This window comes from Scleropages formosus, chromosome 20 (assembly GCF_900964775.1).
Source record: "Scleropages formosus chromosome 20, fSclFor1.1, whole genome shotgun sequence".
Lineage (NCBI taxonomy): Eukaryota > Metazoa > Chordata > Actinopteri > Osteoglossiformes > Osteoglossidae > Scleropages > Scleropages formosus.
Window position 1 is genome coordinate 23,945,942 of NC_041825.1, and position 142,703 is coordinate 24,088,644.

The 142,703-nt window shown below is 43.4% G+C and overlaps 8 protein-coding genes across 10 annotated transcripts in view; 5 read left to right on the top strand and 3 right to left on the bottom strand.

Moving 5' to 3' along the window:
* LOC108930670 (uncharacterized) overlaps positions 1-1,914 on the bottom strand; it is a 5,821-nt gene extending 3,907 nt beyond the window's left edge. The window contains exon 1 of the mRNA XM_018746041.2: positions 1,385-1,914. The gene's annotated coding sequence lies outside the window, so the exon portion shown is untranslated. The remainder of the gene's footprint in view (positions 1-1,384) is intronic.
* A 2,450-nt stretch (positions 1,915-4,364) lies between these two features.
* On the bottom strand, positions 4,365-7,319 carry atf4a (activating transcription factor 4a). Its single transcript, XM_018746033.2, has 3 exons — positions 7,144-7,319; positions 5,833-6,264; positions 4,365-5,640 (listed from the first exon to the last, which is right to left on the bottom strand). The coding sequence occupies exons 2-3, from the start codon at positions 6,119-6,121 to the stop codon at positions 4,724-4,726; spliced, it is 1,206 nt and encodes a 401-aa protein (XP_018601549.1). The 5' UTR covers positions 6,122-6,264; positions 7,144-7,319; the 3' UTR covers positions 4,365-4,723.
* An 8,400-nt stretch (positions 7,320-15,719) lies between these two features.
* On the top strand, positions 15,720-21,493 carry LOC108930663 (cathepsin D-like). Its single transcript, XM_018746029.2, has 9 exons — positions 15,720-15,954; positions 16,419-16,584; positions 18,012-18,135; positions 18,530-18,648; positions 19,036-19,235; positions 19,462-19,584; positions 20,090-20,234; positions 20,431-20,529; positions 20,736-21,493. The coding sequence occupies exons 1-9, from the start codon at positions 15,887-15,889 to the stop codon at positions 20,898-20,900; spliced, it is 1,209 nt and encodes a 402-aa protein (XP_018601545.2). The 5' UTR covers positions 15,720-15,886; the 3' UTR covers positions 20,901-21,493.
* Positions 21,494-28,392: 6,899 nt separating this feature from the next.
* Positions 28,393-31,879, top strand: LOC114909227 (carnitine O-palmitoyltransferase 1, muscle isoform-like). Its single transcript, XM_029247004.1, has 3 exons — positions 28,393-28,842; positions 29,073-29,468; positions 29,716-31,879. The coding sequence occupies exons 1-3, from the start codon at positions 28,393-28,395 to the stop codon at positions 31,666-31,668; spliced, it is 2,799 nt and encodes a 932-aa protein (XP_029102837.1). The 3' UTR covers positions 31,669-31,879.
* An 870-nt stretch (positions 31,880-32,749) lies between these two features.
* rps19bp1 (ribosomal protein S19 binding protein 1) lies at positions 32,750-34,871 on the bottom strand. The gene is made up of 4 exons (XM_018746048.2): positions 34,734-34,871; positions 34,209-34,400; positions 33,970-34,067; positions 32,750-33,703 (listed from the first exon to the last, which is right to left on the bottom strand). The coding sequence occupies exons 1-4, from the start codon at positions 34,786-34,788 to the stop codon at positions 33,551-33,553; spliced, it is 498 nt and encodes a 165-aa protein (XP_018601564.1). The 5' UTR covers positions 34,789-34,871; the 3' UTR covers positions 32,750-33,550.
* Positions 34,872-37,277: 2,406 nt separating this feature from the next.
* LOC108930672 (3-mercaptopyruvate sulfurtransferase-like) lies at positions 37,278-41,124 on the top strand. Its single transcript, XM_018746043.2, has 2 exons — positions 37,278-37,923; positions 40,595-41,124. The coding sequence occupies exons 1-2, from the start codon at positions 37,332-37,334 to the stop codon at positions 40,921-40,923; spliced, it is 921 nt and encodes a 306-aa protein (XP_018601559.2). The 5' UTR covers positions 37,278-37,331; the 3' UTR covers positions 40,924-41,124.
* Positions 41,125-48,478: 7,354 nt separating this feature from the next.
* Positions 48,479-87,338, top strand: tmprss6 (transmembrane serine protease 6). 2 transcript variants are annotated; one of them, XM_018746065.2, is made up of 19 exons: positions 48,479-48,656; positions 49,623-49,749; positions 51,580-51,722; positions 53,376-53,443; positions 53,571-53,749; positions 53,851-53,892; positions 54,212-54,416; positions 57,764-57,900; positions 60,999-61,111; positions 61,774-61,883; positions 62,336-62,478; positions 63,485-63,583; positions 64,391-64,504; positions 64,682-64,798; positions 65,435-65,603; positions 65,992-66,263; positions 66,352-66,488; positions 67,264-67,427; positions 87,280-87,338. In XM_018746065.2, the coding sequence occupies exons 1-18, from the start codon at positions 48,594-48,596 to the stop codon at positions 67,423-67,425; spliced, it is 2,400 nt and encodes a 799-aa protein (XP_018601581.1). In that variant the 5' UTR covers positions 48,479-48,593; the 3' UTR covers positions 67,426-67,427; positions 87,280-87,338. The 2 variants fall into 2 exon arrangements, with proteins under 2 accessions (XP_018601581.1, XP_018601582.1); XM_018746066.2 differs by lacking the exon at positions 87,280-87,338 and having other exon boundaries at positions 67,264-68,480.
* Positions 87,339-87,460: 122 nt separating this feature from the next.
* Positions 87,461-97,284, top strand: LOC108930689 (interleukin-2 receptor subunit beta-like). Of its 2 annotated transcripts, none has more exons than XM_018746067.1 (10): positions 87,461-87,523; positions 90,681-90,773; positions 90,938-91,049; positions 91,652-91,724; positions 92,198-92,294; positions 92,550-92,683; positions 94,116-94,305; positions 94,469-94,568; positions 95,387-95,456; positions 96,543-97,284. In XM_018746067.1, exons 2-10 carry the CDS (start codon positions 90,701-90,703, stop codon positions 97,197-97,199), a joined length of 1,506 nt encoding a protein of 501 aa, XP_018601583.1. In that variant the 5' UTR covers positions 87,461-87,523; positions 90,681-90,700; the 3' UTR covers positions 97,200-97,284. The 2 variants fall into 2 exon arrangements, with proteins under 2 accessions (XP_018601583.1, XP_018601584.1); XM_018746068.1 differs by lacking the exon at positions 87,461-87,523 and adding an exon at positions 89,837-89,867.
* Positions 97,285-142,703: the final 45,419 nt, after the last annotated feature.

Below are 142,703 nucleotides of genomic sequence, written 5' to 3' on the forward strand. Positions count from 1 at the left end.
AAGTCTCAACTAAGGCCTATTTCTGTACTCATGTTACCTTGACAAAAAAATCTATCCAAATTAAGAGCAAGGAATAGGCAATTGCAGGTCAGTAATACTATGTCACCTTGGTCTTCATGACATATACTGTTACCGCTGTCTAAAAATATTGATCACTGACCACATACACACTATTTTCATCCATTGTTAATAAGCATTTGTCCAATTCAGGACCCTCGTAGGCTGGAGCCTATCCTGATGTGTGATGCAGAGTCCACCATAGGGCAATTACACACACACGCACACACACACTCATACACTATGGCCAATTTAGCCTCTAATTTGCCTGAAACACATGTCTTTGGACTGAAGGACAAAACCAGAGTAGCTGAAGGAAATTCAATCACACCCCAGGAGCAGAGACACCAGTCCTACCTGCTACACCACTGTGCTGCCCTTAACAGTATAACTTTCCCTACATTACATTACTTCATTTAGTTGACGCTTTTCTTCGAAGCGACTTAAAATTGTTTTTCTCCCTGGTTTTGGTCACTTCATCTACTTATTGGTGTTTATTGTGCACCTATCAATGAGCAATGGTTATTTAGGTTCATAACTATGAATACATTTGATGCAGTAACATTAAGAAGTACAGAAAAACCTGTGTACCATAGTTTTAAACCATTGCTTTGCATAATCTACCAGTTACTGTCAGAAATGCCCCGTCTGTTTCTGTTTTCAATCCTGACTTATATGTTCACTCAGGCATTCCACCTCGTAATGTGATTCAACCTGCCTTGGTTATTTATTTTATCACCTTTACAAAAATGCATTTTAAATTTACTTAAGTAAATTACTAACTCTGTCCTATCTTCTCGTTGAGCACTACCTTGCTACATAAGACCTGAGGAGGCTGGCCAGTGGTGACAGACGAATCCCGTGCTGACAGAGGATGATGTCCATCTGCCGTGACGATCGAGACGTTCCATGCCGAGTCGGGGATCCAAGATGCCATTTACCAACATTATAATTACTTGTTAAACACTGGCTTACAAATTGTTATTTTCTAGAATGCCCAGGAGGGGTGTGCTACCACTGGCCCGTGGACCCCCAGAGGTTTTTTTCTCCCTCAACTTTCAGTTGGGAGTTTTTGTTCCTTTCCCCGGTGGCCAGCAGGTATACTTATAGCTCTATAATAAGTTCTTCATTATAGTAGCCATTAGTTGACCGTCTTCTTTGTTTGTATCTGTTTTTCTTGCCTTATGTCTGTGTTAAAGCGCTCTGTGTCACTGCGTGAGAAGAGTGCTCTATAATAATAATAATAATAATAATAATAATAATAATGCCACTTCAGGAATTTCACCTGTGATTTCCAACAGATCTTTTGGGTCTAAATTAAACCCACCATCCAGCATATGCTGGTCAGCCTCGCCAGGTCATATGATGAAGATTCCTGCAACTCATCTTGCATTCCAATGCCTTCTTGGGTTCTTTTCTGGAGCAGCTGGGAAGCATTGAACAAAGTAGTGTGAACGCCTGTCCTTCCCCCATCCCAGAAATGCACTCGCTCTGTCCGTGCAGCTGCCTGAAGACTTCAGTCAACACAGAAAATCCCCAGAGGTGTTTCCAGTAACTCCTCCCTGCACATTTTAGTTTCTGCATTGCTCATTGAGCACACCAGTCAGTGCAAAAATCTCAGAACAGAAAAAGCAACAAAGGGGGACATGGGAAATTAGCCACTAGAAAGAGATCATACTCATCTAGTGAAGGCCAGTAGTCAGTGCAGTGATTACCTTACAAAGGACTTTGTGTTTGAATCCCTATCATCCTGCTGTAGTTCTTATCTTAGCTGTGTGAACAAGTCCATCATGTACCATATTATGCAGAAGTCCTCCACTATGTCACCTTGGAGAACAGCATCAGTTAATCAAGGCAATTGCCTGCTTTGTGAGTAGCAGGGGACTGGGACAGGGAGAGGTCAAAGGACTATAGGAGCAACAGAAGGCCACTTGCATGAATGTCATCGACATGCAGGTTGAAGTCACACAGGAGAATCAACGGAGTGTTGTCCCCTGGCAGAGAGCTCAGCAAGATGTCAAGGTCATCCAAGAAGCAGCCGAGAGGGCCAGGAGAGCCATAAAGAACAACGACAACAAGTATGATTGGGGCAGTGATAGAGACAGCATGCCATTCAAAGGAGGACAGATCATGCAGGTGGAGAAGGAGAACATAATATTCCCACTGGAGAGAGATGAGCAGGCCTGTGTCTCCACCTCTGCCAGAGGGACGAGGGGTGTGAGAGAAGGAGTAGTTAGTGGAGAGTGCTACGGGTGTGGCTGTGCTGTGTGGGACGATCCAGGTTTCAGTTAGGGCCAGGAGGTCCTTTTCCTGCACCCATTGCCATCTTTCGTCGCAACTTAAAATCTCTCTCACCTTCCTGCTTCGCCTAAGCCACACTGTCCACTCTCCCTTCTACTGCACAATTTTCGGATCTATCAACAGACGATGTGTGACAGAGGAGGCAGGACAGGTGAGGTGTTCGCCTCTCGGTGTCTTTTTTTAGGGCAGTGTATGGGGAAGGTAACAGTGCGGGAAAGAGGGGAACCAGGAACTGATAGAGCAGGGTGGTGCTTCAGGGTCATGGTCGGGACTGGGGTTGTGGCTGCCTTAGGTCGCTCTCTTTCTCTCTCTCTTTCTCCCTCGTCTCTCTCTTCTTCTCCCTGACGGGTCCGGGGGGGGGGGGGGGATAGAGGTTGCAATTAGCCCCAGCTCCGGCTGGCTTACTCCGGACTCCGCCCTCCTCCCTGCCCGCCTGGGCGTGTTACACGATGCAACTAACATCTTCCTCCCTTGACTCTCTCTGTCCACTCTCTTCCAGTCCAGCACACCCCAGTACCACCCCATCGCTGACTGATACGTTACATGCTAACAGGACCAAACTCCAGGCCGCAGAGCGAAGATGGCAAAAATCCAAGACTCGTTCGGACCTGGATGCCTACAAACAACTCTTAGCTACTTTTCACTCTGCTGTCTCTTCAGCTAAAACTACCTTCTACTACAGTCTGCAACAAAAAAAAACACACAAGACTCTTTGCCACCTTCTCATCCCTTGTGTCTCCTCCGCCGCCCCCTCCTCCTTTTTCTCTCACTGCTGATGACTTTGCTTTGTTTTTCAGAGACAAAGTCAATGCAGTCACGGACAAGTTCTCAGCATCACCCTGCCCGGTTCGTGCTGGACCTCCCTGCAATCCCATCGTCACTCCTACAGAACATCTCCCTGCAACTCTCCACCTTCATCGCTAAGATCATCAACTCCTCTCAATCGCTCCAAAACAGAGATTCTTCACCTCCCAGCTGGCCTGTCCTCCTGTCACAATCGATCAAACTGGACAGCTCAGTCATTTTGCCTACCTCCTTGGCTAAGAGTCTGAGAGCGATGATAGATTCAAGTCTTTCTCTCAGCGCATTGAAGCCACAACCTGGACCTGCTGATCCATCCTAACCTCACAACTGACTCTGCCCAACTACTTGTCCAGGCCATGGTGACATCCTGTCTGGGCTACTGCAACTCTGTCCTGTGTGGCCTTCCTGTTACTGCCGTCAAACCTCTGCAGTTGTGACTTGCCAAAGCGCCCTTCTACTCGTTTCTCTGCATTGGCTTCCTATAGCTGCCCTAATCAAATTCAAGACCCTGGTTGTCTACAACTGCATCAATAGAACTGCTCCCAGCTATTCACAAGACTTGATAAACTGCTACATCCCAACCAGACCCCTTCGCTCATCTACTTTTGTCCACTTGGCGGTCCCACACACCAAAGGTAAAGCACAGAAGTTCTCCATTCCAACTCCCATTGTGGTGGAATGACCTTCCCCTCTCACTCAGAACTGCTAAAACTATGTCCACATTTAAGGGTTTGAAAACACCTCTTCATCGATGTTCAAGTTCATACATGGTGTAAATGTTCATGCACTATAACTTCATGATCATGCCCAGATCAGCCTTTACACAGCCACCATACCTGCATTGTACATAAATGCTTGTGTACCTTAGAAAAAGGAAGATGATCAGGAATCATTCAAGTTTTATTCACTTACTCATGCAACAAACATCAATGCATGAGGTAGAAACTAAGTTTAATCACAGCAGCAACTGTGTAACGTAATGTACAAATTGTATTTCTCCAAGATGTCAATCTGAAGAAAAGCATCTGCCAAATAAATGTAAATCCCTCCCCCCCCACCCCACATACATCCTTCAGTATTCTAATCTAGGGGTATATTCCCCCCCACCTTTAAGGGCTCTTCATGCATGTAACTGTGATAACTTACTATACATTGAACGTAAGCAGAAAACAAATACTGTTTTAGCAGAGCTTTATTAGAAAAACAAAGCATTTTTACAAGCAGCAGCACAATTTGCACTACAGATGCAAGATGTTTCGGTATTAATCACAAGCAAGAGACTATGTACAATGAATAATGGAAAATGAAATGACCCCATACTGGACTTATGGTCAAACAGAAGTGAAATCAGATACTGACAAGTAAAGTGATATGAAACAGGCTAATGTATTATTTTAAATTAAGTTAATATGGTGAGCCTGCAGCTTAACCCCACATTTAGATAAGCATACATAATGAGACTAGACACCAATGCAGACATTTAGGGTTGAAACTAACCAGCTTACACCAAAGTGATAGGGTGAAACATGCCAACTGCTCTTACAGAATGCTGATCCTTTTTTTAAAAGGCCACACTCCTAGGTTTGCTCCGCTTGCTTTTTGCAGCTTGCACTTCCTCCATGAGATCTTTCAGGTACTGGATCTCCTTGCTGATGGAGTCTGCCTTCTCAATGAGCTCTCTGTTCCTCTTCTCCAGCTCTCTGTACTCGACATTCAGAATCTCTTGCTCTGCCCTCTTCTTCTGACGGTAACGAGTGGCAGCAGTCTTGTTCTGCTCCATCTTCTTCAACTTCTTCTCCATCCCTCTGGATTTGCTGGAGGCTGACTTAAGTTTACTTGTCATCGATTCCTGCACTGGCACCGAATGGGAGTATGGCTTGGTCCTAGTGCAGCTGGATGCTACGGGGGGTGGGGTTGAGCAAAACTGCCTTCCTGGGGAAGGAGGATCAGAGCTCAGGCTGCTGTCACTATCCAACTGGTCATCAAAACTGGATGGAACAACAGCTGGTACTGTGTCTGCTTCTTCCTTGGGGGAAACAAGAAGGAAGATCTGGGAACCTGGAAAGGACAGAACAATCTGAGGGCCAGGCACACTCTCGGCAGGTGCCGATTTCCCACCTTCCAAGACCTCCACCTCACTGCCAAGCTCTAGTGTGAAAGTAGTGGAGAAAGAAGGGCCAGGAGAGGATGTGGGAGATGGGACTGGGGAAGGTGGTTCAGACTTGACATCCACCTCATGCTCATTGGACAAATGGGAGAGCCCTGGGAGCATGAGGTCCAGCTCTTCACTGGGAACTTGGGCTGCAGGGGTGGGGAACTGCAGAGGGTCCAAGCCCATGTCAGATTCCAGGGAAGTGATGAGATCCTCTGGAGAGCTGGGGGAGTCATCTGACTCACAGGAGCCAAAGAAGGACTCCAGGTCAAACTCGCTCAGGTCAATCTTCTCCGCCATCCAATCCATGCTGGAAAATGCATCCTCTACAAGGCAAAAAGGCAAAGTTATGTTTCTGGCAGTTTATCCCAAACATTAAAATACCCTTAATCATTGTATTAACATGATCTAGTTACCAGGGTATTAAAAAAACTAATTAGCTAAAAAGCTCATATTCTGCAGTCCAGTTGCAACAGTATTTAATAATCAAGCAGTGGGTGTCAGACTGAGGGACTCACCTTGGCCACCATCTGTACTCAGAGGAGCATCCAGCCATGACAGAGGCAGAAGGTCATTCACTGGCTTTGAGTCAAGTAGGCAGGGTGGTGAAGAGGGAGGGGAGAGAGATGGGAGTGTAGAAGTGGAATCAGCATAAGAGGAGAAAGAGAGGGGAGAAGTGGACCCCTCTGAGAAAGACCTCTCTTCATCTTTGTCCAGCAGGGGGTCCAAGGGGTCAGCCGTCAGAAATGGGGACCCCAAGAGAAGGCCCACCATGTTCTCCGAACCCAGTTGCAAACTCAGGGACATAGCTGCCAATTACAGGGGTCAGTGAGACACTGAGGTGCAGTAACAAAGTTTGGAAGGGAAAAGGGGAGTCTGCTGATGATAGCAAGTCGAACGATTCTGCTATGCTGTCGACTGCAGCAGGGAAGAGGGTTGCCTTGAGGGACCTGGTAGAAGGGGACAAAAGTGACAGGTCAACATTAGGCTCCAGACCCTGGAAACTGCAGTCCAGAATTAATCATACATCAAAGCATTTAAAAAAATCATAAGTAATACCAAGTACTATAATGATGAACAAATATAAAGTTCATAATTACAATAATGGATGAATGAATAAACAATTATACATTCACATACTTCATTGGGTTAAATCTAGGAACTGGGTTGTAGTTCATATGGACAAATTATTTTGAGTATATTATATACACAACATAAGTGAAAAAATATAAGTGGTGCCTTTTATGATGGTAAAATTAACTTAAGCTCAGATACAAAAACCAATAGTGAGTCTGCCTATACAAAAGGTGCAAGGGAAGCATTCTATTTTTGACCTATGCAAATTTACACTACTTAGAGCTTAAAAAGCACGCCATATGTCCTAAGCGGAACTGCCACATACGGGCGTGCGCTCTAGGCTAGCACGAGTTCTTCCAACTATGGGCAAGGTAAGCGCCTGTGTCGTCACTAGTGACGTGCACTACACAAACCCGCGAGGAGTTCCTCCCCCGCCATTTTATTTACAATCTGCCGCTACGCCCTTGTACTGGAAGAGCAGATGACCGCCATTTTGGTGGGGCCACGTTGCCACAATAAAACATTACACACATGCCTACAGTACTGGCAAAGCAGTGATTAACATTTTTATGGAGATACAAGGCATTTTTCCACGAAAATAATAACAGAAATCAAACCAATCATAGTATTCATCTCATCTGATCTGACACTGACTGACAGCATTTGATTCGGTAATCTGACACACAATATAAAGCTCCCATTCTAACTCGGTCTCAAATCAAAGAATTAGTAAAAACATAACATCTACTTACGCCATTTTGCGAAATATGTAAGACAGTGCACGGCACCGCTGCACTGTTGCGTTTGCAGCTGCTTTATCGCAAGCCTTTACTCTGCCATTTTGCGCGGAGAGCGGAACCGCTCAAGTACGACCAGTGGCACAAACTTCTGTATTCTTTCGCGCTGACGAAAACGGAAATCCCGGAGCGGTGAGTCACATAGACATTTATAGAGGCGCACCGCAGCCATGTAACTCTCCGCATCACCGAGCGTTGCTCTTTATCAATCCGCGAAGCTCTTGGCAGAGCGCCTTTCGGCAAGGGTGACGTAAACAGGACTATTTTATTCACGCTTGCCAGTTGGCGTTAAATATCCAAATAGAAAGATTTTCAACGATCGCTTTCTGCACAGTTTTCGGAAATTATTAAATACTGCCTGATGTGTTTTGTCATTGGTGTGTGTATGTTGTGTAGTCTGAACCATTAATTATATTTAGGTAGGTCGGTGAGTGGGTGGAGCCACTGGAGGTGTAAATATTTTGGTGCCATGTGACATGTGTGGCATCGAAATTTTCATAAAGAAATCTGTTTTCAGTTACCAGTAATTTGTAATTAAATTACATCTACGTATAATTGGTTAAAAATACGAAGATGAGTGTTAGAAGTACATCTGTTTGAATATTCATTTGAAAGAGGTGCTTCAGATGTCATGTTTTCACTTACGCCCCTCTGTGTTTTGGAATATCCATTAACATGCTTTAAGATCCTCTGGCCTAAAAGTTCCAGATCAAAGATTTTAAATAATTATTTACAATCAAAACAATTGAAGGCAGATAATGTGCTACAAGGGGGTGTGGTGGCGCAGTGGGCTTGGATGGGTTCTGGTGTCTGGTGGGTCTGTGGTTTGAGTCCCACTTCGGGTGCCTTGTGATGTACTGGTGTCCCACCCTGGGTGTGTCCCTCCCCCTCCAGACTTGCACCCTCTGTTGCCAGGTAGGGCTCCGATTTGCCGGGACAAGTGACTTCAGCCAGTGTGTGTAATGTTCTACAGTGTAACCTATAGATTTTCCGGTGCTCAAAATGTCTGAAATATTAATATATTTCCAAAGGAGTTTAAAACATTGCCTCTTTTGTGCCGGGGTGCTGTGCATGCTTTACTTTAGGTCTGCTTAAAATATACATCTCCCTCTTTTTTTCTTTTCAACTGTTGCTCATAAGGGGAGATGTTCAGGGGAAATTTACAGAAACTTTCAGACAAAATTAGCCTGCAGCTATATTTTTCTTTAAATAAAGAATATTATTTACATTAGGCTGCATTACTTTGAAGCAATACGCATTAAGGTGTGAAAGTAGCATTAATATTTTGCTGAAAAATTGTTTGGATAAAAGGCCTTTAGGTATTCAAAATGTCTGCATAAATACACACCATTCATGAAAAGCATTCATTTTCATGACACAAAAATCTTTTTTTTGACAGTAAAATCTGTATTTACACAGCCAAAACCATTTTTTTAGAGGATTATTAGGCCAGTTGACTGAATGTCCATAACCTGAATAAATTAAAAAGAGAAAATATACTTGTTACTGACCGTATCGAACAAGAAAATGGAACAAAAAATGAGCAGCATTAGAGAGTATTTTTTCAAACTTATTTACACACACTGTCTGAAACCACTTGTCTAAAGCGGGGTTGTGGCGACCCAGAACCTAACCCAACAACACAGGGTGGGAGGCTGGAGGGGGAGGGGACACACCCAGGATGGGACGCCAATCCATCGCAAGGCCCCTCAAACTGGAATCGAATCCCAGACCCGCCAGAGGAGGGACCCAGTCAAGCCTGCCACGCCACCACGCCCCCGTCAAACTTTTTTATATATGATTACTTTCTTGCAGAAATTATTGAGAATGTTATTCACAGGTTATATTTTATACAGTCGCTGACTTTTCAGTTTAAGCGTCTTGGGAATGTTTCCACAATATGTTTAAAGTGAGACAGTACATCTCAGGTTTTCAGTATTATATCCAACATTCCTACATACAGACAATCAATCATCCAGTCAATACTAGCTGAAATTAAATAATATATTCTGTATATAAAGATGTGTGAAATAAAATGTCAGTTTTCAGTCAGGCAGCATGGTGGCACAGTGAGTAGCGCTGCTGTCTCAGCGCTTGGGTGCTGTGAGAGGGCATGGGCTCAATCCCCACTCAGTCTGTGTGGAGTTTGAATGTTCTCCCTGTGTGGGTTTACTTTGGGTGCTCTGATTTTCTCCCACACCACAAAGACATTCTGTTCAGGTTCACCCATAGTGTGTGAGTGACAGGGAGAGTGTGTTCCAGTGATGTATGGATGAGTGACCCATTGTAAGTAATGTATCTAGCAGTGTAAGTCACCTTGGTGAATAAGGTGTGGGCTGATAACACTACAAAGTATCCATTGTAAGTCACTTTGGAGAAAAGCATCTGCTAAATAAACAAACGTAAAGTGCAATTATGTCAGGCATTGCACAATATTCCCAGCTGTATTCCATCTTGTTTTTTCCCCATTCCATCCATCTATTGTCAATAACTGCTTGTCCATCGTGGTGGTCTAGAGCTAAAGCAGGGTACACCCTGGACTGGACTCCATTCCACCACAGGGCAATCACACACACTCATTAACTATTTCACGCTATGGGTCATTTTAAATTTTTAACATTTTCACCTTACTGTTTATACACAGGAGGCGCAGTGGCGCAGTGGGTTGGACCGGGTCCTGCTCTCCGGTGGGTCTGGGGTTTGAGTCCCACTTGGCTTGCCTTACGATGGACTGGCGTCCCGTCCTGGGTGTGTCTCCTCCCCCCTCCAGCCTTACGCCCTGAGTTGCCGGGTTAGGCTCCGGTTCCCCATGACCCTGTATGGGACAAGCGGTTCAGAAAATGTGTGTGTGTTTATACACAGTGGACTGCTCTTTTGTCATATTGCTATGTAACATCAGTAACTCACACACACACACACACACACACACACACACACACACACATTTTCTGAACCGCTTGTCCCATATGGGGTCACAGGGAACCGGAGCCTACCCGGTAACATAGGGCGTAAGGCCGGAGGGGGAGGGGACACACCCAGGACGGGACGCCAGTCCGCCGCAAGACACCCCAAGTGGGACTCGAACCCCAAACTCACTGGAGAGCAGGACGCGGTCCAACCCACTGCGCTACTGCGCCCCCCCACATCAGTAACTATGACTATTATATTAATTTCTACAGTGAACACGTGTAGAATCAGTTAGGATTGAACTAGTTTAGTTTTATATCACTTTTATAGTTAATATGTTCCATATCTTTGTGGCTGACTTCTTACTAATCTACAACTTCTGCATGGAAGGAAGGTAGTTAATCATCTGTAAAAGAAAAGGTAGGTCAGGTCAGACAGGTTGGCCCTGCAGGTTTAGTGATCTGGCAGGTTTACTAATCATGTGGATTTTCAGATCTTGACGTCTAATGGCTTATGTGGAAACACTAAAAGAGGAATGTGGCCGTTGGAATCTCAGCTTCATGCACAGCATAGTTCCTGGTGTGTGGCAGGTGCAGATATTTTCACACAAAGTTAAATATCTGCTAACCACTGATACTTGCCTCATGAAAAAATTGTTGCAAAGTAATTTTCCATAGCTTGATGTTTCAATGGAGCAATTTAGGTTAAGTATTTTGCAGGAAGCCCCTTTTGAAGCTCTATCCAGCAGTCCTTATTATATGCAAAATCCACAATTCTTAACCATTATCCTGTACAAAATATTAGGTTAATAATTATTTTTTTTAAATTCATATGGCATTCATAATTAATTTCACATGATAAAGTTTTCTCTATAACAATACAAAGAATAAACTCTTTCCTGTTCAGCTCTCACTGTTTTTCACTCCAGACTTGTTGCAACATCGACTTATCACAGAGGATGACCCTAAAGACACAGTGTCCAATGTTTGTGGTCACCACTGTCCTTGTGATAGATGATACTGTGGACAAAGGTAAGTCTGAGCAAAAAAAGTTTTGTGAATTTTAAATAACAAAATGATATGCAGTATTTTGTATTAATTTGCATAGTGTTTCCCAGGTTTCATATGTCATTAAAAGTAGGGAAAACAATTGTAAGCTTAGCTTTGTTTTACTGCCTTAATAAAAATGCTGGCTTACTTCAGTAACAGTTGTGTATGGTGATATGGTTGTTGGAAGGACATTAGCAATGAACCTAAATGCCTTTTATTTTTGAGGGAGTGTTAGGTCTGATAGGTATGTAATTACAATTTGTATTTTTATTTTCAGATTTTGAAATCCATCAGTTGAAAATGGGTACAGATGATTTAATAAAATTCATTACTTTTTGTATTTCCTGCTCTGGTTCAGGAGGTTGTTTCTCATACCAAAGCCTTGCCATATATTGGTTATGGTTAGGGAAGAGTCTGGCTTCTCTCTTCCCATATGAGCATTTGCGCTGTCAGACCCACGCTACAGCAGGTGTTTGACCTCTACTGCTTTGGTTTGCAATCTTTCTTTACATAACGTGCAGTGCTCGGTAGTAGGAAGGTGGTAGGGTGGTAGGAGGGTGGTGGTAGGGTGGTAGTCCAGACGGGATGTCACCATGGCCTGGGCAAGTAGTTGGGCAGAGTCAGTTGTGAGGTAGGGATGGATCCTACGGATATTATGCAGGATGTATCAGCAAGTCCCTAACTAATTCCGAGAACAGCTGAAAAGATCATCGGAGTCTCTCTACCTCCCATCGACACCTCATACTCCAACTGCTGCATCCACAAGGCCACCAGCATTGTTGATGACCCCTCTCAACCTTCTCATTGACTCTTCGCCCTTTTGCCATCTGGCAGAAGGTACAGGAGCATCTGTGCCACCACCAGCGGACTCTGCAAAAGTTTCTTCCCTGAGGCAGTCAGATTACTCAACACCCCTCCCAATGCTCACCTAGCACAGTCAAATAGCTAACCCAGCATGGCTCCATACACTACAAACTGCCTTCAGAACAGCTCTTTTTTGTTTTGTCCTGTGTATTTTGTCCTGTGTGTATTGTCGCTTTGGACAAAAGCGTCTGCTAAATAAATGTAAATGTAAATCAATGTATTTATTTTCCTGTACTCTTGTTCTGTGTTGCATCATGGTCTCCGGAGAAACGACATTTCATTCCACTGTATACAAGCTATTTAGAGGAATGACAAAAACAACTTGAACTTGAACTTATTCTGTGCCCTGTGTTTCCCAGGATAGGTTCCAGATCACTGTGACCCCAAACTGGAGAAGCGGTTACTGATAATGAATAGATGGATGAAAAGGTCTCATAGGCTTGGAAAACAAACAACATTTAACTGTGAAGACAGAACATTTTACCAGTTAATCACATATCAAAGATGACTAATTAAGAAGGATCACTGCTTTTATTCCTTTATTACAGCGAACATTTCTATTCACTGAAAAAACTTAAAGAAAATGTAAAAAAACAGACTTTCTGAATATAGGTTTTTGATCTTGTTACCCATAATATTTCTCATTGCAAATGTGTGAAATTATGAACAATAAATGATTTTAGCTCTAAATACTGACCCACTCAATAACCACTACTGTATGTAGAACTATGAATGTTGTGCAATGCAAGACATGCACATTTACAAATACTCTATAAAATATACAAATATATGACAGATTTTCTGGGATAGGCTCCAGACTACTATGGCCCTGCACTGGACAAGTGGTTGTTTATAATGAATGAACAAATGGAGGAACAAATGAATAAATGGAAAAATGGACATTTAAATGCTAAAATTTACATTTCCTTCTGTGCCTGAAGAGGCATCTCTGAAATTATGTTTGGAATACAACTATAACTCTTCGGCCATTCTTTAAGTCTTTAAGAGACATTCTTCAAATTCTAGGTGCTTTCCTTTATAAAGTACATGTTTATGCCCAGGTCATACAACTTATGAACTGCCTGTTTTGACCTGGTCTTCTACTGAAGACCTTCTAGCAGTTCTCACTGTCCAATTTCTTTTTAATTGTGCCAAACACATAGTTGTTTACCAGTTATTTTGCTTGGTGTGTTCTGAAGCCAGTCTAACAAAACTTACAAAAATACAAATGAAGAGTGAGAAACTTATTACACACACACACACACACTTTAGTGGACTTGGCTGACAGGGACATCTACTTTGACATAACCTAAGGTCGCTGTCTGCTGTAGGGTTACTTTTGTTTTTTTTTGCTGAGTTGTACATTAATTTCGGGAAAAGCATCTACCAAAGGGTGGTAGGGTGGTAGGGTTCCGCTCTCTGGCAGGTCTGGGGTTCAAGTCTCACTTGTGGTGCCTTATGACAGACTGGTGTCCTGTCTTGGGTGTGTCCCCTCCAGCCTTGTACTCTGTGTTGTAAGTTGTTCACGTCTTTTCGACTTTTGGTAGCTACACAGAAGTTCAGCAGAAGCACAAAGGCGGAAACATAGGACACGTGATTACGTATCCGTCTCATGCTCTGCTCCTTTAATCAATTTACCCACAAATATGGGTCCAAGTTGAGCAAAACACTTAATTCAGTTCAAGAATACAAGTCCATCTAAACATACGTATGTGGGTAAACTATTGCTGTATATTTAATTAAATAAATGTAAATGTAATGTATGTAGGGGTGTGGTGGTACAGTGGGTTGGACCGCAATCCGGCTCTCCGGTGGGTCTGGGGTTCGAGTCCCGCTTGGGGTGCCTTGCGATGGACTGGTGTCCCGTCCTGGGTGTGTCCCCTCCCCCTCCGGCCTTATGTCCTGTGTTACCGGGTAGGCTCCGGTTCCCCGTGACCCATATGGGACAAGCGGTTCTGAAAGTGTGTGTGTGTGTGTGTGTGTAATGTATGTAACAATAGCTTGTCTAGTGTGAAATCGCATTGGCAAAACTCACAGCTGATAATGTTTACATTATTCATGTAGCTGACGCTTTTCTCCAAAGTGACTCACAATGTTAATCTATTTATTTATTAATCTACCTACAATTATTTAACCGTTTATAATGCTAGGTAATTTTACTGGCACAGTTGAGGGTAAATACTTTGCCTACACTACAGCCAGAGGTGAGATTCAAATCTGCAACTTTTGGGTCCAAGGCAGTAGCAGCTCTAACCACTACTACGCTACCAGCTGTCCATGTTTGATGGTATTATTCAATGTAATTTACCTGAGATTTTTGTTCGCTGGACTGAACAATGTTGTCACGGCTGCAGCCATAGGACCCACCTCCGCACCTGCAGGAGATAAAGGTACACAAGTATAAAGGATGCAACTCGAGCGGAAACGATCCCGGAACCTTGCTTTGTGCCCTGTGCGGCGGTTACCTGTGGTTCCGTCATACCCCTTTCTCCTTTTCCCCAGTGACAACTCTTTTGGCTCCCCGACCTTTGCTTCATCCCCAACTTAAATCTTTGGATTCCCCTTGTTGAACGCAAATCGCCTGATCTCTGCCTGTCCAGACCATTCTCTTACATTTACACTTATTCATTTAGCAGACACTTTTCTCCAAAGCGACGTACATCTCAAGGAAAATACAATTTTTAATCATTTAGATGACACTATTCTGTAAATCAGCTTACAGTGACTTATCCATTTACACACCTATGAAATGTTTACCGCAGCAATTAAGACCAAGTACCTTGCTCCGGGTTACCACAGCAGGATATGGGATTCAAACCTGGATCTTTTGAGTGCAGTGGCTCTAACCAATGCACCACCTGCTGGCCAAAGTCTAGCAGCTCTGATTGCTTCACTGCTGCAGTTCTTTCACTGTTCTTTCTACAAAATGGATAATATGGGTGGCCCAGCCCTGGACTGCACTATATCTCATAAGAAACCATCTCTGAAGGTATGGTGTTTCCACTTTTTTCAAAGACTTTGGTTACTCCAGCAATGTCCTCTTAGACACACTGATAGTCATAGCGGTTAAGGAACCATACTCATGAAATAATGTTTGCTGGCTCAGTTTTAAAGATGGCCCTGTTGTAAATCTTCTACAGTAAAAAAAAAAAAGAAAAAAAGAGTCCATCTTGTGGCTTTTACTTTTCTTGTAATTTTTGTACCAGTAGAATTTGGAGCAGGTGGCACAGCAAGTAATGCTGCTGTCTCACAGTGCCTGGGTGGTGTGAGAGGAGGTTGGTTCAATCCCTACTCAATCTGTGTGGAGTTTGCTTGTTCTCCCTGTGTCTGTGTGAGTTTCCTCCCCAAGTCCAAAGAGATGCTGTTCAGGTTCATTCATAGTGTGTGAATGACAGAGAAAGTGTGTTTCACTGATGTAGGGACCCATTGTAAGTAGTGTATCATGATTTACATTATTTACAACATCAGTGTGATAGTGTATCTAAAGCTCAGTTTGTTCAGTAAATAAGTATAAATGGATCGTAGATGACAGTTTTAAATAAAACACCAAATAAATGACATCTGGCTGGACACATGCAGGCTCTGAGCACAGAAAACAAATTCCAACAATGTGAACCAGGGACAATGAGTGCACTTCTAAGACTTAACTAGTATGACAAAGGGGAAGTCCTGCTGAAGCTATGAGAGAGGTATAAAATTAGACAAGTGGAGTGAAGTGAACCGTTACTGCGCTCATAAACCGAAAGTGGAGGAAGCAAAGGGAGAGTGGGCCTCTTGTGAGTCCGTTCCGCAGGAACCTCAAATTACTGTACTGTACCGCTGTAGCGGCTCAAGCTGCAAATCACACGGAAAGATCGATCATCTTCTCGACACTGAAAATGAACCGGCAACGCATTTTAGTCTTCATTTCTTTGTTGCTCTTAAGTCCCAGCGATGCTGTTATAAGGTAAGGTAACGGTAAAAGGTATAAGGTAAAAATGTTTTAAATGTTTTACATTCCTGCTCATAAAATTGCTAGCAGAAGTCCTGGGTATTTTGAAACTGCTTTTTTCACTTTTTAGGCAAAACACGGTTTATATGATTTTCTTTCCTTGAGCCGTTTACTTAAACGCGTTTTTACTTCCGTCCATCAGAAAAAAGAAATCCCCCGAACAGTAATTTCATTCATCTTGAAAGGTTAAGACCTTAAAGGACTTTTAAAAGAAAAATGTTATACTGTTTACAAACTTGACATTTTCTGTGACTGATGGATCGTTTTGCAGCTTGGATAAATGTTCGAAAATGAATCTGAATGCGTCTTCTCAGATGATGCAGGAAGTAGATGATGAACGCAGGCGTCTCAGAGAGCTTGTATGAAAAGTAAAACTGAATTGTTAGCTGATACTTTGGGTTTCTGTGGCCTCATTACAGAATACCGCTGTATCGGATGCACTCTGTGCACCAGCTGCTCCTGGACCATGGGGTCTCTTCCACCAAGCAGCTCCAGCCACAAGTCTGGGTTGAGGGAAAAGAAAGGAAACACAGTCCCTCTGCCGCCTCTGGGCTGCCTGTGGAGAACCTGTCAAAGTTCATGGATGTGAGTTGAGGGAGCAAGCGAGTCAAAGTGCTTACTGGCTGTGAGGTTGGCCATCGGATGAGATGATGCCCACCCTTGTTGCCAAGAAGGATATTTCTGGGAATGTGGTTGCCCATCAAATGGTGTTGAGGTGATGACAAATGAGATGATGTTGAGTGATCTTACATTAAATTTAAATGATGTAGGTATGGGGGAGCGGTGGTGCAGCAGGTTGGACCGGGCCTGCTCTCCAGTGGGTCTGGGGTTCGAGTCCCGCTTGGGGTGTCTTGCGACGGACTGGCATCCTGTCCTGGTTGTGTCCCCTTCCCCTCTGGCCTTACGCCCTGTGTTGCCGGGTAGGCTCCGGTTCCCCGTGACCCCGTATGGGGTGAGCGGTTCAGAAAACGTGTGTGATATATGTATCAAATATAGACAAGATGAGGCAGTTTGCTTTGGTATTATCACGTTGGGTTGTCTGTGACTAGAAGTTTTGTCCCTTAACCCAAGGACAAAACAGGATAGCTGGATGGCAGTGCTGATCAGTTAGCACTTGCATGTAGCGACCATACTGGATCATCTCGCTTGTGCCACAGCCAGCTTGAGGTTTTCTCTGCCCCCTCTACCATCTGTTACATTTACATTTATTTAGCAGATGCTTTTCCCCAAACTGATGTGCAACTCAAAACTAAAAACAGACTTTAAATGAGATGATGTACACCTGTGCTGCAAGGCGTACATTTCCGGGAATGTGATTGCTATTAAATGAGATAACGTTGACTGAGCTTACATTAAATTTACTTTCTTTATTCATAGACAGGGGTGTGGTGGCGCAGTGGCGCATTGGGTGGGACTGGGTCCTGCTCTCCAGTAGGTCTGGGGTTCGAGTCCTGCTTGGGGTGCCTTGCGATGGACTGGCGTCCCGTCCTGGGTGTGTCCCCTCCCCCTCCGGCCTTATGCCCTGAGTTGCTGGATTTGGCTCTGGTTCCCCACGACCCTGTATGGGACAAGTGGTTCAGGAAGTATGTGTTTATTCATTTAACAGATTCTTTTCTCCAAACTGCTGAGTAAAGACTGTAAATGGGATGATTTCCACTGATATTGCTAAGAAAAACATTTCTATAAGGTTGCTCTCCTTTAAATGAGATGATTTCTCGGTGGTGTTTACAAGAACAACATTTCTGGGAGTGTGGTTGTCCATTAAATAACATGATTTTGACTGATGTTACATTAAATTTACATTTATTAATTTAGTAGATAAATTTCTCCAAAGCGATGTAGGATTCTAAAGAAGGAATTTAAATATTATGATTCCCACTTGCCAAGGACATTTCTGCGAGTGCGATTGCCCATTAAATGAGATGATGTTGTCAAGAAGGATATTACTTGGAACATGTTTACAAATGAAATGAGATAACCACTGATATTGCCCACTGTTGTTTCTTTTTCAGATGCAGTTCTATGGGGTCATCGGCATTGGAACCCCACCTCAGAACTTCTCTGTGGTCTTTGACACCGGGTCCTCCAACCTGTGGGTTCCGTCCATCCAATGCTCCTTTCTGAACATTGCCTGCTGTGAGTCTGTATTCATCCTTGTTCTTGCTGGCTTTTGCACAAGTTTTGCATATATCTCTGCATGTTTTAGCAAATCTTTTTTTATTTATATTTATATTGGTACATAAAGGGTGTGGAGGGCGCGATGGCGCAGCGGGCTTGGCCGGGTCTTGCTCTTGGGGTGCCTTGTGACGGACTGGCATCCCGTCCTGGATGTGTCCCCTCCCCCTCCAGCCTCACGCCCTGTGTTGCCGGGTTATTCTCCGGTTCGCCATGACCCCGCTCGGGACAAGTGGCTTCAGCCAGTGTGTGTGTGTGTGTGTGTGTGTGTGTGCATAAAGGGTGTCTAAACTGTGCTTTTACATGACTCATATAACATTCCATGATTTATTGGAGTTTCCCCTTTCTTGTTCAGGGCTCCACCATCGATACAACTCTAAGAAGTCCAGTTCCTATGTGAAGAATGGCACCGAGTTCTCCATTCAGTACGGAAGGGGCTCTCTATCGGGTTTCATCAGTCAGGACACAGTTACGGTGTGTGGAGAGGGTTACAGTTCCCACTCCAAACTCTGGTTTCAGTTCCCCTTCCCACTGTTGTTGCTGTGATAGCTCCAGATCTTGTGACACAGTGATATTCCATCACATCTTGTTCAAAAACAAGCCACAAAAGCAGAAATTGTCAGATCATGTTTCCATGTTTATTGTCATGTGTGTATGTTGTCCAGGGTTTAAAGAGCTAGATTTATCGTCAGCTGAAGTCTTAAAAACAGGAATTTTGTACCTTTGGGTATTTAAATGGCATTCCTTTTTGAAAACCTTAGCATATAAGCACGGAATTGTCAGCTGTGCAAGTTGCTATGTATGAGCAGCATCTGCTAAGCAAGCCATGTAACATTGATGTTGATTTTCCTGTGGAACCAGTTAGCAGGCTTGGCGGTGCCCGGCCAAGGGTTTGCTGAAGCTATTAACGAACCAGGCATCGCCTTTGCGGTGGCCCGCTTTGACGGAATCCTGGGCATGGCATACTCCTCAATCTCTGTCGATGGTGTCATTCCAGTTTTCGACACCATCATGGCAGCAAAACGTCTGCCACAGAATGTCTTTTCCTTCTACATCAATAGGTTGGTCCCTATGGAAAGTCTTTCCTGCCTTCTGGCCCTCTGTGCATTGGGAATTGGGAGGGTTTGGTGGTTATGGGGTATTCAGTTTCCAGATTTAATTGTGATTGGCATAAGCTCTTTTCTGAGTATTTTTGTCATTCTGTGTATCATCCTCTTAAATGAATGAAGGATTCTGTTGGAAACAGAAGTGTGGCATATTAAAACTTGCCCAATGTTTATTTCTTAGGGATCCTAAATCACATGTAGGCGGTGAGCTTATTCTGGGAGGTACAGATAAGCAATACTACCAGGGAGAGCTGCATTATGTCAATGTGACTCGCAAGGCTTACTGGCAGATCAAAATGGATAGGTAAGTGGATTACCTTGTGATAGATTTTTTTTTTTTTTAAACCTGCTGACTTTATTGTTTGTTGTTTATTCAGGGGAAGCGGATGTCAAAATATAAAGGTATTTCAATGACATTTAGATATGGCAAGAAAAGGTTCATTTATGCCTGTGTCTCAATTTATCCATCCATCCATCCATCCATCCATCCATCCATCCATCCACCATCCATCCATCCGCTTTCAACTGCTTGTTCAGTGCAGGACTATGATGGTCTAGAGTCTATACACACATACATACACAATACGGGCATGTAGTATCACCACTTCACCTGAAATAAATGTCTTTGTATTGTTGATGGGAGCTCAGCACAGACTGAAACAGATTCAAACCCACATCCAAACCCAAAGCTCAGGACCTGTGTGAGCAACAGCACTTCACATTGTGGCACCTTGCCACCATGTCCCAGTTTTATATACTGAAACCCATACACACTGTTAATAAGCTGTTCTATCTTCCTACATTTGTAGCGTTGCTGTCGGCAGCCAGTTGATTCTGTGCAAGGGTGGATGCCAAGCAATTGTTGACACTGGAACCTCCATGATTGCTGGACCTGTACAAGAGATTCGAGCTCTAGAGCGAGCAATTGGGGCTTTGCCTCTGTTGATGGGACAGGTATGGAGGTAGAGATGTATTTTGTGCTTGCATAGCCTGTCACAGTGATGCTGTAATAAGTGCTTGGTGTGTTGCTTTTCAAACATTTAGCCAATATGGTAATTGTTTGGATTTTACTGAAAGAGCTTTGTTTTATGTAATTATTGCAAACTGTACATGCATGTAAATTCATGAAGACTGTGCATCTGTCTCCTAGTATATGATAGACTGCAAGAAAATCCCATCTCTCCCAGTCATCTCCTTCACTATTGGAGGGAAGCAGTTCAATCTGACTGGTGAAGAGTACATTATAAAGGTAATTTCTTCTGCATCCTTTTTTTTCTGGCCTGTAACAGTGAGTTCCATCCAACGATTTATTAGGTTGAGGGGCTGCATACATTGTACACTGTTTAGCATTGAATGGTTGCACACTGTAATGTAGTCATTTGCATGTGTTTCACTGGGAAATCAGTCGCATGAGTCAATTCAGATTAAGAACACTGGGAAGTTTTCCTTTTGCAGGAGACAATTTTGGGAATGACCATATGCCTGTCAGGACTGATGGGCATGGATATACCCCCACCAGCTGGGCCCCTGTGGATCCTGGGAGATGTCTTCATTGGGCGCTACTACACTGTCTTTGACAGGGATGCTGACCGTGTGGGCTTTGCGCCCACTCCTAAGTAGACTGTGTCCTTCAGGACTGCAGTGCCAGTAGAAAGTTTTAGTATACCGGGGCAATACCTATCCAAGACAAACTGGACACAAGAGTCAAATGAAAGCAACCCACAAGTGTCCTACATCTCTGAGAACTACTGCAGAAGGGCTGAGAAAACATGGTGCCTCATTTCTAGTGTCCTGGAAGTTTATACAAACTTTTAACTTGTACTGTACTTACTGATGAAGATTAACTGAAGAAAATATAATTTTTAAAAATTAAGCTTTTTTGATGAGCTTTCTTCAACTGATACACTCACCAATCAGTAATATTTGCTGTTAAATGTCAAAGCAGACCTGACACGAGCTGTTTAAATAGAGAGGAGTAGACAAAGCTTCTGTGTACCCTATTCAGCTATTGCAAAGAAGCAGTAAACTGTGTAATCCAGCTGAAACCATTGTTTTCACCTTTGTTTAGGTCATGGTTTCCTGTTAATATGGTTTACTGTTTAGGTTATGGTTTTAGGATATGGTGATATGTTTTTGTACTTCTATACACCACTGGCTTGTTAATGCATTTTGTTAAGATACTAATATTTGGTTTTGCTATGAATTGCACTTTATGGGGCTTTTATATAGGTTTTTCATAAATCAAGACTAAATTATTTTAAGTCCATTTTGTAACCTAAACTTTCTCTTGAAAATGAAACTAATGGCTTCCTGGCCACAGTCCATAGTTCCCTTTTTTAGTTGAGCAAATTTTAAACCTGTTTTTGGGATACTTTAGCCAGAGATTATTATGCTGGTTTTCTGGAGAATTGGATTTAAACGGATTGTCAATGGAATTTCTGCTGCTAGTGCAATGTAATAGCAGATTTAAACCAGAGCTTGAGTTTAAATAACACAACGCAACAAAATTTTTCAAAGTTCTTAGTTATGTTAATGTTTGTGTTGATTATGATTAATGTTTACGTATTAGGTAAATATCACTAGTTCTTCTAGAGTTATAGTTTTTGTTTGGTATTATAAAGTCATTTGAAGATTCTAGAAGGCACCAGAACATTCTAGAAAGCATCGGATCCTAAAAGTTTGTGGAATATTTGGTGCTTGGAACTTGGTGCCACAATTTGCCAGTATTTGCTAATTTCAAGAATATGGAGTAGTTTTCTAAAAAACTGACACATAGTATGAATTAATGCCAAAAGTATGCTTAATCTAACAAAACTGACTGGAAAATTAAAAAAAAAATCTACATAAAATAGAATTTTTCTTACATTGTGTTATCAGTTATCCATGACTTATGATTCATGATTCATGGTCTGATTCATGCAGCTGTAATTTGGTTTCAGAAATACTCCACACTTGTTTTGGAAAGTTTTGAACATCTGTAACACAGCATAGCCTCATCAATTTGCTATAAATAAACAATAGAAAAAAGACACTGTGTACACAAGGGTGTGTGAGTTAAACTGAGAATAAAACTGCAGTGGGATAAGGTGAGTAAAATGTTTAGAGCTAAATTTTTACATAATTGTAGGTGGTTTAGCGTAAGTCACTTTGGAGGAAACTTGTCAGCTAAGTGAATAAATATAAATATAATTGCTCAGAAAAGGAAAACCTCTAAGAGAGGAACTCTAGCAATGGGTTTAGATCTTTCAACAGAAGCAAAAGCAGATTTCTCACATGCATTCCATTTGTAAATTAAACTAAGAACAGAGACCAGATTAGACATGTTCTTTCATGTGCAGTGCTCCTGTGATCACGATACTTCAGTGCTAAACACTTTCCAGAATATATCTGCCTCCATTGACTCACTGCGGTTATTTTAGAGATGTTTTCACAGTTTCTGGTGCGAATAGTCTCCCTCATGATGCTTGTGGTGTTTAAATAGCTGAGATGTACAGCATGTCAAAGGTGATGGTCATGGTTGTTGCGAGGCAGAGGAGGCCCTTATTTGATTTGTTCTCATTTTGCTTGAAGAAATTTGTCAATAAACTAACCACTTCAAGATCAATATTTATTGAACTAATAGAATGAATACAGAGAATGAATTTCTAAGAAACTGTCAGTAAACAGTCTTATAGAAGATTCTAAAAAAAAATGTTTTATGTGTTGTGTACATATATGCCTGGTTTCCTATGGTTTATCAGCTTTTCCTCGTTCAGACCACTTACTTTTCAAAGGCCACAGAACGGCTAAGTTACTCACTCCTTTGACTTTGTTGTTCATCCCCATAACTCATTCAACAAACAATTTTCAGGAAGTTAGCTGCAGGTGGTGTAGCAGTTAAGGATGTGAAACTGGTACGCTGCATATTCTTAGAAGTGTGAATGGAGAGTTAAAACTTCTTTTGTGATACAGAACGAAGTATAAGTACAAAACTGGCAAACAAAATTACTATTATTAAAAAGAATACATAGCTGCTTCTTTGTCCAAAGTTATGTAAAATGTCAGTTTATATGTCCCATTACTTACAATTACAATATTGACTCATTTAAACGGCTGGGAAATAGTTATTGGAGCAATTCAGGATAAAAGTCCCCGATCAGGGATCATACAATTGGAAGGCAGCGGCTCTAACTACAAACTATGTCACTGTGGAAATGTCCTGAGTTATTCTACAGAACATGCTACAGAATATGGTGGTAGAGGGAGTAGCACTACTCAGTCTGTGTGGAGTTTGCATGTTCTCCCTGTGTTGGTGTGGGTTTCCTCTCACAGTCCAAAGACATGCTGTTCAGGTTCACCCATAGTGTGTGAGTGATAGAAAGAGTGTGTTCCACTGATGTACGGATGAGTGACCCAGTGTAAGTAGTGTATCTAGCAGTGTAAGTAGTGTATCTAGCAGTGTAAGTCACCATGGTGAATAAGGTGTGTGGGCTCATAACACTACATAGAATTCAAGTTCAAGGTTTATTGTCATAAGTACTAGTACCATAAACTTCTTGTTTGAGTGCTTCTCCACAGACTATGAACACAAAACAATAGATAGTACTGCACAAAAACAAAACAATAAGTAATGCTAATAACAATAAATAACAGTAACAATAAATAATTATAGACAGCCAGAGTACTTAAAACTGAGACAATGTGACAATGCAAGTAATTTGCCGATGTGCTTGGAGGGAACAGTCCAACTTGCAAAAGGTGGCACATTGGTGAGTGTTGTATGCTCTTACAGCAGTGGGGTTGACGCTGTGTGCTCAGTCCATGTGAGTTTGGCAGTGAGGGTGACCCCTAGGAATCTGAAGCTGTTGACCCTCCTATGTAGATGGGTGTGTCACCCACCTCTCAGACAAGGGTGCCTGAGTTGGAGTGAACTGAAAAGTGATAAGGAGACCAGACACGAGTTAGCATTTAACCGATTCTCGTGGTGACTTTCATTTCTTTTTCTTTCGACCCTTTTGCCAGAACCAGAGGGTCCTTATCACTGCCAGCGTCACCTATTGGATCTATTATTGAACAGCATTCATACATTAGTCAATTATGAACTGTTCTGCGACAGCTGAGCAAAACATGCAAAAAAGAGTGTTTTTGGGTGCCGTGTCTTCCCTTTTATACAACCAGTTTTGAGCCCACTACAGGTGCATGAGCTGTATCCTGTTTCCCGAAGTCAATCACCAGCTCCTTAGTTTTATTGAGATTGGAAGACAGGTTGTTGTCCTGGCACCACTCTGCCAGGAGCCTCACCTCCTCTCTGTAGGCCGTCTCATCGTCGTTGGTGATCAGACCCACAATGATGGTGTTGGAGCTGCGCCTGGCCACACAGTCATGTGTGAACAAGAAATACAGCACTGGGCTCAGGATGCTTCCCTGTGGAGTGCCAGTGTTGAAGATCAGTTGGGAGGAGGTGTTTCTGCCAATCCACACACGCTAGGGTCTGTTGGTGAGGAAATCCAGGATCCAACTGCACGATGTGACACTCAGTCCCAGACCTAGTAGTTTCTGGATGAACTTGGTCGGGATGACAGCGTTAAATGCCAAGCTATAGTCCACAAATAATAGCCTTGCATAGCAGTTTTTATTGTCCAGGTGAGCCAGAGTGGTGTGAAGTCTGTGTGATATGGCGTTAAGTCTTCATTGGAAGTCACTTTGGAGAAAAGCATCTGCTAAGTAAAAAATGTAAATATGCTGAGTTACCTCAAGTACACTTGATGCCCTAGTAACTAGGACCAAAAACATGCTGTAGACTGATAACCCACCCCTATCTTTTTGTATAAAAAAACACTGCCCACGTGGCTGAGGCATCTCCCAACATGCTGATCGCCACCGTTGTACTCACGCAAGAAAAAAAGCGAAGCTGCATTGAACCTGACGTGTGTGCAGAATCCTTTGACACCACCTGCTGCTCTGGAAACGATATAGGTGAGCTAACATTTGTAGGCCAATAAATGATCCAGTGGCTAGGCTAATTTCAACACTGCATTTTCTTTTCATGGGGGCATGACCTGGCATGGCATGGCATGGCATGCTGTGTGGCGGGTCTTAGGTTCGAGCCCTGCTTAGGGTGTCTTGCGACGGACCGGCGTCCCGTCCAGGGTGTGCGTCCCCCCCTTCGGCCTTGCGCCCTGTGTTGCTGGGTCAGGCTCCAGCTCTTCGCAACCCTGCTTGGGACAAGTGGTTGTTGCTGATGAATGGATGGATGGATTTTCTTTTCTTGTCACTGAAATTGACTTTTTTTTTAAAGAAAACTAAGTGCTTCATTTGAAATATTATTGGGGTAAGCAAAATACTTAATACTAGATAGCGTGACTGAACCATTTTCCCAGAAGTGTTCGACTGATTAAATGAGCACTACAGTGGAGAGTTTGTACCATGATGACTTCAGCATTGTGAGCTGAGAGAGTAACGCTTAAATTTAATTAGAGTCAGCAGGTATATAAAGAAGAACCCAGCACATGCAGCACACATTGACTCTTTCTGTCTCCAAACTGCCTTATTAAGAAGTTGTCTGGATCTTCATTTCATAGTAGGGTAAGTACATATTATTCTGTGTATTTGCAGTGTTTCATTTTCAATTACATCCTCCATGTATCTCCAAGTAAGAAATTTATCTGACAGAGAGGTTCTAAGAATTTAGAGTGTCATTATCTGTACATTAAATATGTCAGAATTCTGGCAAAGTAGTCTGAGTATTAGTGCTTTAGTTTTTTGCACAATAACTAGCACACACATTTTATTATACTTTGGGCAGCAAAAAACATACTGGCAGTTCAGGTCTGCTAATGTAATCTAATACATAGATTTACTTTGTTGAAGTTTAAATGTGTCATTTTCATAATTTTTAAACCAAGTACTCTTTATATGGGGGACTGTAGATAAATTATGAATTGGTAAAAATAGTTAAATACAGAAATATCAGATTGCTGTATATTAACATTTTCCAGTATTTTGCAGATTTTTCTTAGTTTAGTGGATTGATATGTATCTCTGTGCCCTATTGCAAAGGAGTCTTTGTCACTTTATTGTCATGACAATGTGACTCTTGGGGGACTGGAATGCATTCATAACTTAGTAGAACTCATTTACATTATAACTCCAGCACAAAAGTACCCTTCTGCTCATGAACAAGGAATACTGGCTGCCTGCCTTGTGCATTCTTACCTACTTTCCCACCAGTCGGAAATTAGGCTGCCCATTCAGCCTTCACAAACCCACAGTGTAATTACTGTGTGTCAGTTTGGTAATGAGTGATTACTTTTACTTTGTTTTACAGCAGAGTGCTTGCCTTGATTTTTAACGTTTTAAGGTTCACATTTACATTTATTCATTTAGCAGACGCTTTTCTCCAAAGTGACGTACATCTGAGAGAAATACAATTTGTGCATTACATTAGGAGAAAGAGACACAGTTGCAGACGTGTGATTCTTAAATAAACTTAGCTTGTTTTCCGCTATATGCACCGATGTTCATCGCACAAGTAGGTGCATAAAACTTAGAATAGATGATTCCTGATCACCTTCTTGCAAGATTTTTTTTTAAGGTACACAAACATTCACGTACAATACAGGAGTAGCGGCTGTGTAAAGACTTATCTGGGCATGATCATAAAGTTATGGCGCATGAACACCTTACATGAGCTTAGCAGATCGAGGTGAAGTGAATCTGGAAGAGATGAGTTTTCAGACCCTTCTTAAATGTGGACAGAGTTACAGCAGTTCTGAGTGAGAGAGGGAGGTCATTCCACCACAACAGAGCCAGAACCAAGAACCTTCATGCTTTCCTTTCGTGCACAGGACCACCAAGCGGGCAGATGTGGAAAAACATAGTGGTCTGGTTGGGGTGTAGCTGTTGATCAACTCTTGTAGATAGCTGGGAGCAGTTCTATTGATGCATTCAATAACTAGGGTCTTAAATTTCATCTGGGCAACTATAGGAAGCCAGTGCAGACAAACAAGTAGAAGAGATACATGGGAACACTTTGGCAAGTCACACACAGCTCGTGCAGCAGCATTCTGTATCAGCTGCAGAGGTTTGATGGCGGTAACGGGAAGGCCACACAAGACAGAGTTGCAGTAGTCCAGATGGGATGTCACCATGGCCTGGACAAATAGTTGGGAAGAGACAATTGTGAGGTAGGGACAGATCCTGCGGATATTATGCAGGATATATCAGCAGGTCCAGATTGTGGCTTTGTGCTGAGAAAAAGATAGACTTGAGTCAATTGTCACTCCCAGACTCTTAGCCGAGAAGGTAGGCAAAATGAGTGAGTTGTCCAGTTTGATTGATATATCGTGACAGGAGGACAAGCCAGCTGTGTGGGGAAGAACCTCTGTTTTGGAGAGGTTGAGTTGGAGGTGGTCATCAGAGGTCCATGCAGAGATGTCCGACAGCAGGCAGCAATGCGTGTAGAAATGTCTGATGCTCCAGGTGGATGGTTCATTCATAGCCGTAGTTGACTTGGATGTTATATTTCTTTACTTCCATAATATGCTGTCTTCACGTGTTCAGATTCATAAGCCAGGTCTGTAGCAGTGACACTGAAGTCATACCATTTCCCATCACTTTTGTAATTTACTTGTTTTTTAATCACACACACACACACACACACACACACACACACACACACACACACACACACACACATTTTCTGAACCGCTTGTCCCATTCGGGGTCATAGGGAGCCAGAGCCTAACCTGGCAACAACACAGGGCGTAAGGCTGGAGGGGGAGGGGACATACCCAGGACAGGACGCCAGTCTGTCGCAAGGCACCCCAAGCGGGACTCAAACCCTAGACCCACTGGAGAGCAGGACCTGGTCCAACCCACTGTGCCACCATGCCCCCCATGTTTTTTAATTACATTTTTTTGTATTTATTCTTTTTTACTCTGTAAATATGCTATTTTATTTATTTATTTATTCTGTGTTAGCTGTCTGCCTTGTCTATTGTCTATAATACTGAATGCATTAAGCACCAAAGAAAATTCCTTGTGTGCATCAGCACACCTGGCAAATAAAACCTCATTCTGGTTCTTATTTCACCATCCCTATTCATTACCCTGGTTTTTGTCTCTCTGCAGAATGGCTTTGCCTAACTATCCTCTCCCAGATCTGGAGAAGAGCTTGCAGGAAGCCTCTCGTGTTCTCAAGATCATACTGAGCCCAGAGCAGCTGCTGGAGTACAAAAGTGCACTCTGCCAGCACTCAGAGGTTCTGCTTGAAGCCCACCACCACATGGTCAAAGCTGCATCAGGCCATGAGAACTGGGTGTCCGAGCAGTTCAGGAACCTCATGTTGTCCCGCGCCGACTCTCTACCTGCTTCCACGTCCATCCCCGTGGTCCTGTCCCCAACTGCTGCAGCCAGGGTAGATAGTGCCCAGCTGGAGCGGGCGGCCGCTCTCCTCTGGGCCGCAGCCAAGGTGTACGCTGAGCCATGGTTGGTGGAGGAGGATGAGCTGATGGAGCGCACCCAGCAGTCAGAGGCCTTCGCTGCCTGCCGTGTGCCTGGAAAGCCCCAAGACCAGATCCAGGTCAACACTGGTGCTGTGATAAAAGACATTGCATTAATTTGTTCAGTTCTCTGCTTTGCTCTTCTGGCTCAAGATTGAAGCTGTATTTATATTCCTTAATTACATAATATTTGCATTCTAACAAACATTGCAGTGGCAGGTTATTATAATTGTGTTGACTTTTTTCATGTGTTGACTGTGCTTGTTAAATAAAAAATTGAGGTCTCTATCCTACTGTTTTTCTTTTTCAGGTGTACCCAGACAGCCTCCATGCCATTGTCCTTTGTGCAGGGGGTGTTATCCCTGTTCAAATTCTGTGCCACTGCAGCCCAGGGGGATTACTGTCCCCTCTGCCGGTCCTTGATATTTATTCCCAGTTGGTTGAGGCAGCAAGTCAGCCAGTAGCAGGCTTGGATCAAGACCCTACAACCATCTGCAGCTTCACAGCCGTTCACCGCCACGTGTGGTACAGCCTAAGGGAGCAGATCCTGAGCACAGGTGGAGATGCAGCAGCGTCCCTTGGGGTGATGGAGAGCTCAGTGCTGGCCGTTTCTCTGGATGGCTGCTATGTGCCATCTGACCTGGCGGAAACCCTCAACATTGTGCGATTAGGCAAAGATGGATGCTCCTTCAGATATTATGACAAGGTATGGACTGATGTTCGGAAAAAGTATGTGTCACCAAGCAATTTAAATTGTTCTGTATTTACAAGAAAGTATATGTTTCAGAGAAAAACACTACACTTTAAGTAATTACTCCATAAGATATAAAAAAGAAGACTTTAAATCAATGGCATTATGTTTCATTGATTCTCCATAACAGTGTTACTGGAGTAAATGTTTTCCTCATCAATAGATTTCCTCTGATTTGTAATCAGTTTTGTTTCTCCTACAGGTAGTGAATTTAGTAGTATTCCAGGATGGTACAGCGGGCATTGTGTTTGAGCATGGTGCTCTGGATGGCATGGTGGCTGGATTAGTGACCAGGAGCATTTGGCGTGAATCTGAAATGCTCAGCTTGAACCTAACTCGTCCATTATCTTCCGGCTCGTCTACCAACCGTTTCACCACAAAGCCGCTACGTTTCCCTCTGGGTGACATAACCAAGATTTGCCAACCTGTCTCCATCCCTTCCACTAAAGATGCCAGCACCTTGATGACTTTTGAAATCCAGTCATATGTAGATATCTTCACAGCCTTGAGAGGTCAAAGGGGCTTGTTTGATGCTTGGGTCAACTTTTCTTTGCAGCTTGCCCTAAGACAAACTGTGGGAGACTCTGCGGTGAACCACATTTTTGTCGTACCTACCCATATGCGCCATTACAAACATGGCCGCTGTGATCCAACCTATCCAGTTACCACGCAATCCTGCCAACTTGTGGAAACTCTGCTGTCCTGCATTGGCGCAAACAACACTCTCGAATACAGTAGATCACTTTTTCGACTCTTCCATTTAGCATTTCAGGAACACAAGCGCCTCATAAAAGCTACCAAGAAAGGTCAAGGTGTAGGCCCTCACTTGGCTGCTTTACAAAAAGCAATCTCCCCAGAGAATCCACTCAGAAAATTTTTGGACCATTTTAATGCTCCGTCTGTCTGTATTACAGGCAAAGACATAACAGAAGGTCTACATTGTGCAGTGGGAAATGTATATGCCCCTAATCAGCTAGCTGTCACCTACCTTGGTGGAAGAGACAGGATCCGTATGGTTTTCAATGGAAATGGTAACTTTGCCTATATTTTGGGTCAGCTTCAGGAGAACTTACAAGTGACCCTCAAGCTGATGATGTTCTTGGCCGTAAGGTATGCCATTGCAGGGCAGATGGGAGCCATTGAGTGCTTGCTCGAGTCTGAAAGGCTTGATAGATTTGGTGAAGGTGAAACATGTGGGCTGCTGAGTAGTCAAGATGCAGGCAGCCAGAAAGGGACAAACTTTGACACTACACAGAAAGAGAGAACCAGTTTCACCCTGATTATTCATGGTGGGGTCATGGAAGAAATCAACTTGGATCAGATGTTTCAGGGCATAACTGAATTTTCCCTGCAAGCAGCCCTATGCCTTGGGGCACAAGAACTTGCTAAAGGAGGAACAAGCATTAATGCAGTTCAGAAATGTGTAACTGCTTTGGAGGACTGCTTCCTGTTTGGTACTGGTAAAGATGCCATGTTCAACAAGAAAGGGAAGCAAGAAATGGAAGCAACCATTGTGGATGGCACTGGGATGAAGTTTGGATCTGTAGCCTTGGTGCAGAGTATAAAGAACCCACTAAAGGCTGCTCGACAAGTCATGGAGAGGAACCCTCATACACTCCTTGCTGGAGATGGAGCACTGGATATTTTGGAAGGGATTAGAGAACAAGACACATCACTGGGGGCTGAGTACTTCCAGACTGAGATATGGGAGCAGCTAGCTAAAAAAGACAGTGAGAATTTTTCCAAATTCAGCTCTCCACGGACCGTAGGAGCTGTTGCTTTAGATGATTGGGGAAACCTGGCTGCTGCAACATCTACAGGTGCATGGGATGGCAAACTGAAGTGTCAAGTAGGAGGCACAGCAGTGATGGGGGCAGGCATATTTGCTGACAAGTCAGTGGCAGTGACTTGCTGTGGGAATGGAGATGTGTTGCTGAAGCTTATGGTGGCCCACAAAGTGGCTTGTCTCTATCACTATAAGGACTACGGTGTTAGGGAGGCTTGTCAGAAGGTGATGTCCGAGGACTGCAAAGGATCTTCTATTGGAATCATTGCTGTTGATAATAAAGGCAAGGTTGCAATTGAAAGTAACGCTGGAATGTTAGTTGGTTCGGTTGTTGATGGTGTCGAACGTATTGACATTTTGAAAGCCTGAAGACTTACGCTTAAGGTAGCATGATTTACTGGCTTGCTTAAATTATAATTCATGGAACAGAGCCATCTTTACCACCCCTCAACCAAAGCCAATAGTCTAACAGTCGGCCACAATGAGGATGACAAGACCTGGAAGGGGTTCAATTCAGGATTTGGAGCAAACCTTCATGCATGAACAAGTCTAAGTTAGATTTGCCACAATATACTTTGTCCTACCCTCCCTTCAAAATAGTATTAGTAAAAGCTGACAGACATGCTCATGCTTGACTTGTTGCCATTGTATGAAATAGCAAAGAAGACAAAGTAATGTGATTAAAAATGTTGTTTCACATCTTTCTACATTAATTGTAACAGCTATAAATTTATTGCATAAATGCATTAGTGAAGAAAAAATATAAAAACATTTGTAATTGACAAATATGTAAACAATTCTGTTTGGTTAACTTAAAATAAAGAATATATAACTTGAAGGGCCTGGATTAACACATTACAACTTATCAATATTTTTGTTCTTTTAAGGGATTTTTTTAAATACTGAAATATGAACCTGATGAAATTACATGATTCATTTTTATCCACAATGCTGTCCATTTGTAGTTCTTATATATCTAAAGTATACATACAGAAAATCCATAAAATTTTGAGTTTCAAAAGAGACCACACACACACAGAGGCTGAAGCTGCTTGTCCCCAGCGGGGCCGCGGCGAACTGGAGCCTAACCCGGCAACACAAGGCGTAAGGCTGGAGGGGGAGGGGACAGACATTTACATTTATTCACTTAGCAGACACTTTTGTCCAAAGCGGCTTACAACAGATACTATGTAGTGTTACTAGTCTGCACACCTTATTCACCAAGGTGACTACATTGCTAGATACACTACTTACAAGGGGTTACTCATCCATGCATCAGTGAAACACATTCACTCCGTGACACACACACACTATAGGGGAACCTGAACAACATGTCTTTGGATTGTGGGAGGAAACCCATGCAGACACGGGGAGACCATGCAAACTCCACACAGACTGAGTGGGGATGGAAACCACGTTCTCTTGCACCACCCAGGTGCAAGGACGGGACACCAGACAAGGCAACTGAAGCAGAACTCGAACCCCAGACCCACCAGAGAGCAGGACCCCGCCAAGGCCGCTGTGCTGCTGCGCCACCCCCCACAAAAGAGATTATATACACACAAAATAGTCACACAGAGAAAGAAAATGATGGGGAAGACTAAAAGACCCTGTTTTCAGATTTCATAATTAAGACAGTAGGACACAAATTTTCCAATAATTTGATCAAGCAATCTTTATATAAAAAAAGGCATTTAGTCTGTGGTCTCCAAAGACATTCCTCTATTTCTCACTTACATGCTATCTGTTTATGTGTAGTGTTGATATCTGCTGACTCCATCATTGTACCAGTTATGACAATTTTCTATGTATTAACAAAAGTAAGAATATACTTGGAAAACCATGTGCTGAGGAAACACCCTAGGAATGTTATTACTAATATTATTACTAAATATTATTACTACTTCTGGATACTTTATTACTAATATTTTCTTTTCCAACCAAAAACCATTTCAAGCAATCTTTCCAGGACTAAGCCAAAGGCGCACAAAAATTCATCCAAAATTGACAATAAGCTGCTAACTGCCATAATTTTACCTTGTATCGCATCAGTTAGCACTTCTACCAGTCTATTGTTTCTGGTGTTAAACCAGATACCTGACACAACACAAAAAAAGATGTTCACTGGAAACAAAGCAGCTGCCTTCACATATCCGTCACTTTCTTAACACATGGGTTAGTTGAATTTATGGACATGTTCGTCATTGATTGTGTTAAGCTTCAAACGCAGTCCATTATACCCTTTAGGTTTTCAATGTCCACCGCTCTCCACAGTTCTGCCAAAATACTCCTTCTGGAACTGCTCAAACTCCTCCTCTGTAAACAAAGACTTTGGCTCCATGGGTTTCTTGACATGATGGTCAGGTTTGTTCCGGGACTGCCGACCACAATTCTGGAACTGTATCTGCAGTCACATTTACAAGGCCTGAATACATTATCATTATTATTTATCAGGACAAGCAACATTCATTTTCATTCCCATCCTCTTAAATGTCAAAATTTCACATTAAGGGGAAATTTTTTTTGCTACCAATGTGAAACAGGGCATGTTCTGCAACTAAGTACACTGCAAATTTTAGATACCAAGAAAAAACTTCATAAATCCACATACATAAATAGTGAAAATCATAGTCAGGTAGCTGTGAAACAGAAAACAGAATCCTTGCATACCTTAGATGTGTCTTTCTGGTCTGCTTTGCATTTAGTTCCCAGGAAGTACTGAAGATTTTGTTTCAGGCAGCTTTTTTTTTGCCTTTTCCTGAACTCCTCTGAAACAAAACCAAAAATGGTAGGTGACCTCATGCAAAGCCAAAAAAATCAACTCTGTGTTAATCATTTTAAATGTCTCTAAGGAAAAAATACAAAGTTGTAACAGAAAAAAAGAGATGCGAAAAGGCTATCAAACCCACCCACTGCTGATTTAATCCGCTTGTCTTTAACCGAGGCCTGGGGCCTGGCCAAGCCTCGCTGTCCCCGCAGCCTGCGGATCTGTTTGGTGACACCTTGTTTGTTTGAACTTATCTGGTCCATTAATGTTTTCCCCTGGCTTGCTTCTGCTGTCAGTTTATTTTTGGTCTTCTTCCTCCTGTCCTCAGTCACATCTGAGGTGATCAGAAAGGGAGAAAACAACCAGGAGGAGGAGGAGGTATGTCGTTATGCAGTACAAAGACTAGGGTAGTGGGTGCAAACAATTTCTTTACAAATTAACACCACTAATACCAAGCAAAGTTAAATGTATTACATTTAGGGTTCCTCAATTCTGGGCACCATTATATATATATTATATATATTTAAAGTTACACAACTAGCTCATAACTTTTACGACAGATACTATACATATATACACACTCTCTCTCTGCAGATCAGATATGTCACTTCAGAAACTGTAGCAAATGCAGCATCTAATAACTAATTAAAAAAAAACACTTTTTTACCTTTTATATCATCACTTAGCAGGTCCAGTCCTCTTCTAATCAGCGAAAGCGACATATTGAAAGGAACTTACTGAATGAACTGCGATCACACCCTTCGAAAAGCCTTTTCCCCACACGTGTGTTTAACTTCCGTTTAGATTCACTTCCGCTTCCGTTTAGTCGTACTATTTCCGTTTAGATAGCAAGCCACCACGGCTACAAGCAACGGGCTAATTTTCTTCTTTGGTGTTTCTGCTTTCTGGGTGTACACGCCTGGCGTGGGGGGCGCGTAGCACCACCTATAGGAACCCAGTCGGTACAACAACCATTACGCGCAGCTTTTGTTTCTTCAGCAGCGGCCACAGACCCCTTCCAGAAAATTAAATGCTGCACTCAGTTTATTCAACTGAAACTTGATTACCTTCACATGGAATTATACCATATATAATACATTTTTGTTGTGTTTCACACAGTGTTCATTCATCTGTCTTTCCTTTTTCTCTAAAGCAACATATAATTGTTTACCCTTACACAGTTGAGTAATTTTATTTTTAGTGGAGACATTTAAAGTACTGTAACGACCCCGCGTTACTGTTTTAGGAGGGAGTGTGTGTTTAAATGTAAATAGTTGCATTATGGGAAATAATGTTAAATGTGTGTGTAACCACTGGGGGCACTTAGGGGGAAAATGGTAGGGTGACCGTGTCTCCCAGGGTGTTGGGGAGAGCCTAGGGGTGCTAAGGTGGATTAGCTGCAAGTGCAGGTCTTGGAGGAAAAAGAGTCCTTGGGCTGAGAGCATTATTTCCCTTGTTCTGGTGTTCTAATAAACTGTTTGTTATGAATGCTGTCTCTGTGTCCTCCTTTGCCCCATCCAGACCCATGGTGCTCTGTGCCCCAGTACATTGCTCAAGGGTACTACAGCTCGAAGTGAGATTTAAACCTACAACCTTTGTATCCAAGGCCAACAGCACTTACCACTAGACTATCAGCTGCTGCTTGTTTTTGAAAGAAGCCTGTGATACAGACCTCCTGAAGCTCATCCACAGACTCTAGGAACTCCCCAGTTAAGAGCCCTTGATCTAAAACCAGTAACTTTATGCACACATTACCTTACCTTGTGCAGTTCACTAGACAGAATGATACTTAATAGCCTTTAATACAGTAATTAGCCATACCATTGAAGGGTGCTCCCTTGGAGCAGGAACAGAAAGTGACTGTGAGAAGTTACTATGGAATAGAGGATGTTGGGAAATGTAAGTAAGTGTGCAACTGTACAGAGGTCTGTGGTGTACAAGAAGGGGGATAGGATAGCACCTGTTTGTGTGATGAAAAGGAGGAAAGAGCGGTTCCTCAGGCGGAGTACATGGTAATGAAGTACACTGGAGCTGGAGGCCTAGAAGGGATGCCATTCGGGGTACTTCATTGTGCAACGGACCTCTCATGGCACTGGGGGTAACTTTGCTTTGTAAGAGGTGGCCTGCGTCAACTGGGAGGGACCTTTGAAGGCTGAAAATGGGGCTGTGGACGACAAAGGCACTCGATCTCAAGGCAGACATTCTTCCAGTATTGTTTGATTTGGCGCATGCAGTCTCCAAAAATGGAATGCTGCAAGTATAAACTGCTGTGATTGTTGGTGCGTGTAGCAAAATGTGAACTGTGGAATGCCAAAATCAACCTTATCTATAAAGGGTCAGACCTAGGAGTTTGGGAAATTTATTAAAAAATGTGGGATAGAGAGCTTTGCCTTATGGTTCAGCTCACCCTTCACCACTACAGTCCGGTACAGCAACCGCATTCCTGCTCCCGGTCTGCAGCCGATCTCACGTTCCCTTCTCCCCTCGCTCATGAACAAGACCCCAAAATACTTAAACTCCTCCACCTGGGGCAAATTCTCTCCCCTTTCCTGGAGGGGCCATACCATCCTTTTCCGTGAGAGAACCATGGACTCAGACTTCGAGGTGCTGATCCTCATCCCAGCCGCTTCACACTCGACTGCAAACTGCTCCAGTGCGTGCTGGAGCCAACCTTGTGATGACGCCAAAAGACAACATCATCCGCAAAAAAGCAGAGACATCTTCCGGCCCCCACATAGAATGCCCTCCTGACCTCAACTGCACCTTGATATCCCGTCACAAACGGGAGAAGGGACAAGACACAACCTTAGAGGAGTCCAGCACCTACATTGAACGGACTTGACTTAATGGCGAGTATGCGGACACAGCTCTCGCTCTGCGCGTACAGAGATCGAATGGCCCGCAGTAGTGGCCCCGGCACCCCATACTCCCTAAGCACCTCCCACAGAATTTCTCGAGGAAAACAGTCATAGGCCTTCTCCAAGTGAGCAAAACACATGCTTATACCCCGACAAACATATTTAAAATTTTAATAACCCATTCTTTATCGAATTGGACGAGAGTTTACAAAAGCACCCAAATGACACCTCTTTCCATCAGAATTAGCGACATGTGAAACAGTAGTTTGCTGAGGTGTGGCAGCACGCACCACGCCCGCCGCGTGGCCACACCCTCTGACGTCAAACAACAAAAACATCATCAGCAGCAACAGCACTGCCTTGTTGAAGGGTCCGCGGGTGGCCACCCGCCCCCCCGACCCCGTGATATGACGTGTCTCCCGACAGGTGCGCTCGTGACGGCGCGGTGGCTCGGGGACGCCGTGCGGAGCGGCCGCGTGGGAGCCAGTCTGCGCGTTCTCGACGCATCGTGGCACCTGCCCGCGCTGCAGCGGCGCGCGCGGAGGGAGTTCGAAAAGAAGCACATACCGGGTGCCGCGTTCTTCGATCTGGAGCGCTGCTGCGACCGGACGTCCCCCCTGGAGCACATGTTGCCCCCCGAGCGCCACTTTGCCGACTACGTGGGCTCCCTGGGGGTCGCGAACCACACGCACGTCGTGGTGTACGACGCCAGCGACTTGGGCTCCTTCTCAGCACCCCGGGTTTGGTGGATGTTTCAGGTGTTCGGGCACGCGCACGTGTCCGTGCTGGACGGGGGGCTTCGGCACTGGCTGCGCGAGGGGCTCCCTGTCACCGGGGGGGCCCCCAAGTCGGAGCCCCTCGAGTTCAGGGCCACTTTGCAGCGCTCCCGCGTCAAGAGCTACGGGGACATCCTGGACAACGTGGTCGCGAAGGACTTTCAAGTGGTGGATGCCCGACCCGCGGGTCAGTTCCTTGGGACCGCGCCGGAGCCCAGGCACGGTATGGCGCAGGGTGCGCGCACGCTGTCCCCCACAGCGCATGTTTCTACGCTCCTTATTTCCTATGATGGACTGGTGATGTCCTCTTCATAAATATTTATTTTATCTGGTCTTATGTAAAAACGGAATGATACAGTCAGAATTAGCAGCAGGTTAAGCGCAGTTTTGACAGAGGGCTGCAATGCAGCTGAACATAAGAGTTTAGTCAGAGTGGGTTGCACTGGTGCCTTCCAGTTCCTGGCTTCGGATCCATCCCACTCTGTGTGCTTGCCGTTATCACGTGGGGTTCTCCCAGGTGCTCTGGTTTCCTTTCCCACTTTCAAAGACATCTGTTCCAAGTGAATTTGTCACTCTAAATTGCCTTTAGTGTGTATGTGAGATTGCCCTGGGATGGACAGGTGTCCTGTCCAGGCTATACCCAACCTCATACTCTAAAGTCCCAGGGTAGGCAGTGGAGCACCATATCTGCTTAAGTTGTTTTTGATAATAGACACACCCCTTATTTACCAAGGTGACTTACACTGCTAGATACACTACTTTCAATGGGTCACTCATCCATACATCATTGGAACTCACACACACACACTCTCTCTCTCTCTCTCTCTCTCTCTCTCTCTGTCACTCACACACTAGGGGGGAACCTCAACAGCATGTCTTTGGACTGTGGGAGGAAACCGGAGCACCCAGAGGAAACCCACGCAGACAGAGGCTCAGCAGGGATCAAACCCACGTTCTCTCGCACCAGCCAGGCACTGTGAGGCAGCAGTGCTATTCACTGTGCCACCCCATGGCATTGTCCTAGATAAATAATACTTGCTGTTATTGATGTATTTGGCTACATTGCCCTTGTTCAAACCCTGTCTTCAGCTGTAGTACTCCAGAACACAGTACTTGACTTTGATTTGATAGAACCAAAATTATGTAGCTGTATGAATGGGTAAATCACTAGTGGAACAAAAACAATATCAGCAGCAACAGAAATGCTTTAAAGGGTCTCCGGGTCACCCCCCCTCATCATGCATTCTTTCTCACGCTTTTTAATTTTGGAGAAAAGCACCAGCTAAACGAATACATTTACATTTATTCATTTAGCAGACGCTTTTGTCCAAAGCGACGTACATCTCGACAAAAGTACAATTTATGCATTAAGAGACAGAGACATGGCTGCAGACATGTGACCTAGTTTGTCACCTACCACTTGCTGCACCGATGTTCATCGTTCAGGTAGGTGCATAAAATACAGGATAGACAAATCCTGATACCGCCCTACCAGTTTTTTTTTTTTTTTTTCATATTATAAAATACTCAAACACGCAAGTACAATGCCGGAGTAGTGGCTGAATAAAGCCTTTGTCTTGGGATGCTCATGAAATTACGGTGCATGAACATTTACACCGTACATGAGCTGGAGAGATCTTGGGTGAAATGGGTCTGGAAAAGGTGAGTTTTCAGATCCTTCTTGAATGTAGACAGAGTTTCTGCAGTTCTGAGTGAGAGGGAAAGGTCGTTCCACCACAACGGACCCAGAACCGAGAACCTCCGAGCTTTACCTTTTGTGCGTGGGACCACCAAGTGGGCAGAAGTAGACAAGCAAAGCGGTCTGGTTGGGGTGCAGTGGTTGATCAAGTCTTGTAAATAGCTGGGAACAGTTCTATTGATGCATTTGTAGACAATAACCAAGGTCTTGAATTTGATTCGGGCAGCTATAGGAAGCCAGTGCAGAGAAATGAGTAGATGAGATACATGGGAACGCTTTGGCAAATCAAACACAACTCGTGCAGGAGCATTTTGTAAAAGCTGCAGAGGTTTGATGGCAGTAGCAGGAAGGCCGCACAGGAGAGAGTTGCAGTAGTCCAGACGGAAAGTTACCATGGCTTGGACAAGTAGTTGGGCAGAGTCAGTTGTGAGGTAGGGACAGATCCTACGGATATTATGCAGGATGTATTGGCAGGACTGGGTTGTGGCTTCGATGTGCTGAGAGAAAGACAGACTCATGTCAGTCGTTACTCCCAGACTCTTAGCGAAGGAGCTAGGTGAAATGAGTGAGTTGTCCAGTTTGATCGACAGGTCATGACAGGAGGACAGGCCAGCTGGGAGGTAAAGAATCTCTCTTTTGGAGAGGTTGAGTTGGAGGTGATGATCAGACATCCAAGAAGAGATGTCTGACAGGCAGGCAGCAATGTGTGTGGAGATGTCTGACGCACCAGGTGGAAAGGAGAGGAAGAGCTGGGTATCATCAGCATAGCAGTGGTATTTGAATCCATGGGAGGCTATGACCCGACCGAGGGAGGAGGTGTAGATTGAGAAATGAAGAGGACCCAATACCGAGCCCTGCAGGACACTAGTTGAGAGAGGCGGAAGAGAAGAACGAGAGCTCCGCCAGGCCACTTGATAGGATCTGTCAGATAGGTAGGACTCAAATCATCTTAGTGCCGTACCTTTGATCCCAAGCTGATTAAGAGAGGAGAGTAGAATCCAGTGGTTGACTGTGTCGAATGCTGCAGATGGATCGAGGAAGACGAGGACTGAGGAGAGGGAGGCGGCTCTAGCGGCTTGGAGAGCATCAGACACCGCCATAAGGGCCGTCTCACCATTAAATATCTTCATTGCAATATGAGATTCTAACATGGTAGCATGTTTCAGCCTAAAGCGTCGTCTTTCTCTCGTTGTAGACACTGAACCCGGGCATATCCCTGGCTCCATCAACATGCCCTTCTCCTCCTTCCTGCAGCCATCAGGCCTCCACAAGCGCCCCAAGGAGCTGGCGGTGCTGTTCCAGGATGCGGGCGTGGACCTGTCTCGTCCGCTCTGTGTGTCCTGTGATTCGGCGGTCACCGCTTGCCACGTGGCCCTGGCCGCCCACCTGTGTGGCCACTCGGGGACACTGGTGTATGACGGGGGCTGGTCCGAGTGGTATGCCAGGGCCCCCCCAGAATACGTCATTTCCGAGGGTTGGGGAAAGCGTGTGTTACTGAGAAGGGGGGACCAGGAGGGCAGGTGAAGCAGCCTGGACTTTTGAGTCATTAACTGGGTTAGGGGCTCCGTGGCTGAAGGAATCAGAAAGGTGTCACTGGGTAACGGATTAGCACCTTAACTGCTGGACAACGTATGTGGCAATTTCTTTAAAGCTTGAAAGAGTTGAAGAAGGACTCACGTTTGCCATTTGTCTCGTTCAGGTTTGCAACAGCGGCCATTTAGGGACATGGCAGGGAATCTGAGCAGAAGTTCATTTTGTCGTGACTGCACCTTGTTCTCATTCATGATGGTGTGAGATTTGTGTCCTTTAACTATGCAGCACATGCAGTTTTCAGTTTCTTGCAAGAAACATTGACATTTTGAGCAGGGGCTGCATGGACCAGAAACAATGCTTCAGTGGTGGTGGTCTGGTCTTAGTTTAGACCACCTTACTAATACATGAGGCTCTCCCCAGTTTGCAGTTCTCACTCTCCGGTGCCCCAACATCCCCTTCTGCCTTAACCCTGAGCCGGCTGCCGGTTTGACTTCAGGAAGTCTGCAGTTTGACGCTGCAAGCCCCACACTCTGTGGATTTATCGGAGAGCAGCTCAAACTTCGCTATCTGCCTTCAGAAAGGCTCTGCCCTCAGCTGTGTGGACAGATACAGGGTCCTGAGCGATAAACCCCATCTGCTTCACAACACCCCACCCACACTAAGCACAAGCCCTCGTACTGTGTCGATTCTTTTCTTTTCACGTGTGCCCACCAAATTGCTCTGCATGACCTCTAGTTTTTAAACACTCATGAACACTTGTCAAAAGTTCAGTGCCTTAGTGTCGCACCCCTCTAGGTGTTTGGTCATAATGTGGGGAAAAACACAGAAACGACCAAGAACTTGTCTGAGATGTCACATGAAATGTAACATTTTTTTTGTGTGAAAAATGCCTTCAATTTAATAAAAGTTGATTTTATATCTTGATTTTCAGTGCTGTCTCTTCATTCGTTAGTAGTCTCATCATTAGTAGTGATCACTATTATTTTATTTATTTGGTCTTTGTTCAGAAGTTAATTACTGTTGTATGTGTAGTGATGAAATTGAGATTTCGCTTAAACTGTTTTTGCATCAGTGTTTGGCACTTTACACATCATTAACATATGCTTGCCATGCCTTTGGCAGAATGCCAGTGAAAAATTTCTACTGTAGACTGATTTACATATTAAGCAGAGTGGACTCTTATTTAGGCAGCACATTATACTTATAGAAAAGACCAATGTTTATACCTGCTGTTCTTTGGGCAGTTAAGTTTGATTTACTCCTTCCTTTTGGTTTCATAGCTGATGCCTTTCTTTCCAAAGAACCTGCAATTTTGTACCCATCTGTACAGCTGGGTAATTTTAACTGAAGCAACTCAGGGTAAGCATCACACCCAAGGGCACTGAAAAGGAAAGGTGGGATTTGGCCCCTGTGTCCAAAGGAAGTAGCTGTAACCACTACACTGCCAGCTGCCCCGTTGTAGGGCCCCTTGACAAATGTCCTTGATTATGATTTAAAGAGAGACCAGTTTTGACCAGAGATCAGTGTGACATTAGATGCAATGGCTGCTGGGAGTTTCAGGAGCAAGAGCGCTGGACCACAATCTGTTATGCACCGGCTGTTCACAGCAGGGGGCGCCTGGGGATTGATGAGTGATCAAGTGCTGCGTGGCGTGATCATACATTTGTATGATTTACTTACAGCTTATGCTTACAGCATTTTTCACGTTTACATGGAAGTTTTTAAGGGGGAGGGAGACTCAACAGTAATTCTAAAGTGTTCAGTGCCTCAGTGGAACTTGTACCAGTGCTCACATTTGTAGATTGTCAGGACGTTCATCACATTCCAGCTTTAACTGAAGATCTTCTGTCAATGAATCCTTGTGGCATGCAGTCATAAGCATGTTCCCCTGAATATGTTTTTGTTGTTGGTCTTGGGTCCACCCGTCCTGGGTGTGTCCCCTCCCCTTCCGGCCTTACTCCCTGTGTTGCCGGGTAGGCTCCGGTTCCCCGCGACCCCGTATGGGACAAGCGGTTCAGAAAATGTGTCTTGGGTCCAACCCAGGAAGCCATGGTTGCATCAAAAAAGAAATCTCTCTTTCCCAAATACCTTCTGAAAACTGACTAGTGAAATCAAAATAATTCTAATATATTGTTGAAATGCCAGGGACTTACAGACGTGGGTGGCTGTGCATAGGCACTGAGAAATGGCCACTGGTTTTTGCTAGAAGCAAATTCATCCGCTTTCTGATTTCACTGTTATGTATTGTCCCATATAATATACATTTCTCACATGATCCAGCTTTTTGCCAATGGTGATTAATTAGTGCCGCTGTTAAGGGTGAAGATAGTCAGTAAAACACAGGAAGTGGAGAAATACAGAAGTGTCCAAAGTGCAAGAGCAGAATTTGGTGTCAATGCAGTGGTGACATACTAGTTAGACTCATCAGCCTGGAGCTAAAGGTCCTGGGTTCAAACTTGTTCTCCTGTTCTTGCACCCTTTCCAAAGGACTTTTCTTGGCTTAATACAGTTAAAGTTGCTCAGCTGCATAAATGGAAAACTTCAAATGTGCAAACCTCACACAGCATGTTCCTTTAGACACGGGCCCAATTATTATTAAATTTTCAAGACTTTTAGATAACAAGATAGTGAAGATAATTCAAGACTATTTTTAAATGTGCAAGCCTTCATCTGTTCACCTTCATGCACAAAAGGTGACAAAATATACCAAAAATCGCGAGCGTGATTTGATGATCTTTCAGAAAGGTAATGTCAGCCTGCGTAAACAGGACATCACCTTTAAAGTGCAGAATAGGTGGTGGGTGCATGTGCTCAAGTTGTGGGAGCCACATAGCTGCTGGCTTGGAACTTCTGAAACGTTGTGGAACGCAAATGAGCATGTGCACCATTATGTTTCTTTTTGCCTTTTGTCCTTTTCACATCCTTAAAAAACACTGTTAATGCAGCTCTCCACGTTAATCTCTAGAATGAGTCATCATCTCATCATGCAAGACTTTTGTTGGGGTGTCTTCATTGTCACACTTGTGTCCAGGATGATAAAGGATTTTAATAATGTCTGCATGTTTGTTATATGCAGTATGAAGCCTCGAAAACTAAAGGTGACACTTTTGAATGTCAAACGACTGAACAGTTCACCTTGCACACCCCATGACCTGCCATTAGTGTTTCTTCTCTTTTATTTGTTCACCGGATGTGGTGACATGGTTGAAAGCTGAAAAAAAGATATCAAATGGCTTAAAGGTGGCATTTAAACGGTCGAGCATGTTCCATATCAAACAGGAAAAAGAAACCTAGAAGACTAACCACAGCGGCAGAGACAACATCTCAAATGAAAGAAGGGATTTTTCAGTCCCCGTGAATCGTCTTCTTGAAGTAGAAATACACCAGCGACACGTGGTTCCGAAACTGAACCACAGACCTGTCATCTTTACAAGTCAGTTAAGAGAATGTGGACAGTTATCCTGGAAACTGGAAGAGAACAAAGTGCTCTTCTTTACTTTAGGCTCAGTCACCATAGTGACTAATCAGCAAAACATTTGATGGGTCTTCACCAAATGCCAGCCAACAGAGATTAAGGCTGAGAGACTTTGCAGAAAAAAGCCTATTAATAAATGAAAAGCTTTTCTTTTCACGTTTCTCTCAATCCTCTAGCTGATGCTTTTTTCCTGAGCTACCCACATAATTTACTTATTTATGTAGCAGGTACTTTTTACTGGCGAAATTCAGGGTAAATACTTTGCTCAAGGATACAGCAGCAATGGATGAGATTCAAACCTGGAACCTTTGAATGGAAGCAACAGCACAACCTGCTATGCTACCAGTTACCTCATTAAATTCCATGAAGAAACTTCATAGTGGATTTGCCTGCAGCAGCTCTGGAACCCTGATTGCCTGTACTGTAGCATTACTGAAAGTCTGTGGCCTCTTAAACAAGGTTTTGAAATCACAAACAAGACATTAGGGCAGCATGGAGGCACAGCAGGTAGCACCAGCACCTCACGGGTCTTGAGCTATGGGTTTAGGTGTGGGTTTGAATTTGTCTCCATCTGTATGTTCTCCCTGTGTTCATATGGATTTCCTCAGGGTGCTCTGGTTTCCTGCTACAGTCCAAAGACTTGTGTTTCAGGTGAACCGGTGACTCTAAATTGCTTGTAGTGTAAATATATGTAAATGAAGGAGTGTGTGATTGCTCTGTGATGGACTGTTGTCCCATCCAGGTTTTACCCTGCCTCATGCCCTATGCTTCTGTGATAGACTCTGGACAAGAACAACCCTGCATTGAAGAAGCACTTATTGATAATGGAAGGACATAAGTGGACATAAGACATTGCTGCTTTGTTTCATTGCAACATTGTGGAAAAGAAATAAAGAAAAAAAAAATTAATAGGAACGGGGGGTGTGGTGGCACAGCGGGTTTGGCTGGGGCCTGCTCTCTGGTGGGTCTGGGGTTCGAGTGCTGCTTGAGGTGCCGTGTGATGGACTGGCATCCCATCTGGGGTGTGTCCAATTCTGGGTATGTCCCCTCCTCCTCCGGTCCTGCACCTCGCACCCTGCGCTGCCGGGATAGGCTCTGGTTCGCTGCGACCCCCGCTTTGGACAAGCGGCTTCAGACAATGTGCGTGTGTGTGCATTCACAGGAAAATGCCTTATCTATACCCCTGGAAATTCCATGTTGAGAATTAGCAGTGACACAGATTCAGTGGTGTTCAAGTGTCATTTCAGCTGATATTTTTAAAGCTGTTTCTGTTAGCATGGTGATTAGTGTACAACTATGAGAAAAAGAGAAGTACCTTTGACTTTTTTCCAAGAGTGTTAATATGAGAGGGTTAAGCTAATGTAAAACCAACAGAATTTGCCATGCCTCTACTTTCCTCTGCCTGCTGGGTCACTGCAACCCTCCTCAGGTTCTCCCTGGAGCTCTAATTGCTAAAGGGACTGTCACAGACTGAGCTGTGACAGGCAAGTTGGTTGCAAGGAATCAGTAAGATGCCGGCAAAGTACCATCAATGAAATGCTGAACCTTGTTGCTGTTGTTGCCTGTCACATGCATTTCACCTTGTATTGTTATATTGCTTGTTCTGGTTTAGTATTCAATTTAACACTTTTTGTTTGAACTAGATTGGGTGCCGGGGAAAGGCCTACCGGTATCTGTCTGTTTGTCATTAACTAATAATATTTCTTTTATAAAGGTATGGCAGGTATATGTAACTGGTTGTGGAGAGTGAATGTATTTATTGTTTTTAGAAAATCATTTCTGTAGACTTTTTCCTTACCGTGCAGCTGTCTGGTATTTTGTTGTGTTTGGTGCCTTGTGTTGTAAACCAGATGGAGTGAACTATTTGGGGTATATCTAGGGGGGAGTCCTTGGGCACAACCAACTAGGCAGGGGTGTTTTATTGTGTAGTGTGATAAATGTTTTTATAAGTTGTAACGTAGGGATATTTATAGTAGAAAATGTTTTGTATTGTTTGTATGTTTTAGTATTTATGTTGGATGTAATTTTTGGGGAAATGTACTTTGGAATAGTTTAGGCTGTTATGGTATAACCAGAAGGGTGGAGTTACTGCTATATAAGTTTGTATTAGGGCACTAGTGGGGGGTGAATTGATGCAAACTTATGTAGACACTCTCATGCAGTAAACAGGAGAGCTATGCATTAATGTTGATACAAGGGGTTAAGCCCATGGCTCATAGGCCTCATGTTCTTTGTAACTTAATGTTTGTTTTGTACTTGGTTGGGGGTTAATGTGTTTTGAGGAATACTTTTTAGTTAAAGAAAATAAACCTTTTTGGTCCAACTACTTCAATTCTCCACTGCTGCTTCCATCCGTCGTCCATACCCTCACAGGGACAATGTTATATTTTATTGTACAAATACTATTAAAATAATTTTGAGCACAATGGCTCAAACAATGCAGTTGTCTCCCTTGTTTTGAGAAGTTAGTTCTGCTATTCTTATGCTAAAATGTGAAAGTACTAGGTGAAACAGAGTCGGAAATTGTAAATGCATAAATTAAAAATGCATCAGCACTACAGCAGTGACCCTCCTTGAATGTTCATTTAGTCTTAATTTCAGTTTTTTAATCATTGCACCACCTGTACATTAAGTTAGGCAAATCCTCTAGGGCAGCAGATTGTGTAGAGGTTGTTTAGAGATCTCTTCCCTAACATATCCAAGGACCCGGGTTTGAATCCCTGTTCCTCCTGCTATAGTATATCTGGTCAGGGTAATCATTCTAAATTAATAGAGTAAAAATTACCTAGGGGTACAAATGAGTAAATCATTCTAAGTAGTTTAGCATACAAACCTAACAGTGTAAGCTGCTTTGCAGAAGGGTGTAATAAAAATATAAAATGTTATGCATATTAGTAAAAGATCCCTTTGTGTGTTTGGACTTGGGTTCAAATCTGGGACAGTCTGTGTGAAGTTTGAATGTTCATGAAGGTTACCTCTTGCAGTTCAAAGATATGTGTTTCAGGTGAACTGGTGGCTCAAAGTTCCCTGTATTGTGTGTATGTTACGTTGCTCTGCTTTACTGATTAGTGAAAGAAAGTCTGTTTTTTTTAGCTTGGGTGGCACGGTGGCACAGTGAGTAGCACTGCTGTCTCAGCGCCTGGGTGGTGCGAGAGGACATGGCTTCAATCCCTGCTCAGCCTGTGTGATGTTTGCATCGTCTCTCTGTGTCTGCGTGGGTTTCCTCCTCCACTCCAAAGACATTCTGTTCAGGTTCACCCATAGTGTGTGAGTGACAGGGAGAGTGTGTTCCAGTGATGTATGGATGAGTGACCCATTGTAAGTAATGTATCTAGCAGTGTAAGTCACCTTGGTGAGTAAGGTGTGTGGGCTGATAACACTATAGAGTTCACTGGAAGTTGCTTTGGAGAAAAGTGTTTCCTAAATAATTAAATGTAGTACAGCTCTAGGACTGTAAGTTGCCATAGACAAAGGTATCAGCTACCAAGACTGTAGGAGAGCATCAGCATTAATACCAGCAGAAGTTACTTTAATACTGTACGTAACTTACTCAGTCACTTTCTTACCACTCGTGCTTATCAGGGTCCTGATGGTCCAGAGCCTATCCTGAAAGCAGTGGACTGTAGGCTTGGAGGATTACACCAAGGAAGGGACATCAGCACTTCGGAGGGCATTCTCTCTCACACACATACAGTCATGTAACAATGACGTGAACTCAGACAGTGAAAAAGAGCCAGGTGTTTTTCTAAAGACTGGTTGCTGTACACTGGTCCCTGGTGTGTTACCACCATGGCCTGGGGACTGAGGTTGCTAGGTGTTCCCCTGTCCTTCCATTAACTTATCCATCTGTACTCCTTGAAAAGAAGATACGAGAAATGCTTGACTGGAGTTTAACATAAGCATACTGGACATTATTCTACTGAACTAAAATGCTTTCAGAAGTAAACCAGAGCTGCGATGATACAGGTGGGCTTACATACTGAGGAATATTGACTGATCCATGGCGACCTTTGGATTTACAAATAAAAAGACATTTGCCCTCCTCTCCCCCCCTTTGCTCACTAGGTTCATTCCGAAGTCAAGGCAGATAATGGCTGAACACAACTTTTCTTGCTAAAGGGAAATGTGAGCGGTCACATCATACGCGATTTCACTGGAAATGATTGATTAATTACCTGAGGAGGGTATGGCACTCCAGAATGACTCAAAGCACCTGAACTTGGGTTCGAAGAGGAAGGACACAAAACAAGTATGTATAGAAAGTGTTTAATCATCACTTATAACAACTTGCTAAGGCATGAGCAAGAAGATATTGAATATATGGGTAACCTATGTTATATTATATCCTGTTAAAATAAATGTCAAACCAGTGGACAAGCAGTTAATACTGCTATGCTATATGTATGTGTGTGTGTGTGTGTGTGTGCGTGTGTATGTGTATGCTGACATACTAGCTAAGTTATCGTGTTAAGTCAGTTATAGAGTTGTTATACTTATTTCCCTCTACTTATCATGATGTGCACATCTGATCTAGTGAGAGGTTTTTAATTGGCTCCTGCAACAATGCATTTTTTACTGTTATTTCTGTGTTTATTCAGCATTACTTGAGCAATTCTTCAGATTCTTTAGTCACCTGTGCGAGTCATGACAACTCTGCCCATGTTTACTTGAATGGTGTTTCAAGGTGTCTTAAGACATCAGTAGTTTTGTGCTGCAGTGTGATGCAGGTGTTACACATAAGCAGATGGCCTTTGATTTTGGGCTGCTTTTATGTGTCAGATTTTGAACAGCAGGAATAGTGGCAGTGATCAGAGCCATCACCTTGAAATTGAAGGACCCCCATTTGAGCCTCTGCTGTAGTATCCTTGTTCAAGGTAGTGACCCTGAACTGATACATTAAGTATCGTCCTGTTGTATACATAGGTAAGTCATTGCAGGCAGCTGGGTAAAAAACCTCATGAATGCATATAATAAAGTAACTTTGGAGAAAGGTGTCAGATAAATGAATATATTATAATAATAGTGCAGTAAAACTCATTTAAATAAACAGAGTTCTGAATCATTTTATCATTGTTAAGCACAGGCTAACTGCTGAACAGGCAGCTTTTCGGTTCATTCCACAGGAGTAAGGCTAATGCTCAACATCCTGTCTAAGGCACTGACCAGCTACAGCCAACTTTTTAACTCTGAAAATACTGCTGTCTCATACCTGCAGACGGAAGCAATGAAAGCAGCCTCTTTCTCGAAAAGGGAGAGGCCCTCAAAGTGGCTGTTGGCTCTTCCACCAGTCATAGTCATCCTTGTTCTTGCTGTGACTGGGGTCCTTATTTGGTACTTTTTAGGTAAGTAAGATGTGGGAGCAAGCCACTGATGACAAATCAGTTAATGACGTATCCATAAGAAGATGTGAACTCTGCACTTTTACAAGTTAGGTAATTTCACATATTCAAGATTCAATATTTTCACAGGTTGTAGTGTCATAGGTCAGGTAAATCAGATGCTCTTTGGTTAGTCTGAACTTTAGCTACCATATCTTCAGGAAGCTGATAGATTTTTCAGCTGCTTCTACAGAGGAAACAAATGCCACTGGACCTTGTTGGTGTGATAGCCCTTAGGCCAAGTTGGCAAGTTTACAACACCAGTTGGGACATGGGTCTCAAAAAATACATACACCATTCCCTTAAATAATGAGGTTAGTTTGTTATAGGAAGTCACTTGTGAATTCCCATGGGTGAATTTCCATAGCGATGGGTGTGTTCCATAGTGATGGTTCCCAGATTAAAAATTTGATTTCAGAATTTATGCATTAATGTTTTATTTTTTTCCCAGTTGTCTTTCTTTGCCTTGCAGCCTTTCTCACTGACTTGTTTTTCATCATTTTTAGAAATTTTCATAATTTGACAAAATATTTGGTTGTTCAGAAGGTCACAGCTAATGTCTTTCACCTTGCAAATGACTTGGACCCTGTGCTGTTAGAGGTGCTCTGCAATGTTTCTAACCAATACTTGGCACTAGATGGTCTTCATTTGCTTGTCTCATTTGTGACTGAGGAGAACAAAACTGGCCAATAGGAGACACCCGAAACAGTGTAATAATAGACATACACCTCTACTTAATCGCTGGGTAGTTTGTGTAAAAGTCTTGCATATACACACACACACACACATTTTCTGAATCGCTTGTCCCATACGGGGTCGCGGGGAACCAGAGCCTACCTGGCAACACAGGGCGTAAGGCATAAAGTGGCAAAAAAATATGCTAAATTAAAACTGCCCTGCATTTCCATTCGCGGGTTCCCTCACAGCATCTATTGAACAAAAGTGTATTTTGCAGCCTGATAACTGTGGCAAGTGGAACCATGGGCCGTTTTTGCTCTGCAACAAAATAGGATGGAATAGAATGGTGAGGAAGTGCAGTTAAAAATAAATGAACCAGGAAATGTCTGTGTTTTGAAAATTTGTAACTCAGATGTTCCTAACACAAGGTACAAGTGTAAATATTTTCATCATAGTTTCTGCTATGGAACCAGTTATAATTTATTACTTTGCTTAATGCCCCAGTCAGCAGGTTTATCTTGATCAGAGTAGGTTACTGGGATGTGAAACACTGTTTTTACATCATGCACAAGAGATGCTACAGGATGTTTCATGCCATTTACATTTACATTTACATTTATTCATTTAGCAGGCACTTTTCTTCAAAGCAACGTACATCTCATAGAAAATACAATTTTTGCATTACATTAAGAGAAAGAGAGACATAGTTGCAGACGTGTGATTCTTAGGTACAGCTAGTTTGTTTCTTTCACCAGATGCACCAAGGTTCATCACACGATGTTCATTTACACTGTACAACTGTCTGGCAAGGCTTAATTTGTTCCTTACTGGGTAAAATTAGTTCCATCATTTGTTCCTTGGTAGGAAAAAATTAATTTAGTCATTTCTTCCGCTGTAGGAAATGTTATTTTTTGTCTGCTCTACCCATAAAAATCTGACAAATTTCGGGTAAGAAACTGAATGCACACCAAAATGGACCCATTTCAACATTATGGATTACTACTAGGACACAGTGACTTTATGGTCCCTCGTTGTACCTTGTCATAGACGCAAAGTCTTCCTATAGTCTGTGATTGAACCAGTCTGTCTTTTTTTCTCTCGTTGCTTCTTTTGCAGTCTACAGAGTTATGGTGCTGGAACCCAGGGTGCATCAGGAGTACACGGCATCGATCACCATCCTCAACAGGAACTTCACTTCACAGCTTGCCTCTCGCACCAGCTTGGAGTTCAGGATGGAGGCACGAGTTGTGGAGGACACGGTGAGCTAACAGGCCATAGTACTGTATCCATCACAGTTTGCACATTGCCTTGTAACATCACTCCTCCTAACTCAGTGGAGCACAGAAAAGACTTGAAGAGATCTGATAAATTCATCTGTCAGCATCTAATCTAGAACAACTTTTATAGTGTCCTTCGCTTTTATATACAACTGCATGGAACTTCATCAGCTTCACTGAGCTTTTTACACTTATAGCTCACCACCAGAGCTAATGAATCACATCTTTGTGGCTCAATATATAAACCATTCAAGTTTTTCGAGTACAGTGCAACAAACATAAGACATCCACTTAGCAACACTTTTGTATGTGAAAATACCTTGTTTTTGACAGCGATAAGGTCAGCTGCATGAAAACGAACAGGAAGGAGACGTGTAAAAATTAAAGCTCAGTACTGTTGTGTTGTTTAAAAGGGGATCTCTCAATGTTCATCTTACTGAACCTTGAAACAGATGGGCAATATTATTAAAAGGCCGCACTCCCTTGAGCTCAGAACAAGAAGATAAGGTTCTAGTGGACATGCAGTCATGAAAACTGCAAAATTCAACAGTGGAAAAACATTGCCTGTTCTCTCAAATGCCAGTTTGTGTTCTGACATCACACACACACACAGTGACTGAAGCCGCTCATCCCAAGCGGGGTCGTGGCGAACCGAAGCCTAATCCGGCAACACAGGGCGTAAGGCTGGAGGGGGAGGGGATACACCCAGGATAGGACGCCAGTCTGTCGTAAGGCACCCCAAGCGGGACTCGAAACCCAGACCCGCCAGAGAGGAGGACCTGGCCGAGCTCGCTGCGCCACCGCACCCCCATCTCCGTTGTGACATGCTGATGCAAAATCAGAAATTGGTGTAAAAAGAATGAATTCAAGGACCCATCCTGTCTTCAATACTATAAGGCCTGTCTGGCCTTTCTGAGACTGGTACTTTCAGCAGGGTAATGTGGCACACGTAACCAAAGTATGATTCTGCAAACATGACAGTTCATTTAATTTACTCTTATGGCCTGTACGGTCCCTACTCTCAAGCCAAAAGAGCTTCTTTGCGCAGGGGTGGAAGGTAATGTTAGCAGAATCAATTTACTGCTAAAAATCTTCAGAAGCTGCCAACCATCATGGACAAAGAGCCCTGCGAAATGTGTCTAATATCTTATTGCTGAATTAATGCTCTTCTTAAGCAAAAGTGGGTCCCACCTGGATATAGATATCTTTCCTTGTCTCTCCTGTTATTGGGCCCATATCCATCTGATCACTGGTTTCGTTCTTTAATTATGAGTTTTTTTTGCTTAAGGAGCCCTATTTTTTCAGCTGTCTGCATAGACTTTTTTGCACTTTCCACGACCATTATTCTGTATACAGCTGAATATTTTCATTATTCCAAAGTGAAACAGTTGAGCCTCATCACACTTCTGTCTTTGCTAATTTCCTCAATCTGAGATGAGCATGTCTTCTGACATCACAACTGTAGCCCATTCTAACCTCTGTCCATAACCATCACACCACTATCTTGTTGCTCAGCATCTTCAAGCTTTATTAAATTTCTATCCACCTACATAAATACAGAAATATTAGAATTGCACAAGATTTATTTTCATTTGATTTCTGAAACCATTGATCGCAATGTTTTCTTTTCATTAGGTGAAAAAACTTGTGAAATCATCAGATTTATATTGGTATTTCAACTCTACCAGTGTCTACGCTTTCGGGTAAGAAGGGCAGAGCAGGTCAGTCAGTTTCCTCTGAACATTTCCTGGATCAGGGGACCCATTTCCAGCATGACTGAGATCTTTCCAGTATGTGCAACCTTTGTAATTGTGTTTGTTGTTTCCACAGGGAGGGCAGTGTAGTGGCACATTTCTGGCTTATTCTGTCAGTGCCTGAGAGCCTTGTGGAGAAGGTCACACCAAGCCGTGTAAATAGCAGCCTTTATAGCAGCCTGATGGTATTTGGCAACGGGGATACAGTCAACTATGAGGGATACGTGCTCCATCTCCCCTCCTTCTGTATAACAGGTTGCACATTGTACTACTTCTATTTCACCAAAGACTAAAACATATCACCATCGTCGTCATCACTTGTTGTTTTCCTTCAATATGTATTTTCTTTTCTACAGAATCGGAAGCCAAAGTTATAGATTTGTTGAAATCTTCATTTGGTATGATTTGTTTTTTGATTTTCTTTTTTTCATAAATGTTGTTACATCTAATTGTGTTATAGTGTGATGACATTAGATTTCAGGGCGTTAGAACAAAAGCTGCTCATTAATGTCTTATTTTGATAGTAAAGGCACATTTTTATTTATCATGTTCACTCATCCCTCATTGCACACTGTAAAAATTACACATTGCTCCGTAAGAGTGCCCCCTAAGAACATGTTGACGCAAGCAGGTGAATAACACCTTTGTCCTTCTACATTGTATCTGGCTGTCTCTGAATGACAGAATGTCTCTGACTCCCCCGACTCCTCTCCTCAGACTGTTATAGGTACCAGTCAGTGGTCTCCAGCACCCCAGTAGCCTTGCAGGGCCCCAACACTCAGCGCTCCTCCTGCATCTGGCACCTCGAGGCTCCCCAGGGTTCCCAGCTGGAGTTACAGATGGAGTGGCTGCTTCCAGACTGCAGGGACCGCCTGGCTGTATACGACTCTACCACGCCAGCAGATGCCCATCTAATAACATCGTGAGCCTCAAGTTTGCTTACGCTTCACTTGTTTGCATACCTTGATATTACCAAACTGAGGTTGATGGCATACTTTCATGAGACTTCCCCAACTGTTTCAAAAACTGTGTTACCTCCTTGTCCCTTGAAATCCCTTAGGACTATTGAGGAGAGAAGTTCATCAGTGGTTCCCAAACTTTTTTATGTAACCCTAAATACAGCCTTATCCTGGCCTGGTGATCCTAAACACTGGTACAAGCAGTATTAATGACCAGTCATTTGGATACACTGTGTTTATATATATAGTTTTGTTTAATTATCATTACTTAATGATTTGCAAAGCATTTTTAATTGGATGAAATTAAAAGCTAATTTACATGAAAATGAGACTTGAAATAGAATCAAAGATTTGATCAGTGGCTACAATGATAATGCTTTATTTTGTGTCTGAACTCCAATAAATTTGCTAAAATTACAGTGCCTTTGATAATATGACATTCAGGTAAGAGTGCCGCTTAACAAAAGGCTTCTTGCTGGTCTGCCTAATGCATGAGTGCTGGAAGTGAACAGATTTGAAAGATGGCACCACGAATGGCTGCCTTGGTCTCGTGCTCTCTTGTAGTTTGTTTGTTTTAACTACAGGAAATCATCTCCCCACACTGTGGGAAGTCAACAACTGACTGAAGATCTGAATATGTTTTACCGCAGGTTTGATCATTCAGTGTTCACACCCCTCACCCGCCTCAGTTCTCCTAATATACATATGACTGAGTTCCCCTCACCTAGCCCCCCGCCACCCAACCGGCTTTGAAGATCTGTGAAGAGGATGTGTGCCGGCTCTTCCAGAAACAAAAAACCAGGAAAGCACCAGGCCCAGATCTTATCTCACCTTTCTGTCTGAAAATCTGTGCTGCTCAGCTGGCTCCTGTCTTCACACACATTTTCAACAGATCGCTAGAACTGTGCAAAGATCCCTCCTGCTTCAAACTGTCCACAATCATACTGGTCCCCCCAAAAAAATCATCCATTACAGGTTTAAATGAATACAGGCCTGTTGCCATGACATCTGTGGTCATAAAGACCTTTGAAAGACTGGTCCTGGCCCATCTAAAGGACATCACAGGTCCCCTAATGGATCCCCTTAAATTCACGTATCAGTCAAGCAGGTCAGTAGATATCCTTCAGGCCCAACTCTTGCACAAGCAGCACCGGTGCCCCCCAGGGTTGTGTGCTCTCCCCGCTCCTTTTCTTCCTTTATACCAACGACTGCACTTCAAGGGTCCCCTCTGTTAAGCTCCTTAAATATGTTGATGACACAACCCTAGTGGGAGTCATCCAAAATGGTGATGAGTCTGCATACAGATGGGGGGTGGAATAGCTGGTCCTCTAGTGCAGTCAGAAGAATCTGGAGCTAAATACTCTGAAAACAGTAGAGATGACAGTGAATTTCAGGAGGAACCCCTCCAATACTGCCATACCGCCCCCTCTTCATTTTCAACAGTGCTGTATCAGTAGTGGACACCGTTAAGTTCCTGGGAACTACAATTTCTCGGGACTTAAAGTGGAAAACCAACATAGTGTCCATCACAAAAAAGGCCCAGCAGAGGATGCACTTCCTATACCAGCTGAGTAAGCTCAACCTATCACAGGAGCTGCTGTTGCAGTTCTACACAGCAGTCATTGAGTCTATACTCTTCTCCTCCATCACAGTCTGGTTTGGATCAGCAACCAAGCAAGAAAAGAACCGTATAGTCAGATCTGCAGAAAGAGTCATAGGTTCCAGACTGCTCTGCCTCCAGAACCTGTACTCCTCCAGAATAAGGAAACATGCAGGGAAAATCGTGACAAACCCCTCTCACCCGGGCCATGGCTTTTCTGAACTTCTCCCATCCGGCAGGTGCTACAGATCACTGTGTGCCAAAACAACAATACATAAAAACTGTTTCTTTCCCCACACTGCTATGTCCATGAACAACTGACTGTTGTTAGTGTTTCAGTTCTCTGTGGAATACTTTTCCCCGGGTAACAATTTGCCCCAGGTAGAAGAGTTTAAGTATCTTGGGGTCTTGTTCATGAGTGAGGGGAGAAGGGAGCATGAGATCGGCTGCAGATTGGGAGCAGCGACAGCAGTAATGCGGTCGCTGTACCGGACTGTAGTGGTGAAGGGGGAGCTGAGCCATAAGGCAAAGCTCTCCATTTACTGGTCGATCTACATCCCTACCTTCACCTGTGGTCATGAACTTTGGGTAATGACCGAAAGAATAAGATCGTGGATACAAGCGGCTAAAATTAGTTTTCTCCACAGGGTATTGGGACTCACTCTCTGTGACAGGCTGAGGAGTTCGGACATCCGGGAGGAACTCAGAGTAGAGCCGCTACTCCTCCACATTGAGAGGAGCCGGTTGAGGTGGTTCGGGCATCTGATGAGGATGCCCCCTGGGCGTCTCCGTTTAGAGATATACCAGGAACACACTAACTGAGACGAGGCCTCGAGGTCGACCCAGGACCTGCTGGAGGGATTATATCTCACAGTTGGCCTGGGAACGGCTGGGGATCCCCCAGGCTGAGCTGGAGGAAGTTGCAGGGGACAGGGGCGGCTGGGCTTCTCTGCTCCCTTGTTGTCACCGTGACCCTACTAGGACAAGTGAGAGAGAAGATGGATGATGGATGGATGGATGGAATACTTTTCCCTTCTTACTTATTTCCTCCTTCATTATTTATTCAATCCCACACACACACAATGTCTACAACTGCTTGCACGGAGCGGGGTCGTGGCAAGCCGGAGCCTAGCCCGGCAATACAGGGTGCAAGGCTGAAGGTGGAGGGGACACACCCCGGATGGGATGCCAGTCGGCTGCAAGGCACCCCAAGCAGGATTGGAACCCCAGGCCTACCGCAGAGCTGGCCCCTGCAAAATCCACTGCGCCCCCCATTTATTCGATCCATCATTATTTACTCCATCCCGCGTTATGTATTCTTTCCCCCGCCAAAATTAATCGCTTTATGTATGTATGTTTGTGTGTGTTTATGTATGTTTTTTGTTTACTCGACAATATGAGCCATTTGTATGTGTGTGCATACTTGGCCAAATAAATCGGATTCTGATTTGCATACTATTATATTAAGCTTATATTGATGCTGTACTGTCCTCAACTATTTCACTTTAATAACAATTTCAATAGTCCTTCACATTTTGCCAGTGAAATAATGCACTATGATGTTTCTTTTTTGAAGACCATCCTGTGACCCTCATTCAGGTTGCAACCATGGATTTGGGAACTTAAATAAATTCCTTCTATCCTTATTCACTTCTCTCAGCCATGTCCTGTATGTCCTTCACATCTCTCCTGTCCTCTTCTGTGTTTCAGACTGTATCGATGCAGTCGATTGGAGCAGGTGGTTAGGGTGCTCTCCTCGGCGCAGTGGATGACTGTGGTGTGGAAGCAAGGTCTCTACAACTACAAGGACCCGTTCTCCCTTTCTGCCCAAGCCTGGCCCTCTCAGGGTGGGAGTCACTGTCTGTCTCCAGTTGCACTGTTGTTATTATTATTTTGTTGCAGTAGCTAATGTTTCTATGCAACATGACGTTTCTGTCTATTTATTCAACTGTACTGTATATTGTAATGAAAGTTGAGAACCTATGTCTAGGGTACTACAGTAGTGCCCCTTCAAGAGCTTTAATCTCCACCCTTAAGGTGACATATCCTTGTCCCTAACCATTACTGTCGCACACAGTGGATGGGACACCAGAGTGTAGACCTAATTACAGGATCTTTTACAGCCACAGTACAAAGGGAAAGTGATATTCATGGTTGGGGACAGGTGTGGTTCAATCCAAGCTGCAATTGATGTTCAGGAGGAGAATCTGAAGACGTGATTGACGAGGTGAAACGAGGGTTGATGTCGTAGGAGACTGGAAACAGGGTCGTTGTACGGAGAAGGACGGGTAAGGTGAGGGAGGCGTATCGTGAGCACAGGGGGGACGGTTGTCTCAAAGAGCTTCCACAACTGGAAAGTAGTGGACTGGTTCCCTTTATACCTGGCTGTGTTGATTGTGACCAGGTGCTTGCGGTTGAGCTGTGGGCGTGACAGTACCCCCCTCCTCACAGGTGGCTTTCGTCACCTGCGACTCTTGGAACATGGGGCCAGCTGATCCGGATGGTCCCCGAGAGAGTCGAAAATCAAGGAAGGGTCGAGGATATCACAAGCAGGGACCCAGCACCATACCTCAGGCCCCTACCCCTCTCAGTCCACCAGGTAGTGCAACCACCCCACCAACGCTTAAAGTCCAAGAGCACGCGAACCATATATGCTGGGGCCCCATCAATCTGCAATGGAGAAGGCGGTGTTATACCCTGAGGAGCCTGCAACAGTGAGGTCTTGATCCGCCTGATGACCTTTAAGGGACCTGTGTACTGGGGACTGAGTTCTTTTGATGGGAGCTTCAGCTTAATGTCCCTGGTGAATAACCATACTCTCTACCCAGGCTGGAAGAAGACGGTACACCTGTTGCTTGTACTGGTGGGTGCTCTGGTGGAGGTGCTCCTGAACCATCTGCCATACCTCTGCCATGCTGGAACTAGGGTGCCATGGGAACAGGGGAGGCTGGTAGCCTAAAATGCATTGAAATGGGGACAGTCCTGTGGATGAGTGGAACAGTGACTTGTGTGCATATTCCACCCAGGGCAGAAAATGCGACCACAGGTGTTGCTTCTGAGAACAGTAACTCCCGAAGAAGTGGCCTAAGTCCTGGTTAAGCCTGTATACTTGACCATTCACCTGGGGATGATACTGTAACCTGGGGTAAGGCTGACTGATAACTCCAGCTTGCACCAGAAGGCCCTCCACACCCTCAATGTGAACTGGGATCCCTGATCAGACACTGTATCCTCCAGCAGGCCACATATGAGAAAGACTTAGTTGAACAATGCCTCCGCCATTTCTGGAGCAGTAGAGAGCTAAGGTAAGGGGATCAGGTGGCATGCCTTGGAGAAGTGCTCAATGATGACCAGGATGATGGTGTTTCCTTCAGAAGGAGGCAGGTCCATCAGGAAGTCAACCACTACATGGGACCATGGCATGGAGGGCACCGAGAGCGGTACCAGTAATCCAGCTGGCTTTTGGCTTGGAGTTTTAGCCTGGGGGCATATTTTGCACTCCTCCACATATTCCTGAACATCCTCTTGGATGGAGGGCCACAAGAAGTTTCCTTGCAACAGAGAGAGGGTTCCTTCCACTATAGCAGGGAAGTGAGGGGAGCTGCTATGGAGCGAAAACCCTGAATGAACCAGTGATACAAGTTGACAAACACCATAAACCATTGCAGTGCTTTGGCTGAGGTCAGTCTGGGCCAATCTAACCATCTGGACCTTCTTGGGGTCCATGGCTACTCGTTCTGCACTCAGGATGAACTCAAGGAAGGAGACCCGCATTTTGTGAAAGATGGCATTTTTCCCCTTTGACGACAAAGTTATTGGTTAGCAGGAGTTTTAGCATGGTCTCAAACATCTGCCGCAGGGTCTGCTCATGGGAGCTGAGCAGCACTCCTTGTGCTAAGACGGCTGTCTGAAGCCACTTCATGTCCATCGGGTCCATTTGTAGAGGTGAAATCTTCTCCGGACACCGGAGTGTGGACCCAGTTGCAGGATCTTTTACAGTTAAGGTACAAGGGGAAAGTGATACTCATGGTCGGGGACAAGCATGGTTCAATCCAAGCTGCAAACGTTGTTCAGGAGGAGAATCCGAAGATGTGGGCAATGAAGCAAAGTGAGGGACGATGTCACGGGAGACCGAAAACAGGGACAAGGAAACAGGCGAGGGAACAAGGAGGGAAATGTACGGAGACGGATGGGTAATGCGAGGGAGCCATACTGAGTGTGCAGGAGGGACGGTTGTCTTGAAGAGATTCCTCAACCAGGGAGTGGTGAACTGGTGCCCTTTATACCTGGCTACGTTAATTATGACCAGGTGCTTGTGGTTGAACTGAGGGTGTCGGTGTGTCGATTACATTACCTGCAGTCCTCTCTCCTGGCCAGGAAACTGACCTATCAGCAATTGGTCCCAAAGCATTTTTGAAATGTTCTTTTCTGAAAAGTTTTTTTTTTTTTTTTTTTTTTTTAAATTTCTGAAGATTTCTGTGACTGTGAACAAAAGATTTATTTATATAGGTGATGAGGGTCGGCTTGGAGTTTTCTGTCTGAATAATATAATTGAAATTAACATCAGGCAAACAAAAGAAACATCTACAGAATATGAATGGTACTATGCCCTCTGTGTATTTGAAGTTGTATGGGAATGGTACACATGTGAAAATCAAATTAACAGGTACCAGACATTGAATTCACCATTCCTGCCATAGGACTCCTGAGCAAGGTACTTACTCTAAATTGAAACAGTAAAAATTACTCTGCAGTATAAATGGGTAATATAATCACTGTAAGTATTGTAAAATACAATATTAATATTATAAGCTGCTTTAGACAAAGGTGCCAGCTAAGTGAATAGTAGTAATGGAATAGGTAGGGTAAGTTTTTGCTTATTGCTGCTTATCTAAGTGCACATTTCAGAAGATCTCACTAGCCTGTCTTCCTTTTTCATACCTAGTGTGTTCATCCACGTTCTTCTTGCGGCCTGTCTTGGGTGTACAAGGCAGCTTCCAAACACCCTTCTATCCCAGCTACTACCCTCCGGACACCAACTGCTCCTGGCACTTCACTGTGAGCTCCTGGCATAACCACCTCTTCTTCATTCATAATTTCAAGTCTTTAGAACTTAGAATTTGAACTTAGCTAGAAGCAGACATGTTGTGCTCCACAAGAAGAGGTGGAGAACTTGACAGAAGTAACTTAAAGCTTTTCAATTGCATTACTTTGTCATGTGCTCAACTCCTTGTGTGCTAAACTCTTTAAGTCCTTTACTCTACAGATCTTTATCTTTTTTCACTCCTGTGAAAGTAGGCCTATTTTAGATATGATGACACACATCTTTACGTTATTCTTGACCTCATAGAAATCTTTGTCATCTTTCACTGAAAAACTTGTTTGTCTCAGTTTCCAGGTGCAAAAGTTTGTTATATATTTATTTTTTCGATAGATTTAGAATTACTGAAAATGTCACAAGTTTGACTTATCTCAAGTTGCTCATCCTCACACACTGTTCTTGATATTATTAATTCTTTGGGTTATTTCTCATTAAGGTATTAAGACAGTACTTGCTTGTATTTATTTGTTTTTCTGAGTTCATTCCCTTTAAAGAGTTTTATTAAAACGTATACAAAATCTATAAAATTATGCATACCATAATTATTACTTTGACAAACTCAGAAAGCAAAGTTATGGCTGGTTTTGCTCAGAACTTGCTGCCCTATCTGATGAGTCAGGTACCATCTACCAGTTTTGGGCTCATGCTGGAGTTTGAGGGCTATGAGCTGACGAGGGCCGGCTACAACCAGGCTTGCACCCAAGGAGAGTGGGTCATTCAGAACCGCAGGTACCTGCGACTTGCCGTCTCACGTTTCCTTTGTTTGATGTGTCCAAAACAAATCAAATACCTTGTAATGTTCCCCCATTTATACATTTGTCTGTTTTGCTAAAGAAACACAGGAGCATAAGTCAACTGCTCTAAGTGTGCTAACTGCTCCCAAGTTCCATCTATCCAACCACCATCAACAACTGCTCGTCCCAAGCGGGGCTGCAGCAAGCCAGGGCCTACCCAGCAACACAGGACACAAACCAAAGGGTCTATCTATCTATCTATCTATCTATCTATCTATCTATTACTTGTTTTTGCATTTACATTACATTACATTACATTATTCATTTAGTAGATGCTTTTGTCCAAAGCGATGTACATCTCAGTTTTTCAGTGGCTGAATAACTTTGAGTTCCAGCATGCGCTGGTTTTCAATTCCCTCTTGTGTTGTTCCTTTGTTTTTTGTCCAGACTATGTGGGACTCGAAGCCTTCAACCCTATGCAGAGCGCCTTTACCTGGTGTCAGCCTCTGTGACTGTCACTATGACCTCTGAAGTGTCCCTCACAGGCCCTGGACTCAAGGTCCACTATAGTCTCTTCAACCAAGCAGACCGTAAGTTGCCTCCTGCATGTTAAGAGCACTGAAAATACTGGTAGTGTAGTGGCTACAGTTATCATCTTGCCATCAATGAACCTAAGATCTGTGGTTCTGCTGTTACACCTCATGCTGATTAGCTCCAGTAGTTACATACATGGATAAGAAAACTGATAGTACTGCAACAAAAAACACCAATACTGTGAGTCACCTTGGGCAAAGACATTGACTGAAAAATGGTTAATAGTAAATTTCCATTTTTGGTTTTTGAGTTAACATTTGTATACCCTTTTACTGTACAGGAGCAGTTCTGACCACCCCCGAACAAATTACAGACATGCGTCGCTTAATGATGGGTATATGTTCTGATAAATGCGTAGTTAGGCGATTTCATCATTGTCCTAACATCATAGTGTGAACTTATACAAACCTAGATGGTATAACCTCAATGCAGTCAAGAGACATGGGAAACACGAGATTTATGATGCTGCTGCCGGCGTAACACAGCATACTGGTTTACAGTAAACTTTTTTATACTGTAAGTAGAAAGAGTAAGCTACACTCTAAAACAACGACAAAAGTACAGTATAGTAAAGACATAAACCACTAACATATGTGTTTATTATCATTATCAAGTATAATGTACCGTACACAATTTTATGCGATATACTCTTATACGGCTGGCAGCGCAGTAGATTTGTTTACACCAGCACCACCATGAACATGTAACACATAGCGCTACAACGTTACGACAGCTACAATGTCGCTAGTTGATAAGAATTTTTCAGCTCTATTATAATTTTATGGGACCACCGTCGTATATGCGGTCAGTCGTTAAGCAAAACGTCGTTGACCGGAGCGTGACTGTAATAAAATTAAAGAATTTGCTTGAATTAAGTGTAATAACTTTCAGTATTACAGATACATTTTGGAAAAGGTATAGATTCATACTGTTTTTGATGGTTAGCTGTGCTAGGAAAGACCTTTTTGGTTTCCTCAATTGTCCAAATGGTTTTTTTTCCAGCCTGTCCAGGAGAATTCCTGTGCACGGTAAACGGGCTATGTGTCCCTGCATGTGATGGGATCAAGGACTGCCCCAATGGCTTGGATGAGAGGAACTGTGGTAAGGCTTCAAGCTGTGGGGACATGGAAAGTTGGCAAGAGTTGAGAAATCATGAAGAACATCTTCCATTTTTGACACAACTGGGGCCACCTATTCCAAAATTGTTCACATATACACTGCATTAGCACCAGTAGTGCACTGAATGAGATGTGAGCAAGTACCAGCAATGTTGATGGAAGATCACTTCTCCATTACATACGAGCACAACAGACAACCCCTTAGTCCATCCATCCATCCATCCATCCATCCATCCATCCAGTTTTCTAGAATTACAAAAAAATTCATCTACTTATTCTAAGGATAGACATTTTCTTTAATTATTTACTGTGTACAATGCACTTGTGCTCAGAGAGAATTCAGCTAAGTATATCTTATGGTGTACACTGCCCTTGGGGCAGAAAAATTACTGTTTTGCAGGGTGCATTCCACAGTACTGGTGCCCTGGCTACACACAGTTTGCATCAGGGCCCTGGGGACAGTTTGTTTCACAGTATAGGTGGCAGATGGTAGTGTACTGGTTGGAGCCATCACCTTGCATCTGAGTGACCCTTGCATCAAGTTTGAATCCCACTCCTGCTATAGTATCCTTAATCAAGAAATACCCTCGCTCCATTAAAGAAATATCCAGTTGTATAAATGGATAAATCGTTGCAATTAACATTGTGTCCAAACCTGATATTGTAAGTCACCTTGGGGAAAAGTGTCAGATAAATGAATCAACAATATACGGGTAGTAATAATGAATGCTATAACGTCCACTGTTTTCAACTATGTTGAAGAAGACAGAGCTTTTACTATGTTTTGCAGTATGCACTGCACAGTACCAGTGTCCTGAAGACAGCCAGTGCTTAGATTACTTCAAAGTGTGTGACCATCATCTGGACTGTCCAAATGGAATGGATGAGGACAACTGCACAGAAGGTAACCAAAACAGTTTTGTTCATTCTGAGGAATCCCCACCTAATATGCAATTAAAATAAGAGGTAAAATCATGAAGGCCAACATTGTACATTACCTGTCAGAATCATGTAGCCGCTATACTGCTATTAGCTGAACCTGAAAGAGTGGTCTGTGTGTGTTTGTTTGATTGCTGGCCAGGAGTGCAGTGTACCGAAATGACCTATGTGTGCGCTGATAGCACCTGTGTCAAGAAGCCCAACCCAGAGTGTGACTTTGTCACTGACTGCCCGGATGCCTCAGATGAAAAGCACTGTGGTGAGATTTCTAACGAATTCAAAAGGAATGTGTTATACTGCCACACCATCGTTTGTTGGTGGGTCTTCATCAACATCTGTCTGGGTGCACAAATTCTCATGAATTATAGGTTCTATAGACTGTAGCTTAGTCTTGACAGTTATACCACTCTTCTTTGTATAAGACATACATTATCCACAGAGGTCCTCGGTTACCACAGCAGAACGCCCAGGAGGGGTGGGCAGCCACTGGTGCTTGGCCCCTGGGGGTTTTTGTTCTCCCTTTGTGATTGGGAGATTTTTGTTTTCCTCTCCATGGTTGCTAGCTGGCTTACTTCATCGTTATTTGTATATGTGTTATACCTGTAATTCTGGATCATTTTCAATAACCTTGTTCAGCCTCCTGTGTCAATCTGGTGAGAAAAGTTTTAAAAATAAATTGAATTGAATTTAAAAACAAAAAAAACAAGAAAATATGTATGTTTTTTCAAGAACAAATTTGACAGCTGAGAAAAAAAATTTAAGATTTAACATGTCTTCCTATATATACTACTCCTTGACAGTGAGGGTCCACTTGGTCTTCATGCCTTCATCATTTTTGTGCCAGATTTGTGGTTCAGTGGTACATGTGTATGAATGTATGTTTGTATTTTTTCAGACTGTGGGATTCAACATTTCCCCAGCCGTGTGGTGGGTGGGCTCAACTCCGTTGAGGGGGAGTGGCCATGGCAAGCCAGTCTGCAGTTCAGCGGTCGGCATCTCTGTGGGGGGGTTCTCATCTCCAGCCAATGGGTAGCATCAGCTGCTCACTGCTTCTATGATGATAGGTCAGTAGCATGTGAGCAGCAAGGCCGTTTCTAAACACATCACAAAACCTATTTATCTGTTCTGTCCTTTAGGTTTTTGACAGATTGCTCCCTGCCCACTTCTATAGCCCAAGAAATAAGCTAAGTGAGGTCAACAGGATGGAAAAATTGTTGAGAAATAATTTGTCGAGTTTGCTTTAAAGCAAACAAATAAAACTTTCATACTAAGGATATTGAAGCTCATAACCTCATTGCTTTTTATTATGAAATTCTATACTCTATGTATGATGTATATATCTCTACTTTTATGTCTGTTTTCATCTACAGTATGAGATATGTAAACTATAATCCATTAATGCCTTTTTGACGTTACCATTATTATTACCATTCCATACTCCATCCTTCTCAGCTTGTATTCTCCTAGCCTGTGGACGGTGTACCTCGGCAAACTGCTTCTGAATCGCAGCAGCCCGACAGAGGAGGCCCTGCGAGTAAAGGAGATCCACCTGCACCAGTACTACGATGATGACACGCACGACTACGATCTGGCACTTCTGAAGCTAGAGAGACCAGTATCTTCTCGGACCCTGGCCCAACCCGCGTGCCTGCCACCTCGCACACACCTGCTGGAGCCGGGGGTACAGTGCTGGGTGACTGGCTGGGGGGCACTGAAGGAGACGGGTGAGGGGTGTTGGAAGTTTCGTTGGGAGCCCCAGAGGGTTTCAGAATGGATAGGCTTGAAAGTCAGCACAACACCTCTTTTTCTCAGGTTTCACCAGTAACATCTTGCAGAAGGTGGATGTGCGTTTGATCAGTGAGGATGTCTGCAACAAATCTTATGGCTACAGGATCACTCCCAGAATGCTCTGTGCTGGCTTTCGAGATGGGGGAAAGGATGCGTGTCAGGTGAGAAGTGACTGTACAGCATTACTCCAAAAATCATAGAATTAAACTTAATTTTAAGTTCCTTTTCTGTTGTCAAAGTCACAAAGCATTTCATAGGCAATGTTAACTAGTCAGGAATAATTATGCCAGTTCTAATTACTGGTTAAGGGAGGTGCGGTGGTGCAGCGGGCTTGGTCGGGTACAGCTCTCTGATGGGTTTGGGGTTTAAGTCCTGCTTGCGGTGCCTTGCGATGGACTGGCGTCCTGTCCTGGGTGTGTCCCCTCCCCCTCCAGCTTTGCGCCCTGCGTTGCCGGGTTAGGCTCTAGTTCGCTGCCACCCGGCTCGAGACTTGCGGTTTCAGATGGTGTGTGTGTGTGTGTGTATGTGTGTGTGGGTGTAATTACTGGTTTACCTTTAAACATTTCCTTAGAATTGAGCCCTAAGGCCACATTACAGACATAGCCAGATGTCCTCAATTTGGTCTGCTGTTCAAAGCAGAACATAAGGTCAAACTTTTCACACTGTGGAGGTCCCACCAATCAATGAGGGCTGTCATTGGTGAGATCATCAGCGACCCAGCATTTTCACTTTCTGAAACACTGGTATTTTTTCAAAGAAGATGCATATTTTCATTAAATTCTGCAATTCAGGACGACACCCTTTCATGTTGTCTTAGTAAATTTCAAGATGAACTCTGGCTGTGTAGGAAGCTGCATTCTCATACTCAATAGAAAACAAGGACAAAATTAGTAATGATTATTATAGTAACACTCTGTATCTCGATGTTTGTTATAGGGAGACTCTGGGGGACCTCTTGTGTGCCAGGAGCCATCTGGCCGCTGGTTTCTGGCAGGAGTGGTCAGCTGGGGTATTGGCTGTGCTCGACCCTACTACTACGGTGTCTACACTCGCATCACCAAGATGACAAGCTGGATTAAGGAGCTCACCTCTTCCTAAAGGTCCCAATTCTCTCTGTTCATGCCTACTTGTGACACATCTTGGGAGCTATCAAGGGCAACAGAGCCAGAGGGCCCAGTCTGACATGTTTGGTCAACATATTGTTAACTCAGAACTACTTCAGGTCGAAAGAACCCTTTTTCCAAGCATGGAAAGAATAAGTTTTCTTAGTCAAACTCTCAACAAACAAGTGGAACTGAACCTCTGTTTCTGTCTGTGCAAAGCCTTATGGAAGGATTGTTAACATATGGGGGGGCCAAGGGAAACAGTCCACAGTGAGGTGCATTGACCTGAACACAAAGATTGATGTGGTCCTGCTCCACATGCAGCCACATACAGCTGCTATTTCCACCTGATTTGGAACTGGGCACCTGCCGTGCATCAGTAGATGCCAATGTTGGAATAGTGCATCAAGTCCTGGCAATATGATTCTCATATTACATTGTTTGGTTGTCAGAATGTAGATCAAGGAGACAGCTATACAGATACATATTCATGGACAGAAGTGATGCAAAATGCAACCAACAGACTCTGCCAGGAGCAATGCCTACAGACTATGAGGACATGCTCTCACACTGTCATTTATAGAGTGAGAGATTGTAAGTTGTGAAAAATTAAGTTTAAGTTTAAATCTTAACATTTTTAGCCAGAACTTAATTTGTACCATAAATCATAAATCTGCTTCCATTTTCCTTTAAAATGTTCATGTTGATGATTTAGTAACTGTGGTTAAGTTTATTGGGATTTAAGGACTGTGCGGTCGTATGTTGTGCAAATGATGATTTAGCACTTCAGTTCAGTTCGATTCCATGCAGTGACACACAGACCTGAACAAAGGATCTGTGAAGTGTTCATAAAGACCTTTTGATTTTAATTATTGCTCTTTAAAGGTAGTGTGTATTATTTGCAAATGTGCAGGGGGTTAGAACCTCTCACTGCTATACTGAAGTTTTTTGTCCCTAAAATGATAACCTCTACCCCAGTAACATTCAAGATACTCCTGAAGTATGATGCACTTATTTTGTAATGAGAAATGGAATTCTGTAGTTGTACACCCAGCATGACTTTACTGTAATTTATTGTTATAGATATTTTCAGCAATAAAATTAAACAATTAATAATATATTTTAACTTTGTGATCAAGTTTTCTGGCTGTGGTTTAACAGAATAAAGAAAAATAACTCAAACTGTAAAACTAATTGAATTCAATGTCAGATCATGTCATGAATATAAATGGTGGCACGGTCGCACAGCGAGTAGCGCTGCTGTCTCACAGCGCCTGGGTGGTGCAAGAGAACGTGGGTTTGATCCCTGCTCAGTCTGTGTGGAGTTTGCATGTTCTCCCCGTGTCTGCATGGGTTTCCTCTGGGTGCTTTGGTTTCCTCCCACAGTCCAAAGACATGCTGTTCAGGTTCCCCCATAGTGTGTGAGTGTCACAGAGTGAGTGCGTTTCGCTGATGTATGGGTGAGTAACTCCTTGTAAGCAGTGTATCGAGCAATGTAGTCACCTTGGTGAATAAGATATGTGCGCTAGTAATGCTACATAGTATCTGTTGTAAGTCGCTTTGGAAAAAAGTGTCTGCTAAGTGAATAAATGTAAATGTAAAATGATCCCTGCTCAGTCTGTGTGGAGTTTGCATTGGAAAGGATGACAGTCTGAAATGCATGTTTGGCAATTTTGAAAGTAAAGCGAACATGGGTGACTCAAAGGTCGCTTGTGATCCGCTGGAAGTCACCGAGATTAACTCATTGTAAGTAATGTATCTAGCAGTGTAAGTCACCTTGGGTGAATAAGGTGTGTGGACTGATAACACTACATAGAGTTCATTGGAGTCGCTAAATAAATAAATGTAAATGGCTGCTGTGAAACTAGAAAAGTTTCAAACCCTGGCCCATTGATTGGGTTTTAAACTTTTCTAGTACTCTTCAGCTCTATCTTATCTTACCCTGAATTGCTCCAGCAAATGTTACCTGGCTGTATAGAGTTGTAAAAGAACATACGTAGCTTAGTATACAAACCTAACACTTTAAGTTGCTTTGGAAAAAAGGGGCAGTTGGAAAAAAAAATATTAAGACATTTTTTTATATGAGTCAGTTGTATTGAACAGAAGTGAAGATATTGACAAACTGAGATCTGTGCTACGTTCATTTTCAGCTGTACCACTAGAAAAAACCAAAAGCTTGAGCCTTTCATCTACATGTCATGACCAAATGGCCTGAACAGGGTGTCAGTGACCTGAATTCTCCCAGCTATATCAACAAAAAACAGACTTCCTGTCGCTGCTGAGGAAACAGATTCACACTTTTGTGCTGCTCTTACATTATATGTACAAAAGCCACATTCAGGGACTTCTACAACAACTTTGGACTAATTAATGTTAGTACAAAGAGTAATGTTGGATTCTTACAGGGCAGTGATGTGCTGAACTTTGTAAAACCTCCTTGACAAAATATAATTTTTTGTAATTATCTAAATGTTCTCAATTTTTGATTATCCAGGCTAATGTGTACATGGCCATTGTGGTGAATGGTAAAATTTTGAAACAAGTAGAGCAGCCACTCTCTGGGCCTTATATTGAATGACCAAGACTGTGTTTTTGGCCCTTGGTTTGCTGTACTACAACTGACTCTGCCCATCAGTGCTTAGTACTATGATTGCCAGCGCTATTTAATGAAACTATATTTCACTTCTAATTATTATTATTATTTAGCTCATGTTGTTTTCTAAGGAGGGGGGGCGGTGGTGCAGTGGGTTGGACCGGGTCCTGCTCTCCGGTGGGTCTGGGGTTCAAGTCCCGCTTGGGGTGCCTTGCAATGGACTGGCATCCCGTCCTGGGTGTGTCCCCTCCCCCTCCAGCCCCACGCCCTGTGTTGCCAGGCTAGGCTCCGGCTCCCCGTGACCCTGAATGGGACAAGCGGTTCAGAAAATGTGTGTGTGTTTTCTAAGGTGACCAGCAATGTTAAGTATACTATGTTATACAGCTTGTAAATCATTTACACAGGAAGGTATTTTTACTGAAGCAGTGCAAGGTAGGTACCTTCATTCTATAGTAGGAGAGGGGTTCAAACCTATGTCCTTTTGACTGTAAGGTGAGAATTTCAGGAGGAGCAGGAGTGTCTGACTGGGGATCGGAAGGCTTGGGTCTACTTGCTCTGCTTGCTACCACAGCAACCTTCACCAGGAAAAATTGAAGGAAATTCACTGACTGACTGACTGACTGACTGACTGTTATACCCATAACATCAGGGTCCAAAGTCACATTTATTTGATTTATGTGACTCACTCCTTTATTTCATCCCAAAATTTATATCAAGCTTGGGAATGATAATATGCAGCTAAATTCTAAGAGCCTGTAGACATGCTGTCAAGAGAGTTACATAATAATTTGCATTATGCGTGACCTATGATTTTACTACATTTATATTTGCATTTATTTATACAGCAGATATTTTCTCCAAATTGACACATTAATTAAACAAAAGTGCATTCTACCAATGGATGGGGAAACAGATGCAGATGTGATTCTCGAAAAATAGAAGAACCCTGGAACCAGCGGGCGCAGCCACAACCCCCATATCACCTCCAGTGTCACCATTCCATCGGTCTCTTAGCCACTCCCTTGAGATACGACGGCTTTCTGGAAAAAACGCCACAGGTCTTTCCTCCAGTGCGAATTAATGTTCTCCAGCCTGCCCCATGTTTACCACACAGACAAAAGCCGGGTGAAATACTTGGTCTCACTGCTCATCGGACATGCTTTGGACTTGGCAACTGTGATGTAGAACATGTGCGGCACCCCCAATTATGCCCAGTTTGAGAAACGGTTTGAGTTGGTGTTTGACTACCCGGAAGCTGGAAAGACTGGGTGGAATTATTTGATGACCATCCAGCTCGGTACTCGGTCGATAGCCTCCTACACTTTGTAGTTCCAGCTAGACTGGCCCTGTCCTAACACAGTGAAGGTGTTGCAGCAGGTCAAGCTAACTTCAAACTGTCACTTCATTTGGGGGTTCAGCACCATTGCAGCTCCCCTTATCGCCTTGCTTTGCAGGAATGGAATCCAACTCTCTCTCTCTCTAGATGTCTTTGGGGAGCTGAAGGATAGGTTTACAACAGCCCTAGTACCTCTACACCCAGACTCAACCCTTCCGTTCATGGTAGATGTAGATGCTTCTGTTGTAGGGGTCGGGGCAGTTCTCTGACAGAGAGAAGAGACCCCACCAAAACTCTACCCTTGTGCCTATTTCTCACTAAAATGTCACCTGCCAAGAGGAATTACAACATAAGGAACAGGGAATTATTGACCATCAAGTTAGCATTTGAAGACTAGAGGCACTAGCTGGAGGGGGCTGCTCACGCATTTCTGATGCTAACCAACCACCGTAACCTGGAGTATTTCAGAAAACTCGCTGACTCAATCCCCGGCAGCGATGGCGGGCTTTGTTCTTCACCCACTTTACATGCACGGTCTCGTACAGACCTGCGTCCAAGAACATTATAGCTGATGTCTTGTCCAGAGTTCATGACAAGGACACTAAGGGGGCTGACCTGGAACACATCCTCTTTGTAGGTATAATGGCAATTCCTCCAGGACCTCAGAGAATCACAGGAGGAGCCAGGACCAACGGGATAACCTGAGAGAAAAGACTACATCCCATCAAGGTTGAGGCCCTCCTTGCTGCACTGGACACATGATTCTCCAGCTACAGTGCCACGCCCACACCTCCGGGCCAACACGGAACACCTGGGACGCAACGCAGACTGCAGCATAAAAGGCTGCGTCAGACAACCAGCTGATGCGGCACCTTGATCTGCCTCCTCGTTAGCGACCTTCTCCAGCCATTTCCTGTTCCCGAACGCCTTCCCTGAACCCGTCCCTTGTTCCCCCGATCTACTGCCTCCTTCGGATCATCGACCTCTTGCCTGTACACTGACCTCGCCTTTTGGATCCTCCCTGTTACGACGTTCGCACCTCGAAGACCCTTTGCTCGTCCTCTGACCTCCTCTCTTGGATTTCCCCGAAGACACCACGATTACCGCTATGCACTTGGGTCCGCCGCTTCCCTCAGACGCGACCATGACAGAAGGTTCCGCCACGTATACGGATCCAGCGGAGCTGAACCATCTCCAGGCGGAGTTGGACTCGCGTGAAGCACGCTTGGCCGGTATGGAACAGACGCTCCACAACCTCATCGCCTCTTACCAGCAGGTGGTAAGCGTGCTGAATACGTCGCGTGCGCCCATACAGCCCATTGAGAAACGCGCAGCCGGTCCTGCAGCGCCTGACTCGTCGAACGCAACTCCTTCTCCATCACGCGGTTTCCACTTGTCTCCCCCGACCCGCTTTGACGGGACCCCAGCACAGTGTGAAGGTTTCTTGTTTCAATGTGAGCTTGTTTTTTCCAGTATGCCTCTAGTTTACAGCACAGAACAGAGCCGGATCACCTATGCCCTCTCTCTGCTCACGGGCAGAGCACTTGAGTGGGCGACAGCAGTCTGGACAAATGGCTTCCCCAGCACTTATGCGCAGTTCAAGAGCCGGTTCCTCGCCATTTTCGGACTGGCTCACCCGGAGGAACAGCTGAGAGAAAGACTCATGAATCTACAGCAAGGTGACCGACCCGTGGCAGATTACGCCATAGAATTTCGTGTTCTCGCAGAACGCAGCGATTGGGGAGAGAGAGCCTTGTTGGCTAGTTTTCGCTGTGGTCTAAACCCACACATCCGCGGTGAAATGGTGTTCCGAGGAGAAAGATGGACCCTTGATCAGTTCATAGAAACCGCTGTTACCTTAGATAACCAGATCAGAACCCAGGGACCAGCCTCAGAACCGGCTCCAGAAAGATGCCGTCCCGCACAGGAGGAAGCAAAGCCAATGCAGCTGGGGCTGGGGCGCCTGCCCCTCACCGAACGACAGCGAAGACTACGAAAACGCCTCTGTCTTTACTGTGGTGACCCTAGTGACTTCCGTCTCCAGTGCCCTGTCCGCCCTGAGGCCAAGGTGAGTGGCACCCTCTGTTGTAACTGCCTCGCTGTACCCGTAATGTTATCCTGGGGCGCAGGACAGGTACAGACGCAAGCAATGGTGGATTCGGGAGCAGCAGGGTGCTTCATGGACATTGGGTTTGCTCGGTCTCATAGTATCCCTTCCAAACCCATTGGGGGGCGTCTTAAAGTGACCGCCCTAGATGGCCAGCCCCTCGGGAAGGGTTTTGTGGACCACCAGACAGCCCCTGTAACTGTGAGAGTAGGTGTATGTCACCAGGAGATGTTGAGTTTTTATTTGATTTCGTCTCCGGAGTTGCCCCTGATTCTCGGGTTCCCTTGGCTCTCCAAGCATGACCCGGTTTTTCAGTGGAGTACTGGGGAGTTGGTGGCTTGGGGACCCCAATGTGAAAGAACCTGCTTAAAGCTACCCTGTCGAGCTACGTCTATAGAAGGCTCAGAATTGGCACTGCAGGTGCCAGTTCCTCCCGAGTATCAGGATCTTGCGGAGGTTTGTAGCAAAAGACGCGCATCCGAGCTCCCACCGCATCGCCCGTGGGACTGTGCAATTGATCTCTTGCCGGGTACCACGCCTCCGCATAGTCGCATTTACCCGTTGTCCAGACCCGAACAATCAGCCCTCCAGACTTATATCACGAAGCCTTACAGACAGGAATTATACGACCATCCACGTCCCCCACGTCTGCCGGGTTTTTTTTCATGGAGAAAAAAGATGGGGGGTTACGCCCCTGTATTGACTATCGGGGGTTGAATAGTATTTGTGTGAAATATCCACATCCTCTGCCTTTGATCACAGCCGCCCTTGAGAATATTCAGCAGGCGCAATGGTTCACGAAGCTAGACCTGAGAAGTGCATACAATCTAGTCCGTATCCGGCAGGGTGACGAATGGAAGACTGCTTTCAGTACCACCCTGGGTCATTACGAATACCTGGTTATGCCTTTTGGTCTTGCGAACGCACCCAGTGTATTCCAGGCGTTTGTGAATCATGTGCTCGGGGACATGATCCACAAAGGCGTCCTGGTATATCTTGACGATATCCTGATTTATTCTGATACGTTGGCCAGGCATGTACTGACTGTCCAACAGGTGCTCCAGAGACTCTTGCAAAACAGATTATATGTGAAGTTGGAGAAATGTGAATTCCACAAGCAGAAGGTCTCCTTCTTGGGGTTCATACTTACCCGAGACGGCATTGCTATGGATCCAGGTAAGGTCCAGACCATCCAGCAATGGCCTCGCCCAACCACCACTAAGGCTCTCCAGCGATTTTTGGGGTTCTCCAATTTTTACCGCCGGTTCATCAGGAACTTCAGCATGATCGTCGCACCATTGACAGCGCTTACAGCGAGTAAAACCCCTCGTCTCCCGTGGAACCCAGAAGCCCAACGAGCCTTCGAAAACCTCAAACTCAAGTTCTCTACAGCCCCCATTCTGCATCAACCCGACCCTGAGTTGCCATTCGTGGTGGAGGTTGACACCTCTGAGTCAGGGGTAGGCACTGTCCTTTCTCAGAGGCAAGGTAAGCCCGTGAAATTATACCCTTGTGCATTTTTTTCCAGGAAACTGTCTGAGGCCTAACGAAACTACGACATAGGGAATAGAGAGCTCCTAGCAATTAAGTTAGCCCTAGAAGAGTGGAGACATTGGCTGGAAGGGGCACAACACCCTTTTTTGGTACTCAAAGATCATAAGAATTTACAATATCTGCAGACAGCCCGGCGCCTCAACACGCGTCAGGCCAGGTGGGCGCTGTTCTTTTCTCGGTTCAACTTTACTGTCACTTACAGACCAGGTCCAAAGAACATCAAAGCGGACGCCCTTTCCCGGCTGCATGACGAAACGCAGGAGGTAACGGAACCAGATTACATCCTGCCCAGGTCCTGCTTTGTGGCACCCGTTCAGTGGGACTTCACCCAGGACCTGGCCCAAGCCCAACAAGCGGACCCCGAACCACCAGGTAAACCTTCTGGAAAACAATATGTTCCACCAGGTCTGAGGACAACTCTCCCACAATGGGCCCATGACCATCCAGCGGCGGGGCACCCGGGGTTTGGGAAGACTCAGGCTAGGATCCAGCAGCTCTACTGGTGGCCGTCCCTCCGGGAGGACGTACAGGACTACATCCGGGCGTGTCCAGTCTGTGCTCAGTCCAAGGCTTCAAATCAGAGTCCGGCAGGGCTCCTGGAACCCCTGCCGGTACCCAACCGTCCCTGGACGCACCTAGCGTTAGATTTCTTAGTGGACCTCCCACTGTCAGATGGTAAGACCACCATCTTGACCGTGATCGATCGTTTTTCCAAGGGCTGTCGCTTGATTCCTTTGCCCAAGCTCCCCTCTGCCTTGGAGACAGCAGAGTTGCTGTTTCAGCATGTATTCCGGCTCTATGGTATACCCGAAGACATAGTGTCCGACAGGGGTCCTCAGTTCACATCGCATGTGTGGAGGGCCTTTTGGAAAAAACTCGGGGTCACAGTGAGTATGACATCGGGGTACCACCCTCAAGCCAATGGGCAGGTAGAACGGCTACAGCAAGACATCGGTCGGTACCTCAGAAGCTATTGTCTTGAACACCCAACTCACTGGGTTCGATACCTTCCGTGCGCAGAGTATGCCCACAATACGCTCACCCATACCTCTACAGGTGTCTCTCCATTCCAGTGCATCTTGGGGTACCAGCCACCATTGTTCCCATGGCAACCGGGATCCAGCGATGTGCCGGCTGTGGACTCTTGGTACCGAACCAGCAGCGAGGTATGGGCAGCTGTCAGACGACATCTCCAAAAATCACAAACCCGTATCAAACACCAAGCCGATCAACATCGGCGGCACCTCTCCCTTACACCCGGACAGAGGGTATGGCTATCAACCCGGGGTCTCCAAGGACCATATATGTCAAAGAAACTCAGCCCAAGGTACATAGGACCCTTTAAGATTATCCGCAGAGTTACCCCGGTCTCGTATCGCCTGCACCTGCCCCAACATCTACGCACACACCCGACGTTCCACGTATCCTTCCTCAAACCCTTGGCCACCTCCCTATACCAACCCGCAAGCACGCCTCCAGACCCGATTCTCCTGCCTGAGGGTGGTGCACCAGCGTATGCGCTACGGGCGCTCCTGGATTCCCGCCGTCGTGGAGGGGTACTCCAGTATCTAGTGGATTGGGAAGGATACGGACCTGAGGAACGGTGCTAGGTAGCGGCACGAGACATCCTTGATCCAAGCCTCATCGCCGACTTCCACAGGAGTCATCCGAATCGGCCCGCACCTCGCCCTCGAGTGTTCGGGACCGATCCTTGGGGGGGGGGGGGTACTGCCACGCCCACACCGCCGGGCCAACACGGAACACCTGGGACGCAACGCAGACTGCAGCATAAAAGGCTGCGTCAGACAACCAGCTGATGCGGCACCTTGATCTGCCTCCTCGTTAGTGACCTTCTCCAGCCATTTCCTGTTCCCGAACGCCTTCCCCGAACCCGTCCCTTGTTCCCCCGATCTACTGCCTCCTTCGGATCATCGACCTCTTGCCTGTACACTGACCTCGCCTTTTGGATCCTCCCTGTTACGACGTTCGCACCTCGAAGACCCTTTGCTCGTCCTCTGACCTCCTCTCTTGGATTTCCCCGAAGACACCACGATTACCGCTATGCACTTGGGTCCGCCGCTTCCCTCAGACGCGACCATGACATACAGTGCATTCAGGTTGCCGCAAGACCCTCTCCTTGTTGCAGAAGAAATTCTGGTGGCCCTCCCTCATTGAGGACATCCAAGAATTTGTTGAAGCATGTGAGGTTTGTGCTCAATCAAAGACCCTGAGACAGAAGCCTGCGGGGCTATTAGAACCCCTTGTGGTACCCTCCCGACCGTGGTTCCATGTGGCTCATGACTTTCTCACAGACCTTCCTTCCGCGGAAGGCAACACAGTCATTCTGGTGGTCCACGATCGCTTCTCCAAAGCATGCCATCTGATTCTCTTAGCCCAACTTCCCTCTGCCCTGGTTACAGCTGAACCCATTTTCCAACAATTCTTTTGCCTATACGGCTTGCCTGAGAATATTGTGTCCGATTGAGGACCCCAGTTTACCTCGCGAGTCTGGAGAGCATTCTGGCAGAAGCTAGGGGTATCTGTCTGCCTCACCTTGGAGTTCCATCTACAGGCTAACGTGCAGGTTGAGCACCTAAACCAGGACGTGGGCTGCTTTTTGCGTAGCTACTGCAGTAAGAAGTTGAAGACATGGTTGCAATTTCTGCCTTGGGACAAATATGCACACAACACACTTACTCCTTCTTCCACCGGAATGTCCCATTTCCAATGTCTCTTAGGATACCAACATGCTCTGTTTTCCTGGCACCTCGATCCCGGGTAAGTACCGGTTATGGACACTTGGTACCAGTTGAGCAGGGAAGTCTGGCATGCAGTCCAGGAGCATCTATGCTGAAGTGGCCAGCAGAGTAAATGGCAGGCAGACAAATGACGTCGCACCCTGCTCTTCTAACCAGGGCAGAGGGTCTGGTTATTCACCAGGGATATTAGGCTGAAAATGCCATGCAAGAAACTTTGCCCCAGGTATATTAGCCCCTTCAAGTTCATCAGGTGAATCATTCTGGTCACGTAGCATCTGCAATTGCCTCCACACTTCTGTATTTGTCCCAGCTTTCATGTGTCCTTGTTCAAGCCCTACAAGACTTTGCTCCTCCATAATTTCCCAAAGACTGCACCTCCCCCTCCTTTGGAGGTGGATGGGTCCGCCCTTGACTCCAGGTGCTGGGGTCAATACTACCTCATGTACTAGGGGGGGTACGGGCCTGAGGAACGTGGCTGGGTGCCAGAGAAGGACATCCTTGACTCTTCGTTGCTCACCGACTTTCACAGGGACCACCCAGACCGGCTGGCACCTTGTCCCAGGAGATGAACTCCTTCCAGCTCATGTGTTGTTTTGACCCATGTCTATCCCTGACCATGAGTATTGTTTTGAACAGCATGGTACGAGATAAGAAGATGTCACATTTGGGTGCTATCTCCAGTCTCCGGCTCCTTTGTGTGACAGCTGGTTGCTTAGTGGTTGGAACTACTGCCTTTCCACCTAAAGGTTGCAGGTTGGAAGTTTAACTCAACCTATAGTACCCTTGAGCAAGATACTTACCCTAAATTGCTCCAGTAAAATGCCCTAGTTCTATAAATGGGTAAATAATTGTAAGTTACTTTGGAGATGATATCGAAAAAATAATAACCTCCTCAGTAGTTGGAAAGTGTTATGATGTAATAGATTGCAACCATAGGAATCTTTTTTCATTTCATTTAAATAATCTAATTACTTCTCCAGAACAGATTTAATTGTGAGGACCAATAACTTTACCTACTTATTCAAATGACATTATGCAGGGAGGAAATCTTAAACATATCTTTGCAACAGTCAAACTTTCCCAGAGACTTAAAGCAGTAACTTTTAAGCTTCAGATACAACATATAAACCTCCTGCCTATACTTGCTTGTGGGCAATTTACCCGTAACACCTTGCCACCACCCAAGTGTTGGGTTTCTGTGTACTAGAAAACAGAGGAAACACACATGCAGATAAGAATCACATAGCCTCAGGATGTTTTGAGATAATAGATCTGTTCCCATGACAATTATCTATCTATCTATCTATCTATCTATCTATCTATCTATCTATCTATCTGCCTGTCTGTCTAAATGGGCCAACATTTTTATTTATATGCCAAAAGAATCTAATGAATGAAATAGGTCATCCCTTTTTGTCTAAAATGGCTTTGGCTCTGTCTCTGCTTTATTTGCTTGCATGGAAACAGAACCTTGACTTCTCATTCTGAGATTATTAATGGCTGATGAGATCCTGTACCTCAAATACCTTACCCCTTTCCCAGCAAAATCTCATGTGTACACTGGCAGTTTTGTGAACACTTGAATTTTAGTGGGGAAATGTTAAATATCTGTTAATGCCTGAATTGCCCTTCCTTATTTTTACCAAAAAGAGAAAGGAACTGAAAAGAACACCTTAGGGGAGAGAAAGAATATGAAACTAGAGTCTGAAGGGTTTTTTTCAGCTCGAATATCTTCTAGTTGAAGATGTGAAAATGTGTAGTGTTGTCACTGACGTGGTTTCACCCTAGACCACAGAAACCTACGATTTTATGAAGTCAGTTGCTTTTTGTGTTTTAACTTTAGGGACTGTTACAGTTTTCTCAGATAAAACTACATTTTCCATACCTGTTGCCAAGTGATTGATTCAGAGATATATATTCAAAATTAGAAACCCTCTGTGTGGAAAAGTTGTCTGCACAGAGAAGAAAGCTTCTATTTTCAGAAATATATAACCAAATTTCACAACACCAATGTATGTTTAATCACTGGATGTAATCTCCTTCAGTAGCCACTATTCTGGTTTATTTTACTTAATCCCTTCTTGGTCTACTTGATGCCAGCCTAATGCATCATTCAAAAATCCCATTACAGTGTACACCATGTACTGATATTGTAGAAAGTTGAGTTAAAGGTAGTGGCAGGCACTGAGCAGACACCATCATATCAGTGTCCACTTGTTGTTTGCAGTGTCTATTCAGCAACTCACAATGTTCCATCACTCTTATTAGCATACTCCACCTGCCAGTTTCTGTGGGATGGTGAGTGGAGGAGAAATATCAAGATTCTTTCAGAAGAATTTCAGATGGTGAGATGTGACATTGATAAGCCATGATTTAGATCGGTCAGTTCCGTGATAGTTATTGTCACAGATCTTGATGGTGTTCAGATCTGTTCTAACTCAAATGTCAGAAAAAACAGTAGAGTATCTCAACACTGTACTTTCCAATGTGTCACTCTGAAATTGCATCCCTTCTAAAGTACTAAAGTGCAACAAAAAACACAAACATATTTAAGGAAATGGTAGGCAAGGTGATAAACCAAGAAAGTCATGTTCAATAGTAGTCAGCTGTAGAAATTGTTTAGTTTGTTTGTTACAGAGGGGGGTGCGGTGGTGCAGTGGGTTAAACCGGGTCCTGCTCTCCGGTGGGTCTGGTGTTCGAATCCTGCTTGGAGTGCCTTGCGACGGACTGGTGTCCCATCCTGGGTGTGTCCCCTCCCCTGCCAGCCTTACGCCCTGTGTTGCCAGGTTAGGCTCCGTGACCCCGTGTGTGTGTGTGTGCGTGTTCGTGTTCTTTACACCTTCTGCAAGATCTGTGTAATGACCCCCAGTTAAGGATTTGATCTGTCCATTCTTTAGACTAGTGGGTCTGTTTTCATAATACTATTCAGCGTATGGAAAATACGAAGTCAGAAAAAAAACTGCTATGTTGCGCACTGTGAGAAATATCTGAGTGTGCCTTAGCAGCAAAGATGTGGCCTGTATAGAAAGGAAGTCAGTCAGAGGTTTTGGAGTTCTAGAGCAGTGGGCTGGGTTTAAATGTTGGTGAAATACATGTGTAGATGTGGAAATGAACAAACACCAATGCAGGGAAATGTGTGCTTGTGTAGTAGCAAGAATTGGATCTCTGTGGGTTTGATCTTTTTTAAAATTCCAACCGCAGTTCTGCAGTTACGTGTGCAAGTGTATGTGTGTATGTTTTTGTAGGTGTTGGTGTTAGGGTATGCTACTTTGTCCCACTTTTTTAATTGATTTTGGTCAAGGTCTCAGTGAATAAAAATGTGATCCTTTTCCATGTTTCCCACAGAGCACTTCTACTTAAATTAACTTTAATCATGTATTTTAAGTGCACTAAATTGATTCATATGCATTCTGTTTAGTAAATATTCTTATTCAACTCCATATCAAGAAACAATACCTTTGTTGAACACTGTTCTAAACTCTAAAATTACTTGACCTGAGTCTTTGCAGGTATGTTAGTTAACAGGGATGTTGATTGTAATACACTGAATGTAATACATTTCTGCTACTCTTATCACAAGGAGCCACAACCAAGCAGTGCTGGTGACTCACAGGTACTCACTCGTGGGTTCAGACATGGGTTCAAGTTTGTCTCAGTCTAGGTGAAGTTTGTGTGGGATTTGTACCACAGCAAGAAGACGGGTTTTACGTGAACTGGTGACTCTGAGATGTTGTAAACTGTAATGTTCTGTTCAGGGTGAACCTTGCCTTGCTTCCTATATATTTCGAGGATTAGCACTGGACCACCACAACACCTTCCTCATAATGAGTTGATGATTGGGTTTCTGTCACATGAACTAATAAAATGACAACCATAATTCCTTACCGTAGAAAAGCAAGATTGCTTTCATCCAGAACATTTCTTTCATTTTTATAACTGTATTATTGCATTGTAAATTTTTAGTTAATACTGTTGTTTAACCCTTACTTAAGTTACAAGTATATTTTAGAACACTGTTGCATGCCCTGTTCCATGGCTGGTAAGTCAGCTAATATGGCTCTTCGTTATTATATGGCTGATTATTGTAATACATTGAATGTATTGCATTTATACTCTTTTAGCCATCGGGTGGCACAATGGCACCACAAGTAGCATGGACCCTCAAAGCTTCTAGACTGTGGGTTCAACAATGGGTTTGAATCTGACACAGTCTATGTAGAGTCTGCAAATGTTTTTTTTCCATGTTTCTTTTGCTGCTGTTTCACAGCACCTGGGGGGTGCTAGAGGACATTATTTTGATCCCCACTCAGCCTGTGTGGAGTCTGCATGTTCTCCCCATGTCTGCATGGCTTTCCTCTGGGTGCTCCGGTTTCCTCCCACAGTCCAAAGACATGCTATTCAGGTGGATTGGTGACTCTAAATCACCCATAGTGTGCAAGTGACACAGTGTGTTACACTGATGTATGGATGAGTGACCCATTGTAAGTAGTGTATCTAGCAGTATAAGTCACCATGGGTGAATAAGGTGCAGGCTGATAATACTACATAGAATTCATTGGAAGTTGTTTTGGAGAAAAGCGTCTGCAAAATGAAGTAACGTCAATGTAACGTAAATGTACTGTAAATTTGTTTGTGTGGGTTTCCATTGGGTACTTCAGATTCCTCGTACAGTCAAAACACGTGTGTTTTAGGTCAATTGGTCTGTCATACAGATTAATACAATAGCCACCACAATTGCTAACCCTTCCAGAATGTGTTGTAAAAATCAGAGTTAAATCAGGAGTCTGATTTCTCCAGGAAAACAGTTCTTTGATTTTCTTCAGAATGGAGCTTCTCTGAAAAGTAGCCGTCACGAGAAAACAGCTGAGGTTGGCAATAAAGTTCAACGTTGAGCACATGTCTTGCGTGAAGTTCTGGTGAAGTTACTTTTTCATTACATCATATTATCTGTGCTCTGCAGAAGCGGACAGACGTATCTGGTATTGACAAGAAATGGTTCCTAGAGATTCTATGACATCACAACAGGAAATTCAAAGCATAAAGAAGATGTCATAGAAAAAATTACACAGCAGTCATACTGAAAGATGTAAGCACGATCAAAGACACGTCAGCGAAGAAGGATTAAAGCAGTGATAAAAGTTTCTTTTGTTTCTATTATTAGTGTAGAAGGACAGATGAAAATTGCATATAATAAAGCTTTCTTATTGTAGTAAGGGGGGCGCAGTCCTGCTCTCCGGTGGGTCTGGGGTTCGAGTCCCGCTTGGGGTGCCTTGCGGCGGACTGGCGTCCCGTCCTGGGTGTGTCCCCCTCCCCCTCCGGCCTTACGCCCTGTGTTGCCGGGTAGGCTCTGGTTCCCCGCGACCCCGTATGGGACAAGCAGTTCTGAAAATGTGTGTGTGTGTGTATTGTAGTAAGGTATTCTTACGATATGAAAAACTTAATGGTGAAATTTTTGGACTATAAGTTTAATAAATGTAGTACTGGGTCAGCAGTGTAACTTTTCAGCTATTGGGGAACCAAAAATATTAGCAGTAGAATACATTTACTTGTGAATTTATTTATTCAGCAGACACTTTTTTCCAGAAGCGATGTACATCTCATAGAAAATACAGTACAATGTGTACATTACAAGGGGTGCGGTGGCGCAGTGGGTTGGACCACAGTCCTGCTCTCCAGTGGGTCTGGGGTTCAAGTCCCATTTGGGGTGCCTTGTGACGGACTGGCGTCCTGTCCTGGGTCTGTCCCCTCCCCCTCTGGCCTTACGCCCTGTGTTGCCGGGTAGGCTCCGGTTCCCCGCGACCCCGTATGGGACAAGCGGTTCTGAAAATGTGTGTGTGTGTACATTACATTAGTGGAATGAGAGACTTAGATGCAGACCTGTGATTCTTAAGTACAGTTAGTTTGTTTCTTTCTAGTTAACTAACAACAACTACTTACTTTTTTAGTTTGTATAGAGTTGTACACAATTACTGGAGGACAAAACAGGGAGTAACACTGGGGGTGACACATCCCCTATTGTCATGCCTATGGAAGGGTTGAATATGTACCATAACCTTATAAAATTTGCCAATGACTTCATGAAGTAAAACCTTTGGGGACAAAGGGGAATCAATAACTTTGAAAAAGATATAAAATGATGCAGTTTTGCATTTGAAATAAAGTTGTAAATCTGTTCTGAAGATATTGTCTACATCTGTCCTCTGTATGGAGGGGTGCGGTGGTGCAGTCTGGTGGGTCTGGGGTTCAAGTCCTGCTTGGGGTGCCTTGTGATGGACTGGCATCCCTGCCTGGTTGTGTCCTCTCCCCCTCCAGCCCTGCACCCTGTGCTTCCGGGTTAGGCTCCGGTTCACCATGACCCCGCTTGGGACAAGCGGTTTCAGACAGTGTGTGTGTGTGTGTGTGTGTGTGTGTGTGTGTGTGTGTGTGTGTGTGTGTGTTCTCTGTATGGTCTGTGCATCATTGAATCAACCACCATGTTTACAGGGTAAAAACTCCAGTCAACAGTAAAGTAGTGAATCTGGGATCTGCGTAACAGTAGCCTCTGTTGAAGGATAGCAACAAAAGGAGAAAGGTGTGGTAGGTAGCATAGTGGATGAAGTTGTGGGTTTTGGACTTGGAGATTGCAGCTTTGAGCCCCACTGGAGTAGTACCCTTGCAATTGCTCAGGTAAAAATTATGCAGCTGTACAAATGGGTAAATAACTGTAAAGAACTTAGCACTGTGAGTTGCTTTGGAGAGAAAGTTCAACTAATAAATAAGAAGTTGTTATTCAAAAACAACTATTTCCAAACCCCTTTGGAATTTCCCAAACAGCACCAGTTGCCTCGCTAGAACTTAGTTTTGTATTCAGATGAGATTACAGTAGAGCCTTTGTTGACCCATGACAAAGAAACACCATCACTAAAGTGAAGTATTGTGGTGGCAGCATCACACTATGGCATTGCTTCTCATGACTGGCAGAAAAGTGCATGGATCAATGAATATGCAAGTGTACATGTTTGCTTAAAAGCTTAAAACTGAAAAAGTTTTACCTTTCTCTGATAGAGTGTCTGTTGAAAAGGTAAGAATTTGCATTTGTCATATTTCAAATCTATTTGTCTCCTTGTCTTACAGAGCACCCTTACAGTGAATTCTTCCTCAGTTAATATTTATATTGGCCATTGATGTTTTCTTCAATATATGGAAAATTCTGCTTTGCTAAAAGGCATTATTATGTACATGAAGAGCATCCTGTTAGTTGTTTTCATGTTGTTTTTGCAGGTATCACAGCAAGAAATGCAAAGGCCTGAATTAATCATGATTGATTCAATAATATTATTTAATTTTACACTTTTTATAATGTAAAATAAAGAAATTTAACAGTTTTAGAAATATATTTTACAGATACATTGAAAAACCACAACAGAATTATCCTTCTATGACAAGCAACACTGCCTTCCAATCTCCTGCACAAACATCTGCATGAAATGTGTTCATCTTCCTGTTCGTACTTCACACATTAGTCTCTGCACATCTCAATCCATGTTGTGGTTTGGAGCTGATGACACAAACTACAGCCACCCTTGCACAAATATTTTCAGTTTCTGCTCATTTGTGGACCACGATCTGTAGATGACACTAGCCTTTACACAAGACCAAGCAAATAAATTTCAGAGAAGCACAAGCTGCAAGTTAACCTTCACTATATATAATGGATTTTCTTAAAATAAGCCATTTAGACAGATTGTGCTTTGATACTGTTTTTTCTCTTCTGAAGGAAAGAAAAAAATCCACAAAGGTTTTCTGGATCTCAGCTACTTTTAACAGACACCATTACAATTTAAGAATGTGAGAACTTAGTCCATAAGGACCAAATGAGACTATCCTCATGTAACATGTATGTCAATTTACATTATTATAAGTCATTGCTGTGAGCAGGTTTCAAAACTGCAAAGAAAACCCCCTGGAGTGTCAGTCCAACATCTTAATCATTTGGATATCAGAGCTTGAAAAGCACCAAAGATCCATATTTCCTTCCAGATGTCCTGTCAGGCATTACAATAACAAGGTGGCATTATAAGCTGGAAGGTGGGTGGCGGAAGCAGCCAAGAAAATGAGTTGAAAAGTTGAAACTCAGGTTTGTACCTTTTTCCCAGTGAATACTTACACAGTCTGAAACTGCTTGTCCCAAGTGGGGTCCCACCCAACCAGAGCCTAACCCGGCAATGTAGGGCGCAAGGCTGGAGGGGGAGGGGACACAACCACGATGGGACGCCAGTCCATCTCCAGGCACCTGAAACAGGACTTGAACCCTTGAACCCCAGACCCACCAGAGAGCAGGACCAGCCAAACCTGCTGCACCACCGCGCCCCCCTGCCAAGTGAATGTGAAGCGTTATTGTTTACATTAGTGATGAAGTCTGCAAAGTAAAATATTGAAATAAGCAAAGTAAACAGAAATGGATATTGATTACTAAGTATTACCAAGCAGTAAGAACAGAACAGAATAACTGGGAATTATGAATAGGCCATAAATGACTTTTACAGTCTTACACGGGTTAAAATTGTCTCTCCTTTCCACTGCAGCTGACCATGAGCAACACTGAAGACCTCAATGTGTTTTGTTGTAGTTCTTTTTATTTAATGTTTCATTGTCTATTGGAACCTCTCAGTTTAGTTCAGTATCAAAGGTGTAAAAGTCACTGTGGCTGATGAGAAAAAAGAGATATGAAAGTGAAAAGTGGGCCAGATCCAGGTGAAAAGGAGAGAAGCCCGGTCCTTTCAGTACTCATTTCTCTCTCTGTGTGAGGGGAGAACAAACATGCAGATTCTCGCACCTGAGCATGAGAAAATATTACAGCTGTCACTGACTGTTCCTCGGAGTTGTCTTCCTGTAAAAAGTGTTTTTTTTTTTTTTGCTTTCACCAAGGGCACTGACACCTCTGTCCACCATTTTTTGGTGAGTGAAAACTACACTTGCGTTTATTTTTTGTTTCACGGCTAAAAGTGTTTTGAAGAAGTCAGTTGGACCACCGCCCCCCACCATCATCATCGAGAGTGACTGTGACCTTAACGCTAACACTGCGTCTGCCTCAGTGTGTGAATTTATGTTTGTACGTGCCTCTGTGTCTTTGTGTGTCTTTGTGTGTCTCACTGAGTGTTATTTGTGTTCATGTGTCTGTCTAGGGCTGTGAGTTGCCTTTTTGTCTCTGAGGGTGCGTGTAGGTCTCAGTTACCGAGTAAGTGTGGGTGCGTGTGTGTGTGTGTGTGTGTGTGTGTGTGTGTGTGTGTGCTTTCCTCTGGCTTTCTGCGTCAGATGTCAGCTTTTTGGTCACACCTTTTTACCACGTCTCTGGTCACTGTGATCCACAATGTGGGGAAACACAGAACGCATAGAAACTTAGGCGCAGTGCGACACTGACTGCCCTTCACACTGCTCTCTTCATGCTGATCTCCACCGTAGACACGGACACAGCAAATTTTAAATTTTTAAAGTTAATCTCACCATTTTTTTTTTTTTAGCTGATCTTCATGAGAAAGCGGAGCCGGCAGCGTTCGCTATTAGTGGATGAATAGTCCAGGTGTGTCCACAAGGAGCTGCTCACTGCCTCTTCATAACTACATCACTCTGAATATAAGACTGTCATTTTGCGGGCAAATCTCCATGTGAATAAATGCCTATAATACCAGTTTTTTGGGGTGAGCACCAGATGTGAAGAACGCCTGAAAGGAAGAGACGTGTCACGGTGGGAAATCCTGTAAAAAAGTAAGTTTTAAATTTATTTAAACACATTGATGAAATATAATTCATCTGATTGAATCTACATGAATGTAAATAGTATATTACAGCAACCCTAACTTTAACCCTAACTTTGAACTGTTTTTGTCCTTAATTTTCTTGTTCTGGTGACCAATTGACAACACTGGTAATAGAAAGACATTTTATGTGTATATGTAGGCATGTGTATTCTGCGTATATATCTGTGTGTATATATGTATATATAAGAATTCAGTGTATTATAAATGAATGACATCAATGAATGAGTGACAAATGGATGCGCACTGCTTCATGTGCCGTGTTTAACGTGCTTGTTCAATTCTACGTCACAGTTTCTTTGGGCTGGTTCTAGTTTCACATGTGCACGTGGTTCGTTGGTTTCTGTGGGTTTTATTTTCCGTAAATCTGTCGGATCTAACATCCTATCTACAGCTCAATAAAAACATCTTTTTCGATAATGGACTGCATCAACAGTTTATCCCAAAGACTACAAATGGTAGTATTTCATCCACCTGTGTGACTGAAATTACTAAATTAGGACCATTTTCTGGCTTTCAGATGATACATACACATATTCTTCCAATAAGTATTTTTTATTCTAAACCTAAGCGTTCTAAGTTTATTGTGAGTAATTTGTCAGATTTAAAAAATAAAAAAAAAAACTGGAAAAATGCTGCTTACATATGTATTCAGCCCACACACATTAATATTTCGTAGAGCTTCCTTTTTTCTTAGTAGCCTTAAGTCCATTGGGGGTAAGTCTGAACCAGCTTTGTTCACTACTCAGCAGTGATTTTGTCTCATTCTCCCTGGCAGATTTTCTGCAGATCATTCAGGTTGGTTGGATATTGCCTCCGGACTGCAATTTTCAAAAGTGCTGCAGATTCTCAATGTGGTTGAGACCAAGACTTTGACTAGGCCATTATAGGACATTCACGTTTTTGTTTCTGAACCCCTCATGATACCTTGGCCTTGTCCTTGGGGTCATTGTCATGCTGGAAGGTTAACCTTCTCCCAAGCCTCAGTTTCTGAGCTGACTGGAACAGGTTCTCTTCCAGTATTTCCATGTATTTAGATTCATCCATTCCCAGTCCAGGGGGTGCGGTGGCGCAGTGGGTTGGACCGCAGTCCTGCCCTCCGGTGGGTCTGGGGTTCCAGTCCCGCTTGGGGTACCTTGCGGCGGACTGGCGTCCCGTCCTGGGTGTGTCCCCTTCCCCCTCCGGCCTTACGCCCTGTGTTGCCGGGTAGGCTCCGGTTCCCCGTGACCCCGTAAGGGACAAGCGGTTCTGAAAGTGTGTGTGTGTGTGTGTGTGTGTGTGTGCATTCCCAGTCCCTGCAGATGAAAAGCAGTTACACAGCATTATGCTGCCACCACAATACTTTACTATAGGGATGATGTTTTTTGAGGCATGGGTATTGTTATGTTGCACCATACATAGCCCTTTGAATTTTGTCCAAAATACACTCTATCTTGGTTTTATCTGACCACAACACCTTTTCCCACATCCTAGCAGGATCCCTATCATGTATTGTAGCACCTTTTTATGGTTATTCTTAAGTAATGGGTTCTTTCTTGCCACCCTCTCATATTCAAATAAGAAAGTGTTATGGGGACCACCTGATATTGTGTACTCATTCACATGTACCCCAGCTTTGGAAACAGACTTTGGTAGTTCCTTCAAAATGATAGCTGGTATCTTTGTCACTTCCCTTACCAATTTACATCTTGCTCAGTCGCTAAGCTTTGCCAGGCAACCTTCTTTACACAGTGGGTGGTGTGACATACCTTTCACTTTCTGATGATGGATCCAATAGTGTTCACTGGGACATCCAAGGACTTTGACATTTTTTGTACCCTTTTATTGATTTATGCATTTAGATCATTTTATCTCTTACTTCTGTCGTATTGTCTTTAGTCTTAATTTTCACAGTGGATTCACAGCCAGCTAATGACCCCTACTCAGAGTGATTTTTATATCCAGGAAACGTGACCTTTACTTTAATTTTTTTACTGGTAGAAAATAATTATGCAATTATGTCCAAATAAGAGGCAAATGTGTCTTGTCTGGGAAAAATTTGCAATTTTAAACATTTAGAGAACAGGGGTTTGAATACTTATACAACTAGTGTCACGTGGAACACAGGGAGCCAGGACGGCTGAACCCAAGTGCAGCGTTGTTCGTCTGAAGTTGAGGGAAGAGGCAAGTTCTCAAAAGCAGGGACAGGCGAAGGGTCGGTCGATCGGCGAACAGGACAGGAACGAGGCTCCATGGACGTGGTCGGAAAACGAAGCAAGGAGTCAAAAAACCGGAGACTGTGAACAGAGAATAAAGTAAGTGTGTGTGCGAAGTAATGTGAGGAAGGGCGGTTGTCCCAAACGAGATTCCGCAACGGTACGGGAGCTGAAGAGGGTCTTTATAGGGTGAGCGATTACTCAGGAGCTAGTGCAGAGTCAGGTGTTGTCGCTTGTGTTGTGGGCGTGGACGTGACAACTAGCTCATTTCAGTTTTATATTTATTTTTAATATCTGAGGACAAAAAGCTTATTTTGGCTTTTAAAATAGAACATTAGCATGAAATAGATCTCAGTAAAAATTGGGTAAACATTTGTATGTATCTTTTGAAATCAAGAAAATGGTGTCAACTTTCCTGGGGCTTGAATACTTCTGCAAGGCACTGTATATTCAGAAAAAAAACATATCTGTAGGTATATCTTTTATACTTAATTTCAAAGGATGTGAGTTTTAAAAACACACAAAGCATAAGAAATTTATATTTTGCACCAAAATAATTTTTGTGTGCATAGCCCTTTGGAATAGACTTACTGTACTTACTGTACTCTGTCAGAGGAGTTAAGAAATATGAGGAAATTATGTAATAAATGGAAATTAACTTATGGGATGAAAAATCTTCTGCCTCAGTTGTTACACCCAATGTTCAAGCAAGCCTTATGCTCCTCTCCTCAGTATATGTGTATAACTACATTGAGAAATATTGCTAACATATTACTGGTCTCACCAATACCTGAGAAGGTGTTACATCACTTTAAATGCATGTTGTAGAAAAAATATATGAATTGTATAGTGGTTTGATTTTGCCTATTATTTATGTCAAAGCAAGTCTCATGTCCTGTCCTGTTTTTGCAGGGGAGCTTGTCAGAACTGTAATGGGGACAGTCTGCTTACTACCTCTCCTTCTCTTCCTTGGCTGCTTCCCCTGGTGTATTCAAGGTGTCCAAAGTAAGCATGAAAATACAGCACTGGGTGTGGGGTACAGTATTCAACACTGTGGATGAAAATCCTTTCAGTGCAGGTCGTCATGCTTTGATCATACTTCAGTTTAACAACTGTTTGGTGTATAAAATTAAATACATCTCTAAATACATCAATATCTCTTGCACCAGGTCTAGAGTGCCTCAATGATTTCTTCGAGAACATTAACTGCACTTGGAACAGCACAGGAGTGGACCCCGAAAGACCCTGTATCTTAAAAGGGGAACTCTTCGATAGTGAAATGTCAGCATTTTTTTGGTTTTTGCTGTGCTCATATGTGAGTGAATGGGTGTATGTGATTGCCGAGAGCTACTGATATCCCATCCAGGGCATACCCTGCCTCAAGGCCTAAGGCTTTGAGACAGGCTCAAGAAAACCTGAATCCTGTGTTGAAAAAGCAATTACTGATAATGTGTGTGTACGTGTGTGGATGGATGGGTGTTTTGGAGTGGGGTAACTTATGGTTTATATGAGGACAACATAATGGTTAGGACACTAAAGAGAAGGATATAGGTTCATGACCTAGGGTTGAACTGTTTATACCCTGAAGAATACTTGTCCTTTAGTGATATTGCCATCTTGTAACCTTTAAGGTGAATGAGGACATCTTGCATGGAAATAAAAGCTGTATTGTACAGTAAAGTACAAAACACTGCTAAAATGTCACAGAATCATTTATGGAAACAGGAGGGGCTATAGGGCTGACACAGGCCAGCTGTGAGAGGCAAGGAAGAGAAGAAAGAAAATAAACTATGCTAAGCTGTCTTATACTGAATATGCATATTTTAAAATTTAGTATCAGATAGGCAAACATTTGTTTTCTCTGATAATGTGTCTCTATTTAGTGAGTGTGCCTTGGTACCCCTGGAAGTGGACAAACAAAAATGGAGAGGGTGCAACCTTTATTTTCCTGGGGCTGTGAGTATATAATAGAGATTTAAATGTTACATTAACATATATAAACTTCTCAGTGATTCTATACAGCACAAATAGTACAAACATACATATTTTCATATGCAATAGATGTACATAGAATCAGAATCAGAACAAGTTTTATCGGCCAGTGTGCTAATGCACACAAGGAATTTACTGTGGATCTAGGTACCTCCAATATTTACAGACAAACAAACAGACAAACAGCTGACATGGAATTACAGAATAAATAGTAGTATACATAGTATAATAGTATACACATGGGGCTGTGACTATGAGGACACCTTCAAATTGGTCAAAAGGATAAACTCTTCAGGTCTCTGAAAAATATGTGTTTTATTTAGAATCCTTAGTTCAACAAAACTGCAAGCGAAATTTGTCAGAATTGTGCTATCTTAAAAGTACTGTTGATTACAACTGTAAAGAGTCAGTAAATATGTTTTTGTGTTGTGTTTCAGGAATTTGGGCATTTCACCTCTGTTATACTGAGAGTGATGTGTGGTAATTCCACCAGCCCTGTTGCCAGCATAATGAATTATGAAACGCAGGAATATAGTAAGTTCTTTTCTTTCCCTCATGGCTGCTGAGACTTTAGGACTCTTGTGTAGTTACTATTTTATTCTTCCAGTATTTTGTAGTATTGAACTCTGTGTCTTGCGAACAATGATTTTTAAAAAAACAATTTGTTAATAGGAGCAGGAAACATGCATTATTTCAAGCATTTAGATATAATTGTGAACACTGGGTCTATTGCCAAAATGACTGGTGAAACATCTGAAGTGAAATATTGTTCCCTTATTCTTTCTTTAGCAAAACTGCACCCTCCTGGTTTACCCAAGATTGTCAATTCCACTATCACATGGAGTCCTGGGGAACCTATGTCACCATATCTTTCGTATTACTCCTTCCAGCTGCAGTACAAAAGATCAGACCAGAAATGGGAGGTGGGTGGAGGAACTATATTTGTAGTATTCAACTGTAATTCTCTAGCAGTTTCTTTAATTCAACAAAGTTCACAATTTCATATTCTTTCACATAAATCGACTTTAATTGCAACAAATTCAGTACACAAATTAATGGTACAACAGCAATCTTCCTGCAGAGTTCTTAGTGGGTTAGGGCTTGTGGTTAAAGGGAGCCTTGTAACAAAGCTCAAATACTGTTGCTGTACCTGCGAGAAAGCATGCCTTTCATTATGCTTTACAACATTATACAATAATGAACAGGGCAGGTTTATTGATTAAGGCAATTTGCAACTTAAAGGTCTTGGTTCCGATGTATGTTACTTGCCATTAACTGATACAGTAAGAATGTACTATATACAATTCAATTTATTCTCAAAAAGCTCTCTTCTTAACAAAGTGACACAGAGGTCTCAATCATGAAGCCCAAAAAGTCACACATAAGTTGCAACAGAAGAAAGGAAATTGAAAATAAACAAAAAACACAGCTTGCTGATGTACTGTTTTCAAATATGCCATCTGGTAACTTAGGAAAGGAAAACAAAAAACCTCCAGGCGAAGGAAAGGGGGATAAAAATAATTGTCACGGTGTTTCCCCGGAGCGGGTGTGCCTGACCCACGTGCGGAGCACAGGAAGGTTGTTCAAGGGGCAATTCAGAAGACATGGTCGAGGAGACAGGCAACAGAAACTGATGTGCGAACGTAGTCCGAAGGGAGAATCCGAGAAACGTAATCCAGAAGACAGGCAAGGAGTTGTGGCAAGCCAGGAAGTCGAGTACGAGGAGCAGGGCGAGGAGCAATTACTAGGAGCGCGAGTGAGTAACAAGGATGAACAAGGTTCCGCAGCTTCCTATGGTCCGGGCTGCCCTTTTATGTGCCGGGATCCTGATCAGCTGCTGGTGTTGCTTGTTACCGAGTTGGCGGGCGTGACAATAATAACAAATGGGAAAACCATTTCAAAGTTCCTTATTTGACATTGCAAGTCATCCTGGGTAACACACACACACACACACACACACACACATTTTCTGAACCGCTCATCCCATACGGGGTCGCGGGGAACCGGAGCCTACCCGGCAACATAGGGCGTAAGGCCGGAGGGGGAGGGGACACACCCAGGACGGGACGCCAGTCCGCCGCAAGGCACCCCAAGCGGGACTCGAACCCCAGACCCACCGGAAAGCAGGATCCAGTCCAACCCACTGCGCCACCGCACCCCCCATCCTGGGTAACAGTGTCAGCTAAATGTAAATAACAATAGCAAAAATAATGAACTGTAGCAGAAAATAATCAGCCATAAAAATAAATGTTGTACCTGCTAATGAAGGTGTTCCAAAAAGACAATCAGCTAAGTTAAAAGACTGTATTATTCATCAGCCATGTCTCAGTGCTAACAGTGCTCTGTTTTTGCCAGGAGGTGTCGTTGACTGACCTGAAAAACAGGCAAGCTTTTCTGCAGCTTCTTGAAGAGAACTTTGAAAAGGAAGTTGTGTATCAAGCCAGGGTGCGAATCAAGATGGATGACGTGCCTAATGCACACTGGAGTGACTGGAGCCCCATTGCCTCCTGGAGGTCAACAATTGGGAGGTCTCCACCAGCTGAAGGTACAACGGTTTGGCCAATTGTTAATCCAAACAATGACAACACAGTAACGCAAAAACTGTACAAAAAGGGTTTAAAGGGTGAAATGAAAAAGACATGGTTTCCCTCCCCATTTAGCATTTTTTGGTGATTAAATATACTTTTTGCCTTCTGTTGGATTCTCAGATGGCAAGACAGTTCAGCACCTGATGCTTTTGATTGCCATCCCTGCTGTGCTGGTGTGTCTGTTCATGGTTTTCATCTTCAGAGCCAATGGGTCCAACTGGTGAGCACAGCAGAGAGACCTGGAGGTCATTACACACATACACACACGTAGAGGACACAACTGGTAATACAGCAGCTCAGTGACGGTACACCTCAGCGCACAATTCTCTAATGGCACAGGGAGACACAATTTTTCACCAAACACTTTGAAGGAACTTTTCATTATTTACACAGTATGGAGACATAGAGGGGGGTGCGGTGGTGACAGCGGGTTTAGCCTGTGCCTGCTTTTCGGTGGGTCTGGGGTTCGAGTCCTGGTTGGGGTGCCTTATGATGGACTGGTGTCCTGCCACGGGTGTGTCCCCTTCCCCTCCCGCCCTGTGCCCTGTGTTGCCGGGTTAGGCTCCGGTTTGCCATGACCCCACTTGTGACAAGCAGTTTCAGTGTGTGTGGAGACATACAACAAGCATTCTTGAGTGTTCCTCCTAGGATTAGAACTGATACCTATCAAGTTTGTTTCTTCACCATCAAATTACCAGCATGGACATTTTTCCAGATAGGAGGAGAGGTTACACTGCAGTGACAGACAGACCAACCTGTCTGATACTCCTACAGATTATCCAGATCTCACACACACACCTGTCCCATATGGGGTCACAGGGAACCAGAGCCAACCTGGTAACACAGGGCATAAGGCCGGAGGGGGAGGGGACACACCCAGGACAGGACGCCAGTCCGTCGCAGGGCACCCCAAGCGGGACTCGAACCCCAGACCCACCGGAGAGCAGGACTGTGGTCCAACCCACTGCACCACCGCACCACCTTATCCAGAGCACTCCTTTATTAATACTTTTCATTTTTGTGTTCTTGGGTTTACAGGATGAAACCAGTCCCTGATCCATCCAAGTTCTTTGAAGTGCTGAACTCCGTTCACAATGGAAATTTCCAGGTAAACAATCAAACTTCTGTGTATTTTCCATTGTATGAACTTGAATTAATTCATTTTTATGAACCTAATCATGGATGAGCTCTAATAATTATGTGTAGTATCATTTGCCCAGCCAAAACACTGTTAAATCTTTAGAATTGAAGTGAAATGACCACTAGGTATAATAACACGTTACACTTTCAGTGCAGCTTTCAGTGTTTTGCTATTTACCCATTTATGCAGCTGGGTAATTTTATTTTTACTGGAGCACCTGAGGACAAGTACCTCGTTCAAAGGTGTCACAGCAGGAAGTTGGATTTGAACATATGACCTGAACTCCAGCCGTTGCCGTGATAACAATAGTAGTGAAGTGAAGTGAGTTTTTTTGTAACTTGTGAAGGGACACACTTTTAACCATTGTGTTCAACCCAAGGTAATAGACCTTTTTAATGCAGAAAAAAGTAAAAAAATTTTGAATAAATTCAAAAAAAAAAAAATGAAAAGTTTACTTTGCTGTTGAGAATAAAGTAAAAGCCAGTTTTTTGACTTGTCAAAAGGCAGCTTTCCGAGCAGTATTAGTAAGGTATTCTACAGGAAGAACTCCCCCATATAAAAATCCCCTGTTGCTCTGGAAAATAAACTATGAGCAGTGGCTCAAAGTGTGGTTTCTTTTTCTGTAAATCCCACACTGTCTCGCACACACACACACACACACACACACACACACACGCCTGCGCACGCACACACACACACAGAATTATTGTTCTACAACAGCTTTAATGATTTCATTCAGGATGGGAACTCAAGGGAACTTTAGAAATGATTTATTAATACGTTTTTTGGAGGAATGCAGCACAGTAGCTCGAGGGGTAGTGTGGTTGATCCAGGGTGTATTCTGCCCCACCTTCTGCTACCAACACTCTGCATTTAATTAATAGATAGATTTTTTTTGCAACCCAGAGTCTTAGCCATTATGGCGTGTTTGTTGTCATATGGTCTTTGGAGTCTATGTGCAGCACATACGTGTGTACATGTGACAGCCGTACAAGCGTTTACAACAAAGCAGGTCACACCCTCCTGACCCACCTGTCACTTGATCACTTGCAGAAATGGCTACAGCCTATATTTGCCGCAGAATCCTTCGTGGCTCCCCAACCACCTGAGGACATCTCCCCTGTTGAGGTCTCCAACGCCAACGAAAATGACATGCTCTTCAGGAAGGAGCTACGCAGCCTTTCAGAACACTGTGACAACAGTGCCCAGTCATCCAGCTTCTCCAACATGGGCTACTTCTGCTCCAGGCACCCCAGTTCTTACGAGATTGAAACGTGCACTGTTTACTTCAGCTACCAGCCAGTAGGGGGCAGCACAGATGGAGACGCCGGAGTGGAAAGGAAAGTCGACAGTGGACCTCTCCAGATGTGCTCCTCCTACAAGCCCCTGGATCAGCTCGGCCAGCCCAGGCACCTACATTCACATTCCGAACTGAGCAACGAGGATCAGCAGAGGGAGGATAAAGAAAAAAGTGTGGCTCCATGTAAACTTTCAGATACCCTCCCATTCCTCCTGCCCTGTGGACCTCTTCCCCACACTCTGCCTGGCTTCCCACAGTTCCCTTCACCATTTGTTGGGCTTCACCTGGCAACTGCACTCGGAAGAAATGCCTCACCACTAGAGGGCTCTCTTTTCAAATCTTCCTCATTGAGTATTGAGCCATCTGGTGAGGGGTATATGCCTGTGAAGAACACAAACAATAGCTGCTGATATTTTATTTGAGAAAGGGGAGCACCAGTCATATGATTTTATGGCAGATGGGTGTAATTATTATTAAAGTACTGACCAGATGAGTGTATACCATTGAGTGATAATTGAAAACATTTCTATCTGTATTTAATGTTTTTTAAACTTATTGATAAAGTGGTAAAAGGACAAAACTCCAGATCAGAAAAAAGTCAGAAAATGATAATTTTTCTATTCGGCTTTAGTTTAAGTGCTATCATGAGGGGGGTGCGGGGGCATGCAGGTGCGGGGGGTTTGGCCCGGGCCTGCTCTCTGGTGGGCCTGGGGTTCGAGTCCTGTTTTGGGTGCCCTCCGACAGACTGGGATCTCGTTCTGGGTGTGTCCTCTCCCCCTCCAGCCCTGGTGCCGGGCTAGGCTCCAGCTCTCCGCGATCCTGCTTGGGACAAGCAGTTTCCTGCAATGTGCGTGTGTTGTCATAGTCTCATCTTATCTCATCTTCTGTCCCGTTTGTCCTAAAAGGGTTGCAGTGGCAGCAGGGAGAACAGAGAGGCCCAGCTGCCCCTGTCTTCCGCAACTTCCTCCAGCTCAGCCTGGGGGATCCCCAGCCGTTCCCAGGCCAACTGTGAGATATAATCCCTCCAGCGGGTCCTGGGCCAACCTTGGGGCCTTGTCTCAGTTGGCCGTGCCTGGTATACCTCCAAAGGGAGGCACCCAGGGGGCATCCTTATCAGATGCCCGAACTGGCCGAAATGAGTTTTCTCCGCAGGGTGTTGGGACTCACTCTCTGTGACAGGTGAGGAGTTCGGACATCCGTGAGGAGCTCAGAGTAGAGCTGCTACTCCTCCACATTGAGAGGAGCCAGTTGAGGTGGTTGAGGTGTTATCATAGTGATATGAAAAATGCTGAAATAAATTCTTGCATGCAATTTTTTTTTCTAAGTAAAAAATACATTTTAATTGTCTAATCATTAGTTCTTATTAGATTAATTGACTTTCTCTGTGTAACACTGGAGCTAATGAAAATACAAAAAGAGTATACAGAGATTATTGTTTGGTGACGGTTAAAACCACAGACATGGAGGTGGATTGTTCCACAGACAAACGGGTTGTATAGGTGACAATGATAGGTCTAACCAAAAGCTCATTGTGAGAAAGCCAGTTTGCCATCAGTATAGTAAAGTACAGTGTACTCCACTATAAGTCATTTACATTATAGTGAAATCTGCACTACACCATTGTCATCTTTGACAAAGTAGACCTTAGAACTTCTCTGGCATTCTTAGTGATGTGTATGACCATAATGGAAAAACACTTGGCACAAAGACCAAGCACAGAGCACTATAGAGCTCAGTGAAGCAGAATATTCTTCAAATTCCAAATTATGTTCATAAAAGTAATTTTAACAGGCAGCTGCAAATATGTAAGCTACTTATCTATATGGATTAGATTAATTTGGCAACCACAGTGTAGTAATGATTTCTTATCAGTTTAGATAAGGGTGGCTTCCAAGATTTTTATATAAGGAAATATTGTATATAATAGGGATTACATTTTTCAAAGGCTTAAGATTTTGCAAGGTGTATATGAAAAATATAATTGTTTTTTTAAATGTGTAATTCGGGTTTGACTTTTATGAAAAGACAGAACTATAAAGAGTTTGTTAACATGCTGGTTATTATGTAAAGTTATTTATTGGATACTGAAAGAAACAAATGACTTATAGTCCTTTGAATTATGTAACGGTTTCTGATTTTTTATGTGTGCAAAAATCTGCAGGAGAAAAAGTAATGAAAGCTGTTTTTTACACATCAAAACTGTTTTTTACACATAATTTAGTGTGCTAAATTATTTTAAAGAATTTGGAGCTTGCTAAATAGAAATTGCTTTCACGATACAAGTGTCATATTGAGTCCTCTTGGTTGAAATTGGTGGAAGATTTAACTACCTTTGTGATTAGTGATGCTAACGTTTCCTTAAAGACTAATGCTAATACATCTTTTATTTCTTTTAAGGCAATGGTATCACTTTATGACTCTGTAAAACTTGAAAATATAAAACATAAAATACATTTTTACTCTCAAAAATGGTCTGTGCCCTTTCCTGCTCAGAATTTCACATTACTGCGTTTCTGAAAAAGGCATAATGTGTGTGTAAGAAATCAACAGTGTATGGACCTTTTTTAAATTTTCATATCTTCATGTCTTCAGCTATAGGAACAAAGGTCATATAATAGTATTCTGCATATGTACAGTCTGAGACCCCTAGTGAAAATGCTTCTGTTTTGCATTATTTTTGAATTTAATACAATATTTCTCATTACAAGTTATATTATCAACCTAATGATTTGAGTGGAAAGTAGAATCTCTGAAAAAATTTACATGAATTTCAGAATTTCTTAGTATTTGGTATGTCCCTCTTTTGCTTTAATGGCACTCAAGCTGGCATGGACTCCATAAGTTTCTGCAAAACCTTATGATCCATGTTATCCCAGCATGATCTGAGAATGTTCCAAAGAGCATCTTGTCATGGTACTCAATACTTAGCTTTCTCATTCTTCATGTACCCCCATAAATGTTCGATGAGGATGAGGTTAAGTGAGCCCCCTGTACATATTTTGAATATTGTATATGGATATATGTATACACACACTGACATGTAGAGTCCATGAGAGAGGTCATACCTAAAGTCTATGTGAACTGTATCTCATAACAATACATGTTGAAAACGTTGAAGATCTTTTTTCCTTTCTGGACTATTTAGTATGGGCTCTATTTCATTTTTATTAATGCAATGCACTTTTTGTATTGTTCTATGAGATGTATGTTGTTTTGCTGAAAAACGTCTGCTAAATGAATAAATGTAAATATAAATGATTATATGTATTCGTAACTGTACTTTGTAAAGGTAATACAAACGGCATTGTTTTTGTTTCTACTATTTTCATGCACAATGTTAGCATTCCATTCTATGTGATGGACTGTCCAAGGTGTGCCCTGCCTTACATGTTATGCTTCTGGGATAATCTGAATTCTGAACTGCTATGACTTTACATTAGACAAGAAGTTATTTATACTAGATGGGGGAATTTTAATATGTATGGGAAAAGAGAGAGTTTTGATTGATCTATTCTTTTGGGTAGAAGGACTATAAAGGTCATTGTTAAGACTAGCCAAATTGTTGATTTTACCAAACTGTCAAGAGACACAGCACTGAAATGATGAGACATCACCACAGTTCAGGTATATTCATGCAAGTTGTGCCTGTTTGGTTTGAATTTACTGAGATTTAAGTATGTCTTTATGCATCCTTTCATGCTCAGGGAGGAAAATCCCATCATGTGTAAAAGAAATGTAAATGACATACATGATACCGCTATATATGCACTTACAAACAAAAGGCACATAATATTTGCGCAGAGGAAGCATTGTCAAAGGACCTAACAAATCTTTTACGTAACTGACCAAACCTTTCACTGGTTTAGGTCATTGGATTATGTGGTAAATAATTCTTAACCTTGAATACACACACACACATTTTCTGAACTGCTTGTCCCATAGGGGGTCGCAGGGAACCGGAGCCTACCCGGCAACTCAGGGCGTAAGGCCAGAGGGGGGGGACACACCCAGGATGGGACACCAGTCCGCCACAAGGCACCCTAAGCAGGACTTGAACCCCAGACCCACCAGAGAGCAGGACCCGGTCCAACCCACTGCGCCACTGCACCCCCCCTCAACCTTGAATAAATATTTGTCTTATAATAACAACTAATATGCTAACTTTTGCCACCTTGGTAACTTTTAAAATGCAGTGCATTTAAATTTATCCTCCCATCCACATCACAGTGATCTATGCTTCTAAGAATAGCACTGGAAATGTAACTATGTCCACTGAACATTTGCACTTTGTCAAAGAAATGAGACATCTGAAAGAGTGCCATGGCTCATTATTGTGTATATAAATGTCTCTGTGTGTGGATGATTACAAATCTTAAAATGAAAAAGTCACATACTGCTTACAGGCTGATTATTAAAAAAGAAAAACTGATTTTTCTTTGACCTGCAACTGAGCCTACACTCTTCTGTCTTCTGCTGAAGTCACCCATCGTGTTGGCTAAAAACTCCTCGGTGCATGGATGCTGGTAATTTTTTATTTCAGCTATATTTTCTCAATATACACTGTCTGACAAAAGGTGTACTGTAATCTGAAGTGCTTGATGAGCAAATATAAAATTTCATAGTCACTGGAATGAAGCCAATAAAACTGTAACTTCATTTTTGGCATATCCCCACTGTTTGAATAGTTTTTTGTACAATCGTGTATTGGGTTTTGTAATTACCACAGGTGCCTGGGCTAGACTAAAATGAAACTGACATGGAGGATGATACTTTTGCAGCTAGAATGAAAATGTTAGTTGTCAGATGTCCTGAAATGGCAGATGTTCAACCCTCAGCTCTTTGTGGCTTAGCAGGGTGGTTAGTCCTGGGAGTCGGTGACTCGTCTCACCAGCTGTATCGAACAAAGATAGACTTCCTGTTGTTGCCAGGTAAACACACTCACTGCTGCTTCATCCTCAGGTTAAACAAAGTACAGTGCCCCTTGGTGGAACCGTAATTCATTACAATAAAGGATAATGAAGATGCACCAGGCTTCCCTTGCTTAACACTCATATTATGAGAATTCAGACTTTCAAGCCCGTGTAATTTGTACAATAAAATTTGTATAACTAACTATGCACTCACACTTATGAGAAACAGCACACAAAAACAGGAATTTTACTTGAAAATGTGAACCTTGGTGACAAGCAACTTTCAATCATCAAGCGAAACGAAAAACGATGTGTCGAGCTCAGTTGTTTTGTGGCCGTATGCCTACTCGCAACAATGTCTCAGAAATCTTGAGACTTTTTATCATAGTATAAAATCATCATCTCTTATAAAAATGAGCTTTAAAGTAAGTGATACATTTACATTTATTCATTTCGCAGACTCTTTTGTCCAAAGCGACATACATCTCCGCAAACGTACAATTTGTGCATTGCATTAAGAGAAGCAGACATAGCTGTAGACATGATAAAATTTCAAACTTAGCAATAAAAGTAAAAAAATTAGTAATATTCTCCTGAAAAGCAATATCACTACAAACAACTTTTTGTGATTTGATTTATTATTCTTTTATTGTAAATGACCTTTATTAATAAGAAGGGTTAGGAATTATTAGTCACTATGGTCATTACATTTGGAGAATTGCCTTGTTAGGTATTGTTAAAATAATAATACTGATAAGAGTAATAAAAGCAAACTCTCAGAGCACTTTACAACAAAAAATAAAAATACTGTATGTTTGTTATAATTGTCACAAACTCGGCCAAAAGCACCATGGATGAACAGCAGAGGTCTCTGGAATACCAACTAGTTGCCTGCATGCCTGATCTGCATTTTCTGGCTTTTATCTGTCCATTTATCTGGACTTGTATGAAGGAATATCAGAAGTGGCTGCAGTTGTTTTTTTAAGTCTGTTTACACTTAAAGATCTGCACCATCTTCACTGTAGATAAACTCTTCATATGGATTCACCTTCACCTACTGTGTCTGTGTCATTACAGAAGACCATGTAGACAGTTGTCTAGAACTCACATACTAGCAATTAACAACAGAATAACAAAAAAAATAGTAGGAGAAGGATTAGAGGGAAAAGGGAAATAAAAAGCAACTAGAGGTGTAATGCATAAGCATTTTGAGCATTTAGGTGTTAGACCTTTATTCACAGGTCTCCAAAGTAATTATGATATTCTGAGCTAGGTTTTCTCCATGATTAAAAGAAAAGGCCTGAATTTTGATGTTTAGTGAAATACTGGTAAATCTTTCATGGCTCAGGGTGTCACGCCCACACCTCCGAGCCGACACGGAACACCTGGGACGCAACGCAGACTACAGCATAAAAGGCTGCGTCAGACAACCAGCTGATGTGGAACCTTGATCTGCCTCCTCGTTAGCGACCTTCTCCAGCCATTTCCTGTTCCCGAACGTCTTCCCCGAACCCGTCCCTTGTTCCCCTGATCTACTGCCTCTTTCTGATCATCGACCTCTTGCCTGTGTACTGACCTCCCCTTTTGGATCCTCCCTGTTACGACGTTCGCACCTCGAAGACCCTTTGCCCGTCCTCTGACCTCCTCTCTTGGATTTCCCCGAAGACACCACCACGATTACCGCTCTGCACTTGGGTCCGCCGCTTTCCTCAGACCCGACCATGACACAGGGTCATTTTATTACTTCCATTTTAATGAGCTGTAACTAGGAGTTTGGCGTTAGAGGCCGTTCGTGATGGGTGGCAGTGAAGGACCTGACCGAGGCTGCTCAGAATGTGAGTCAGTGGTTATGGTTAAGAGAGCAGGGTAGTTGGAGTTGCAGGTCGGAGGGAGGTGTGTAGTGGTTGTTAAAATTAGTGGCAGGTGGCTAACAATGGGAGGCAGCTGTCGGTCTGTAAGGAGGCATGGCTTTGTTAATTGGGTTGGGTTAAGTTTGTGGACGGGTGTGTCTGCAGCTTTTAGTGGCAAGTATGGAGGTATGGTATTATCTGGGATGGTTTGTGGAGTTGGAGTGTTTTACTGCATTTGATGGTATGTATGGAAGTGGGGTGGTGTTCATCATAAGGTTGATGTGGTGGTTGGAGTCAAGGAGATGTATGATGGCAATGCCAGGTTTTTTTTTTTTTTCTCTTGTTCTCTATGGCTTCACAGTGGAAGTGGTTAGATTGGACCCTTGCGTACAGCCGTTGTAACCTATGCATGGGGTATAACATCTTGTCCTGTGTGTGTTGACTGACTGTTGCAGTCCTGAGTTCCTGTCTTGCCTATGCCAGACCTTGTGAGCCTGTCCAGGTCCTATATACCACCATGTTTTTACCACGCGTCTTTGTATTAGCTCTGTTCACCCAACACTAGTTCACTTATTGTGTGTCTTTGTTCTGTGTCAATTGTATCACTTCAATTCCTGGTTAGCGCTGTGCACTTGTACTTACACTCTGTGGCTGGGATCACTGCACTTTATGTCCATGTCTGGACAGTACAGTGAAACACCCATGTTTGTTTTAAATCCAGATGTTACAATCAAATGGGGGGGGTGCAGTGGTGCAGTGGGTTGGACTGGGTCCTGCTCTCTGGTGGGTCTGGGGTTCGAGTCCCGCTGGGGGTGTGTTGCGATGGACTGGTGTCCCGTCCTGGGTGTGTCCTCTCCTCCTCCAGCCTTATGCCCTGTGTTGCTGGGTTAGGCTCCAGTTCCTCGCGACCCTGTACGGGACAAGCGGTTCAGAAAATGTGTGTGTGTGTGTGTTACAATCAAGTTACTGAATAAGTGCCCACAGAACACGTCCTTTTAAAATGTCAGTAATGTAGAACATTTTTGTCACAGTCTTCCTTATAAGTACAGCCCTATTTTTTGCCTTCAAAACAGCTTCATTCACAGTTTAATTTGTTACTGTGAATTCACTTACCTACTCAGAAAAGAGAACTTCCAGAGGATAAAATGGGACTCACTCCTGTGCTACTAAACCACCCATGCAAGTTGAGTGATGTTTAGACTTGACAACTGAGTTACTGGAGCGTGTTTGCCATCATACTAGAGTTTATGAAAGGAATCTTAGCAGTGGACTGTACAGCAGCAGAGTGCCAGGCATCAAGGAACCAGGAAGGCCACAGAATAGTGGGCATGCTGCGCCTACAGAAAGGTGCATCAATCAATTAAGAGCAATATTTTGTCTTGGACTTATTCGCCCAAGTCCATACATCTACTGTATAGTGTTTTCCGATATCGTGCCTTCTGATCACTGCAGCAGTGAGTTTGGGGCTGGGCCATGATGTTTGTCCTTATAGACTTTAGCTCTGTGCTTAGCTCTGTGTTTAGCTCTAGCTTTTTAGTTTTAGACACTACCTAGACAGGTCCTTTATCACGTTTAAATGCCTTGGAGGGGTGGACTGCTGCTTCTACTTGGCCCCCAGAGGATGATTTTTCCTCCCTTGCTTGTTTTGTTGTTTTCCTCTACTTGGATTCTTGCTAGCATTTCTTAGCATTTTATTTCTGCTTTTATTGTCATCTTTGCAGTTTTCAGTAGTCTGGCTCACCCTGAGAAGAGCACTCCATAAAAATAAACTGAATTTGTGATGCTTTATTTCCTTGGTATTAATCTTTGTACCTGCCTCTAGTTTGTTCCATTCAATTTCTTTATAGAGTGCTGACACAGAGCGCTGAAAGCATCTTAGGAGTACTTTCATCCAGTACTCCTTCAGTTCTTACTGTCTGCATCATTCTCTGGTCTTAATAAACTCTTGCCCTTGCGTCCATAACTCAAATCCTCATATGCTTTGTTGTTAGACTCATTCAGCAATTCTGTCAGAGTTCTCAACAACTATTTGTATCGTGGGAGTAGCCAGTACAGAGTAGAGGCTCAGCCAGAGGTATTAGATTAATGTTTTTGTGAGAAACCAATACATCTACATGGTGCTGCAGAAACTTCTCAAACATTCACCCTTATGTCTTATCTCGGAATATTGGAAGCAGGCACAGAGTTGAGAAGTACATTGAAAGCAATCACTTATGCATCTACGGCAAAAAATTAAAGCTGAAATAGATTCAATATAGTAATGAATTTTCTACCTAAAATTTCAGTTGAGATGCTTCTGATGGCAAATGCATTTCTCTAATTCCTGAATGTAAACATCTACACTACTAAAGACAAATGTCACAATGCCAAAGATTTTAAAAATCTTACTGGAGCATACTGACTTAAACACAACTTTAAAAAAAAAAAAAAAAAAAAAACCCGTCCATTTTACTGCTCACTACATCCCTTTTTAATTAAAAGGGCATGAGTGGTTTGTCAGCTGTATATGGGGAATGATTAATGACCAGAAGGGGTACCACTCCAGGCTTTCTGTGATAACCAAATGACCAAATGACTTGACCTGTTTCCCAAGTTCCATCAGAATGAGTTTTATTGGCTAGTGTGCTCATGCACACAAGGAATTTGCTGTGGTTCTAGATGCTTCCAGTGTTTACAAACAGCTGAGACAGAATTACAGAATAAATAAGATGACATATTGTTGATTCGAGCCCAGTACTTTAAATTACAGCACCCCTTGAGCAAGGTAAATTACGCTGCATGGTAAGTCCACTTTACCTCAGTTTAGGTTGCCAGTTTAAGCCCTCTCTACACTTTAAGCAGGCATAGTACGTCACAGTAGAGGGTGTATTTTATTGTGCAGATGCTTTATTATTCTGCACACTACCTATTTTTTTTTCTTTTTTTTTCCAATTCATAAATTCCTGGACACGTTTGAAAAATGTATGAACTGAAACACTTTGAGTATTTAAAACGTGATAGTAGAAAGTGGGGGGACACGGGTGGGTTGGACCGGGTCCTGCTCTCCGGTGGGTCTGCGGTTCGAGTCCCGCTTCGGGTGCCTTGCGACGGACTGGCGTCCCGTCCTGGGTGTGTCCCCTCCCCCTCCAGCCTTACGCCCTGAGTTGCCGGGTTAGGCTCCGGTTCCCCGCGACCCCGTATGGGACAAGCGGGTTAGAAAATGCGTGCGTGCGACATACAAATGAATATCAATAGTAGTGTACATACAGAAAATAAGTAAATTACAAAAAGCAGTCGGGTATCATTACACTGAGAGGAGAGTGCTAACTCATCATGAAGGTGATGGCCTGAGGGGGATAAACAACTGTTATATCTTATACATTCCCAGTGTACTTCTGTATCAGTACCAAACAGTCCCCTGTGCTTATGTCTGTCACACCTCCATGTACTAGCTCATTCCCACGCATCTCTTCATTCTATCATATTGTTTCTGTATTTTCTTATCTTCTCTGTGTACTTACATAAACTCTGCAGTTACCTAATGTGTTTCTCCAAAGCAACTTACAATGTTAAGGTATTTGCCCATTTATACAGCTGGGTTGATGTTGTTAGAGCAATTTACAATAAGAACTTTGCTCAAGGGTACTACAGCTAGAGGTGGGATTTAAACCTGTCACCTTCAGGGTCAAAGGCAGCAGCTCTAACCACTAAGCTACCAGCTGCCCTATTTGAGTTCTCAGACTTTAGATCTGTGTCCACACATTACAGTAATAGTCAACATTTGCGTCAAATCCAGATGTTACAATTTCATTGAAGTAAAATAGGAAACTCTGAATAAAATCAAAACTTACTAGATGGTTTTGAAGAAACCAGTGGGTCTGTTTTTGTTTTCGTTTTGTGGTGTATGCATCGTAAGCCATTCTAACAAAAGTCAGTACCACCTAGAAATCAATTTGTCGTGGGCCTGAGAAAACTGCAGCAATCCCGGTTTTTTTGGAAACCTGAGCAACATCACTCCCCTTCAATAGGACTTCTAGTGTTTGTGGCTATGAAATCTGGTGTGTATGACTCTGAAACTTTGTAATTGCACACTTAGAAACTAAGATTTAAACAGACTCGCTTGCATACAGACACTAAAACAGGACAGCTGGTAGCATGGTATTAGTGCTGTTTTTAGACCCAAAAGTCAGGTTTGATTCCCACACCCTACAGTAGTACCCTTTAGTAAGGTTCATTCATGAATTGTTCCAATAAAATTAGCAAGTTGTATAAATGGGAAAAGAATTGTAACTTGATTTGAACGAAAGTGTCAGCTAAATGTAAAAGTGCATTTTAAAATTTAGAAAGAGCACCTGTTAGTGCAGCGGGTAGAGCTGCTGCCCTTGGATCTGAAGGTTTCTGGTTTAAATCATCTCTGTGTAGTACCCATGAACAAGGTATATACCCTCAATTGCTCCAGTAAAATGACCCAGCTGTATAAATGGGTAAGTTGCTTTGGAGAAAAGCACACACACTGTCTGAAACTGCTTGTCCCAAGCAGGGTCGCAGTGAACCAGAGCCTAACCTGACTATCCAGGGTACAAGGGCGGAGGGGTAGGGGACACACCCAGGACAGGACACCAGTCCATCACAAGGCACTCCCAAATGAGACTCAAACCCCAGACCCACCAGACAGCAGGACCCAGTCAAACTTGTTGCACCACCACATGCCCCTTGGAGAAAAACAAAATGAATAAATACAAGTGTGAGTTACCTGCCTTTGCTGTGTACATAAGAACTTCCACTAGAGGACAGGCATCTTTTATTTATTCATCAGCTGGTTCAAAATGATTAACTCAAGTATTCATTATTAAGGGGCTTTAAATTTAGTGATAGCAATGGTGATTGTTAGATAACCCCAAAATGGATCTCTCTTGCTTTTTGTTTTTAATTGTAGAGCAGGCTGAGACTGGGGGTGGACCTGACCAAAAGACAGCACACCACAATAATTCCTCCCTGTGTCAAACTGCTGGATTTACCATGAGCCTTACCATGAGTAACTTTAGAATAGCCCTGAAGTGTATCAGATATCTTTGCCAGTCATTGCAATAGATGTTGATCTCATCCAGTGAGACTGCAGCATGGGGGTAAAGGATCTTGTTCATCAATGGTCAGGTCTCCATGAAGCCCCAATGAAAGGAGTAGCACAGTGAGTAATGCTGCTGTCTCACAGCACCTGGGTGGTGCAAGAGGAAATGGGTTTGATCCCTGCACAGTCTGTGTGTAGTTTGCTTGTTCTCCCTGTGTTTGGACCCTGGAAGGAAACCCCCGCAAAGACATGCTGTTCAGGTTCATTATAGTATGTAAGTGACAGTGTGTTCCAATCATGTATGGATGAGTAACCCATTGAAAGTAATGTATCTAGCAGTGTAAGTCACCTTAGTAAATAAGGTGTGTGGGCTAATAACACTACAGAGTTTGTTTAAAGTTGTTTTGGAGAAAAGCATCTGCTAAATAAATGTAAGGGGTATATATTTTTGCAAAACAGGCACTGAGAAACCTGACATCTCTTTGGATTCTGGAAACAAAGCAATCTGCCTGTAGTTGTAATGAATAAAAGTGAGTCCAGATGATCCAGCAGTTCATCTTACTGTGGCAGGGAGTAGGTGTCAAATCTAGTGAATGCATTCATCTTTCTGACTACACTGCTGGCCACAAAGTCCCTTCTCATCTATTGGCCATTGATCGAAGTACTTATCCTGAATTGCTCCAGTAAAAATTATACAGCAGTTTAAATGTATAAAAAGTTCTAAGTGGTTTAGTGTACATCCAAACATTCTAGGAATGCTCTTTCAGCTGAATTAATATATTTGCAGGAAGTACTGTATGTGAAGAACATTCTTCTCCATGAATGTCACCTATAGTGCTAATACAAAAGAAAAATAGCATTATTAAGCATCTTGGTGCTTAGTGCATCTTGAATGCAACACCACCCTCAGATTCTTCAACCTTCCATTCCTTCAGGAGATTGACATAGTAATACATTGTGCCAAGTGGAAATGTGTGGTTGTTGCTGAAGGCGTTGCATGTAGCGGAAACATAGATGACACCGATCCCAGACTACTAAGCTCTCTTCTACCTAAAGACTCTAAAACAATACAGTCCATCTGCCACGCCCACGCTACTGGTGCAACGAGCTACACCTGGGAACCAGTCAGGACGGGATCATAAAAGGCGGCGACAGGACCAAGTCTGACGCGGAACCTTGTTCGTCTTCCGCCCAAGCTTCCCACGACACACCTTGCTCTGCGGCTCCTGGTTTATGGTTCATGGTTCCTTGACCCTCGCCCTCCCGCTCCTCGCTCATCGCCCTGTGATCCCTACTCCTAGCTCCCCGATCCCTGAACCCTCCTACCTGGTTGGTTTTCCTGTGTTCCTGGACCCTCGCCTTCTTCTCAACTTCTCCTCCTGGATCTCCCCCTTGAGCGACGATTGTCCCTCGGTGATCCTTGCCTGTCTGTGACCACGCTTACTGGATTTCCCTAATAAACTTCCTGTTCGCCCTGCACTTGGGTCCGTCCTCTTACATCTGGACACGGAACATGGCACAATCAACGTCTTTTCAGTCTGTACCTTCAGGTGGATGACTGTCTCATCTTTGAACTAGGATGTCAATTTGGGAAAAAAATCATCTTGCGCTTGAATAAAGGTATATCATTTTTTATAAAGTACTTGCCATTTGTCTGAGTAGGCTATGCCACTTAAATGGTATAGATTAAACCTAGCAAGAAAATGGACAGCCAAAAGCTGTCAAGCTTTGTATAGGTTTAAGTGTTTGCTGATGTTTTAGAAAATTTCATCTGGTTGTACTGTGTTGAAAAATGTGGTTACTGAGGACAAACTGCTACTAAAGGTATAAAAAACAAAGGAAATGGAGAAACAAAAACTGAAGGACAACAACCTTACTGCATGACCTCAGTTCAACAAGCTTGTAGCACTCTTCCTGTCAAATAGGTCCTACTGTGTGCTGTTGCTGCACTGATTAACTCAGCCTTGAGCACCTGTCATGGTTCCAGGAATGGTGATAATGCTGTTGTACAGTTGCCGATGATTTGCTGCAATGTTCCACTATTCAAATTTAAGGGGAATGATGCAGAATCTACTTTTCCTCAGCTGCACAGATGGAATGGACTACACGGTACATCATAAACTGGCTTAACTTAAACTTAATATGGTGGGACTGTGCTCTCCAGAGCTCTGCCTACATGATCTTATGTTTTATTGCTTCTTTGCATCTAGTCCATGCTCCCCACTACTGCATCCCATCCATCTTAGTTATCCATTGTTCCCATCTTGCTGCGCACACTCTTCCTAGAACAGCTAGTGCATCGCCTTTCCCTGGACCTTATCAGATCACCGCGATGAAACACTGCCCAGACCAGCCCTTTCAGACAGATCTTTATTCAGTCATACTACACACACTTCCTAGCAGTCCTTACTTCAATGCCTACTCCCCCAAATGTAGGATCATTTGAGTCCCTGTATTTTAGCACTTCCCTTGTGTGCATTACACAAAACTCCTTTTCTACACTCTGAAACACTAATGTTAGCTACACCTCTACACTCAACCTCTGTCGACATCACAAAAATTATGGTCAGCACAAACTGGACCATGGAAACAGTAGACCTGTGATAAGCCCCTTCTTCAGCCTATGCAACTTAGATGTTACTCATGTTGATATGACCCTCATGCCAAAATCAGTCATAGTCCAGAATTAGGTCTTTGGTGTTGCTCTGGATGTGGTACCCCCATACTGCTGTCTCCATTAGTTTGTGTTGTATTTCACCACAAGCATTTTTCATATCTAGCCACAACACTGCAAAGTCTTCCTTGTTCTCATGAGCCTTTCTAATGAACTGTGCCACCACCAGTATGCTCCAGACAGCCTGCTACCTGAGGAATCCCTCCTTTCTCCACTGATGTGTCAGTACAGATGTGCTTAACAATGGAGATATGTTCTCAGAAATACATCATTAGGCGATCTCGTCGTGCAAATATAAGAGTGTACTTATACAAACCTATGGATGGTATAGCCTCAGTGCAGTAAAGAGACGTGGTAAATGCAAGATTTATGATGCTGCTGCCAGTGTAACACAGCAAACTGTTTTACAGAAAACTTTTAGAAATAGAATACACTCTAAAATAAGGATAAAAAGCACAGTGTAGTTTAGCCCACACACTGAATTCTGATTTATTGTTTTTTCTTAGGATTGTCTTGCCATACCTCTGAAAATCCCTTCGGATGGGAGGTGAACTAGTGGTATCTACAAAAATATGAGTTTGGGATGCATCTATCATAGCTTACGAATTTGAGGTGTGTGACTCTGACTATGGTGCTGAGAGGCCCAGTTAGCATGTTGTATAGCTATACTGTTATTGTGCAATTAGACTTCCCATGCAGCACACTTAGCAACCATAGCCCTTATTTTTTTTAATCTCTTCCAATAGAACACAGTACAAACACACATGAATAAATGTTACACCACACACACACACATTTTCTGAACCGCTTATCCCATAGGGGGGTCGCAGGGAACCGGAGCCCACCAGGCAACACAGCGCGTAAGGCCGAAGGGGGAGGGGACACACCCAGAACGGGACGCCAGTCCGTCGCAAGGCTCCCCAAGCGGGACTTGAACCCCAGACCCACTGGAGAGCAGGACCTGGTCCAACCCACTGCACCACCGCACCCCCCTGTTACACCACAAGAATTGAATACAAATCAGAAGAAATATTTAATACCGAACCAGTTGGTTCACACCTTATTATGCTCTGGTAACCACAACTATAACAATGTAATACCCGGGGTTTTTTGTCACTCAGTTTATGGTACCATAACAAGCGCTTGTTGGAGCTCATTTGTCCACCTTGAGGAAATTGCCTTTACTCACTGTTCTGTTGAAACTCTCAAATGGTCAGCAACCAGTTCTCAAATCCTCTCTTCACCGAGGGTGGTGCGATGGCGAATCCCGGGCTGACAGTGTCCGCACGCAGATCAATGCTGGGTCCTCTGGTATGCTGTGGCAAACCACGGGCACCTCTACTGCCAAAGCTTGGGTCTCAACTCAGACAACTTGGTGCAAATGCATCTTTCACACACACCCATAACTTCTTCTCCTCCAAGCTAGTGCAGGCGGTGGCTAACTAAGCACAGTATGGCGCATGGTTATTTCACTTACATAGTTCCGTGACATTTCCAAGTGAAAACAGCCCCACACACAGCTCACTTTTTTTTTTTGTTTCCCCATCATGACACACTAATTATAACACCCTTGTCTATGAACTTAATGATCAATGCTAATCTTAAAGTATGTAAACTTTTAACCAGTGCTTTGTGCCTCTCTTCTTTCTCCTTCCCGCTCCTTTTTTTTTCTGGAACTCCCTGGAAGGTTATGATTCCATCTCCAATTAGCACTGATTGGCTAATACCTAAGTGACATTTAGCTACCCAGTAAACCGGAAAAGACAACCTAACAATACGAGAACTATTCAAATACAATAGAAAAACTCTTATACATCAATAATTAAACCAAACACACAGCAATATAGGGACATGTGAACAAATGTAGTGGGGCTATGCTCTCACCCCACCAAACAAGTAATGTCCTCATGACATACCTATCAACTCTCATCACATTATATTCATTCAACATGTCGTTATAAATATTCACTTCAACCTATCCACTTGTAAAGAGTTCTTGTATATCTCTAAATAGGAGGTAGCGATAAACCACTTGTCTTGTCACCAACCTTACATAGGGTAGCCTCATGTGTACTAACTGCTACTGAGGTTGGGCTCTCCAATACATCATAGGTGAGTCTGGTTGGGGTCATTCTCAATCTCTGAGGTTGTGCTGTCCCCTCTGAGCTCTCTCTAACACCGTCTTGTCTCTCAATTACTCCTTCTACTGTCTGTGTGCCTCGCAGCTTCAACAATCCTATCACCAGTCCTATTTGGTATTGGATGGTCACCCACATTCGTTACTGCAGGATCCTCAACTGTGGCCTCTTCCATTCTCGAGTCATTCATGAGCACAACTAAACCCAAATCCAGACTGAACGGTTCAGAATACTCATTGTTCGGAGGTTCTGGTTCCTGTGACTCTGGGGTGAATGGTAGTCATACTATGCCCCCATTTCATCATCATCTGAGTCAGATGCAGGCTCCCTTTTGTCATCCCATTCAGAGGGCTGTAAGCAAGATACATTATACTTCCTAATTCTCCGTGCTTCAAGCCATTTACTGGCCCTCCTTTTAGCTTTGGGTGTCTCTTTATTCCTTTCAGGCTACTACTGTACCTTTTGTCCAATAGGCAGAATATGCTTGCGGTGCAGTATTTTTTTAGAGCCATGCTCATTTTCTGGTTTCAGTTTGAACACAGGTAAACCAGGTAATTGACTCTCCACAATGTAAGGAGTCGATTTCCAACGGTCAACAAACTTGGTCTTTCCTTGTAATCCAAGGTTCCATATCAACACCCAGTCATCAGGGACCAATGGGCAGTAACAAACCCTCTGATCATAGAGTTGCTTGTTTCCTTCATTTTTCTTCTCTGTCATATTCTCAGCCAACCGATAGGCAGCTTGAAGCTCACGCTTCATATTTTTAACATATCTCACACAGAATTTGGTGGATGTGCCATCACTTGAGACTCCAAATGCTACATCTGCTGGCAGCCTGGCTTCTAGTCTGAACATTAGAAAATAGGAAGAATAACCTGTTAACTTATTCAGCTTGAGTCGTGCGCATGCACAAGATAGCTGATGTAGTTACTCCATTTACTTTTGTCTTGTGAATCAAGGGTGCTGAGCGTGTCAAGCAGAGTTCTGTTAAACCACTCAGACTGGGGATTGCCCTGAGGTAAGTAGGGTGTAGTTCTAGATTTCTTTATGCCAAGTGTGCTCAACAGTTTATGAATGAGCCGACTCCCAAAATCCCTACCTTGATCGGAGTGCACTCTCCTTGGTAGACCATAGTGGAAAAAGTATTGCTCCCACAGGACCACAGGAACAGTTGCCTTTTGATACTTGGCTGCAAAATCCTGGGCACATTGCGTGTAGTGATCTGCAACTAGAAGCACATTGCAGATGTTTCTGGAATCAGTCTCAATTGTCAGATCCATACAGATGAGATCCATTGTTCCATCACTGTGATGATGTGACAACTCAGCAGCTCTCTTAGGCAGTATTTTCCTCTGAATACACCTGAGATAGCTTTTACAGTACCTTTCAACCTGTGCTTTCATGCAAGGCCAATAAAACCTCTCTCATATCAGGCCATAGGTCTTGTTGAACTCAAGGTGGCCTGATTGGTCATACAAGGACTGGAACACCATCTCTCTCTGAACTCTTGTGGAAGCAACAGTTGCTGGAAAGGTGGCTTACTCGTTCTGTACAATAGAGACTACAACCCTCAACTCTTCTCTTTGGCACGTTTGGCACTCGTCTGAATAACAGCATGCCATACTTCTCCAGTGCATGGGTCTTTCTGCAGAGAATACTATAAGTCTGTCAAAGTAATTTTGGGCAGCTGCTAAATGCTCACAAAAGAGAAATTGCAATAGACTTTGGGTACAGCCTGTTTAGATGAGCCCATGAGGTCAACAGCTCTGCAGGGATGATAGCAAAGTGGTCTGACTGACATCTGACAGATAGCTTGGACCATATTAGCAGCCATGGCCTCCTCCTCACGAGAAATCTTGTTGTTGTCATGAGGACATCCGCCTCAATATTCTGTTTTCCAGGGCAATACTTCAGGCTAAAATCATATGTTGACAATTCTGCCAGCCATCGATGCCCTGCTGCATCCAGCTTAGCTGTGGTTAGGACATATGTTAATGGGTTGTTGTCTGTGTGGATCTGAAGCTTGGCCCCATAGAGGTAATCATGCAGTCCACTTCAAGGCGGGAAACACCAGCTTATGTGTGGGGTAATTTTTCTCTTCTAGGGAGATGCTTCTACTGACAAAAGCAATGGGGCGCAGACCCTCTCCCTGGTCCTGACAGAGGACACCCCCCAAATCTACTCTACTCGCATCAACATGCAAGACACAAGGCAGTTTTGGGTTGGCAATAGCCAGGACAGACACCTCTGTAAGACTTCTCTTTAAAGTCTCAAAAGCTTTCACACAGTCCTCATCCCAAATGGCCCAAACAACTCTGAGGAGTTGTGCCACTCTTTGTTTCCGAGCCTGGTTTTGGTTTTATTCCCTCTCAGATGCCCCTTTCCCAAGCCTTCTAGCCACAATGCAGCCCTGCAGCAACAGGTTGAGTGGATGACAGACTTCGGAGAAATTTGTCACAAACCGTCTGTAATAGCCACAAAAGCCAAGGAAGGAGCGAAGAACAGTGATAATCTCTGGGCGTGGCCACAATTTCACAGCTTCAATTCTTGAAGGATCTGTGGCAATGGCATCTCTAGTCATGATGTGCCCAAGGTAAGTCACCAAGGAAAAGCAGAACTGACACTTATCTAAAGATAACTTCAGTTCTTCCTCCTTTAATCTATCCAGCACTTTAAAAAGGCACTGCTCATGTTCCTCCAATGTTCTCCCAAAAGCAATGACATCATTGAGATACACCAAACATTCCAGTAGGTTCATATCCCCAACCGTCCGCTCCATGACCTGCTGAAATGTGGCCAGGGATCCACAAATCCCTTGTGGCATCCACTTAAACTGATAAAATCCTGCTGAGCAGATGAGCGCTGTATTTTCTTTGTCTGCAGCATATAAAGGGACCTGATAATAGCCACTTCTGAGGTCAAGCACACTGAACCATTGGCTATCACTCAGGCAAGACAGGGCATCTTCCACATGAGGCACTGTGTTCTGGTCAGGAATTGTTCTCCTGTTTAATGTACTGTAGTCTACTCACATGCATATGGTTCCATTTTTCTTACAAACCACAACTATTAGGGAAACATAAGGGCTTTGGGATTCTGAAATGATTCCAGCCTCTTTGAAATCATTGAGATTTTTTCTCACATCCTCCAAATCACCTGGAGGTAAGTGTCTGGAACATTCTCTAAAGGGTATTTCATCTGTCATTCGAATGCAGTGTTGAGTACTCTTTGCATACCTAACATCAAACTCACTGCAGGAAAAAACCTCTTTCCTCTCCACTATCTTCTGACAGTCTCTCCCTCCACTCAGGAGCCACAGGAGAAGCACCAAAGTTGAAAGAGGGGGAGAGTTGAGATGTGCGTGACTTAGTCTTCTCCTTTCCCAGCACTGTATTTATCACATCTACTGGAAACAGGTGAACAACAGGCATTCCGGGGTTCGATGTTGCAGAATGACTGGGCACATTTCTCAGAGTGACTGTGATGCGATGACAATGGACGGCAGTTGACGTAACAGCAGGCATCACCAGTAGCTCTTCAGGGAAGCAACTCTCCTCTGGACGATCTATAAAAACAGTTCGGCTTTTGAGACTTCCAGGGAACTTTGGCGTGCCAACCACTGTGGCAACCTTACCAGGTGCCAGAGTGAAAGGTTGGTCTCTCGTGAACCAGACAGTCCCTCTTTTTGCCTCAACCGTGTCATCAGGGGCTTCCTGGAACTTCTCATAAGCTTCTTGTATTACTGGGTGGACAATGAGTGTTGCTTAGAAATGCCCCCCTCTTTTTGCAGCACCTCCTAATTATGGAAGTGTTTGTGCCAACCACAAAAGAAACCTCACAGTTTATGGCTGGATCTGGACACACAAGCAAGTGTTTCTATGGTATCAACTACTCCAACTACATCTCCAGTGAACTCAGATTTCAAGCATACAGTATATGGCCATCATATGGATACTGCTCCACACTGAGGCTCCAAATCTCCAGGAACTCAATAGGGGTCAAAGGCAGGTGCTTCAGATAGCTGTCATACAAGGAGCGATACAATAGAGAAACTTGGGACATTTTATCAAGTAAAGCTTTAGTGTAAATGTCCTCAATTTGTAAAGAGACAATAGAACTAGGTCCAATTAAATCCTCTAGCAGATTAGCCTCCCTTTGTTGTAGTGTGTCACACCTTGTGGAATGTGTATTCTCCAGAGCATCAAGCCATTCCTCTACTGAGCCCCTGGGAAGTTTCCCATCAGCTGTTTTTGTTTTCAGGAGATGCTTATTCACTTTTCTGAGGTTTTCTGGATTTGTACACTCTTGCTAGAAGCGGCTATCTTCACCACACCTGTAACAGAAGACGTCAGCACAACACTGGGGTTTGGGAGCTCGCTCCTTTCCACATGCATATGAGTTCCCTGTATCCTTCTGGTTGTGGTTCTGGGCTACATATTGTGCTGCACTTTCTAATGCAGCTGCAGAGGTGGAAACAGGAGGGCAACCTCATTCTTAAGCCCTTGGAACTCTTCCCTGAGCCTCTATTGCTCGATCATCCCTTACTGGAGCAGGTACTGGAGGTACTGGACCAGGCTTTGGCTGCACTGGTACAGCCAAGGCTGTAGTAGACTCTGTACATCTAACCATAGCTGGGGGAGCAACATTCTTTACACTTAGTGTTTCCAGAATTGTCTCCTCTTCTCTTACATCACAAAGGATCTCAATGAAGCTTGGAGGAGGCTGGAGTTTGTAAGCCCTCATGCGAAGGGTGGCGAGGTCATAAGACAGGGTGCCTCTTGCCACTTGTTCAACTCATGCTCGGCTCAGCCACCTTGTTTCCACCTTTACGATGAACTGTATGTAACAGCTTGCTTAGTCTGAGTAGGTTTGCTGACAGTTTCTCACCTTCTTGCTGGAAGGTGTTATGGAACCATGTCACAAGATCAGCTGCACTGTCTGTGGTTCCAAAAGCTGTTTCTAGGGCTTTAAGATAATCTTTGGCAGTGACGTGGGGATTGCTTACTCTCAAACACCGGACAATGTCTGCGGCTGGCCCCTTAAGATGCTCAGCTATCCTCTGCTTCTTGACAATATCCAAACACTGCCACTCCTCCAGCATGTGGGTGGTTTGTTTAACCCGGGCATCATACTTTTCTTCTCCAGGTGGTGTTGGTTTCATACCGGAGAACAAGTGAAGTTCATGATAGCCTGGTGTGGCTTGACATTTTTCAACTAGTGAGGAGATGGCATTCACAAGTTCTGTGTTCAAGCCTGGAGCAATGAGTGGAGCTGGAGTAGAACTAAGCAAGCTGGTGCCATCAGCTAAAGTTTTCCCTTCACTTCCTAGGAATGACAGCACCTTGGACTGGAAACCTCCTTTTTCACCAGGTACATCGCACCCTTGGGTCTGACTGACATTAACTATCCAGGGTCCCAACTCATCTCCAGCTGCTAACTGTTCAAGTATGGTACATTACATTTCCATTTATTTACTTAACAGAAGTTTTTCTCCAAAGCAACTTACAATGGATACTATGTAGTGTTATCAGCCCACACACCTTATTCACCAAGGTGACTTACACTGCTAGATACACTACATACAATGGGTCACTCACATCCATACATCAGCGAAACACACTCTCTCTCTGTGTCACTCACACACTATGCGGAAAACCTGAACTGCATCTCTTTGGACTGTGGGAAGAAACTGGAGGAAACCCACGCAGACGCGGGGAGAACATGCAAACTCCACACAGACTGAGCTGGGATCGTTGTCTTAGTTGGGGATGGTAGCCTTAGTCATGTCATTAGTAATTTCAACTAAAGCTAGTTGGCTTTTAGCAGTGTGTTCTAAACACCATCCTCTTACTTTACAGTGACCAAATATTTTTACCCCACCCAGTACCTTGTAAATAGCCTCATCAGTAACTTCAGCAGAAACCTCACTAAGAACAATAGCTTTTCTTACATCAATACCTTTGTTGTACCATATCTCTTTCTCTTAATGTAATGCACAAATTGTATTTTCGCTGAGATGTATGTCGCTTTGGAGAAAAGCGTCTGCTAGATGAATAAATGTAAATGTAAATGTTTTAACCTCATTGGAATATCAAGGCACAAAACACACCCCGAAAACACACAGCAGTATAGCAACATGTGAACAAATGTAGCAGGGGGGCTACATTGTACAACAAATGTACAAGGGGGCTACAACACAACAGTAAATACATAAAGCAGTAACATAGGTGTTTATTATCATTATCAAGTATTATGTACAGTACATAATTGTATGTGCTATACTTTTAAACGATTGACAACCCAGTAGGTTTGTTTACAGCACCACCACCACAAACATGTGAGTAACACGCTATGATGTTACAACAGCTATGACGTCGCTAGTCGATAAGAATTTTTCAACTCCATTATAATTGTCATGGTGAATGCAGGAGACCACGCAGATGGACTCAAATGCAGATGCTTGATTTGTGTCACACGAGAGTTGCACCTTCAGAACAGAACAGAGGGCCTTGGAAGGTAGGTAAGGAGAACATCTCTCAGTTTCAGGTGCTGCGGCCGGGTGTGTCAGAGTTGGTGCTTTTATATTGCACCTCCGGAGTTGTCACAGGCGGGTTGTCGTGGTCATCCGACATGCAGTTGTTAGGCGCACGGTTGTCAGGCAGTCAATAATCTTATGGGACCACCGTTGTATATGCGGTCAGTTGTTAAGAGAAACGTTGCGAAACGGCGCATGACTGTATTTCCATTCTTGAGGAGGAATGTTGTTGAGCTGCTAAGTGACAATGCTGAAGAATATTAGAGATAATGCAAGGTTGATGTGTTTTTCAAACCGAGCACCTTCAGTATGTCAGTCTCTTCATTTTCTCCTTCTGCATATTTGCCCCACTTACAGTGCCATTTGAGAAGAAAATAACTGACACATTTCAACTCTTAAATCATACGGTGGGTGGTACAGTGGGTAAAGCCAGTGTCTTGCTCCTTGGTAGGTGTAGGGTTTGCATGTTTCTCCTTATGTTTTTGTCCTCCAGACATGCACGTGCTGGCAAACCACCTGAGCAGTTGCTAAGTAATCTCGATAGCAATTCCTTCCATTACCCATAAAATGTCAGCTGAAATTAGCGGTCCAAAACCAGCACCAAAACAAAAAATGATTAAAGGGCAGCCAGATCAGAAAGTCTTAGCTGCTCAAGTCAGTGACACAATTAAATGGAGGTCAGATTTATTTGAAAATCATGGATAGCCTTCTTCTGTTGCTAGGGAACGACAATGTAACAAATTAAGTTCTTGTGGGACCTCAAATGTAAATAATGCATATAATACAAATAAAATGGCAGGACTTTGATTGCTAGTATGTTGTCATACTATCAAATTAACATACCTTTCACTGGAACAAACTCATGTGCATGTTTTTTGAGTTTGGGGGCACAGTGGTTAGAGTCATCACCATTCAGTCAAAGAACACAGGTTTTAATACCTGCTCCAGCTGTAGTACCCTTGAACAAGGTTCAAACCACTGATTGCTCCAGAAAAATATTCCTGGATATAAATAAGGTATAAGTACAGTAGTTAAGTATCAAAATCAGTGTAAGTTGCCTTAGAAAAAAAGATCAGTTGCCCTAAAGGGACAGCTGGTAGCGTAGTGGTGAAAACTACTGCCTTTGGTTCTAAAGGTTGCAGGTTTAATCACCACCTCCAGCTGTAGTACACTTGAGCAAGCTGCTTACCCTGAATGGCTCCAGTGAAATTACCCAGCTATATAAATGGATAAATAATTGTTGACTTTAAAGGAAATTACAACTTTAAGTCACTTTGGAGAAATGCATCAGCTAAATGAACAAATGCAAAGGCAATAATTCAATGACATTTGCTGGATCTGAGTAGTTTCACACCAATGGAAGTGCACTTTGTTTCAGGTATTGAACATTGGCTCATATGGTGGAAAGAAACAAAATAACTGTACTTAAGAATCACGCATCTGCACCTATGCTAATATAGTGTACACATTGTATTTTCTATGAGATGTTCGTCATTTTGGAGAAAAGCTTCTGCTAAATGAATTCCTGTAAATGTGGGTACAGTGAGAAGAAATCACATTTTGGAATTTGTTTCATAAATCGGCAGGCTACCTACTTAAGACTCACTGTTATTCATAATCACACTGGCCTTTCTTAACATTCACAATTTTTCAAAAAATGTAACACTGAACAGAGAGGAAGTTAGTAAGAAGAGTTTGAATGCTGCTGAAGTTGACGTGTTGGTGGTTGAAGCACTTTGATCAGAGAGAAAAAAAAACAGGGAAATAGTGGTTTGCGTGTGTGCTTATTTCTGTCTGTAATGGGAGTGGGAGCTCTGTGGGGTTTTTACGTTTTTTTTTACTTCCTGAGAGTTATGCACAACTAATATTTATTTATATGTCTGTTAGCTTCTGAACGCTGGTGTATCTATATTAGTGTATGTGTTACTCTGTCCTTGTTTCTACTTGGTGGTCATGGTCACTCTAAAGAAAAACAAGGTCCTTTACCATGTTTTGTTGATAATTTTATTTGTAGATTTATAAAAAACAGTTTATATGAACTTAATCCATTTTTTGGCACTGGTCCCCAGCAGAGAAGTGAGTCCTCCGACCTTTCGAAACTCACCCTCCTTTTGTTCTGTCTCTGCACACTGAACGTTTAAACGGATTTTTCTTTATTACCATGTGGAGCTTTTTGAATTTTAAGCTGCACATACCCTAACCCTAAAATACTCCACTAAAAATTATCTACCTGTTTAAATGGGTAAATAGTTGTAAGTTCCTTTGGAGAAAAGCGTCAGCTAAACAATTAAATGCAAACCATGGCTTAAAGGCTAGCTCAATATTTCCCATCCTGGGTGTGTCCCCTCCCACTCTAGCCTTGCGCCCTGTGTTGTCGGGTTAGGCTCCGGTTTGCCATGACCCTGCTTGGGACAAATGGTTTCAGACAAGGTGTGTGTGTGTGTGTGTGTGTGTGTGTGTGTGTGCGTGTTGGCTCAAAGGCTAATTTGAAGTTCTCGTGAACCTTCCTGTTGCATGCCACCCTCACGCTTCACTCCATATTGTGGTCTGGGGGCTGGAGACACAAGCCTCAGATGCACAAGCAAACACACACCTCCAATTTCTGTCCACTGGCAGACTGCAGTCTTATCCAATGATCCCTGCACATTCCATTCACTAAAGACAGAATCTGCAGGAAGACAAAAATGACAGTTGCATTTTCTGTATGCTCTTCTGTAACATCATTAAGTCTGTTAAGAATGAAGCACACCTACAGTCATAATTTAGGGCTTTTGCTCTCATTAGTTACTGTACATTACATTTTGTATGGATTTAGATTTACTAAAGTGCAAAGTATTGTATTAATAGTAACAAAAAGTTACAGAAGAGCTAAATATAAATAACAAACTACAGGAATTTGATAAAACTACAGCACGATTATGTTATGACTGCTTTGTTCCAAATTTCCAAAATCCAATGAATATAGAAGATAACTAATAGAATGGAGGACTTTTGTTGAGCCAATAGGTGGAAGGTAACCCTAACGCACGGACACATGTCATTGGAGTCCCAAAGTTTGCTTTCACTACTATGACTGAATTTAACAACAAAATTTAATGCAAACCACAGAGAAACCTCATATATCCAGTTGAGCTGGACTTTAATGTAGAAGGAACATCCACAAACCTTTCCACTATTTAAAAAACAGTTACAGAGGACATTCACATTGTCAGCAAAGCCAGCGCACCAGGACTGGAATGCTCTTTAGAAGTTGTGACCTACTGCAAGGGGATTTACACTGTGATCATATTCCATTGCCATAAAAATGTCCAAATCTGTTCACAGGGTTAGAAGAGTCAAAGAAAAACATTTTTCCAAACTACCCCCCAAGACAAGCATAAGTGTCAGATCTTGGATGTCTTGGAAAGCACTTTTAGTGATACAGGTGACCTTATGACCTACAGTTGTAGAACATGAGAAACCAGTAACTACTGCACTTAAACTAATTACATTATCTTGCCTTTTGACATCAAAATTAACCAAAATTAGTCTATTACAAATGCAGCTTGTATGGTTTAAACTGATGTAGAATGGCTCTTTGAAAGCATGTAGAACAACAAAGCTATGCTTGCAGTAAGAATTTGCTTACTTGGCTCAACAACACCTGGGTCAGAAGAGCATGCCTTCTCTTCCAAATGGACCCTAAACAGGTAGTACATTTGGTTAGCAACAATAACTGTGACTTGTATTGATCCTGCATGCTGCAGAAGTCGCATGCAGTTTCAGTTTTCTAGGCACAAGGTTCAAAATGCAAAATAGGTTTTCAGGTTTGGGGCTTATGCCCCCAGAAATAGCCAAACTCAAAATTTACAGACAGTAGAGGAGTAAAATACTTGTAATACATGGTATATAAAGCCAGGTGATCGTTTCCATTAGTAGAGTAGCTTTGACAACAACACCAAAGTGTTTTGGAGATGAGCTCAGCAGGCAATATAGCAGCCTGGGTCGAGCAAAGAGCTGATAAATGCAACAATTTCAGAATGACAGAGAAAACCTGGCTAGAACCACAAAATCCTACGTTTTCCACAGAAGCAACAATAAATTATAGTCAGTACTACAGGAGTAGACCATGTAATCATCCGAGACACACTGTGTGCAGGTGCTGACTATCTTGTTCAGCACTGGACGATGAAAGTTTGTTTTCACCACTCTAAATAGTTGATGTACTCACTACTATGGCTTGTATCATAAGCTTTTTCCACTGCTTGAAACTGTGAATTCCAACTATCATGTTAAGGTTTCTCTTCTGACTCTAGTGTGGTGGAAAGAGCTCCCTCTTACTCAGAACTGCTGATTCTCTTTCACCATTTATGAAGGGCCTGGAAACACATCTCCTTCAGACCCACTTCTCCCCTGATCTCCTATGTGCAACACAATGTCTACAATCACTTATCTGAAGCATAGTTGTAGGAAGCCAGAGCCTACCCAGCAACAGAAGGTGCAAAGCCGAGGGGACACACCCTACATAGGACACCAGTTTGCCACAACACACCCCAAGCAGGGCTTGAACCCCAGACCCACCACACAGCAAGGACAAGCTAAACCCACCATGCCACCACACCCCACTCTCCCTCATGTGCTCCATACACTATATACTGTATTACTTGTTACAGATGGTATACTGTGTTATCTCTTAAAAAAAAAACCCCTACACTGTATCTATCTACTTGTGTAATGTATACTGATTAACAAGGTGAGACAATTTGACTGTACTCAAGAGTCATATATCTGCATCTAGGTCTTTGTCTGTTGGTATAGTGCATTGTTGTATTGTTTTCTGCAATGTACATGTCTTAGGAGAAAAGCATCTGCTAAATGAATAAATGCAAAAAAAACATCATATAATACACAGAACAATATGTAGTCTGAAGCTATGTAGACAATATTGCATTGCTTGGAGCAAAAATGAAACTTGCGTTTTATTCAGAATGGACAGGTTTTTAGGTTGTACTCCATGTACAGTCCTGGACCTTTTCCAAACTCTAAAACACATCAGAAAGCTAACATACACAACTCCTACTTTTATTGCCGACACGTAGTGACCACTTGTGGTTTCTAGACAAGGAAGGGAACGAAAGTGGTTTGCCAGTACATTGTTCTGTGCATGTTTGCAGGGTGCAAACATGGGGAGAACATGCAAACACAACACCCACTGAGCAAGTCAGGAACTGTGAGGTACTAGCATTACCTGCTGTGCCACTGTACGCTTTATACACAGCAGCCCATATTAATTCATAAATGGTTGACTGAGTCCATTTTCTAGTCTTTTCTGTACATGGAGCTAATTATACATTATAGCTCAACACACATGTGTGATCACCCCTCTGTAATACTCAGGCAAGACACAGGAGATCATACCTGTCAGAGTAAGAATAGGTCTTTTTATGGTTCGTGTCAAGCAGCTTGTACTAAGAGTCTGTGGTTTTGGCTTTAGATTAAATGTCATTGGTCACTTTTATGAACCATATGGAATAGAAAGATGATTTCAGCTGCAACACACAGATAGAAGATCACGTAAAGAGTGAACAAGTTTAACAGTAAACTGCTATATAACCAGACAAAATAAAAAATATATTTGACTTTATTGTGCCTTAATGTTGGCATGACATCATAGTTTATTTTTTTAAGAATTAAGAGGGAGAAAGAAGTTAGGAATTTAGACAAAATGTATTTCATTATGATTTTGACTTAAGCATTTTTAAGTATGCAATTTTCTAAAATTTTCAGAAAGGGCAATTTCAACATCTGTATAGCAACTACTACAAAGGTAAGTTATTTTTTTTAGTGTATGACCTATTTGGAGGCAACTGATATAAGCTGTTTCCATTCTTGGATGGATTCCATTTTCATTAACCAAAAGCTCTGGGAAGAAATAAGAGTTACATGTCATTGAAAAAAGCTTTGCTTCAGGTCATTGGCAAGTGTTCCCATAGGTTATTAGTGATTTAAAACCTGCTGACACTAATATGTCTATGCATGACAAGCTCAGCTGAACATTGATTTTTGTCCATTTCCACTTTGTTCTTGCTGCTCAGATGACTTGGGTTGTTATGACTTGAGTTGTTAGGTTTTGTCTGTGTTGCAAACCATGTATATTTACTGTTTGCAAGCCTTTCGGTCTTTATTCAGTACTGCTGGAGGCAAAAGTGACCCTGTTATGACTTTCAACTTGTGTATAGGAAAAACCAACTGTAGCAGAATTTTTTAAATGTTTTTCAGCATTTCATGTTTCATTGCTCCTCATGTTTCACATGCTCTTCACCTCCACGCTTGCAAACCATTTTTTCATTGTTCATTAGATGGTGCCAGTAATGTGACGTAGCCCTGAATACCAGCAGGGTCATTTTTGATTAATGGACTTTTGTAACTCAGTGCGTAGGCTACCTATGGCGTCAAAAGTGACCAAATAGCAGCTTATAAGTGTGTGTTATAGCAGGTTGACTAAATATACAAGTAATGTTAAAAACAATCAAAATCGGTGGACATTGATGTCGCTTGTAAGACAGACAGGTTACACTTCTGTGTCATGAATAACTGTGTGCAAATATGTGTGTAACATTAAGCTCTCTATAACTATTCATTTATGCAGTTGGGTATTTTTTTTTATTGGATCAGTTAACGGTAAGACCTTCGCTCAAGGGTATTACAGCAGTAGATGCAACTCTAAGTGGCAACCTTCAGATTCAAACCTGGAAGCTCTAACTAGTATGCTGTCAACATGCTGTCAACTGGCCTCTGTTTAAAAGTTTGGAAACACACCCCCCCACCCCGTTTGCTAGAACCCAACTGCGAATGCTGGGTTACCTATGTGCTGTATGTCCAAAAGGAAAAGTGTCCTGTCAATTAACCCTAGCATTACCTGAAATTTAAAAAAAACACTGAGTACCAGTCAGGTCAAAAGTCAAATCATTTTCTTTGGCTGCTGCAGTAGTTCCACATTAAAAAAAAAATACCCAACTGCATAAATGAATAAACAGCTATAGAGAGCTTAATGTTACAGTCACTTCTGAGAAAAGCATCAGCTAAACGAATTAATATAAATACATACGATGGGTAGAACATTAATATGCTGCGATTTTAACCTGCCTCTCTGTGTCTCCCTATTGGTTTATATGGAAATGTAAATATATGCACTGTACTTAATTGTACGGTGAGTGATAGTTCATCATCAGCATCTGTCAAGGCAGCGCACCAGTTGTGGTGAAACCAGAGACCATAGGCAAACGACATGGTCGTTTTCAGATTTTGCACGATGAGGTTAGTTCAGACTGCCTACACGATGTGGTTTTGCACTGCGGATTTTTAATGCTGCTCATAGCTACGAGTGAATAGTGTTTTGTTCGACTGTTAGAGGTAGTTAGGACTACACGTGTTTGGCACTACTCACCAAACATGGATTTACTTTCTGTTTCTCAAAACAATGCCCTGTTTCCCTCCATCTCTCCCAGTTCACACTTTTTACCCCTCTATCAGCTTCCTTCAGTTACAAGGCATGAGGCAGTGATAGGTGGACTTTTACCACACTCCATACTCACACAGTAAATACGAAACCCTCAGATAAACAGAAGCAGAAAAGACTTTTCAGAACAGAAATGGAAATGAACCCTCACCCAGAAATAGCCACCTGACATAGAGAAAGAATGTGACATATGCAGCTTTCATTCTAACAGACCTTATTATGTCAGTTGCGCCACAAATATCTTGACAACACTAAGACCCTCAAAGTGTTCTAAAATTGAGTGCCCTGTGACGGACTAGCTTCCTATCCAGGGCGTGCTCTGTGTCACGATACTTCCCAGAGTAGGTTTCAGATCTAAATGTGGGTGTAGTGTAATAGAAAACTTTATTTATTCATTTAGCTCATGCTACTACATCATATTGCCCTGCAAGATCTGATCAAAAAGTTCTAGGACTTTGTCTATTACAGGTGGCAATATAGACGGAGTGAGCTGCACTGAGTTGTTTACAAAGGAGAAATATTAACCTCACCCAGGAACTAGCCATTTCCCATATACCTATGTTGAGAAAGGTGTGTTGAAAGGCAGACGTATCTCTTGACCCTGCTGCTACAGATCAAAATAAAACTGCATATAAAAAAGAAGCATGAGTAAACACACAGCAGGCATCTGGTAAATGAATGTGCTTGTCTTTATGTACTTGTCCAGTGGGTAAGGGAAAGGGTTGGAACTGTGCAAGAGAAAGCGCTCTCATCCGGTGCTTGGTGCATGTGCTATGCTGTGTTGGGGTGTGAGGCTTCATGGCCATGACTCTCTGTGGTAAATCCTCACTCTCAGCTGTGGGCTCTGTGTCCCCCTCACTGTTCGAGAGATGGGGTAAAACAGGGTTAGTTATTAGCTGTAGGTGTGTTGCAGTCCCTCCTCCACCCCTCCTCCCTCTCCTGCAGCCCAGGCATGCCACAGTTACCTTTTATGTGAAATATAGCAAAAATGGGACAAATGCAAATTATCTGTAGCAGGTTACTTTGAAGGTGACAGCACATAGTACAGTATTCTTTTAAACGAGACCTGTGGAGGCCGGCCGACTGTTACAGATGCACCCCATGCTGACTGAAGATGATGAGCAACTGCCATGATGGACGAGACATACCTTGTTGAACTGGGAAATCAAGTTACCATACAGCAACAATGCCATTATTAGCTGTAAACTACCTTAGAAGTCTTTTATAATCTAGAATGCCCAGGAGGGGTGGGCAGCCAATGGCACTTGAACCCCCAGAGATTTTTTTTAATCTCGCTCCACTTCCAGTTGGGAGTTTTTGCTCCTTTCCTCCGTGGCCAGTAGGCATACTTATAGCTTTATGAAAGGGTTGATAGTGTATTATGCTAGTCTGTAGTCAACCGTCGTCTTTGTTTCTTTGTCTGTCGCGAGAAGAGCGCTCGATAAAAATTTACATTTAAATGTAATGTAAATTGACTTCTTATAAAAATGAATTGAATTGAATTGAGATAAAAGCCAAGTAGTCAAAACGTTTTGGTAAAAATTCATTACATATATGCATTAGGATGCGGGGAGGGGGTGAGCGATGATTGGTTGTTGAAACCCCAGAAGTTTATTTTTGTCCTTTTGTTTGGTGGTCCCCGATTTACAATGGTTCGTCTTGTGATTTTTTTCAACTTTATGATGGTGAGCTGGCAATAGACATTCAGCAGAAACCATACTTCAAATTTTGAATTTTGATTTTTTTCCTAGGCAAGCAATATGTAGAGTGAAACTTTCTCATGATACTGGGCAGCGGCAGTAATCCGCATCTCCCAGTCTGTCATGCAGAGGTGTATATTAGGTGTGTTAAATGCATTTTCAATGTACAATATTTTCGACTTATGAGGAGTTTCGGGGAACATAACCCCATCGTAAATCGGGGACCACCTTGTCACGTCCACGCCTGCATCACAATCGACAGCACCTGACACCAATCAAGCACCAGACACCAAGCAGTACACACACCCTTAAAAGACCTTCCTCAGCTGCCATTTCTTTGTGGAATCTTGCTGAGACAACCATCCTGTCTGTGCTATGTCCCGTTCTTCCTCATCCCTTGCTTCCTGTCTCCGTTCCCTGGCTTTCGACCCTTTGCCTTGTCCCTTGACTGCGTCCGTGGATCCTCGCTCTCACTCTGACCGCCCATTGACCGACTCTTTGCCCGTTCCCGACTGCAAGGACATGCCTGATCCCTTGGTTCTTGACGACCGATCCTGCACTTGGGTCCAGCCGCCCCTACATCCTCGGTTCCGCGTAACAGAAAATTCCGCCTCACACATGGACCTAGCAGCAATCAAATGCCTGAGAAGCGCTCTAAAAACGCTCCAACGTACTTTGCGTCCGGAAGTAAAATCAACACCCTTAAAGACGCGAGCCTCCCTGCTATACCCCAGATGGCCACCAGAGGTCGCCCATGCTCCACCGAAGAATCCTCCGGCCGCCTCACAAGGGGAAGACTGATAGTTGGATCAATTCATACAGCAGGCAATCACCCTGGACAATCTGGCCCGTGAGCACGCGCTACAGCCCCAGCCAGCCACCAGAGAAGCCGAAGCACCCTTGCCGGTTGGATGTCATAGAAAGACAGAGACGCTTCCGAGAGGGACTTTGCCTCTACTGTGGTGGCGCTGGGCCCTACTTAGCAGTCTGCCCGAGAGACCTGTCACAGGAGAACCCCAAGCTAGACACTCCAAAGTGAGTAACCCTCTCCAGGCAGTCCCTCAGCTCACCATTCCCATAGTCCTAATGTGGGCTAGGGATTCCCACCGGCTGATTACACATGCATTTGTAGATTCTGGAGCGGCTAGCAGCTTCATGGATGCCGTTTTTGCAGAGGCACACGGTATTCGCACGCAGTGCTGTGAGGTCACTTTACGGACGAAAGTGCTTGATGGGCAACCACTAGGAACAGGGGTGGTGGAGTCCCAAAGAGTGCAGATCGGCTTCCAGACAGGAGCATGTCATAGGGAGACCATCTCCTTTTTTCTTATTAGATCCCCTGAGACCATGATTCTGGGCTACACCTGGCTGCCCTCACACGACCCGGTGTTCTCATGGAACTCCGGGGAACTGATATCATGGGGAGAGTGGTGCACCTTCTCTTGCTTTTCTGTGCCTTGTAGAGTGGTTGAGAGCCCTGACTCCACACAGTCTCTGACGGTGCCAGTTGACTACGCAGACCTCGCTGAAATCTTTAGTAAATCGTGCGCATCTGCCTACCTCTGCACCGGCCATGGGACTGTATCATCGACCTCCTGCCCGGGACCACCCCTCTGAGGGGCCGAGTTTACTTGCTTTCTCTACCAGAACAGAAGGCCATGGAGGCATATGTGACAGAGGCCCTGTCTGGGTATTATTAGGCTGTTCACCTCACCAGCCTTCACAGGGGTTTTTTTTTTGTGGAGAAAAAGGACGGTGGCCTCCACCCCTGCACTGATTACAGAGGTCTCAATGATATCACTGTTAAACAACAACACCCCCTGCCTTTGATCATGGCTACGCTTGAACAGATCCACGGTGCACGAGTCTTTACCAAACTGGACCTCCGCAGTGCATATAACCTTAGCCAGATAAGAGAGGGGGATGAGTGGAAAACCTCATTCAGCGCTGCCCTAGGTCACTACGAGTACCTGGTTATGCCTTTCGGGTTAGCCAACGCCCCCTCTGTATTCCAGGCTTTTGTTTATCATGTGCTGGGTAATTTCATAAATAAATGTGTACTGGTGTACCTAGACGACATCCTGGTGTTCTTGCCTTCGATGGCCGAGCATGTGACCCACGTGAGGCAGGTGCTCGATTGCCTCCTAGATAATGGTCTCTTTGTCAAGGGGGAAAAATGTCTGTTTCACCAAGAGCGGGTTTCTTTCCTGGGTTTCATCCATGGTCCAGATGGGGTGGCAATGGACCCGGCTAAGGTCCAGGCAGTGCTGGATTGGCCCCGTCCGACCTCCGTGAAGGCCCTACAATGGTTTTTGGGGTTTAGGAATATAACACGCCGAGGTGGCTGGGGAAGGGGGCGGAGACGGGGACAAGGCAGCTACAGCTGGAAATAATTACTGCCACTATTTCTTTCCCTGGACACAACAGTGAGGGAGAGAGAGAGAGATAGAGGAGGAGAACACAACAGCGAAAACGAGTACGACCCCAACCCCGACCTCGAGCCCATGGACGACGCAGCCGAGACCGAGATGAATTCCCTTTCTACCCATTCCTGGTTCCCCCCTTGCCTCCCCTTGCCTCCTCCCAGACGACAACATAAATAAAAGATAGCAAAAGGCGAGCACTGCACCTACTGTCCGGCCTCGTCTGTTGCAGTGAACTTTTACCGCCAGTTCATTCATGGATCCAGTAGCGTTGCTGCACCCCTCACCTCTCTCCTCAAGGGCAAATGGTTCCAGCACTCCTGGCAGATAGAAAACTGTGAGGCTTTCCAGGATCTCAAGCGACGGTTTACAACCACTCCGATCCTTATGCACCCCCATCCATCACTACCTTTTGTTCTTGAGGTAGACACCCTGACTGTGGGTATCGGGGCAGTTTTATCACAGAGACAGAGAACCCCAGCCAAGCTCTACCCGTGAGCAAAATTCTCCCGTAAGCTGTTGCCCACCAAGCATAATTATGACATTGGTAACAGGGAACTGTTAGAGATCAAACTAGTGCTGAAGGAGTGGAGACACTGGCTGGAGGGGGGCTGCTCACCTGTTTTTGGTTCTTAGGGACCACCAAAACTTGGACTACCTGAAAACCGCGTGTCCACTCAACCCTCGACAAGCCCGTTGGGCCCTTTTTTCACCAGGTTCAGGTTCACAGTCTCTTACCACTGCCCTGGGCCGAATACGCCCACAACTCCGTGTCACATTCCTCCACAGGCCTGTTCCCTTTCCAGTGCATCCTTGGTTACCAGCCTCCCTTGTTCCCCTGGCACCCCAGTTCCTCTGAGGTCCCCACTGTGGATAACTGGTTCCTGAACAGTGAGGTGGCTTGGCGAGCGGTACAGGACCATCTACAACAAAGCGTACACCAGTACTAGCAATAGGCCAATCGACACCGCCATACCTTGCTTTTCCAGCCTGGGCAACGGATATGGCTATCCACAAGGGACATTTGCCTGAAACTGCCCTCCAAGAAGCTCAGCCCCCTGTTTATAGGCCCATACAAGATCCTTCGCTGAATCACCACAGTCACGTACTGGTTGCGGTTGCCTCCTCATTTACCCATCTGTCCCACGTTCCATGTCTCCTGTCTCAAGCCCTACAGTACCTCCCTGCTCCAAGCCGCCCCAGGCGACCCGACACCTCCTCTAGTGGAAGTGGATGGGGAAGCGACCTACACCGTCCGCACCCTCCTTGATTCCAAATGCAGTCATAGGGGCCTGTACTACCTCGTGGACTGGGGGTACAGCCCTGAGGAATGCAGCTGGGTGCCAGCTAGCAATATCTCCGATCCGTTCCATCAGGACCATCCGGATAAGCCAGCTCTGCGTCCCAGAGGCCGACCCCCTTCCAAACGTCACAGGGCGACTGGAGCTGCCCATAGGGAGGGTGGTACTGTTACATCCACATCCGCCAATTGACAATGACACCGACTGGACCCAATCACAATTGACAGCACTTGACACCAGTCAAGCATCAGACACCAATCAGTACACGCACCCTTAAAAGACCCTCCTCAGTTTCCATTCCTTTGTGGAATCTCACTGAGACAACTGTCCTGTTTGTGCTATGTCCTGTTCTTCCTTGTCCCTTGCTTCCTGTCTCCATTTCCCAGCTTTCGACCATTTGCCTCGTCCCCTGACTATGTCCATGGATCCTCGCTCTCACTCTGACCACCAATCGACTGACTCTTCACTCGTCCCTGACTTTGAGAACTTGCCTGACCTCTTGGTTCCTGATGACCGATCCTGCACTTGGGTCCAGCCGCCCCTGCATCCTCGGTTCCATGTGACACACATGTATTGGGAGTTTTTTGTTTTCTCTCCTCCGGCGCCAGCTGGCTTAGTTTATTGTTAACAGTACCTGCTATAATTGTACACTTGGATAATTTGTGGCAACCTTGTGCAGCAAGCTGAAATGTTCTGGTTTGAATGCCAGTTACATCCATCATTTGTGACAAAGGAAGTCTAATGTCCTGTCCTGTTCTTGCAGGGGCAGCATGTCAGAGCTGTGATGGGGACAGTGTGGTCACTACCTCTCCTTCTCCTCCTTGGCTGCTTCCCCTGCTACAGTCAAGGTGTCCAAAGTAAGCATGAAAATACAGTACTGGGTGTGGGGTACAGTATTCAGCAGTGTGGATGAAAATCCTTTCAGTACAGGTGGTCATGCCTTGGTCATACTTCAGTTTGTCAGTTGTGTGGTGTATTAAATTTAAAAAATCCTTTTGTGTCAGGTTTAGAGTGCCTTAATGACTTCATCAACAACGTCACTTGCGTTTGGAACAGCACAGGAGTGGAGCCTGAAACAGCCTGTACCCTACTTGGATTCCGCCATGAACGTGAAACGTCAGCATAATTTTGGGTTTGCTGTTTGGGAATTTGTTAGCCTGCATAATGCGAGGGCAGCAGTGAATAAGAGTATAAACAAAATTATGGAAATACATTATACAGTGGGAAAGTGTTATTTTTTAAGACTATAAAAATTTGCACTTGGCAATAGAAAGTCTGAAAAAATGTAAGACAGATAAAGACAATTTCATAGGGAGACTGTTAAAAAGGGAAATCACAATTTATTTAAAAATGATACAGATAAATGTTAAGGACCAAGAGAAGTAGGTGTGAATTTAATACTGGAAGGGAAATGAGGTTTGGGTAAACCAGAAAGATTATTTCATTCATACATTTTCATTAAGTGCCTCTCGCTATCAGGGTCTGGAACCTATTCCAGAATCACACACTAGGCAGAATGCCAGTCCATCACAGGATAGCCATTCACAGACACACTCATTGATTCACACACTATGGGCAATTTTAGGATCACTAGTTCACCTGAACTGGAAAAACACACAAAGATGCAGGGAAGACATACAAACTCCACACATACTGAGTTGCATTTAAACCTAGACACAAACAGCACAAGGCCTACAACGTGACAGTGCCATGTGCCATGGAGCCACCTGATGAGTTAAAGCCAAACTTTCAAATTTTCAATAAGTTGTATACCCTAGAGTACCCAGAAAGGCCTTTCAGGCAACAAAGCAAAACTGATTAACTGCTTCAGACGAATGCACAAACACAGAGGAATTGCTAATAATCTCATCTCAAAAATTCATATTTTCATTATCTTATTCATTCAGATTTTTGGAACATTTAATAGCTTATTTTAGCCTTTGTTTTTGATAGTATTTATATTGATATCTCCCACTGAAAATAGATTAAGATTGGCAGGTTACAAATTTACAAGATATTTAAAATACAAACTACCTTTCTAGGTTGTGTTATAACTAGTGCTCCAACATATTTTTCCTTGTTTTCATAATTTCCTTATTTACATAATTTACATAATTAAGATTTAATTTTTTTTTTTAATTTCCTCATTTTATCAATTCATCCATCCCTCCATCCACCCAATTTCAATAAGCGCTTTTTCTGAGCAGGGTCATGGTGAACTGGAGTGTATCAAGGATGCGTCGCCCACAAGGCTGAGGTTTTCCCCATTTCAGCTAATGGGAATTTAGGCCCTAAATTAAAAGCTTTTATTTAAAGGTGTTCTTCAGGGATACAATACACTTATAAATCATATGTGTTTTTAAAAGTGGACAAAATAGCAAAACACACTTTTTATTTTTCATCAGCAAATGCAACCTGATGCACTTGAACACCCTTGAACAATACTTGAGAAGCTGTCACCTTATTTTTCCGAATGTGAGTTACGAATTATACCCATTCGTGCATTTTAGCTTTTCTTGTCTTTGATGAAACTTTAAATCACTATTCCCACATTTTCTTTCAGGACTTTGGTCATTTCAGCAAACTTGAAATTAATGTGAAATGTGAGAATTTCACCACTCCTGTTGCCAATTTAACAGATTATAAACCAAGCCAGTACAGTAAGTTTCCTTTGCTGTTTTTATGCTCATTGTAAATGAGTTCTTTTTTCAGTCAACAAGTCAGTAATGGCAAAAGCAAATGTTACTTTAGTCTGTTTTTGGACACTGAGCATCAATCATTCAGCATTTTTCATTGAATATTATGCATAAATTAATTCAACTTTAAATGCCATATATTATAAAGAGTCTAGTTTTGAAAAATGTGAACCTTAAATTTCAAATATTAAGGACACTTCAGATAAAATATTGTTTTCACTCTCATGTTTTCTCAGTAAAAATGCATCCCCCTGGTTTACCCCACTGCACCAATTCCACTATCACATGGAGTCCTGGTTTTCCGCTCTCGAAATTTATCTTCAGTTACTCCTTCCAGCTGCAGTACAAAAGATCAGACCAAAGCTGGAAGGTGGGTAGAGAAAAGTTTTTTATATTTTTAAATATTCACATGCAGTTGTACAATAGTACATGATTTTTTTTATTGCATGGCTAAAGTGTAACAGTGTCTCTGTGGGGGCATTAGCTGGTTTACATTTGGTTTATTATATTTACTGGAAAAGTCATGAATTCAGTTGCATGTGGAGACAATGTGTCAGTAATCCCAACAAACTGGTTGTGGGGTTAACATGTGTAATGCTGATCTTAGCAACTTGTGACAAGGCTGGAAACTGCTGTGACTACAAGCGCTCTTTTCCTTAATAAAATAATCATTTGTTTAAATGGATACTGTAAGTACCAGCTAGTGAAATTCTGAATCACAGCTACTCTACAGGGCATCATAACTAGTTTACTCATAGTGCTCTGGCTTTACCAGGATGGTACACTGGTTGATGTGAAAAACAAGCAGACTTCTCTGCAGTTTCCTGAAGAGCTCCTGGTTCAGGGGGCCGTGTTCCAAACCAGGGTTCGAGTCAAATTTGATAATGAGGATGAACTCAGAGGAGAATGGAGTGACTGGAGCCCCATTGCCTCCTGGAGGGCTAAGGAGTCGCCTTCAGGTACACTGTCTCTGTGAGGTCCCCAACACCTCCTCCAGGTTAAATGCCTTTAAGAGGTCTAGAGCAGCTGTTTTGGGGTCCACTGTTCTCCAACAGTAAATATTTTTCTGTGATGCTATTTTTTAAATTGGATTGTTTTCGCTGGTTCTCAGGTAGTACTGGAGCTCAGTACTCACATCTGAACATGAAGCTCTTGGTCAGCATCCCTGCTGTGTTGATGTGCCTGTTAGTGTTTTTCACTCTCAAAACCCACAGCTTCAGCTGGTGAGTACAGTAGAGAGGCCTGGAGGTCATTCTACACATACTGCACAGGAAAGGCATACAGAAAAGGCTCTTAAATCCGTATGAGAACTACTTCACAGTTCTGTCTTTTGTAGGACTTTCAAGGCAAAACCAATTCCTGATCCATCCAAGTTCTTTGAAGTGCTGAATTCAGTTCACAATGGAAACTTCCAGGTAACCAATCTTTGCGTGACTTCAGACATTTGAAGTATCAGATAACACAAAAAAATGCAACCACTTCTGTTTAACCAGTATGGCCAATTATTTGTTGCATAGGAATATATTTTATTGGGAAGTAAAGTCAGATTGCAGGGCAATTTTGCTTGGTTCAAGACACCAATCTTCTATCAGTAATTGTGTGAATGATTAAATGTGCACTCCCCCTTTTTTCGGGGGTGGGGGGGTGAAAGATGGTTGTAGACAAATTATTTATCATGTAATGAATACTGGGTTGGGGGGCGTGGTGGCGCAGTGGGTTGGACCTGGTCCTGCTCTCCAGTGGGTCTGGGGTTCGAGTCCCGCTTGGGGTACCTTGAGACGGACTGGCGTCCCGTCCTGGGTGTGTCCCCTCCCCCTCCGGCCTTACACCCTGTGTTGCCGGGTTAGGCTCCGACTCCCTGCAACCCCATATGGGACAAGCGGTTCTGAGAATGTGTGTGTGTGTGTGTGTGTGTGAATACTGGGTTTTTGTGTTATGAATTTTAAAGATAATTTTTGAAGATAAAAACATTTTTTATAGTTTTTATAACGTTAAAAATGTTTTTTTATGTGGAAAATTTCAAAAAATCTTATAGAACATCTCAGATTTAATGGGTTTCTCTGCTGGCACTACTTCTTCATGAGAATTTTAGCCTCATAATAATAATTCATAATCAAAGAACCTTAATTGGGACAATTCATAAAAGAGCCTTTAGTGTCACAGTTTTTCATAATGAAAGAACTTCAATCCAAAATTTCTTCCTAAACAATGATCCTTTCATCTTGAATTTCTGTGAAAACAACAAAGCTGTGATGTGTGGATTGTTCACATTCAAGGAACCTTTCATTTGAAACTTCTTCTGAAACTGAGAACCTTTTGTCATTAATAAAGAATGTGAATAAAAAATTTCAGTGGAATTCTTCTAGAGCAAAGAACTTTTAAGCTGGCAGTTCTTCATAAACAAACAACATTTCATTTTGTGATTTTCCTGAACAGGGAAACATTTAGCCGGACAGTTCTCTATGAACAATAAAACAAAATGACTATATAATTAGTCTGTTAAGATGAAAGCAATGGACTTTTTGAACTGACAACTTAAAATTAAGCTCTCTGAAATAGTTGCTGTGATATTCTGAACCAGTATCAACCACTAGAAAAAAGCTGATGTTCTGGGAATTAGTAATTAGTAACACTACTTAAATGCAGAGATTGAGTTCCTGGTGCACAAACCTTAGATGTATTTTTTGACAATCCAAAACAAAAATTATTTGTGTTTCTTAATACTGATAAATTATTATGTACTACTGTAGTTGAAATTTTATGGCTTCACTGACATTTTCAGTTTCATGTTTAGTAACATGCTTTTATTAAGGTTGTAGCATTTGCGCAGCACACCGGTTTAAGTATCTGTTTTAATTCCACAGTGCACACAAGAGTGTCTAAATCACATTTTGTTTAACCCCCTTCAGAAATGGCTACATCCCGTATTTGCCCCTGAATCCTTTTTGGCTTCCCAGTTTGCTGATGACGTCTCCCCTGTGGAGGTCACAAACATGAAGTGTCACAGCGAAGCGCATCACATGGAAACGGCTTACAAGATTTCAGAAGACTGCGATAACAGCGATCAGTCCTCCAGCTTTTTCAGTATGGGCTACTTCTGCTCCAACCACCTCAGCTCCTGTGAGGCTGAAGGCCACAGCAGTCTCTTTGGCTACCAGCCAACAGGGGGCAGCACTGAAGGGAAATCAGGTGTGGAAAAGGTGGATGGCAGCAGCCCTCTCCAAACCAGTTCCTCGTACAGGCTTCTTGAGCAGCTCCCCCAGTTTGCGTTCAAGGGTTCAGATTCAGGGGTGAGGCATGAGAATGAAGACACGAGAGAGGATAACTTTCCCAAGTGAAAGTTTGAGTTCCCTTTTTTGCACTGGTCAGGGCTGTCACCTTAGAATCTGATGGTCTGGTTCAAATCCTGGTCCTGTTTCAATACCCTCAATCAAGGTATTGAAGCCTGGATTGATACAGTATGAATACACTGTTGTATATATGGGTAAATCAAAGTATACTAAGCAATAATGTAAGCCATCTTGTTTAAAGCTAAATAAAGACTAATATTACTTTTGCTGCCCTTTGCTGCATACTTAAATATTAAAGTATATTTCATGCTTCAATATTTACATTTAAAATATTAAAGTCAAGACTACAGATACCAATGGTATTGTTCGATATACTGGTGTCTATTCAGTTCACACACATTTTCAGAACCACTTGTCCCATATGGGGTCGGGGGGAACCAGAGCCTACCCGGTAACACAGGGAGTATGGCCAGAAGGGGAGGGGACACATCCAGGACAGGATACCAGTCCACCGCAAGGCACCCTAAGCGGGACTCGAACCCCAGACCCCCCGGAGAGTAGGACTGTGGTCCAACCCACTGCACCACCACTGTTCAGTTCACCCTTTAACAAAAAAGGAAAAAATAAATGTGGTCTGAATTCTCATTTCCATTTATATTTTCAAAATTGTATATTTTTATGTGAAGTTATTTTAATGTAATCCCCTTATAGCCATGCTTCAGTATAATGTTCCATATTTAATAATTATTAAGTGTGGATGAAATTTGGCATTTAATAAGAAGCTGATTTACTTTTTTCTTTCTGTATTTACAGGTAATGTTGTTCATATTTTATCGTAGTCTATTGCCATTCTTTCTTTGGGAAAAGATTTTCACAGAATTAAAGTAGTTACTTAACAGATTTGTATATTCTTATAGTTTCCTAATGGTTGAAATCTTGGACTTTGTTGTTTTATTTCCGTAACAAGGGCTTTCACATGCGGTCTGTCAAGAAATGTACACATGCAATTTTTGTAAGCACAACATTGCAATAGCGAATTGTAATCACTAACAGCTTGTATTCTTGTGAAGGCAAATGAAGTGTTTTGGTACACATAGACATATTGCATTTGTATCTAGTGACTATTTTTGTATATTGGGTACTTTTTATATTTTTATATGTTTTTTATCCCTTATTCACATGCTCTATCTTCTCATCTCTCTTGTCACTGTCATTCTGTCTGTGCTGTGGAAGTTCCTGTCACAAAGACAAATTCCTTGCATGTGTGAACATACTTGGCAATAAAGCTCGTTCTGATTCTGATTCTGATATTTTCATATGTGTATGGTTGCAAAGGTGTGTGTTAGGCGCAGGAGTATATTTCACTAGGACTTTTTAACCACTAGATGTCAGGAAAAAACAAATAAAAACAGCAAAACCATATAACACATATGCACTGAAGTTTAGCTATGGTTTTCTTATTATGAGTCACCCCAATGCTGATGAAGCTATGTGTTTTCATACACTGTTGTGCTGAAAAGTGAATCATAAATAACATTATTCTGACTTAAGAATGGAAGTGATAGCTCTGTTATGTGCTGTGTCACGTTATATTCTGAAAGTTTCACCTTTTTCCAGAGCAAGAACACTTTTATGACACCTTTCCATTGTGAAATGTAGAAAGTTTCTAATATGGAATAAACTTATTGGTAACTACATAAATGGGGGGGTGCGGTGCCGCAGTGGGTTGGACCAGGTCCTGCTCTCTCGTGTGTCTGGGGTTTGAGTCCCGCTTGGGGTGCCTTGTGACAGACTGGCGTCCTGTCCTGGGTGTGTCCCCTCCCCCTCCAGCCTTATGCCCTGTGTTGCCAGGTTAGGCTCTGGCTCCTCGCGACCCTGTATGGGACAAGCGGTTCAGAAAATGTAACTACATAACTGAAGACTAGAAATACATCAGCCCTCAATAAATTGTTGCTTCCCTAAAAGTGATGATTTTACCTAATTTGAGGCTGCTGATTTCAAAAATGCCACAAAAAAAATGTCACCAAAGTTTTTTTTTACAAAATAGGTTTCTCATATTTCCAAATGGGGGTGCGGTGGTGCAGCGGGTTTGGCTGGGTCCTGCTCTCTGGTGGGTCTGGGGTTCAAGTCCTGCTTGGGGTGCCTTGTGATGGACTGGCGTCCCGTCCTAGGTGTGTCCCCTCCTCCTCCAGCCTTACGTCCTGTGTTGCCGGGCCGGACTCCGGCTCGCCGCGACCCCGCTTGGGACAAGTGGTTTCAGACAGTGTGTGTGTGTGTGTGTGTGTGTTTTTCCAAATATATTATATAGGGCCCTATATTATACACGTGGGGATGTGGTGGTGCAGTGGGTTGGACCACAGTCCTGCTCTCCAGTGGGTCTGGGGTTCGAGTCCTGCTTGGGGTGCCTTGCGACGGACTGGCGTCCCGTCCTGGGTGTGTCCCCTCCCCCTCTGGCCTTGCACCCTGTGTTACCAGGTTAGGCTCCGGTTCTCCGTGACCCCGTCTGGGACAAGCGGTTCTGAAAGTGTGTGTGTGTGTGTGTATTATACACGTGATATTCAAATTCTTCATATGGTTCTACAGGTGAAAACTCTCCAACCTCATCAGTGCCATCAGTCAGGCTATGAAAACTGAGACAGGTACTTCTTCACAATGGGGAACTGCTCTTATAGCCAATGGCAAATTTGAGTAACTTACTGCCGATTGTCTTTGACCTAAACTCAGAAATGCTGACTAAACAGAACTAGCAGCCCTCCAAGTGATTCTTTGGCCCTCTCTACATCACTGGAATGCCAAAGTTTAAATTTTGTCTTTTGCCTTTAGTCTGTTGTCTCAGATTTTCAACACGCGAGCAACAGACTGAATGTGGTGCCCAGGGTCACCCAGTTTCATTTCAAAATAAGCAAGGTAAGTCATCCTCACAAAGTCTGTGACATTCTGTTGCTGCTTTGATCAGGTAAAACAGCTGCACATATAACAAAATATATCTGATCATGTATGCACTTTCTTTTGGCCCTAGCCATGTTGGTCCATGCACAACGCAAGCGAGATGTGATCCACTGTTACTCATGACCTTGTAAACATCAACCCAAGACCCTTCTCTGCTAAGATCACTTGGCTCACTGGAAGGTCACAGTCACCCATCTGTGAAAAAAAAAAAAAAAACTCTGATGAAAAGGAGAAAAACTGGTTGCTACTCTCACAGTGGCTCTCGTTGGTGAAAATCTACCATAAAACACGTGGTGTAGGTTGTGAAAAAACTCGACGTGCTACGCAAAAATGGCTATTATTTTCGGATTTAGCACTCCAAAGTTAGGGGAAAACAGCTGTTACTTTTCATTCAGCAAAATTGATGCAGGGATGTGTAATTATTTAGAGCAGTTATTTCTGAAAGTGGGTTGACAACTAAAATACACTTTCTAGTTCCTGACACCTGTCTTGGTAAGGGGTTTATATACAGCACATATGCACGTTCAGGAACTTTTGTGCTTCAATTCAATGACATATGCAACGAAGAGGCTACAGCTTGCTCAGAACAGGCTGGTGAGAGACAAGAACGTTAAGAGATATACGCAGGAAATGACAGCATGTCTGTAAATGGCACTGTAAGTACTGTCAGACACTTCATTTCCATATATTCCAACTGACTTGATGTATCAAATAACTAAGTAATTACATTAAATGAATGAACTGCATTTATTAATTAACATTAAATGATGCTGTGAATTATTTCCCCTTCCTGTGATCGTTATTGCAGAGTGTACAGCAGGGCCACCCCCTTACATTCCCGTGGACTGCAGTGTTTGTCGTCTCCAGTTCCAGCTGTCATCAGAGGACGGATTAAAATTA

What these genes read in the sequence shown, in the direction of transcription:
- atf4a (XM_018746033.2), bottom strand. Translation starts at nt 6,121, where the DNA reads ATGTCCCTGAGTTTGCAACTGGGTTCGGAGAACATGGTGGGCCTTCTC. An exon ending in GAGTACAGATGGTGGCCAAG is followed by an intron (nt 5,641 to 5,832) that starts GTGAGTCCCTCA and finishes TTTGCCTTGTAG; the next exon opens with AGGATGCATTTTCCAGCATG.
- rps19bp1 (XM_018746048.2), bottom strand. Translation starts at nt 34,788, where the DNA reads ATGTCGCTTTCGCTGATTAGAAGAGGACTGGACCTGCTAAGTGATGAT. An exon ending in GCGGATTAAATCAGCAGTGG is followed by an intron (nt 34,068 to 34,208) that starts GTGGGTTTGATA and finishes GTTTTGTTTCAG; the next exon opens with AGGAGTTCAGGAAAAGGCAA. An exon ending in ACCAGAAAGACACATCTAAG is followed by an intron (nt 33,704 to 33,969) that starts GTATGCAAGGAT and finishes ATGTGACTGCAG; the next exon opens with ATACAGTTCCAGAATTGTGG.
- LOC108930689 (XM_018746067.1), top strand. Translation starts at nt 90,701, where the DNA reads ATGGGGACAGTCTGCTTACTACCTCTCCTTCTCTTCCTTGGCTGCTTC. An exon ending in GATCAGACCAGAAATGGGAG is followed by an intron (nt 92,684 to 94,115) that starts GTGGGTGGAGGA and finishes TGTTTTTGCCAG; the next exon opens with GAGGTGTCGTTGACTGACCT. An exon ending in AGAGCCAATGGGTCCAACTG is followed by an intron (nt 94,569 to 95,386) that starts GTGAGCACAGCA and finishes TTGGGTTTACAG; the next exon opens with GATGAAACCAGTCCCTGATC.
- tmprss6 (XM_018746065.2), top strand. Translation starts at nt 48,594, where the DNA reads ATGGCACTCCAGAATGACTCAAAGCACCTGAACTTGGGTTCGAAGAGG. An exon ending in GGGGGCACTGAAGGAGACGG is followed by an intron (nt 66,264 to 66,351) that starts GTGAGGGGTGTT and finishes TCTTTTTCTCAG; the next exon opens with GTTTCACCAGTAACATCTTG. An exon ending in GGGGAAAGGATGCGTGTCAG is followed by an intron (nt 66,489 to 67,263) that starts GTGAGAAGTGAC and finishes TGTTTGTTATAG; the next exon opens with GGAGACTCTGGGGGACCTCT.
- LOC108930663 (XM_018746029.2), top strand. Translation starts at nt 15,887, where the DNA reads ATGAACCGGCAACGCATTTTAGTCTTCATTTCTTTGTTGCTCTTAAGT. An exon ending in TTTTCCTTCTACATCAATAG is followed by an intron (nt 19,236 to 19,461) that starts GTTGGTCCCTAT and finishes TTTATTTCTTAG; the next exon opens with GGATCCTAAATCACATGTAG. An exon ending in TGGCAGATCAAAATGGATAG is followed by an intron (nt 19,585 to 20,089) that starts GTAAGTGGATTA and finishes CTACATTTGTAG; the next exon opens with CGTTGCTGTCGGCAGCCAGT.
- LOC114909227 (XM_029247004.1), top strand. Translation starts at nt 28,393, where the DNA reads ATGGCTTTGCCTAACTATCCTCTCCCAGATCTGGAGAAGAGCTTGCAG. An exon ending in AGCCCCAAGACCAGATCCAG is followed by an intron (nt 28,843 to 29,072) that starts GTCAACACTGGT and finishes TTTCTTTTTCAG; the next exon opens with GTGTACCCAGACAGCCTCCA. An exon ending in CCTTCAGATATTATGACAAG is followed by an intron (nt 29,469 to 29,715) that starts GTATGGACTGAT and finishes TTTCTCCTACAG; the next exon opens with GTAGTGAATTTAGTAGTATT.
- LOC108930672 (XM_018746043.2), top strand. Translation starts at nt 37,332, where the DNA reads ATGACGTGTCTCCCGACAGGTGCGCTCGTGACGGCGCGGTGGCTCGGG. An exon ending in CGCGCCGGAGCCCAGGCACG is followed by an intron (nt 37,924 to 40,594) that starts GTATGGCGCAGG and finishes CTCTCGTTGTAG; the next exon opens with ACACTGAACCCGGGCATATC.